This window comes from Helianthus annuus, chromosome 17, assembly GCF_002127325.2.
Source record: "Helianthus annuus cultivar XRQ/B chromosome 17, HanXRQr2.0-SUNRISE, whole genome shotgun sequence".
Classification (NCBI taxonomy): domain Eukaryota; kingdom Viridiplantae; phylum Streptophyta; class Magnoliopsida; order Asterales; family Asteraceae; genus Helianthus; species Helianthus annuus.
The window spans coordinates 118,915,050-119,059,228 of record NC_035449.2 but is presented as its reverse complement, the minus strand read 5'-3'; the positions used below and the strand labels follow the sequence as shown (position 1 = coordinate 119,059,228).

The 144,179-nt window shown below is 38.6% G+C and overlaps 2 protein-coding genes, 1 non-coding gene and 1 pseudogene across 3 annotated transcripts; 1 reads left to right on the top strand and 3 right to left on the bottom strand.

Annotated features, from left to right (window-relative positions):
* Positions 1-2,372: 2,372 nt before the first annotated feature.
* On the bottom strand, positions 2,373-3,050 carry LOC110907509 (annotated as a pseudogene).
* A 35,362-nt stretch (positions 3,051-38,412) lies between these two features.
* LOC110923559 (reticulon-like protein B9) lies at positions 38,413-43,012 on the top strand. The gene is made up of 5 exons (XM_022167636.2): positions 38,413-38,508; positions 39,138-39,318; positions 40,022-40,154; positions 40,273-40,342; positions 42,635-43,012. The coding sequence occupies exons 1-5, from the start codon at positions 38,451-38,453 to the stop codon at positions 42,793-42,795; spliced, it is 603 nt and encodes a 200-aa protein (XP_022023328.1). The 5' UTR covers positions 38,413-38,450; the 3' UTR covers positions 42,796-43,012.
* A 2,647-nt stretch (positions 43,013-45,659) lies between these two features.
* LOC118488888 (myosin-2 heavy chain-like) lies at positions 45,660-84,850 on the bottom strand. The gene is made up of 6 exons (XM_035986302.1): positions 84,766-84,850; positions 84,075-84,306; positions 82,619-82,899; positions 49,401-49,978; positions 48,094-48,888; positions 45,660-45,746 (listed from the first exon to the last, which is right to left on the bottom strand). The coding sequence occupies exons 1-6, from the start codon at positions 84,848-84,850 to the stop codon at positions 45,660-45,662; spliced, it is 2,058 nt and encodes a 685-aa protein (XP_035842195.1).
* Positions 62,284-62,390, bottom strand: LOC118489423. Its single transcript, XR_004887443.1, has one exon. It is a non-coding gene; the product is annotated as a small nucleolar RNA R71 (small nucleolar RNA).
* Positions 84,851-144,179: the final 59,329 nt, after the last annotated feature.

Sequence of the window (144,179 nt, the reverse complement as noted above, 5' to 3'; positions counted from 1 at the left end):
TTAAACTCTCATTTAACATTTATCGTACAAAACTTATCTTAAAATGTTTGGTCAAATAAATTCGAATCGAGTTTAGTTGATCAATTTAAACGCTCATTTAACATGTTAGATTTATTTATTTTAATATTTTTAGCCGGCATAAACTCTACACAAAACTTTATTTTAGTATTTTAAACTCTAATGAAAAATGTAATTGGTCAAATAAAGTTAAATTGAATCTTGTAGATCAAGGCAAACTCTTATTTAACGTGTTAAAGTTTATTGTACAAAACTTATTTTAACATGTTTGGTCAAATAAAGTCGAATCAAGTTTAGTTGATCAATGCAAACTTTGCTTGAAAATGTTAAATTAATTTATTTTAATATTTTGAGCCCACATAAACTCCATTCAAAACTTTATTTTTGTATTTTAAACTCTTATCCAGAATTTAATATATAATTTGGTCAAATAAATTTAAATCGAACCTAATAGAACAAGTCAACCTTTCATCATGTTAAAATTTATTGTACAAAACTTATCTTAATATGTTTGTTCAAATAAAATCAAATCAAGTTTAGCTGATCAATGCAACCGTCTTTTTAACATGTTAAATTAATTTATTTTATTATTTTGAGCCCGCATAGACTACACACAAAACTTTATTTAAGTAATTTGAACTCTAGGCCGAAATTCAATATATAATTTGTTTAAATAAAGTTGAATCGCACCTAGTTAATCAACTCAAACTCTCATTTTATATGTTAAAATTTATCGTACAAAAATTATTTTAACATGTTTTGTCAAATAATTTTCAATCAAGTTTAGTTGATCAACGTAAACGCTCATTTAACATGTTAAATTAAGTTATTTTAATATTTTAAGCCCACATAAACTCCACAAAAAACCTTACTTTAGTATTTTATACTCTATTCCAAAATTTAATATATAATTTGGTCAAATAAAGTTAAGTCGAACCTTGGAGATCAAGGCAAACTCTCATTTAACATTTTAAGTTTATCGGACAAAACTTATCTTATCATGTTTGGTCAAATAAATTCGAATCGAGTTTAGTTGATCAATGTAAACGCTCATTTAACATGTTAGATTTATTTATTTTAATATTTTTAGCCAGCATAAACTCTACACAAAACTTTATTGTTGTATTTTAAACTCTAATCCAAAATTTAATTCATAATTTGGTCAAATAAAGTAAAATCGAACCTTGTAGATCAAGGCAAACTCTCATTTAACGTGTTAAAGTTTATTGTACAAAACTTATTTTAACATGTTTGGTCAAATAAAGTTGAATCAAGTTTAGTTGATCAATGCAAACTTTTCTTTAACATGTTAAATAAATTATTTTAATATTTTGTGCTCGCATAAACTCCATACAAAACTTTATTTTAGTATTTTAAACTCTTATCCAGAATTTAATATATAATTTGGTCAAGTAAATTAAAATCGAACCTAGTAGAACAAGTCAACCTTTCATCATGTTAATGTTTATTGTAGAAAACTTATTTTAATATGTTTGTTCAGATAAAGTCAAATCAAGTTTAGTTGATCAATGCAAACGTTTTTTTAACATGTTAAATTAATTTATTTTATTATTTTGGGCCCGCATAGACTATACACAAAACTTTATTTAAGTATTTTGAACTTTAGGTCGAAATTCAATATATAATTTGGTTAAATAAAGTTGAATCGCACCTAGTTGATCAACGCAAACTCTCATTTAACTTGTTAAAGTTTATCGTACAAAAATTATTTTAACATGTTTGGTCAATTAATTTTCAATCGAGTTTAGTTGATCAAGGAAAACACTCATTTAACATGTATCTTTTAGCCTGCTCCTGAAAATTCAACATGTATTCCATGTATCAAATGTACACTCGCCATACCAGCATTATCCAGTCGAGAATTTGACCCATTTAGCTATTAACAAAACCCAAAAACATCTTTATTGCATGAGTTAGAAGCTGCCCTAAATTAAAAAAAAATAAAAAAAATGAGCCCAAAGAGGAGGGCACTGCATATACCATATAATTAAATAGGAACTACAACTATCACTCACTACACTCGGCCTTATAAGATTACGGACACGGTTTGCTAAATATTGGGTTGTCACATGCTGGAGACCTAATAAGTAGTGTCATTAGCCCTCTAATACGAGGATTCCCAGTAGGGGTGCAAACGAGCCGAGATACTCGAGCTCAGTTCGAAAAAATCTTGAATGAGACGAGCTTAAACAAGCTCGAGCCCGAGCCTAAAAACAAGCTCGTTTAGTAAACGAGCCCAAGCCTGAGCATTGCTAATCGACTGAGGTAACAGAATAAAAACATGCACATAATATGTTAATGACACTTTTCTCAGGTTTTAAGTCAATTAAAATTCAATATTTGACAGAGGTGACATTCTTAAGAAGCATGTCAACATCATCTGAAATTATACCAGCTTTTGTCTTTAGATTTTGAATCTTTGCCTCGGTTTCCTTCTCAAGACCTTTCACATTATCACCCGAATCTCCACCAGTCTGTTGGGGATTTCAAATACTTTAGGCAAAACATTTAGTATAATTACTGCTTAGTCTAGGGTGTGCACATGTCGGGTTTACCCTCTAACCGTACCATAACCGAAGGTGTCAGTTATGGGTAACTTCCAACAAGTCAACTCCATGTAAACGGTTTGGTTAATGATTGTTTTTACCCTCTTTGCCGTTTCCAACTTCTATTCTCTTATCAACCAAAAAATGAACAGTTCTTTTTAATAATTTTTATTTATAACATACCTCTGTAAGTTTTCTCTGATAACCGGCTTCCATTTAAGCACGAAATTCTGCAACCTCCATATCTGCCTCCTCTTTGGCCTATTAGCCATGCCAATTTTGCTGAAACCAGGAAAAGGATGAAGTTTGGTCAATCTCCATAGCAAAAAAATAAGTAAAAAAAAAGTTAATAAAAGGATGAAATGATTAAAAGTGACCGTCGTGTGCATCATTCAAAATTTGTTGAGCCTCTTTCTCTGCGGTTAACAACAGTTGAATTCCAATTTGTCCCCTACTCACATCCATGTCAACTAAGTGTTGACACACCACGACGGCTGCATTGCAAGACCCTAAGATATCACAAACAACAAAAGAAGCCCATTTCAATTATTATGAATCTACGTAGTTTTTCAGTCACAGCTACGCGCATACGTAGAATTTTTCTAATATAAATAAGTCTCTGCAAATGAGACCTAACCTATAAAGTATAGTTGCATGTAATAAAATCAATATATATGCCCTTGCAACAGCAACAAACTTATTGTGCATGAGGCGTGAGACGGTTAAGAAAGTGCATCAGGGGCTTAAGGCGTCCCCTCATGTACTTTTTGGTCAAAACCGGGGGCTTTAGGAGTGTAAAAACAACCAAAGGGAGGAAGAAATTATGCAAGGTTTACTATACAAAAAGGTTGATCTGCAAAGCAGACGGGAGATACGCAACACAACTACTGGATGTAACTAAAGCTTTTCTAGTTTCACACAGAGCAATGCTTTGAAAACAAATTATAATATGTTGCAAATTAAAAGCAAAATATCTAAGGTGATAATTTCCCCTAATTTATGCATATAAATGCTAAACATATGATGACAATGGCCTTCAACCATTAATATCTATGTACATAACGTTCAATATAACGATTCATATGAGGTAACGAGATTATATAGACGTTTACGTTTCTCAGCATGAATCATGATCACATACACAATAACTACAGAGTTCTAGATCATTTCATCTTGCTAAGGTTTTTAAATCCAATGACACACAATATAGGGAAAGATGGAATCATAATTCACTAGTCCAGCTAGAAATGGTTTGCCTTGTTTAACTTCTGATTGTTTTACATGTTAAATAATTTCAATTTAACATGTTAAATATTTTATTGATACAAATATGTATGAAACTCCATATCAAATAAAAGAAATCGAGTTTAAATCCATTTTTTTAAAGAATCTGCAACTAATACTCATAAAACCCTAAAAATCGAGTTCCAATTAGCAAAACTAGAAAGTGAAATAAGATTTAGAATTATTTGATACAAAATTAATCGTTAAATTAAATCTATGAAATCCGTATGAACGAATTGATCGTAAACTAATATCCATAAAACCCTAGAAATTGAGTTCAAATCGGCAAAACTAGAATATGAAATTAAATTTCGATTTACCTCATACAAAATTGATTGTTAAATAAGTGAAATCGGCATGAACGAACTGGTCACGATCTATGAAATCCTGTTGAAGAACCTGATTTGAGAGAAAATCTATGAAGATCTCTGTCGTGAAAGACCGTCGTGTAACTCCACCGTGAAATTCTGCAGTAGGATTTGAGTTTGATAGCCTAATGAGTTTTTTTTTAAAGTTGGACAAAAATACCCTTGGTTCCCCAGTTCCCCACTTTTTTGGTGTTCCCTAATGAACTCTCCCCTATATATATATATATATATATATATATATATATATATATATATATATATATATATATATATATATATATATATATATATATATATATATATATATGAGGATGATTATTAGAAAACTCAACTCTATCAAACTATTGATAGTTGAATTTTTTCTATGGTTTAGTTTTTAGGGTTATTATGAAGAAAGTTAATATGGGTTATAGATACTTTAAGTTAGTTGGAGATAAAGTTAATTTGAATTATTTGTTTATTAGATAGGTTTACATTAAATACAGTTTGAGTAGGTTTAGGATTAGGATTAGTTTATTATAGTATAAATAGAGGGTTATGTATTCAGTTTTATGTGTCGAGTTGAGTTTAATAATATAAAGCGTATGAGATATGTTAGTCTCCAAATTGTTTGTGTTTACTTTTGTACGATTGTGATTGGAAGTCTAGGGCAACAATTGGTATAAGAGTTTGACCGAGAGTAGAAGATGAGAAGCCGAAACAACGATCGATCACACGTTCAAGATCCATTAAGCCGAACTCGACTGATGGAGACCGAGATAAATAAAGGATTGACAAGTAAGTTTGCTCGTCTATTCATCGTGTTTGACTATCGTAGGCGAAAGAAGAAAAAGACAAAAAAAAAGTGGAGTTGATCGCACTAACTAGGAGTTTTACCGAAAGCAGAGAATTGGGTCTTTAAAATTGGTTTGTTTGGTGAGATTTTGTGATGGAATTATTTTTTCAAATTGGAGTCGGCAAAGTTTTTAGAATGGAATTTGTGGATGCAAATTTGTAATTTGATTCTAAGGAGTCATGTGCTTTAATGATTACTAGTATTTTTTACGTCGCGTGTTGCGGCGAAACCGATCAAATGATAATATAAAACAAACGTGATTTGAAAATAAAGATGTTGTTTAGAAAGTCAGACCATTAGAACGCTTTAGTTTATCATCAAACCGTTTTATGATACCAAATAAATACTTTATTTTGAGTACAACTTCGTTTTTAACAAAACTTATAACGGAACGTCGAGAGAAAAAAATCAAGTACAACTACGTATTTAAGTTTTAGAAAAAAGTTATAAACATAAATTATTAAAGAAGTATCAAATTAATTGATAAATTAATATATGTTATTAAAAAATGGTAAAGGAAATATATGGTTTTAAAAAAGGAAAAAAATAAAAAATATGTTATTAAAAGTAAATATAATAATAAACTATTATAATATATTAAATAAAAAATAATAAAAAACTATATATTATTATAAAAATAAAGTTACTATTCATCGCCATTCGCCAACAATATATATATATATATATATATAGTGAGAGAGAGAGAGAGAGGAAGTGTAGAATACAAAAGCCCTAATCATACCTTACGTACCCGATGCGCATAACCATACACGTGTCCCTGATTCATTTTTCTTACATAAAGGTATACCAGACTTTCTATTCAATCTGCAGAGGGCAAATTAGATAATTCCAGATCCCGATTAGTTCGTTACACCACTATCCCGGTAATTATGATTCATATCAGTTTCAAATTTTCATAATTCTGAAAAATTTACATTGTTGTTTTCATTCATTTATGTGCGATTAGGGTTTAAATCGATTGTTGTTTGTAATGGATCCACAAAGCAGCACCGGAAGAAACACATATGTTGATTTTGAAGATGTTGAATTCGTCAGTGATAACGTTCAATTGGCTAGTGATCAGAGTGTTACAGACGAGGAAGTCGGAAATCCTAATTCTCTAAATGCAAATGTTGTAAATGATTGTTCCAATAGTAAGTTGTTAATTCAGATGTTTAAATGTTCAATTTCAGTTGTTTTTTTATAATCGGTGTAATGATTTTGTGACTGTAATTGATTATAATATTTTTAAATGTTATTAGAGAGGTAATTGATATGTAATCAAATTGTTTTTAACTTCGCATGTCATGAGTATAACAACTCACATGTGATTAAAGGTATAACACGTTGGTTTCGCATGTTGTGATATTATAATTCGCATGTATAAAACATGGAATCAAACTGTTAATTTCGCATGTGATGAGTTCAATTTGGCTGATAAAGCGCTGCATTAAATCATCAGACTCTACAGAAGTGTATGACGCCATTGTTAGGATCTGAGTTTGGTTTTGATTGTGTTTACGTTTGAAATAAGATGAAGATGAATGAGTTGTGTAGCGGAATTAAAATGGTAGCAAACTTTTCACAATCAAACAGGAGAATTGCTTTTAACATACGAGTTTAACATTGAATCGAATGATTGAATTTATTTTCAACAACGATTACAATTTTGTAGGTCAGTAGTTTGTACGATCAGTAGATTGAACAGCAGAGCTTTAGACTATCATCAGACTTTACTTGATCAGTAGTTTGTAGGTCAGTAGTTTGTACGATCAGTAGATAGGAGGTCAGCAGATGTTGAAACCACTTTCAAGGGGAGAGACTTGTAAACATAACATCTGCTTATTCTGGATCCACTGAGCTGATCGAGTTTTGGCTTTAATTATCTGTTCCTCTGATAGGGTTCAATCCGAACAATCTCCCCCTGGAACAGATAATGCCAAAACTCTTCATTATGAAAGATCTTTATTGCCTCATCAGTAGTTCCCTTATTTGCCCTTTGAGTTAAAGTTCAAAGGATAAGGCATCTGTGTCATCATCATCCCTGCTAAGTGGAAGATCAAGGAGATCCTGCAAATCTTCAAGACTCAGGCCAAGAGCTTGTTCCCTTGATATTTTCTTCACTTCTCCACTAGACTTGATCAGAGTCAGTACGTGGGTCTGTTTGTCAGTTTTCCACTTTAGTACCTTTAAGTCTGGTGGGCTTCTTGGGAGATCTTTATTGGATGAGGTGTTTGGTGATGCAGGCCTATTCATAACTGTCTGAGCAGTGTTTGCAGGTTGATTCAACTCAAGAGTTTCTACAATCATTCTTCTTATGCCCTCTTTTACAAGGTCATCTCCAGCAATTAACTCTTGAACTGATTCAGCATCCAACTGTTTTTGACTCCTTCTTTTGTAGATGGCAGCACCAGCTGGAGCAGTGTTTCTCCTGAATTGCAGTTTTGATGGTCTTTTTGAAACCTCTGCTTCAGGATAGTCAGGCTTTTGTGGAGCAGTAGGATCTGTCTTTCTTAATTTCTCCAAGCTTTTGTAAGTAGCCCTGACTTTATCTTCTTTCCATCTCATCACTTGATTCAAAGACCCATAATCAGCAGCAGCTAATTCCTCTTTCATTCTCCTCAGCTCTACCTTTTTATCAGGTACATTCTTTTTGAACTTAGCCCAATCTGGAGGAGTGTGCTTGACCTTATTCTTGATCATATCTTGAATCCTGGTTGCTTCACTTTCAAGCTCAGGAATGGTCCACTCTTTGTACATGTGTTTTTCTCCTTTGTACTTCTTGGTTGCCATGATGCTTTCAATGTAGTCTTTTCTTAGAGTTTCATCTGCTCTCTCTGAGATTTGTTGACAAACATTTTTTTGCAAATTGCTCTAAGACTCTGACTTGTGTGAGCAAGAATTGGTAATTCTGCTGAATTTCTCTGTCAGATTTCCGCTGAGCATTTCTTTTGGAGATATCCTCTGCTTTTTAGCTTTGACTTTCAAGTATTCTTCAATATTATTTGACCTCGGATATCCTTCAACTGATGGCAAACTCCTTTTAGCAGGGTCATCCTCATAATAGAAAGATTTGATTTCTTCTCTGACTGTTATGAGTTCAAGAGGGAATTGAACACTTGCAGGAGGTAAGGGCTTTTGAATCTGAGCTGTTGAGAGAGGAACAAGCTTGGGTATTGTAACAAGTGATTGAGGTTTTGAAGATGCTGGTGGTGGTGATGGAGAATCATCATCTGGTATGAGAATCCTTCTCCTTTTTATTGTAGGAGAGGCAGATGATGTTTTGGGTGGAACAGTGGTGGTGGTTTGAGTGGCAGTGATTTGTGATTGACTAACAGTTGTTGAAACAACTGGTGACTCAACCACTGTTGTCATTACAACAGATGTTGTAACATCTGGTGTCTTCTACTTTTTAGCAGGTGGTGATGAAGGTGATGTTGTTTTTGGTGGTAATGGTAGTGATGGTAAAGCAGTGGTTGTGGTGTGTGTTGAAGTGGCGTGTGTTGAAGTGATAGCAGATGCTGAAACAACTGAAGTACCAGCAGATGTTGATACAGCAGAAGTTACAACAACTGTTTGGTTGGAGGTTTGATGTTGGGGGCTTTTGGACAGTAGTTTTGAAGAGTGCTTTGTGATTCTGGATGGTGTGGACTTGGGTTCCCTCACTTTTCTAGTGGGATTTCTTTTTGGCACAGGATTTTGAACATCCTTTAGCCCAGAACAACCCTGCGCATTCAGCTCCATGTAAGCTCTTTTCTCCTCATTCCACCTTGACATATCCTTTGCCGCTCTGTCCCTTTTTACACTTGCTACTCCTTCATCAAGTGCATTTTGGGTAACATCAACCTTCATGCTACCATCTGGCAAGGGAATTTTTCTGAACATAGCATCTTTTTCTAGCTTAACATACAGACCATTATCAATCCCCTTCTTCCTCCACTCCTGAATTTTCTCCCCCTTTTTGGCATTATCTGGGGGGAGTTGATCAATAAAGAGAACAGTTGGAGGAGCAGTGCCAGTGGTTTGCAATAGATGGGCCTTTATAGCCTTGATATCAGCTTGTGTGTTCTTGAACCTGGACTCCATTGTGTTTCTCAGCTCTTGAACATGTTTTTCATGTTGCTGATCAGCCATTTGTTGTTGTTGTTGGAGAAAAGGTTGGAAGAAGTTCCAGATCTTATTTGCAACTGATGCTTGTGGTGGAGCAGATGTTTGAGGTGGAACAGCAGGGGATTGCACCTTTTGTACTGTTAACAACTGTTGCAGCATTTCTTTGATTTCTGCAACCGAAGTATCCAGTTTTTCAACACGCTCCGTCAATTCTAGGTACTTTAAACCATTACCCAATTTAATGGGATCATCTGATTTCCCACAAACAGTGGTTGTATCAGTGGTTGATGCAGGGAGTGTACTCCAAGTATTAACCACTGATGCCCCTTTTTCTTGGTACTGGGGTCTTCTTCCTTCAACACTTGATAATCTTTTGATGGAACCAGTGGTCAGAACAAACTCACTAGCAGATATCAGAGGTGTTATAGAAGGAATTGCCTCCAAGGAAGTCTTATTGATGTAACCACTGTCCAAGTGTAAACCAGTGGGTTCAACACTTGTAGTGGCTGCTTCACTTGGAATACCACCAAGAGTTACTTGTAACTTAAGGGGTATAACCTCCTCAGGTTGTGTTGGTGGGTTAGCAAAGATTGATTCATCTGGCCCAGTCTGTTGTTGAGGCATATTCTCATGGACAGGTGATTGAGAAGGACTAGTTTGTGCCAGGTTCAAATCAATTGCATCCAACAAAATCTTTGTATTTGGTGGAATTGTGGATGTGAGGTTGGGTGTAGAAAGAGAATTTGCCCCGGGCATTGGGCTGTGGATGATGGAAACAAGTGATTCCAGAGCATCATAAAGTGGTGTCCCTTGTTGTACAACCTGTTCTTTTTGAGAAGAGACAGGAGGAGTTTCAGCTATGGTTAGAGATATTCTTACCAACTGCTGTGAGGAAGTAGCAGCAGTGGTTTGTTGTGACTTTTGTGTTGTCACACGCAGTTGCTCTGGTATCTCATCCTCCAGAGTTGCCTTTTTGATAGGTTTGGGGGGTTTTTGGATTTTCTTTTGTTTTGGCTATTTGTGGATGGAAGGTGTGGGTTTCAAAGCAGTTTTTTTTACTACTTTGATCACCTTGAGCAGTGGGCTCAGCAGATACCTGAGGAGCAGTGCTAGCTGCAAAATTCTGCTCAGGCACCTCTGCTTGTGTTTTGCAAGGTGTTGACATTCTGGTAAAAGTTCAGCAGTTAAGCTGTGCATTTGAAAGTAGTCACCTTGGTTTATTACAGAAAGATCATCCTTACTGAATTTCTTTTCAAAATAATAGCTTAAAAATCTTGGAAACAGTAGGAATGATTTTGTTTCAACATTTTTAACCAAATCATTAAAGATTTCCTGGGAATAATTAAAATTTTCTTCTTGAAGTAAAGCATATCCCAGATTATGAATCTTCAATGGTATTTCATTAAAAGCAGTGGTTTTGTTTGAAACACACATAAGGAGGGTATGGAATAAAAACCTTGTTGCAGGAGGGAAGAAACCTTTTTGTAAGGTATCCCTCTTCATCATTGTGTTTGCATACCCTCTTTCAATAAAGTCAATTTTTAACTCGTTTTTAGGGAAAGAATTTTTACCTTGTTGATCATCGAGCTGAAAGACTTCCAAAATCCATTGTGGTGTTATTATGACAGCTTTACCCTTTAGAGAAGAGTTAATGGCAGTGATAGTCTCACCTAGTTTTTCAAGGGTTGCGTTTTTCCAAAACTCTCTTTGGGTCGTCAAGTAGATTGGTGCATCTGCTAACAACAAAGTTTTGTACTTTGAAGCTGTTAATGCATCAAGGATGGAGTCGAAGGCATCTGTGGTGCCAGGTTTTGTGAGAAGACCCAGAAGATTATGAGAAGGTTTGTGTGGAATTTCTGTGGGTTTAGCCTTTTGAGAGGCCCCTTTAGAGGATGAGGTGGATTTTGCGGAGGATTCGATTTAGTCATTTTGAAGAAGACGATCGAAGAAATTTGCGAAGAAATTTGATGAAAAGTGATGAAAACTGCTTTGAGAAGAGAATTTGTATGAATTCAATTCGACAGTAAGAACCCTGTGCGAGGTTTGAAAGGGGGTTTTATGAAGAAAAAGTGAATGCTGACGTGGCAGCGGTTACAAAAGTACTGACCACTATGTACTGTCCACGTGCCATCCCCCTGGTGAAGTGAAGGACAGTACTTTTATGAAAACTACTGATGAAGGCAGTGGTTGCAACGGTACTGAAGGCAGTGAATGATTTTTGCTATCAGTGGATAGCACATCAGTGGATACAACACTGATTTTGAACAACAGTGCTTATCAAAGGAATGAGAGAACAGGGGATGACTTTCAGCAGTGGACAATCTTTTGAAGTAGAACAGACTTTTGAACTCATCAGTGGTTATGGCAGACTTTTAAGGATTTAATAAAAAATTCATTTTTAGCTATTTTAAGGATGGATGTTTGATTTTCTGAAAACATTTTAATGCTTTTATTCATAGAAAAACAGAATTTTGCCCGTTATTCCATGTTTAGCATGCCAATCCTAGAGATCAAGCTTTCAAAGGTGGATGTGTCTAATGCTTTGGTTAGCACATCCGCATCTGATCCTTTGTTGGAACATGATGCAGAGAAATCAAACCGTTTTCATAGCAATCCCTCACAAAGTGATGTCTGATATCAATGTGTTTGGTGGTTGAATGAGAGACTGGATTTTTGATGATATTTTCTGCTGCCTGGCTGTCCAACATGAGTGGTGTCTTCAAGGCAGTGATACCAAAATCCAACAACTGATTTTGAAGCCAAAGCAGTTGGGCTGTACAGCTTGCAACAGCTATATATTCTGCCTCAGCAGTGGATGTGGAAACAGCTGCTTGCTTTTTGCTTTGCCAAGACACTAAGCAATTGCCTAGGAATTGACACCCTCCTGAAGTGGACTTCCTTGTTTTGTCACATCCAGCAAAGTCACTATCTGAGAAACCTGAAAACTCAATTTTACCATCAGCTGGATACCAGATACCAAGTGTGGGAGAACCTTTGAGGTATCTGAATATCCTTTTTTACAGCAATAAGGTTTGACTTTCTAGGGGCGGATTGGGATCTTGCACAGACACATGTTGCAAACATGATGTCTGGTCTAGATGTAGTTAGGTACAATAAAGACCCAATCATGCTTCTATATAAGGTCTGATCAACCAAATCATCCTTCTCATCAGACATGACTAGTTTATTGGTTGCAATGGGTGTACTGCATGGCTTACAATCATCCATATCAAATTTCTTTAAAAGTTCTTTGGCATATTTGCCTTGATGGATAAAAGTACCATTTTGTAGTTGTTTTACTTGGAGACCAAGAAAACACTGGAGTTCACCCATTGCACTCATTTCAAACTCAGCTGTCATGAGTTGCCTAAACTCCTCACACATTTTGTTACATGTGCTTCCAAAGATGATGTCATCCACATAAATTTGGACAATCATCAAATCCTTCCCTCTCCATTTTAAAAACAGTGTTTTATCAATTCTTCCTCTAGTGAAACCAATGGAGAGTAGAAAGGTGGAAAGAGTTTCATACCAGGCTCTTGGTGCTTGTTTCAGGCCATACAAAGCTTTATTTAGCTTGTAGACATGATCTGGATTGAATGGATCCTCAATGCCTGGAGGTTGACAAACATAAACCTCTTCTTGAATCTTACCATAGAGGAATGCACATTTTATGTCCATTGGATACACCTTGATGTTGTGGTTGACAGCAAAGGCCGGAAAAAGTCTGATAGCTTCAAGTCTTGCTACAGGGGCAAATGTTTCATCATAGTCAATGCCCTCTTCTTGTCTGTAACCTTGAACCACAAGCCTGGCTTTATTCTTGACAACAATACCCCTTTCATCAGTTTTGTTTTTGAAGACCCACTTTGTGCCAATAGGACTTACATTCTCTGGCAGTGGTACAAGCTCCCATACTTGTTGTCTTTTAAACTGTTGGAGCTCCTCTTGCATGGCTTCTACCCAACTGTTGTCTTTCAGTGCCTCTTGGTACTTGACTGGCTGATGGAGAGATAGAAAGCCAGCAAAAAGACAAATGTTTTGGGATTGACTTCTTGTGAGCACCCCTTCATTGATGTTGCCAATAATTTGGTCAGGTGGATGAGATTTCAAGAAGATTAACTCTCCTTGGTATGGAACATTGGCATTAAGTGGTGAAGGATGCAGATGTGAATCATCTGAGCTAGCCACTGCTGGTGACTTTGATGATCCAGCAGTGGCTTCAAAAGGTGGTGGAATAGGAGGTAATGGTGAGGACACATGCTGACTTTGATCCACTGTTTGAGGACTTTTGTCAGCAGTGTTTGATGAAGTGGAAGCAGGGGTTAAAGGGCTACTTTGGTCAACAATTGTTGAGGTAGCAGTGGTTGAGCTTTGACAACTATTTTGAACACCTGATGCTCTTCCCATTGAGGCAGACTTTTGTTGAGGTATGATGATTTCATACCCATAGTCTGGTGATGAAGTCTCTGATAGACCTGCACTGTTAGTCTTGACAACAGTATTTTCAAAAGTGAATTTATCAAGATCAAACAGATCTGCAGGATTTGCTGGGATTTTCAGTGATGAAAATTCATTGAACTTTACATTTAGAGTCTCTTCCACTGTTTTGGTCCTTGTGTTAAACACTTTGTAGGCCTTAGCAGTGGTTAAGTATCCCAGATGATACCCACAATCAATTTTGGCAGCAAACTTTGAGATAGAATCTTTTAAGTTTAAAATGAAGCATGGGTAGCCAAAAACTTTGAAATATGAGATTAATGGCTTTATTTTATACAGCAGTTCATAGGCAGTCTTTTGATGCCTGGGGTTGATCAAAACTCTGTTTTGGACATAGCAAGTAGTGTTTACTGCCTCTGCTCAAAAAGTTAATAGCAAACCTAAATCTGCAAGCATGGTTCTGGCAGCCTCAATCAAGGTTCTGTTCTTTCTTTCAACAACCCCATTTTGTTCTAGTGTTCTTGGAATGCTGTATTGCCTCACAATTTCTTTTGACACACAGAAATCATCCAACTCCTTGTTTCTGAACTCTGTGCCATTGTCACTTCTAAAGATTTTCACTGCAAGGTCAAACTGCTTTTCAACCTATTTCACAAAGTCTTGCAGAATTCCTGCAGTCTCATCTTTTGAGTGTAAAAAGTAAGTCCATGTAAACCTAGAAAAGTCATCAACAATAACCAAACAATATCTCTTTTTCTTTAGACTCATGACTTTAATTGGGCCAAACAAATCCATATGAAGCATTTGCAAACATTTGGTTGTTTTGGACTCATCAATGGATTTGTAGGAGCTTTTATGTTGTTTTCCTCTTAGACAGGAAACACAATGCTCAGGACAGGTGAACAGTTTTTGAGGTAAACCCCGTACCAGCCCCTGTCTTGAAATGGCAGTGATTGTCTTAAGATTTGTGTGCCCCAATCTCCTGTGCCATAATTCTGTCTCTTTGCTTGAAGCAGCTGAGAACAGATAGGCATCAGCTCTGGGGCACTCTTTTGACATATCAACAACATAAACATTGCCACTTCTTTGAGCAACAAGTTTAGTTGGGCCATTTTTTATTATTGCTTCAATCTTATCAACCATTTCTGGTCCAACAATCCTACAACAATCCTTTGTGAAGAATGAGCCAAACCCTTTATCACTCATTTGTGACACACTCAGAAGTTTGAATTTTAGATTATCTATAAGATTGACATTTTCAAATTTTACATTACCAGATTTTATTGTACCAGACCCCAGAACTTTCCCTTTACTATTATTACCAAAGGATATATCACCCCCTCCATGGATTTTGAAATCTTGAAGAAGGGCTTTACATCCTGTCATGTGCCTGGAGCCTCCATTATCTACATACCAAAGACTATCTAAGCATGCAGAAGCTCCCTGCACATGAAGTAAAAGGATTAGTTCATTAAGGTCTCCAAAGCCAATAAGGCTTTGGATGGGGTCTCAACAGTGTCTGGGATGGAAGCAGATGCATGGACAGTGGTTAGCTCAGGGGTTTGAACATTTTTGGGAATGTTTTTCTCTAACCACTATTGGGAGTCTTGGCCAATCACCTGTTGATAACCAAAAGGATGCCTGTTCACTCTTGGTTTAGAGGGCTTTTTGTTAGCCTCATAAACATGTGGGATCCTTTGGTATGATTGTTGTCCTTTACCTCTCCTGAATTGATTTGCAGGAGGTGCATCAGTCACTTGAACATCTCTTTGAACAGATGTTTGATTCAGCTGTTTTGTGACAGCTGTTTGGACTGGGACAAACAGTGGTTGTTTCTTGGTGAATTTGACAGATGATGCTGATGAACTTAAGGATGTTTTCGCTGTGTACTCATTCTTTTTCTCATCAAAGTTTTTGAGATACACACACTCCTTAGTTTTGTGGTTATTTTTACCACAGATGGTGCAGCTTTCAGCAGTTACAGTGACACGTGTTTTGTTTAGATCATATGCTTTTAGATGAAAACAATCTTTTGTCAGATGATTCCTCTTTTCACAAAAATCACAAAACAAGTTTTTGATCTTTTCTCTTTTCTTGCTCTTCTCGGATTCCTTTGCAACAGAGTTTTGAACCACTGTTGGGATATCTTTAAGAGGAATGACCTTTGCTTTTGGAGCTTTTACACCATCAGTGGTTGTGAAGTCCATTGGTTTGAAGTTTTCTAGGATATCACACTCATCAGACCATGTGGGTTTAAATTGATATTTCTCAATTTCCTCAATGGTTGAGGATCCCACAGATCTTTCCAGAGTAATCTTATTACCAAGTTTGTCAGTTATCTTAACCTCTTGGCCATTCTTGTTTGTGGGAATAACTTCAACAATGGATTGAATAGATTCTTTAGAAGCATTGTTTTCAATTTCATCATGTTTTCTAAAACCAACACCAAATTTTACATTGCTCTTAATCTGTTTTTCAAGCATGACCATTTCTCACAAATGATTTGGGTGGATTCCAACTCCTTTTTGCAAACTTGGTATTTTTCTACCATAGTTTGGAGTTGGCTCTTGGTTATGCTTTGCTCTTCTTTGAGACTGCTGATTTCTTTGTCTTTTTCAGCCAATTTGTTTTTAAGTTCTTTTAATGACTTTTCAAATTTGACTTCATCAGATAAGATTTTATCCCTAAGGTTTTCATTTACCTCTTTAATGTTAGCAAATGCAATTATGCATTTGTCTGAACACAGTTTTTGAAGAACTTGAGGTGATACCTTAGCAGCAGCCATCATGGCACAATCACATTGATGATCACCTTCTTCATCAGCTCTAACTCCTTTCTCACCTGCTTTCTTTTATTCTTCTTTTTCTTTGTTTTCTTTGGACCAAGGGTCTGACAGTGGTTCAATCAGAGTTTCTGAATTTTCTCCCAGCAGTAGTTCACCAGCAACTGCAGTAACCACTGCTTCAACAACTTCATCCACTGTTTCAGCACTTAGTTGTTCACCTTCAGTTTCTACCCCTTCTGGTATTGTCTCTAATGCCATCAAACAAAATTCATCATCAAAAGTATCATTAGAAGCATAGAGAGCAAAATTTTCATCACCAAGTTCATCAGGCATGCTGCTCCAATCAACAAAGCCTTGTGTGAAAAAGCTTTGCTGATCTGGTTGTACCACTATTGGAGCAATTTGTTGAGGTGCAACAGGTTGCACTTGTGCCTGAGGAACAGGGGCTTGAACATATTGAATTTGTGGAACAGTGGTTTGAACATAATGCACAGGCACAGGGGTTGTAGCATAGTGAGCAGTGTTAACATGTGCTGCAGGGGTATATTGGGTATAGTGCACAGTGCTTTGTTGTTGTGGTCTAGGGTTTGAGCTGGGATGAGTAATTATTGGACCAGTGGTTTGACTCTTGCATTCCCTAGCAAAATGACCTAGCCTATTGCACTTGTAGCACTTAATTTTTGACTTATCCAACCCCACTTTTAAATTCCCATGAAGTCTCTTGCATTCCCTAGCAAAATGACCTAGCCTATTGCACTTGTAGCACTTAATTTTTGACTTATCCAACCCCACTTTTAAATTCCCATGAAGTCCTGGGAATTTTCTCCCTGTTCTTTTGTAGAATTTGCTTGTTCTAACACTAAGCAAAGCCAATTGATGCAAAATGTCCATCTCTTCTAAGTCAGTGGGATCAAAATGTTGCAAATCATTGAGTTCAAAACACAAATTATCTGACATCTGGTTTTCACAATTTGCAGTGAAGGCATAATTTACAGAGTGAGAATCAGAGTTGTTAAAGTTTCCACCAGCAGTTATGTCAATAAAATGATCATAACTCTGATCCTTACTACTGCCACCAGATTCTTCTTGACCAAGTAAGGCAGTGTTGCCAAATGAATAATCATCAGCAACTTTGCCAGACTCTTGCGACTTCTTTTTCTGGTTTAACTCCCTTTCGTAGGTCAGGAGTCTACCATGAAGTTGGGTCAGGGTCAGATCTTTGAACTCAGCTGAATTTCTAGTCACAAAAGCAATTGTGTCCCACTTTTTAGGATAGGGGTGAGCAAATTCAACTACCCGACCCGACCCGACAAATACCCGACCCGACCCGATACCCGATCAGCCATTAAATCACTACCCGATATGATACCCTATAATATGAGATCGGTTCCGGTTCTCTTGTGAGTCGGTTATATCGGTTATAGGGTACAGAACCGACCCGACAATTATGTTAAGTAAACCTTTATTATATCGGCTAAAATATGAAGTCTGAACATGAAGTCGCATTCACTGTACATCTAAAAATTCAAACATAATCTAAAACATCCAAAAATTCATAATGTTTATGCTGAAGTCTGAACATGAAGTCTGAACATGAAGTCGCATTCGCTGCATTAGGGATGGGATTTGTTTATGCTGAATCAAGTTTGAGCTTATGAATGGCCATCAATTGTCACACCCTGGCTTTGCGGAAGCGTGGTTAATTTGGTGTGACTTCTTAATACCATAGCTTAATCATAACAAGCTATATGAATTAAAAATATGCAAGATCATCCATTAAAAATAAAATAGTAAAACATTGTCTTAACGGGTTAACACCCAACAACCATAAACTTGTCTAATCCTTACAACCACAAACATAACATAAACATGATTCAAGGACTGTGACTTGTCCAGGAAAGAGCCACATTCCCCGAACCCTGGATGACCCTGGTGACTTATGCAGCGGAAAACAAGCCATACCGCGCCAGATAGTTAGTTTCCTGAAATACACGTAAGTTGAAAAATCAACAATAATGTTGAGCGAGTTCATGCGAATAGTGAGTATATAAACCTTTATCTTTTCAAAAACCTGGTATGTAGCAAATAAGGAAAAAGAGATCACCAATGGTTTGCAAGGCCATTGATATGTGTGAAGTGCAAGTAGGGATGACTCAAACCTAGCGAATTTATGCGTCGAGCACTAAGTCACCCCGAGGTCCGTTATGCTGGACCTGGGGCTGGGCTCGCTACACCCAGATAGATCTACCGCTCCTGTCCCTCGGTCCTACTACGAGGATTAATGGCCTCAAGTTGTGCCTACCCACTCACATGATCTGAGTAACAAACCTCCTTACGCTAACCATACCATGTATCAAGTATTCATAATCATAGTAACATGTATTTCACCCCCGCAGTTTATAAAACTGAAAACAGTTAAGAGAAAAGGGGGACATGAACTCACAGTGAGTGCGTCACAATACCAAGTAATCCAAATATCCAACTGCTGCGCAACGACCTACATGTGCTAATTCTATTAGACGGATGGCCGTGCTTTAGCTTCATAGTTTACATTTTGGGAAACAGTTAGACAACCGTTTCTTGTATATACTTGGTAGATAATTTCCTTCCCAAGGATGGGGGAATTAATACATGTGCGTGTTTATAATATTAAGTCTCACTTAATATATTTTATTTCTCATTCCAAAATATAATTATTTTTCTCAAAAATAATATATTTTCTCTTTACATAATACTTTCCAAAATAATACGTCGACAAGGTACGCATTTATGAATATTTCCGTATAAAGCGTAAGTTACGTTTTGGCGATTAAGTGGTAATAGTAATTACCATTGTAACTTATATGTTTGTCGTAAAGGCGTTTGTATTATTTTGGGTTCGACAAAGTTAGTAAATATTATTTTTACTCTAAAAATAATATTTATACATTTTCACAAAATAATCATAAACAGTGTGATGAAAAATATATTTATCGAATAAATATTTATCACGTTTAGTTTTTGTGAAAATCCCACCTCCGATTATTTAATAAATAAAGTCATGGCGAAATATAGTTTGAAAACATCTCAAAATAGTTTAACACTTGTAAATAATTCTAAGTGTTAGATTTTTAGAAAATTTCGCCAGAGTTTCCCTTGTAACTGGAGGTGGCCACGCTTTCAAGCGTATCATTTTCTTTTACAAAATCACTTCAACAATTTCTTTAAATCAACCAATCCATTTCCAACACTTCAAACTAGTTTCAACACATTAACTCGTAGACTAGTATGTAAAATCACATCATTACATGAACTTGTAGTTTTTCTAAAACTATTGTGTAGATCTCGTTATATTTAGTGGATCTATGTATAAAATAGTTTAGTCTTGCAAAAACCCCGTTTTTGGAACAACTCACTCTTTACAACTTCCCGACAATTTTTATAAAAATTATTATTTTGTCGGATCTTTCGTTTCACAAGTGTTCATACACTTGTAGTTTATAAAAATCACCTTTGTAAACATGTTATCCAACTTATATAAAAAAACATGATTTTCTCGACACTTGGTTCTACGAATGTACCACTTGTACATACGTAGATCGGCTCGTTTTAAATACTATTTTTCATGTCAAAACACTTTTACACAAGTTCATGTTTCCCGTGTGGTGGAGTTTCACCTTTTAACCCTTGTACAAAAGAAACAAGTGTATGTCAAGATTCGGGATCTTAACAAAGTCGGGTTAAACGATGATAAGAGCCACCACATCGTAGATCGGGTCTCTACAATCAACATATTCAAATACTACGACTTTTACACAAGACGTGACCTTTTATCCAACGATTTTCATGTTTTAGTAGACTTTTTAGATTCAAAAGGTGGGTTACCGACTTTTAACCGTTAAAAATCCTTTTAACCACTTTAGATATGTTCAAGAACAAGTTTTAAATGTTATACCTCTAGCTCGGGGCTAGGGAAGAATCTAGTCGGAAATGACGTGGATAAAAGCAAATGAACGTGGTCCTCCAACTTCCGCTTGCTTCACAACTCCTAACACGAGATCCCCAACACTTGAGTACACTTGGAATGGCAAGACGAGAACCGAAAAATGGATGGATGGTTGTGGTGGTTCACGGCCGAGAGAGGGAGAGGAAGCAAGAGAGAGAGTGGAGTTGGGTGGTGTGTGTGTTCTATGTGTGTGAGAGTGTGTGTATTTATAGAGAAAAGTGAGATCAGCGTCCAACGGTTTCAAGTCGTCTAGATATCCACGAAACTAATAAAATAATAAAAGTTTGTACCCTCTAGTTCCAAAGGGACCAAACCGGCCCTAAGGGGGGTGGGGTCACCCGGTTGGATCTTGATCGTACAGTTAGAGTTTAGTTTGGTTAAGTCGGTTAACTTTAGGGATTAACCCCGTTAGTTGTTTAATGCGTTATAAAGCGGGTGTTAGGGTAATCAGGGACCCTAACTGGCTCAGAAAAATACCAATACTATTTCTGGTAATATTTTTATGTTCCGGGTATAGTCCGGTTGTTTAGTTGGATAGTAATCCGTTAAAGTGCTTAAGTAATCCTTTAAGCGTCGTAAATAATATTTTTAGCGACACAATTTATTCTGCAAAGTGTCAGGAATAATTACTCATGTTTTTGGCACTTTATTAATTAGCTAGAAGCTAGTATGTTGATAAAAATGCCGTGTTTCGTGCTTAGAATACGTTTTAGGCACATCCAATCTCTATATCTTATTCCTAGAGACGCAATCATACAACCCTTGTATCCCTACACACACTACGGGTGTAGTAAAATATTTCTGGCTCATTCAGGCCTTTAGAGGCAGTGTCTGCCTGATGCTGGCTATATCAGCATGTCAAATAGGTTATCCGTTCAAATGCCACTGTGCTTTTGTGCATCATGTTTGTCACTAATGTTCAGTAAATAAATAATGTAGTGACGGAAAAATAAAAGTATGATGCAGATATGTACAAGTATCAAAAATCAAGTAGCAGTTTATCATAAATCTCAGTTAAGCACAGTAATTAGGCAACAATTAATAGTTAATTAAGTCATACGGATACCTGGTTTAGTGAGGGTTGTCACATTCTCCCCCCGTTAAATAAATTTCGTCCCGAAATTTTAAATTCTGCTTGTAGAAGCAGGGTTCTTAGGAAATAAGTGGGGGTATTTCTCTTTCATTTGGTCTTCACGCTCCCAGGTGAACTCAGGACCATGTCTAGCATTCCAGCGAACTTTGACGAGCTTGACACTGCTCCGGCGGGTCTTGTTAACTTTCCAATCCGTGACCTCGACAGGTTCTTCAACGAAGTGGAGCGTGTCATCAATATGAATTTCGTCGGTAGGAATTGCAACGTTAACTTGAGTTGGACTTCTCTTCAGATTGGATACGTGAAATGTATCGTGAACATTATTCAGTTCGGCAGGTAGATCCAACTTGTATGCTACGGTCCCAATTCTTTCCAAAACCTTGAAAGGACCAATGTAGCGCGGATTCAACTTCCCACGTTTCCCAAATCGTGCCACACCCTTCCAGGGTGATACCTTCAACAAAACCATATCCCCAACCTCAAACTCCTGAGGTTTCCTTTTCAGATCTGCGTAGGTCTTCTGACGGTCACGAGCCGCACTAATGCGATCTCGGATTTGCGCGATCTTATCTGTAGTTTCCTGAACTACGTCGGGACCTACCAATTGTCTATCACCCGCGTCAGACCAACAGAGCGGCGACCTGCACTTGCGCCCATATAAAGCTTCGAATGGCGCGGCACCAATACTGGTGTGGTAGCTGTTGTTGTATGAAAACTCAACCAGGGGTAAATGCTTATCCCAGCTACCGCCTAAATCCATCACACATGCTCTCAGCATGTCCTCCAACGTCTGAATCGTCCGCTCACTTTGGCCGTCGGTCTGCGGGTGAAAAGCTGTGCTCATATTCAGCGTTGAGCCAAAAGCTTCCTGGAAGGATTGCCATATCCTCGATACGAACCTCCCGTCTCTATCAGAAATAATCGAGAGAGGTACTCCATGGCGTGTAACAATCTCTCTCATATAGATTTCAGCCAATTTGCTTGTATGATCCTTCTCGCGGATAGGCAAGAAGTGTGCTGACTTCGTTAAGCGATCCACTATCACCCAGATAGTGTCATGGCCTCTTGGCGTTCTTGGCAACTTCGTAATAAAATCCATGGAGATTTCTTCCCACTTCCACTGGGGAATTTTTGGTTGCTGCAGAAGTCCCGAAGGCTTCTGGTATTCCGCCTTAACCTTGGCGCAAGTTAAGCATTTGCTCACGTAAATAGCAACATCGCCCTTCATCCTAGGCCACCAGTAATAATCTTTAAGATCCTGGTACATCTTATCCGCTCCAGGGTGGATAGAGTACCGTGACTTGTGAGCCTCTTCAAAGATAACCTCTCTTAAACCACCAAACAGAGGAACCCAAATCCTTTTCCCAAAACACAATGTTCCTTCCCTGTTTGGCACCAACATCTTCTCCATCCCACGGAGATATTCTTCCTCAAGGTTTCCCTCCTTGAGAGCTTCCTTCTGTGCTGCACGAACGCGCGAGGAAAGGTCGGTCTGAATTATCATTTCCATAGCCCTAACCCTTATGGGCTAGATTCTCTCTTTACGACTTAGGGCATCAGCGACCACATTCGCCTTCCCTGGATGATACTTGATCTCGCAGTCGTAATCGTTCAACAACTCGACCCATCGTCTTTGCCTCATGTTCAACTCCTTCTGGTTGAATATATGCTGGAGGCTCTTGTGATCTGTGAAAATTGTACACTTCGTACCGTAAAGGTAGTGTCTCCAGATCTTCAAGGCAAAAACCACTGCGCCTAGCTCCAGATCATGTGTGGTATAGTTCTTTTCGTGCACCTTCAGTTGGCGTGATGCGTAGGCGATAACCTTCTGACGTTGCATCAACACACAACCCAATCCTTGACGCGATGCGTCACAGTATACCACAAAATCGTCGGTACCTTCCGGTAGAGCTAAGATCGGCGCGTTGCAAAGCTTATCCTTCAATGTCCGAAACGCCTCATCCTGTTTGATTCCCCAATCAAACTTCTTATCTTTCTGCGTGAGGAGTGTCAACGGTTGAGTGATCTTAGAAAAGTTCTCGATGAACCTTCGATAATAGCCAGCCAAACCCAAGAATTGCCGAATCTCGGTTGGCGTCTTTGGCGTTTCCCAATCTTTGATCGCCTCGATTTTGGTGGGGTCCACGTGAATCCCACCTTCATTTACCACATGTCCAAGAAATTGGACTTCTCTTAGCCAAAACTCACACTTAGAGAATTTGGCATACAACTGTTCCTTCTTCAGCAACTCTAGAATAGCTCTAAGATGCTGCTCGTGCTCAGCCTTCGTCTTTGAATAAATCAAGATGTCGTCGATGAATACAATCACGAACTTATCCAAGTACGGCTTACAAACTCGGTTCATCAAATCCATGAACACTGCAGGTGCGTTTGTCAAACCAAACGGCATAACCAGAAACTCGTAGTGCCCATATCGAGTTCTGAAAGCTGTCCTCGGGATACTCTCCTCCTGTATCCGTAGCTGATGGTATCCAGATCGAAGATCGATCTTTGAATAGAAGCTTGAACCTTGTAGTTGGTCGAACAGATCATCGATTCTTGGCAGAGGATACTTATTCTTGATCGTCAGCTTGTTCAACTCTCTATAGTCAATGCACATACGGAAACTACCATCCTTCTTCTTCACAAACAAAACTGGAGCTCCCCAAGGCGAGAAGCTTGGTCGGATAAAACCCTTGTCTAACAACTCTTGAAGTTGTGTCGACAGTTCTTGCATCTCAGACGGAGCGAGTCTGTAAGGTGCCTTAGCCACAGGCGCAGCGCCTGGAACTAAGTCGATGCGAAACTCCACTTGCCTCTGAGGCGGCAAGCCAGGCAAGTCTTCTGGAAAGACTTCTGGGTAATCCCTCACGACAGGGATGTCTTCGATCTTCGGCTCAGCAGCCTTCTTATCTACAATGTGTGCCAGAAAAGCAACACATCCTTTCTGCAAACACTTCCTTGCTTTCAGGCAGCTAATCATGCTTAACGGCGTCTCACGCTTCTCCCCATGAACAACAATGGTCTCACCATCGTCGGTCGGGATACGAATAATCTTCTCGTGACAAACTATCTCTGCCTTATTACTCGATAACCAATCCATCCCTACTACCACGTCGAAGCTTCCCAATTGGACTGGTAGTAGATCGAGAGCAAACTCACGCTCTCCCAGCTCGATTACGCAACCTCGAATCACCTCGTTAGCTTCTACTAACTTCCCATTTGCTAATTCGATCGAGTATGGAATATCTAACTTACTAGCGGCTAAACCAAGCATGTTTCTAAATTCTAGCGATACGAAGCTATAATCGGCACCAGTATCAAACAAAACGGATGCATAGCGTTGGTTTACAGGGAACGTACCAGTGACAACGTTGGGACCCTGGCGCGCTTCCCTGGCTTCCATGTTAAACACTCTTCCGCGTGCCTGGTTTAATTCTGGGCAATTCCTCTTGAAATGCCCTTGATCTCCACAATTAAAACATCCGGGCCTCTGCCCGTTTCCACCATTGTTTCCAACTTGATGGTTTCCCTGGTTTCGATTCATGGCGCCTGCTTGGTTAGCATTATTGGCACGGTTTCCTTCACCACCTTGGTTTCCTTGTGGGCGGTTCCCATTACCACCACGGTTATTCCTATTCCCATTTCCTCCTTGGCCTCCCCGGCCAGCATTAGCCCAACAAAAATCCTTCGTATGACCAGTCTTCCCACATGATTCACAAACTCTCAGGCTGCAACGACCAGAGTGATGTTTTTGGCATGAGTTGCACTTGGGATGTGCACCCATGTATCCCTTCCCTTTCTTTCTACCACCAGCTGAATCCTGAGCTGGCGCACTCGATTCTCCCTTCTTAACCACCATCCCGGTGCTCTGCTTGAAATTCGAAAACTTTCGCTTATTACCACCAGAAGAGTCCACATGAGTCTCTTTCTTCTTGGGCTCAACCCCATCAAACTTGTTCAACCGAATCGCCTCTTCGGTGAGAGCCACACTCAAATCAATGGCTTCAGTGATGGTTGCAGGTTTGGAAGAAGTCACCATGCTGATTATCTGAGGAGCCAATCCCCAGATGAAGCGTTCAATCCTCTTGAACTCTGGTGTAACCATGTAGGGTACCACGTGCGACAAATCGTGGAACCTCTGGACATACTCAGCTATCTTGGAACCTTCCATCTTTAGGTGCCAGAATTCGGTCTCTAATCTCTGGATTTCAGCACGAGAACAGTACTTCTTGCGCATAAGCTCTTTCAACTCAGTCCAGGTCAGTGCGTAAGCTGCGGCTTCGCCAAGGGTCTGGACCTGTAGATTCCACCAGGATAGGGCTCCATCCACAAATAGCCCTGAGATGTAAGTGACTTGCTGATCCACAGCGCACTTGCTCATGCGAAGTACGGACTCGGTCTTCTCTGCCCAGCGGACGAAAGCAACAGCACCACCTGTGCCGTCGAAGTTTATGGGCTTACAGTCCAAGAATTGTTTGTAGGTGCACCCTGCACATACATTACATCATAGGAACGGCATTAGCATCTGCTAAAGGAATCCATTTAGGCCATGGTATGTCTTAATGACTTAGGGTTACCATGAGGAGGATTTTGGTTGCCGTTGATGTTCGAGCTACTTCCGCTTGGTCCTCCTTGCGAGGCAGCATATTGAGCAATGGCGGCAGCAATAACTTGCTGTAGTTCTTCAGGAGTAGTGGGCATCGGCTGAGGTTGTCGTCTTGGTGCCATCTTCTAAAGATGCGTACGTCGATTAGGCCATAATAAACATACGTATATAGTAATAATAATATATAACATCTCATGTTATCAATACATTACACACAACATCCGATGTCCCAACATCCCATGTCACAAATATCATACCTACAACATCCCATGTCCCAACATCCCATGTTGCAAATATCATACATACAACATCCCATGTCCCAACATCCCATGTTGCAAATATCATACATACAACATCCCATGTCCCAACATCCCATGTCACAAAACATAAATAAGCAATCAAGTGAATCAGATATGGTGAGAATACGGCGATTGTTATATATATCGAGACCATAATGTGGTAAGGGTATCAGTACGTCACTGTATCATACAATCACAATCAAATAGAGGCTACATCACCCCTGTCAAAAACAATATCACATCAGTGTCACATACATCCAGTACATCAACAAATATCAACAAAAATCAGTATCGTCAGATGGTCTCCAAAAGGCTGTGCAGTCACAATCGCGGTCGTCTCACCATCGCCTACCACTATGGCACCAATGAGCTCTATGCGGATGGGGGTGGAGGAGGGGGAAAGTGAGCGTAAAGTAAGCGGCGTAAATGAAGCCAATCCTCCTCCATCGCCTGCTGAGTGCGAATAACAGATGCAATCTGCTGCTCCATAGTCGTAAGTCGGGCAGCATAGTCAGGAGGTAATGATCGAAAAGGCTGAAAAGATGAAGATGTCTGACCAAGATATGGACCAAAAGATAGCTGAGCTCTCTCGAGCTCCTGGAGTCGCTGTGTATGGGAATCATGCTGATGGACAAAGGACATCAAGACGTCCTCAATGGTATGTCCCATATGGAATGGATGATATGGATCAGTAGGTGGCATCGGTGAGGAAGACGACCAAAGTAGTGGCATGCTGGTGGGATCGAATGGTGCTACATGAACAGAAGATGGAACAGGTGTCATCTGAGGTACGAAAGGCATAGGCATCGGTATGTGCCCAAAGGGGTGGGCTGAAGAGCCCTCTCCAGGCCCTGCTGGAGGTACAAACGGTGGGATCTGAAATGAGAAATCAGTATGATGTGCCTCAGTGTGGTGTGGTGGAAGCGGTGGAACATCCTCGTCAGCCGGTATCCAACCGTGCTGAGCCTCCTCATCAGGTGGATCCATATGCTTTGCAAATAGAGCGTGCTCAGGCTCAATGGGTACAGGATCAAAAGGAGCAATGACAGGATCAACATGATCAATATGATGGTCAACAGGGACGTCAGCAATCAAAGGTGGGTCAACAAAAGGATCAACAGCATGATCAGCAACTAGCAAAGGGACATCATCAATAGGAAGATCGCCAACTGGCGGGTCAGCCAAAACGGGCTCGACAGGAATGTCAGCATGTACCAAGTCATGCTCATGCACAGGATCGAAAGCAGCTGCCTGCTCTGGGGCTACGGCAGGCTCCGGGTCGTCAAAAGCCATGTCAAAATCAAACTCTGGATCAAAGGGATCGATAGGATCGACGGGATCAACAGGGTCCTCCATATGCTGGTCCAAAGGAATATACTCAATGTCGCGGTCAGGATCAAATCCTGGAGGAAAAACGGGATCGGAATCCTCAATATCGTCGTGCTCAAACACAAAGCTCGGAATGGGGGCGGCAGAAGATGCCTGATCAGGGTCCGAGTCATGAACAAAATGCTGAATACTCACCTCGTGAGACGGAGCAGAAGCCACAGACTCAAAAGAGTTTGGGACTGGTGAGTGGACGGGCGAGTCTCCAGCTGGGGCATCAGCAATCCTCAAGAGACCGCCAGCGGGTAAAGGGGCTGCATCAGGATCCTCGTCCTCAAAAGGCTCGTCCTCGTAGAGATCAATGTCGCCGTCAGCCTCGGCGTCTAGTAATAGCTCGTGTGCTGGATAAGAAGCAAGAGGAATCGGAGCTGGAATCACAACAAGGGGAAGATACTCAGCAGGATCGCCATCAATAGGCTCATAGGCACCCTCGGGTAAAGCGAAGGGCAAGGAGTCATCAGCATGCTCATCAATGCCGTCGGGTAGAGCGAACGGCTGGAAGTCATCATCATCCGTGCTCGTGTAGCCTGAGGTATGCACCTCATGCTCCGATGACACAATGTCATCCGACACTATGGGTAGAGGTCCAGTGGTATCTGAGTCTCCGGTGCCTGATGTATCCATGTGTCTGTAACACAATCACAAGTATGCACAAATAATCAGGTAATCACATAAGTTATCAAATAATAATCATATAATCCTCCTAGTCCCACTAGCCTCCCAGCCTCCCAGACTGTCCTTCCTAGTCCCACTAGCCAACTTTCCCAGCCTCCCAGACTGACTTCCTAGTCCCACTAGCCAATTCTCCCAGCCTCCCAGACTGACTCCCTAGTCCCACTAGCAAATTTTCCCAGCCTCCCAGACTGACTCCCTAGTCCCACTAGCAAATTCTCCCAGCCTCCCAGACTGACTCCCTAGTCCCACTAGCCAACTACCTCGATCCATTAGATCGAGCCTCGGCCTCCCAGACCGAGCCTCAGTCTCCCAGACCGAGCCTCAGCCTCCCAGACTGAGCCTAAAAATAAATAAAATATGCTCAACATTTGTTTATAAAAAGGTTTTGGATCTGGACTTAAGTGGTATGCAGTAAAAATGTTTTCGTGAGAGCCCTAGTGATCATAGTCTAGACTCGAGAAGGAATCCTAGTTCGCTATGATCAGAGTTCTGATACCAAGCTGTCACACCCTGGCTTTGCGGAAGCGTGGTTAATTTGGTGTGACTTCTTAATACCATAGCTTAATCATAACAAGCTATATGAATTAAAAATATGCAAGATCATCCATTAAAAATAAAATAGTAAAACATTGTCTTAACGGGTTAACACCCAACAACCATAAACTTGTCTAATCCTTACAACCACAAACATAACATAAACATGATTCAAGGACTGTGACTTGTCCAGGAAAGAGCCACATTCCCCGAACCCTGGATGACCCTGGTGACTTATGCAGCGGAAAACAAGCCATACCGCGCCAGATCGTTAGTTTCCTGAAATACATGTAAGTTGAAAAATCAACAATAATGTTGAGCGAGTTCATGCGAATAGTGAGTATATAAACCTTTATCTTTTCAAAAACCTGGTATGTAGCAAATAAGGAAAAAGAGATCACCAATGGTTTGCAAGGCCATTGATATGTGTGAAGTGCAAGTAGGGATGACTCAAACCTAGCGATATTATGCGTCGGGCACTAAGTCACCCCGAGGTCCGTTATGCTGGACCTGGGGCTGGGCTCGCTACACCCAGATAGATCTACCGCTCCTGTCCCTCGGTCCTACTACGAGGATTAATGGCCTCAAGTTGTGCCTACCCACTCACATGATCTGAGTAACAAACCTCCTTACGCTAACCATACCATGTATCAAGTATTCATAATCATAGTAACATGTATTTCACCCCCGCAGTTTATAAAACTGAAAACAGTTAAGAGAAAAGGGGGACATGAACTCACAGTGAGTGCGTCACAATACCAAGTAATCCAAATATCCAACTGCTGCGCAACGACCTACATGTGCTAATTCTATTAGACGGATGGCCGTGCTTTAGCTTCATAGTTTACATTTTGGGAAACAGTTAGACAACCGTTTCTTGTATATACTTGGTAGATAATTTCCTTCCCAAGGATGGGGGAATTAATACATGTGCGTGTTTATAATATTAAGTCTCACTTAATATATTTTATTTCTCATTCCAAAATATAATTATTTTTCTCAAAAATAATATATTTTCTCTTTACATAATACTTTCCAAAATAATACGTCGACAAGGTACGCATTTATGAATATTTCCGTATAAAGCGTAAGTTACGTTTTGGCGATTAAGTGGTAATAGTAATTACCATTGTAACTTATATGTTTGTCGTAAAGGCGTTTGTATTATTTTGGGTTCGACAAAGTTAGTAAATATTATTTTTACTCTAAAAATAATATTTATACATTTTCACAAAATAATCATAAACAGTGTGATGAAAAATATATTTATCGAATAAATATTTATCACGTTTAGTTTTTGTGAAAATCCCACCTCCGATTATTTAATAAATAAAGTCATGGCGAAATATAGTTTGAAAACATCTCAAAATAGTTTAACACTTGTAAATAATTCTAAGTGTTAGATTTTTAGAAAATTTCGCCAGAGTTTCCCTTGTAACTGGAGGTGGCCACGCTTTCAAGCGTATCATTTTCTTTTACAAAATCACTTCAACAATTTCTTTAAATCAACCAATCCATTTCCAACACTTCAAACTAGTTTCAACACATTAACTCGTAGACTAGTATGTAAAATCACATCATTACATGAACTTGTAGTTTTTCTAAAACTATTGTGTAGATCTCGTTATATTTAGTGGATCTATGTATAAAATAGTTTAGTCTTGCAAAAACCCCGTTTTTGGAACAACTCACTCTTTACAACTTCCCGACAATTTTTATAAAAATTATTATTTTGTCGGATCTTTCGTTTCACAAGTGTTCATACACTTGTAGTTTATAAAAATCACCTTTGTAAACATGTTATCCAACTTATATAAAAAACATGATTTTCTCGACACTTGGTTCTACGAATGTACCACTTGTACATACGTAGATTCGGCTCGTTTTAAATACTATTTTTCATGTCAAAACACTTTTACACAAGTTCATGTTTCCCGTGTGGTGGAGTTTCACCTTTTAACCCTTGTACAAAAGAAACAAGTGTATGTCAAGATTCGGGATCTTAACAAAGTCGGGTTAAACGATGATAAGAGCCACCACATCGTAGATCGGGTCTCTACAATCAACATATTCAAATACTACGACTTTTACACAAGACGTGACCTTTTATCCAACGATTTTCATGTTTTAGTAGACTTTTTAGATTCAAAAGGTGGGTTACCGACTTTTAACCGTTAAAAATCCTTTTAACCACTTTAGATATGTTCAAGAACAAGTTTTAAATGTTATACCTCTAGCTCGGGGCTAGGGAAGAATCTAGTCGGAAATGACGTGGATAAAAGCAAATGAACGTGGTCCTCCAACTTCCGCTTGCTTCACAACTCCTAACACGAGATCCCCAACACTTGAGTACACTTGGAATGGCAAGACGAGAACCGAAAAATGGATGGATGGTTGTGGTGGTTCACGGCCGAGAGAGGGAGAGGAAGCAAGAGAGAGAGTGGAGTTGGGTGGTGTGTGTGTTCTATGTGTGTGAGAGTGTGTGTATTTATAGAGAAAAGTGAGATCATCGTCCAACGGTTTCAAGTTGTCTAGATATCCACGAAACTAATAAAATAATAAAAGTTTGTACCCTCTAGTTCCAAAGGGACCAAACCGGCCCTAAGGGGGGTGGGGTCACCCGGTTGGATCTTGATCGTACAGTTAGAGTTTAGTTTGGTTAAGTCGGTTAACTTTAGGGATTAACCCCGTTAGTTGTTTAATGCGTTATAAAGCGGGTGTTAGGGTAATCAGGGACCCTAACTGGCTCAGAAAAATACCAATAATATTTCTGGTAATATTTTTATGTTCCGGGTATAGTCCGGTTGTTTAGTTGGATAGTAATCTGTTAAAGTGCTTAAGTAATCCTTTAAGCATCGTAAATAATATTTTTAGCGACACAATTTATTCTGCAAAGTGTCAGGAATAATTCCTCATGTTTTTGGCACTTTATTAATTAGCTAGAAGCTAGTATGTTGATAAAAATGTCGTGTTTCGTGCTTAGAATACGTTTTAGGCACATCCAATCTCTATATCTTATTCCTAGAGACGCAATCATACAACCCTTGTATCCCTACACACACTACGGGTGTAGTAAAATATTTCTGGCTCATTCAGGCCTTTAGAGGCAGTGTCTACCTGATGCTGGCTATATCAGCATGTCAAATAGGTTATCCGTTCAAATGCTACTGTGCTTTTGTGCATCATGTTTGTCACTAATGTTCAGTAAATAAATAATGTAGTGACGGAAAAATCAAAGTATGATGCAGATATGTACAAGTATCAAAAATCAAGTAGCAGTTTATCATAAATCTCAGTTAAGCACAGTAATTAGGCAACAATTAATAGTTAATTAAGTCGTACGGATACCTGGTTTAGTGAGGGTTGTCACATCAATGTCAAGCTCAACATATCTTTTATATACCAGAACCTTGCTATGATTTAAAAAGATGGTTTTGACAATAAGTTAGTTACAATGTTATAAGACTAGGTATATAAATTTACGTAATGCATATGTTTCATTGATTCATTCGGTGTTGGGCCTAAGCCCAATGAATAATCTGGTTTGGCTATTTTGTTAAATCGGTTCTCATTCCTTGTTCGGGTTTTCTACTAAAACCTACCCGGAACCGACCCGACCCGATTACAACCTGAAAATCAGAACCGACCAAGAGACCGACATGCCTAGGTTCGGGTCGGGGTAGGTACAATATCGGTTCGGTTATCGGTTCTTTTCGGTCCGGACCTATATTTGCTCACCCCTATTTTAGGTAGTGATCTAAGGAACCTGCTATTTTGTGTTGAGTTAGCAAAAGTAACTTTAACAAGCCTTAGTTCACTAATGAGACAGCTAAAACGTTCAAATTGTTGGGTTAATGATTCACCCTTTATGTGACAAAATGTTTCATACTGCTGATTCAGAATTTCCCTGTTATTTTCAATAACCTCTTCCGTCCCCCCGAACTGTTCCTTTAATGCATCCCATAAATCTTTGGCACACTTACAATGTAACAGCCCAACATAGATCTCATTGGGTAATGCAGATGCAATGATGCTAAATGCTTTGGCATCGAGTTCGAACTTCTGAAAATCAGTTTCTGTATAATTTTCAGATGGTTTTGGTACGAACTTCTTTGCATCGTCAGCACTTGGCACCATGGGAACATGCGGACCAAAAACAACAGACCTCCAACATCCAGTATTCTATTGAGCAAGGATGTGACCCATCCTTCTCTCCCAGATGTTGTATTCATTACGTTTAAGCATAGGTGGTTTAAACAAAAATCCAATGTTATTTTTATCATCTTGTGATTGTGACGTCATCCTGGTTGTTTTACAGGCACTGATTAATCAACTTTGATGGTGATTAAACCTTGCTCTGTTTTTAACAAAACGAACAAACTATCAGTATCAACGATTGCGAGCTGAACTATTTATGTCAAAATGATTGTTAAATCAAATCTGACTGTCCAAGCTCTGACACCAATTGTTAGGATCTGAGTTTGGTTTTGATTGTGTTTACGTTTGAAATAAGATGAAGATGAATGAGTTGTGTAGCGGAATTAAAATGGTAGCAAACTTTTCACAATCAAACAGGAGAATTGCTTTTAACATACAAGTTTTACATTGAATCGAATGACGGAATTTATTTTCAACAACGATTACAATTTTGCAAGTATGCAACAAACTCCCCCTCAGCCTGAGCTCACAGAATTTGTTCGTGCAGGAAGATGATGGTGAAGAGCTAATAGAACAGTACATAGCACTGTTCTATTTATAGGCACGAACAAACCACTGAAGCATCTAAGCTGACGTCACCATGAAAGTGACATCTAACCTCCTAATAAACTCTAACCTCTGATCTATACAACCTCTGCTTTTACTAACTATTGTTATTACATTTCATTACAATAAAGATATCTAAACTGCTGCTGCATCCTTCCACTGATGTGAACCCAGCAGTACTTGTCATGATCAGCAGAGCTTGACTCAAGGTAGTAGATTGAACAGCATAGCTTTAGACTATCATCAGACTTTACTTGATCAGTAGTTTGTAGGTCAGTAGTTTGTACGATCAGTAGATAGGAGGTCAGCAGATGTTGAAACCACTTTCAAGGGGAGAGACTTGTAAACATAACATCTGCTTATTCTGGATCCACTGAGCTGATCCAGTTTTGGCTTTAATTATCTGTTCCTCTGATAGGGTTCAATCCCAACAGCCATTTTAACTTATATATTAATCAAGTGATGTGAAAGAATGATATCTTCGTAGCAAAACGTGATGAAAAACAGGTGAAATGGCAATGGGTTTATATACTGAAATATCTAACAACCCAAGACGTTAGATTTAAACTCATTGTACATTTAATAATGTAATCAATCAAAACGTGTAGATTTAATATAAACATATAAATTTATATTTCAAAACAACATCCTTTTAATGCAAAAACCTTTTCAAACCTAGCTTTTATGGGAAAACTATAAAATTAAATATCAAGAAACCCAAATGACAAATTTTAAAGCTTCAAAGAAAAAAAAACAAGTTATCATAATTACAATTAACCTCTTCATTTACCATATAGACGCGTTTTAAACACTATAAACGACCGATGATTAGTTTGATTCAAAACATCAACAAATTGTCTTACAAATCACTGTCTGTCAAAACAAATCAAAATCAGCAAATCCAACAAAAATCTAGATGGCAAACAGATGCATCTACCACTGGTAAGACACCAGCAATGTTAAAACACAATTCTCGATGTGGTCACTCAAAGAAAAAAGATCAAATGAAGAACTAAATAGAAAAGTCGGCATAATCAGTGACAATAATTACAACAAAACCTGGAACAGCATAGCATTGCTAGATGAAGTCCTCCACTCTCCTCCATCAGATTTCCAGAAGAATGCAGAAGAGTTTCTGACACAACTACTAAAACAGGATCAGAAAATTTGCGACATGCTAACCGATCTGGAACAATGATATTAGAACGATAATGTGTAAACAGAATCAACAAATGTTCTAACAAAGAATTGTAATCGGAGATTAACCGGCTAAATCATGAGAGCTATGCATTTGAGAGATAGATATGCTTGCGGATATGAGAGAGATGATTTGAAATTTGAATGTGGAGCCAGATTCATATATGTTATTTATATGGTTTGAATATATGGTTTGAATTTTGAATTTTGAATTTAGAGCCAGAATTTTAAATTTAGCCAGAGGTTTGCTTTTCTTATGAAGAGAGAGGTTTGAATTATGAATGAAGAGCAGAGGTTTTAATTTTGAATGAATTGTAGAGGTTTAACTTTTAAATGAAGGGTAGAGATTTGAATTTAAAATGTATTTTAAATTAAGCTTTATGATGCAATAATGACATAAGAAAAACATTGTTGGACAGCCTCTCTGGCTGACACATCAGCTTTTCTTATGTCAGTGAGATTTCATCTTTTATAGAAAGTATAGATAGATATAGATTTTAATACTTTTTTTTAAATATGTGAGCGTATAATATTTATTTACTTTTTATAAATTTGAGACTACTCAAAAGCTAAAACTTGAATTTTGGGCCAAGGAACTGCTACTGCTAGTCCAAAACTGCCAACCCACCCCAATACCAATAAGATCATAACCATTGCATAACCAAGTCGATATTACCAGTTTTGGGCCTGACTGAACTACCTTTGCAACTGCTGTTGAGACCAAACCAAACTTCTTTTGCGACCCATTTAAATTTTTTTAGAAAGTTGCCCTCGTTTAAAGAAAAGTTCATTAGCTATTGACAAGTATATTCGGATTCCCGCATTCCGCAATATACACACGAATCAAACTAAAGATTTATAAAGCTCCCAAAATGTACGGATTGTTTAATAAAACACAATTATTAATGTTTAATTACACATTTGACACAATATTTTGTTGGAAAAATGTACCGATCCGATTAATTCACGCGGACGACCGAGTTATAACCCGTAAGAGTTACCCCGTGTGCAACGAACTAAAATCCACTTAACTAGTTTAGCTGATAATTACGAACGATGTGCACAACGGAACATAGTTACATTTACGATCGTAAACAGGTTTATATTATTAATACTCGTTATTAATAATAAAATTGTTAATAAATAAACTTATTGTGGATATTAAATGAGAGAAGGGTACATGGACCGGGTGAGACACGTACATGAACCGGTGCAAACATGTAATTCATCATCGCCATTTGTCACGCATGCGTATTGCCGCGACACTTGTCGCGCATACACGCATTGTCTTGACACTTGTCGCGCATGCACGCATTGTCTCAATCCTTGTCGCACATGCACGAATTGCCTCGACACTTGTCAAACATGCAAGTATTGTCTCGACACTTGTCGCGCATGCACGCATTGCCTTGACACTTGTTGAACTAATGCATGCATGTCCGCTAGTAGTCGCACATGCATGGATATCCAAGATCTATATAAAGGAGAGTACGGATTTGCATTAGATGTGAGCGAGATTGCACAAAACTCTCAGAAACACCAACAACCGTCGGCCGCCGCCACCTCCTGCATTTCGTAGTTCGTTTCACTAGCATGCGTTCATTGAACCTTAGTGTCCCAATCGATTAGTTATTAACTAACATATATCTTTCTCATTAGTGGCCGCCGCCTACACGCATTTCGTAGGTCGTTTCACTAGCATGCGTTCGTTGAACCTCGGTGTCTCAATCGATTAGTTATTAATCAAGGTATATCTTCTCATAACTAGTTAGATAACTTTATCACTGTGCTCGTATTCGTATGTAACTGGATCCTGAAGGGTTTCGTTTATTGTTGATCACTCGTTTATTTTCCGTTGCATTTTATTAATTAACTTGCTTAATTAATTGACTATTATTTATTGAACCGGGTTTTGATAATTAAAATTTTAACTGATCACCATGGATACCCAACATTTGTACAAATAAGGTCTTCTTATGCCAATTGACGTTTGGTCAACAAATCCGTTTAACCTACAAGTTTATAAAACAACTATGGTAAAAATGCGAAATGGGATAAATTTCATAACCTATGGATATAAAACTAATGTAGTAATGTATACGATAACTTTAACAAAGTGGCTGAAACAAAGAGATTCTGTATTCGTTGCCATAATCTAGAACTTCTATTTGTTTCTTATTTTAATTTTATATCTCAGAATTCTTTATCAATGAAAATTGAATTTTAATAATGCAATTTTTTATCGATTGGCCGATAATAATAATCATATTGACAATGTGAACAATAACAATACTAACTTTATTTTTGTCGCCAAAGGCATTCTCACTTTAAAGAAAACATAACTTCGTCGGCTACTAAGTTTCACTTATGTAGTTTAAAACAATATATAACATTTTGATAGTGATAAAAATCACTAAATTGTTCATTAGAACAAATGGAGTTACTTTTCAAGTTAAAGCAGAATTGCCCTGGATAACAAAAGTGAAAATTAACAGTTATTGGTTACGTTGCTAATATGAATTATTATCGGTAACATGGGCGAAGGATAGTGGGGGCGGGAGGGGGGCGACCGATCCCCCGAACTTTTCGCTTAGTAGTGGAGAGTATGTAGTTTTCGTATATAAATTTTGGGTATATACGTTTTCGACCCCCCGTTTTATAGAAATTTTTGGGTATATACGTTTTCGACCATCCGGTCGGAAATCTCAAGCTTCGTCACTGATTGGTAAAACAAATACGTTATAGTTTGATTGTTAAAATTCAATTTCTTCAACGGCACTAGAATGTTTGGAAGCCATATCATTCAGGAAGGCTAATATGGTATAGCCCAGTTGGTTAGGGTGTTTTCCACTAAGTGGTTTCCTCCTGGGGAGGTCTCAGGTTTGATTCCTACTAAGTGCAAAACTACGTAAATATGGAAGAACACCTCTGGAAGGGATTCGAACTTGGGGTGAGGGATTTAAACAGCATATGCTGACCCCTTTGGAGTTAGCTGGAAATCCAGTTGATTTACCGTTAAAAAAAAATCATTCAGGGTTTTTCATTGACTTAGCGAGATTAATGTTTAAATGCTTTCACTAAAATAATAAGAATAAAAGACTACAAGATCCTAAAAAGCTATGTCAATTGCCACCATGTGTGTTTGTGTGTAAAGTGACTCGAGTAAAAGCTCAAGATTCTCATTGGAATCAATCTAACAATTTAATGGCAAACATGTTAGATATATTTTATTTACATTAATAACTTTTTTTTAAAAACAGAATATTATCACGATAAAATTATTAATTACATTATTTAAAATTGTATATTTATTATTTATAAAACAAATCAGCTAGTAAACACTTTAGTAAAGGGAGTTCGTTTCTTGATCTTCTCTGTGCTTTGTGTACAAGTTTACAACCCCTATACCTCTCTATATTCTATTCTCTGTGGCATCTTTGAATAAACCGTTACTGATCCGGTTTTCTTTCTTATTTTTCATCTTTAACGAAAAGAAAGAAAATGTTGAAGTTGTTTGGTCGTGAAAGGCCGATCCATGAAATACTTGGAAGTGGAAAAGGTATGTATGGTTGCATATAGATTGCATGAGTTATGATCATATTCAGTAGCGGACCCTGAATTCCTTTTTTACGAGGGTCACATAGTTCTTTTACCAGATGAGTCCGGTCAACAATATTTTGGGTTCTTAAGTACTATAAATAACTAGTGCTTTATGGTGTTATAATTTATGGATTGGGAGTTTTCCAAAAATTTTTTTGATTTTTCATTGTTAATCCAAAGGTTTTATCTTTTTCATTTTAACCCATTTGATTCTTTACTTTTAACCTAAAACTTTTCATCTTTTCAATTTAACTGCATCACTTTTTTATTTTCAACTTTGGTCACCTATGCTTTTCATCTTTCGCAAATTTTTCGTTTTACGTTTCGTTCAAAATTTTGGAAGTTAACACGCCGCAACATGCGTGTGGGGTTCAATGTTTTTCCATCTATCTTTTCTGGTTTGACAAGCTCGTCGTAACACGTCTATTTTTTTCTAGTTATTTATAAATTCAATCTTTGTGATCAACCAAACAAAAGTAGCATATAAATAGTAAAGAAATCAATTGCGTTATGTACGTACTACAATAAACAAACAAATATATTATTTCATCATTTTTACTATTGAGAAACAAAAATTGTGAATTTCAGTCGCAGACATTTTATTATGGAGGAACAAAGCTATATCAGGTGCGCATTTTATTGGCATGATGGGGATATGGTTTCTTTTTGAGGTTGCAGAGTATAATCTTGTGACATTTTTTTGTCACGTGACAATCACCACCATGCTTGTAGTATTTATTTGGTCAAATGGAGCTCGAGCCTTCAATTGGTAATTTCTAGTTCCACTATTTATTAATTTGTAGATGGGAATGAATGGAAGAGGAGGGGTCAACCATCCGACCTCTCATATTTTCTATTAACATGGTTATTCAACGTCGTCATTTTCTTGTAATTTTACTTTCAAAACCCTAAAAACCAATAAAGAGGTTGAAACTCATGTAAAAATTCAGTTTGTAGTCTTGACTATATATGTTCTTAGTTCTGTCACTTCCGGACAGAAATAGAATTCACCTGGCATATTTTGTATTAATAGGGTAACCAACGTCAGTCGTCTCTTCAACTTTTCCTCTAAACATCATTGTTAAAGGAAATTATGAAAATAATTTGTAGTGGATGTTAACCCTAGTTTTGAAATAGAGTTAACTGTAATTTTCGTCCTTGTGGTTTTATCACTTTTGCCATTTCAGACTAATTTTAAAAAATGCACCAGTTTCCTCCCTAACATATTGGAAACGTGCTACTTCAGTGCAAAAATTAAAATCCATTTAAGTCAGACATGTTAAATGCAGAGTATTATTGTCATTTCATAAAATAAGGTGAAAATAAAAGATATATTAATTGACAATAATACCCTTCATTTAACCTTTCCGACTTAACTGGGTTTTAATTTTCGGACTAAGGTGGCACGTTTCCAATATGTCAGGAAGAAAACTCTTTTTTGAAATAAAACATTTTAAAATTGTTTGTTACAGGACTCCACCCAATATCCCGGTAATCCAACTTGAGGAATCAATGTTATATAAAGATTTATGTGAAAAAGTGAACTTCTTCATGTTGACGCTCATCAACATTGCATGTGGAAATGACATTATACACTTTTGTTTGGTAATTTAAAGCTTGTAGAGAAAACTTTGTTTTGACACATCAAATTTACTTTTTCATCGTTTTAGCAGAAAATACTTGTTATTACAACATATGATTTATATTTTCATCGTTTTATCAGACACTTCTCGCTATTGAGTTACTAGCAATGATCGGGAACTATGTCTCCACACCAAATCTTCTTTTTATAGGTAAATAATTTGTTGTTTTATCTATTATACATTTATAAAGTCATGTGTACTCTTCACACATACATGCATATTTACAGAGGGCACATCTTGTAAAACGATATATATTGTTTGATCGGATTAGCTTCAAGAGTGAACAAATTCTTAAAAGTGAACTAATTAAACTAATCTTGGCCATTGATCATTTGTTAGATTAAAAAGGTAAGATTAACATTAGCAAAGTATTTTTTAATTAAAATCCCTTAATTTTCTCATCTCTTAACCCCCCCCCCCCCCTCCTCTCTCTCTCTAATTTTTAATTATTTATCTAAGATTGAAATTGTAATTATTTTTTACCATTAACTTTTTTTTTTTTGAATATGTGATGAAGTTATTTATTTTTGCTATTACCAACATAATTAAACACTGAGTAAAAAAAACTAACTCATACATAAATGTGTCTCACTCTATACACATATGTATCTCGAGTATCACACGAAGATACAAATATATTTCATTCGATACACAGATATACATTGATGTTTTAATTATATGATTATGTATATACATATGCGTATATTACGTTTATACATACATGTAACTTGTTTGGTTCTAGTTGCTTTTATAATTTTATATAAATCTACGTATATGTGCATACGTATTATGTTCTTTATTATGGATATACACATATGTATATTGTGATGTATATACATATATGTATATTACGAATTTACATACATGTGACTTGTTTTGTTTTCATTAATTTCATAACTTTTATATGAATCTACTCGTGTGCATGCATAATATACTATATGTTGTTAATATACACATATGTAACAATTTCTGAATATAATACACGAATGTATAAAAGTCTGTACACATGTGTATAAACTGACAGTTGTGTATCTTGTATAAACTGATAGTTAGCGAGACTGTACACATGTGTATAAACTAACAGCTGTGTATCTTGTATAAACTGATAGTTAGCGAGACTGTACACATGTGTATAAACTAACAGTTGTGTATCTTGTATAAATTGAGAGTTAGCGAGACTGTACACATGTGTACAGGGCCGGCTCAACCATTTTGGTGGCCCAAAGCAAAACAAAAATTCGGACCCTTCAATTTAATTTTATTTTTTAGATTTATATTTACAGTTTTTACTTGGGGTGGAAATTAATATTAAAAAACCCATATAAGAAACTAAATGGCACTTATAAATTTATAAATTAAGTGGTTTTTTTTTGTTAAATGAAATTGTATAGCATCGGATTCTATAGCAAAAATTAGAAAAAATAATTAAGTAAATAATAAACCCAAAAAAAAGGAAAAATAATTAAGAGAGAATTTTTTTAGGAGAGATAGGCCTTAAATGTGCTAATAATTATTAAAAGATGTGAGTTAATGGGATTTGAACCCATGCGTACACACAACACAAACAGCAATACAACCACCAGAACAAATCGAACTTTATGATTATACCTATCAAAGTATATTTAATATTTAGAAATTTGTATATTTTTTAAACAAATGAGGCCCTAGATATTTGGTGGCCCAAAGCCCTAGCTTGAGAATAATTGGGCTTGGGCCGGCCCTGCATGTGTATAAAATAACATCTGTGTATCTTGTATAAACTGATACTAGCGAGACTGTACACATGTGTATACACTAACAGCTGTGTATCTTGTATATACGGAAACTAGCGAGATTTTAGGGATTTTGATTATATTGTTTAATAAATACAATTTACAAAAGACGAAAATACCCTTATGTCAATTATCTCAAAGGAAAGTTATAACATTATAATTACAATCTTATCATTGTTTAAAAATCTCTAGATGATGTAATTCAATGGCCCAGATTAGTGCTCATAATTCACTCTCAACCTAGTGTTCTCTCTAGAACCATACCCTTGTTTGATCTATTAAATATTTATTTTAAAATCTTTTACATTGTAGTTATAAAAATTATTATTTTTTTAAATAATACTTTATAATTACATTATATATTTAATAACTCCGTTGACGGATTAGCAACAAAATTTTCTCTCACTACTGGTACTAAGGAGTGTGGTGCAATTCCTAGTCCTGTCAAAGACATTAATGTAAATGTAGGAGTATATATAGTGAATGTGTGAGTTTGTCATTCTAAAAGAAGCAACACATAACAAATAGTCTTTTGGTTTACAGTTTAGTCAAATTAACATTCTTGTATAAACTTGTTGGCTCAACATTTATTTTCGAAGAAACTATCAATCAAAATTACATATTTGCATATTAACACTAATAATAACCATTTAATTGCCTTATGTCACAGTGTTGGTGTGCATGGGGACGCATCCACATTTGTACGAGAAGCATGAAGCGAAGGTTGAGAGTTTGGTTGACCTGATTAATCAAAAAGTTTTCGAGATATACAAGACGCTCAACGAAAATATTATTTCGAAAATACCAAAATGGCCTAAGAAAACCGACTGATACTAGATCGACTAAACGAATCCGTCAAACAATGGTGTTCATTTATTTGTCACAAACTTACAATGAACACGTACTACTACACGCAGGTTTATATAACCTAGCTAAAATACCTAATATAACCTGGAAATTCATGTGAAATATGTTTCACGAAGATATAGCGGGGTGGTAAAACAATGTATAAGTTAATGAAAACGAATTAAAGTGACATTTTAGATTATTCAAAATGTTTTAGAATAAATATTGTTAAGTTCCTTGAATATTCTATTTACAAAATAATTAAAAACCTAGTTTATTCATATATTTTGGAATACATTTACCAAATCAATTATTTAAAGTTCCAATTTACATGTTGATGAAGATTCTCAATAAGAAAATTAGTATAAACATTTTTGTAGGATCGGTTTTCGACTCCGAAACGATTGTGAACCGACTCATGTAACGTGCGGAATCCGTATACGAACGTGGACTGAACACGAGAACGTACTATAAACGTAATTCTATTGATAATCTGAAAAGATACAAGAACCGTGAATCACCTAGAGCACTTTCTCCCTCTACTTTATCTCTCTAAGCACCAAGCTCTCCTAAGTTCCAAATGAGCAAAAGTCCTAAACTCTAACCCTAAGAGTTCTATTTATAGGCAAAGGATATAAGGAGACTTTCCTTATTTACAATTATGTCACCTTGCCTTTTACTAACTAGATATAACACTATAAGCTCAAGTATTCTTCTATTTCAGCTACGAATCGTATTGACGGAGGCAATAGACATTATTGCACTAACAGACTCCCCCTTGGATATTGCCGCAGTCAATCTCATAGCATCTTGTCTTTCTCTCTCTCTCTCTGAGTCTTCTTGAAGCTTTATCACATATTCAGCAACCTAGACTCCATCTTGCTCGAACAGAATCCCCGTGGATCTGTCTTCAGCTACAGCTCCCCCTTTCGGTAGACTCTTCCTTCAGGCTCCCCCTTTTGTCAAGCTTCCGTGCTTTTGGGATCGACACCTGGCTTTCCGGTTACAAGCTCTTTCAGGATAGTTACCTGGCTCCTTGAATGCACGCTCCCCCTTGTGTTGAGCTCGTCTTCAGACTCCCCCTTAGACTCGGCTATCGGGATCGTAATCTGGTACAACATCTGCAACTCTCAATCATTTATAAGTAAAAACATTTTGAACATCCAGGATTGAAAGACCTGGCTCACTCAGCATAAGCTAAAACATTTCAAATATAAGACAGTGAAAGCTTTTTCGATTGCCCAGGAATCGTGACCTGGCTCTAAAATATAATATTATGAATATATCCAGGATTATCTTGATTTCACTCCCCCTATCAAATTGCTTTAAAGATTTGACGATATTAAGAATCCAACATCGAAAACTAGCTCTTTACAATAGATTTTAACAATTTGATCATCCAAATCCCTCACAGTTAATCATCCAAGTCCAACTTAATGACCTTGGAGATTTCACAAACTGTTTTTGATTTTTGATTTTAAAAACCTACAAGTTTCAAATTAATGAACTTGTTTATTTTCAGAAACATGTTCATCATACTTAGATTTTGAAACTCAGCATTCAGACATCGGTTGTCGAAAATAAAGCTGAATCAAAATCTATTTGTATTTTCTGAAATATAAAGCAGTAAAGAAATATTTACAAACAATATTTTTGTTTGAGTTCGTGTCAAAGGATCATATCAGTTTATGACAAATCACTAGCACCATTGAGCTTTAAACACATTAAGTTATAAACGATTCACTTAGATTGTCAGTATACTGATCCACTTAAATTTTCACACAAAGTTCAATTGATTCGAGATACGCATTAGTGTTTTAAGTACTTAAACTTATTCGCGTGTCCCACCTCAGAATATACTCCTGTATCAAAATTCCCTAGATTCAGTCTTACAGGTGAGTGTACCAATCTGATATCTGTATCTGGGTTAGTGCGAGACCTTGAGAGCTCAGGTATGAACTTCCGTTCAGTCAAAGAGATGAAGGCTCGACTTTAGGTGTGTTCCCTTTAGGGAATCTTTTCTTCAACTGCAATTAATTCATATCTTTCGATATTTTTCAATTTTTGTGCAGAGGGTAGGCTTTAAAAGCGCGAAAAGTATTATACAAAGTCTAGGCCATTGCTTCCGCAATATCAGAAGACCAGGTATAATACCCCAGATATCAAACAATATAAAGACCTAGTATCTCAGAATCAGGCAATCTCTTAACCAAGATTTCGGGGGTTACTCATATATCCGAGAGATGTTCCCCACGAGATAAGTAAGTATTTGATATTTAAGTTTATATCTCGAAAACAATCTACTAAGCGTGTAAAAACCTACTGGCATATCATCAGTGAGACCGTTTAATCACATTTTAGCTTTCCATTTCTTTAGCGTACTGTGATTGTCTAACTGATGTACTATCATTTCCTTTTTTTACACAAAAACTCATTTTTGAATTTTATCATGTTTTTGGCTTTTTCAAATTTTCAAATGTTTGTGGATTTTCTAAAATTTTCTTACTCCCCCTAAAATTCAAAACATTTAAAGAAAATTTGATAACCGATGCTGACAGCTTTGTCTCGCCATCCATTTTCTGCTTTTCATGCTCTGTTTTGCAGAAAATATACAGTACCCCCATGATTTACAACACATTGATATTTTACAGTTTGAAAACCTTTTTTCAATCTTGTGAAATTAATCATGTTTGTTCAGCCGTGAGGGTTTCGGCGTATTCAATCAAAATATTTTTTTGAATTTTTGACAAATTTAAAAACAAACACATTTTTTTATTTTTCAAATTTTTGACAAAATAAAAACATATTTTTGGTTTTTAAACTTTTCAAAATAAAAACAAACTCCCTGTTTAGTAGTCGCAGGGACCAGCAGCCTCTTCTTGTGCCAGGCTGCTCCGACATTCCTCTTGATGGCATTCAGTTTTCTTCGGAAGCACCTGCACATTCAACTTAATTCAATCTTAGCCCAGGTCTGTTTGACCTTAGGCATTTCAACACAATATGATTCATTCAACTTTGGAAAATCTTTGTCATTTTGAGAACAAACTTTTTCATTTTTGACTTCAACTTTTTCGTCATTCACAGAAGTCATTTGTTTCTTAACTGTCCATGTTTGACCTTTTGGAGCACCTCTTTTGTAAAAATGTGATTCCTTTTTAACATTTTGATTTTCAACAACTTTTGTTTTCCAAAACTGATTTTGTTTTGTTGCATCGACAGTTGTTTTCCAACTTTGTGTTGTTCTAAATCTGGGTATGTGAGAATTCCAGGTTTGTCTTGAATCAAACCTATTAGGGTTTGATTTCCAAGTTTGATTCGAAGCAAACTTGTTTATATTGTACCTCCAAGTTTGTTTTGAATCAAATCTAGTTGACCTTTGTTTCACATCCTCGGATTTTTGTTTTTCAACATCATCACTCTTCTTTTTCGTCTCAACACCAACAAGTTTCAGATTTGGACACTTGCGTGCAAGATGTCCAGTTTGATCACATTTAAAACATGTTCTTTTTGAGACATCTTTGAGCTGTTGTTTTTGTTTTTTCTGAGCATAGAACTCTTCATTAGACTGTCATCTAAATTAAAGTTCTTTCTCTTCTTCTGAACTTCGTGGAGGCGTAGGATTAGGGTCAAGGACTTCTAGAGGATATTGCAGTAAGGTCTTTGGTGTCTTTCAAGGACGTAGGCTTTTCCCATTCTTTAAGGGAATTTTCCGATGATTGCCTTCTCGTGTTTATGCCCAAATGATGTTGTATGCTATTATACATGATTTACATTGTGTTTACGCCCAAATGATGTTGTATGCCATTATACATGATTCACATTATATTGTGCCACTCTTATCACGTTCTTGGTATGGGCGACTTCTTAATCCTGTATTCTTTCTATATTCTTTGACTTGGTGTGTTGGTTTGCTGTTCGTTTTCGAGCCAAGGGTCTCTCTGGAAGCAGCCTCTCTATCCCTAGGGATAGAGGCAAGATCTGTCTACATCCCACCCTCCCCAGACCCTATAAATAGCTCTGCTATTTGTGGGATTTACTAGGTATGGTTGTTGTTGTTGTTGTTCTCTTCTTCTGAACTTGTTCCGTGAACAAAATTCATTTTTGTTTGATAATTTGGCGTTTCATTTTTCTTCCAATTTTGTTTCTTTTTATAACCCAACCCAGGCTTCATGTTTTTCTTCTTGTAACCAGGTTTATTATAAAAAGTTTTATGACTTTTTCCAGCGAATTTTGGAATCTCATATTTTTCAATTTCAATCATTTTGAAAACTTTGTCAATCTTTTCTGAAATCACATTCTAAATCGGGAATTCAATATCTGAGAATAATTTGTCCGATCCAATCATGGTATAAACCAATCCTTTTGAATCATCATTCACCTTTTTTCTTAGATTTTGAGTTTTTCAGATAACCTTCATGAAAACTACCTTCATTTTCATCCTGTGATTTAGTTTTACCTGTTTCCACCGACTCTTCTTTCAGAACACTTTCAATGACCTTACCTACCACCTCTGAATCACTAGAATCATCAGATTCGGAATAGGTTACGTCAATGTTATCTGGCAATTGATCAACCATGTTGAAAGATTTTTCCACCTTCTCGTCATCATAGAACGTGAATTTTTCCTCAAACGGTGGTGGAACTTGATGAAACTCTGAGCCAATACCTTTCTTGTTTTTCTCAGAATCATCATTACCCGGTTTTATGTTGAAAATTTTTTCAAGCACATATGATGATGCATGATAACTATGTAACTTGTTGTTATCCTGTTCTAAATCAGCTATTTGACGCTTTAGCTTAGCAACATCCTCAATGTAAGAATTTACAACTTGTTGCTTTATTTCATACTGTCGCTTAAGCGTATAAGTTGTTTCAGAACAATATTTCAATCTGGATTGAACAAGTTTCATTTGGCTCTTCAGATCTCCATATGACTCTTTTGTAATGTGATAGGCCAATTTTATTGAATCGTATTCCTTTTTCATTTCTTGAAAAGCATTTTCTTTTTGTAAACACTATTCTGTCATTTTCGAAACCTTTTCTTTCAAAATTTCATTTTCTTTTTCTAAACTCTTGCACTTTTGTGTTAGTTTTTCATCATTTTCTCTTAAAACTTTTTCATTTTCTAACATTTCTTTGCATTTATTTTGAAAACTTCTTTGATTTTAGTGAATTCTAGATCTCTTGTTCTGAACTTTTTGTCTTTTTCAGTACAAACACTGCATGTTTCCATGCATTCTTGCACTGTTCAATAGTTTTTAAGATTTCAGATTCAGTTTTTACCTTAGTGATTGGCTCTTCGGCTTTCGCTTCCGTCTTTGTTTGATCGACTTCTCTGTTTTGCTGTTCCTCACCAACAATAGCACCATCATTCACTTTAACCGAGCTTTCAAACTTCTTCTCAGCTTCTTCTTCTTTCTTCAGATTATATTCATCTTTCACAGTCTCTTCTTCTGCCTTCTTTTCTTCATCAACATTCTTTTCCTCAGCAACTTTCTTCAGTTCATCCACCAGATTCTCAACATTCTTCTTCATCCTCTCTTCATCTCTTCGTCGTAGACTCACTGTCATGACGTCTCTGACAATTTTCTTCAACTTTTTCTCATAATTCTTATCTTTCGCAAGATTTGAATAAAATTCGCCAGATAGAGGGATTACTGCAAGAACATTTTCATAAACTATTTCCTTCTTGTGGACAACTGGTTCACCATCTCTGTTGACACAACATTCTCGCTTTTTGTCATATCTTCCATTGCTTATAGCTTCTTCATACTCTTTCTCCATCTCTTCAATTCTGTATCCAACAATGCATCTCTCTCTGTATGTTTTCTCTTTCAGAATCTCTTCTCGACTTCTTTCCTTTATCTCGGCAACAAATGCACGATGTATGTTTGATGATATAGTTCTGCCATGAGCTGTGAACCGATCATCAACAAGATCATCTTCTGAAAGGAATTCGCTCCAGTCAAACCGTTCATCATCTTGAATCACAACACAAGCTCTTGATTTCTCCTTTTTAGGATTATCTTCAATTTGTTTCAACCTTGGTGATTCCTCTCTGTTCTTGTGATAGATCGCCTTTTGATAGTAATCTTCTTGTGATAGAGTTTCTGCATTCTCGTTTGAAATGACCCTTTTGCTTGCATTTGAAGCAGGTCACTTTTGATTTGTCGAAGCCCAGCTTTGTTGATGGTCCACAGATTGATTGTCTGCCAGTAATATCCATGAACCCCTGAGCTCGTCGAATGCAGCTTGCCAAACACCATCTCAGATCAATGAGCTCCATCTCTTCTGGATCAATCTAGTCGTAATCTTCCTTTGTCAGTTCGGAATTTCCAATTTTCCCAGCTACCCGATCTTCGTATGATTCCAAAATTGATCCCAGAAGACTCATTTGTTGTTTAGCAGCATTGATGTTCATTGTCGAAGACTTCTTTAGCTTTAAGGCGATGTTGCAGAGAATCACTTCAGGTTCTTCAGAGTTTGATGTTGTTGACGATGAATGATATCCTGGAACGTAACTTGATGAGCTTTTCTGTGGTTCTTTTGTCTTTTCAACACTGAATGCTTGGTGATTCATTTACAGTCACCTGAGGTACATTGCCCTTGTAGTAAAGACCGACATTCTGTTGATGCGAAGAGCTACTCATCTTGTTCTGTTTCTGCAATTCAAGTTCATGAGTTTCAGTCTTTTCAATCAACACAGCGAGAGTGATTGTTTCATACAACACATCATTTTTTAAAATAAACACGAACGTTTGCCACTGATCAGCTCGTGGTAACGCTTCAATGATTTTATCAATAATTTCTTCACGTGTTTTGACAATTCCAAACCTATCGAGTACGATTTTAAGGTGACAAAATCTTTCTATCATTTGTCTTACAGATTCACCTTTTAAACCGTCAAATAAATCAAATTCTTTTTTAAGTAACGCTATTTTGTTCTTTTTGATTTGTTTACCACCCTCAGCTTTAACCCGTAAAGCTTCCCAAACAGATTTTGATGACCCGTCATGTTCAAGTGATGCAAAAATGTCATCTTTAATTGATGATTGGATTAGAGCAATCATTCTCTGTTCATATGAGAAGTTTTTCTTGTCATCAGTGGTTAAGCTCTTGAGTGGGATTTCTTCGCCTTTGTCATTGGCAGGTCTATCATATCCAAACTCTAAACAAAACCAGATTTCGTGTTCATAAGCTTTAGCCCAGTTGATAATCGTTCTTTCCGCTATGTGTAATCTTCAATACTTTTGAACTTTGGTGGTTTTAAATGGGTTCCGTAAAAGTTATCATGTTAATGTTATCATTGATTGCTTTTGTTATGGTTTTAGGTGTGGAACAGTTGAAGTTTCGGAGGATTTGGATGTGAACGCTTTGTAGAACGTTGATGTGTGTAAAATTCAACATATAACTTACATCAATTGTGGCATAAAACTAACCCTTTTTTAGTATTAATGTTGGAAAAAGTGTGCTTTTGTCTTCCTTTCGTATTTTCAGGATTGAATGAGCTCAAATGAACAAAAGAAGCAAAAAGGCAGCTAAATCTAACATAAATACAAGAAAAGGAATAAACGTGGCATGCCCGACCCCTCGACAACATCCTCCCAAGTAAAAACAAGAGAACAGAAGGCTGAACACGACCCGTGCTCACAGAACACGGGGGCGTGCCCAAGTGTCTGCAGAAAAGACAAAGTTATAGAAGCTTCTATCACCCACCATGGGGGCGTGCCCAGCGGACACGGGGCCGTGGTCAACACTAAGATTCGCAGAATCCAGGGAAATCTTGATAGTATAGATACGCTTCTGCACACGGGGTCGTGCTCAGCGGATACGGGGGCGTGGTCAACTAATGCAGACAAACTGCAATTAATGAAGAAAGAGAAGATGGGTGGACACGGGGCCGTGTCCGGGCTTCTGTACAGGCTATAAATAGGGGTGCTTGGCTCACTTGCAAATCATCCCTTGGCAAACCACCTCTCTCACACTTCACCCACACTCCACCACCACCACAACACCATCATCCATCATCCATCATCCATCATAGAGTGTGTGTAGTAGTCTCGGGATCCAAGATTGATCATAAGAGTTCTTGACAATCAAAGGCCATGTTTGCCTAAGTCTCTTACATCACTTGGTGAAGACAAGCAATTAGTGTAATACTTTTTATTTTTAATCTTTTCGCACTTTTTATTTGGTTATGTATTAATGACTTTAATAACTAGTTTCTTATGTTGAAGGTGAGTCTTCCTTATCATTTGTCCGTGGTGTCTTGTCGTTACTTTACTGTCTATATAAAATAAAAGATTTACACCATTCATATATCCACGGTCTATATGGAGATATGTTGGCTACCTGGTCGGGGGTTAAGGGAATGGTTTGGTAAGAGTCTTGCCTTGTTCAGTGTATAGATCCTGCAAGGACCTGGGTCAAGCTTAGTAGGATCTCCTTCAATACCCACTGGTATTGGATGGTGGGGGTCCGAATTTCTTGATCCCCTCATATGTAAACTACTATTAATTTATTAACCCGGCTATTTAGGATTGTATCCCTGCTGACTCAAACTACTCAGCCGAGGGTAACGTCACCTTCAAAAGAGGGGCCTACCACATTACGCATTAATAACTTAATTAATTATCTTTCAATAATCAAAGCCTTTAGGATTGTATCCTTGCTAACTCAAACTACTGGGTTGAGGGTAACGTCACCTACTACAATAACTAAGATAATCTCTTAAAAAGTGCAAAAGTGTGGAGATAATCTCTTAAGATAATCAAAGGTTACACTAAAGGCGAGTCGGATCCAGTTGATTCATCTTGTCTATCTGTTTTTATTTTTATTTTCATTTTCAGCATTTTTTTAGTTTTTATTTTCTAGTTTAAAAACCTTTTTCTAAACTTTTGATTTGATTAGACGTTGAGGATAAACCGGTATTTAAAGCTCTTGTGTCTTTGGACGACCTCGGTATCTTACCAACACTATACTACGCTCACGATGGGTGCACTTGCCCATATGTGTGTTTGGTGTTAGTAAATATCGTGTTTTATAAATTTAAAACTTGACTAAAGTGGTTAAAAAGTGCTAAAAATATACATAAAAATATAACACACCACACCCGCATCAAGTTTTTGGCGCCGTTGCCGGGGACACAAGGATTTTAAGAAAGTTAAGAATCAGCGGCTTAATTGTTTCTTTTATTTTTCTATTTTTTTAGGATTTTTCTTAATTTTTCAGTTTCTGCAGAGCTCAGCACGGGCCGTGCCTGGTCGGACACTGGCCGTGCCCAGCATTGTTACTGGCAGTTTTTATTTCCCGAGTCACACCCCAACCGATGGCGGAATCATCGGGACGCGACACTATGCGAATCAGATTGCTCAAGAGAATCCATAACAACTATATTGCGACAGTATTTAATGTGTTCATTATCCCATACTAATAAACCATACAATCATATAAGGTATCACAGATTTCTTGTCCTCTCGAACAATACAATTCGACAACATAGATTTTTAAGTGAGTTTCTAGACTTCCTAGCTTGATTCGATGTAGACTGCTACTAATCCTGCAACATACGTTAAAACAATGTCAATACAAAAGTATTGGCGAGTATACAAGTTTTGATAGTGTAGCATAAAAATAGATAAAAAGTGCTGCGAATTACCAAATACATAAACGAGATACCTCAACATACATGCAAAAAGACAGATACTACCAGCTAAGTCACTCGAGCTGCGATTGCGATTGCTATTCATCCTAACTAGACCCCGTCGGGTGCTATAGTACTATACTAGTTAAGGCGGGACCTCACGAGTATAAGTCCTAACGCATATGTAACTAGCATCGCGTATAAATATGCATAACAGTTATTCACAAATGATAAATAGATTGATTGAATAATTCGTTGATAAGTTTGATTTATTTAGGAACGTATGTTACACCCAAAAATGCGATTAAATGGGGTTCGAGTATACTCACAGTGCGTATTCGGAAAGCTAACACGGCTTGGTTGGATTTGGCGGAAAAATGTTTGAGAATACCCTGATTACAGACTGTTTGCGTAAGCGTTTGATAGCGCATTAAATGATAGCGAGATAAACAAGAAACGATTGATAATCCGATCGAATGCCGGCCCGTGCGGATAGGCTGCTGCCCGATCGGATGGGCTGCCCGATCGGCTAGCTTGTCCGATCGGCTCGCCTATCCGATCGGTTGGCCTGTTCGATCGGCTGGCTTGCTCGATCGGTTGGCCTGTCCGATCGGCTGGTCTGTCCGATCGGCTGGCCTGTCCGATCAGCTGGCCTGTCCGATCGGCTGGCCTGTCCGATCGACTACCTGTCCGATCGGCTGGCCCGTCCAACTATATTCGACTAAGTTTGAAGGTTTTTCGGTGGTTTTGGTCGAGACGTTGCTGTGACGTGCTAAACAACTAAAATTCCATCCAGTCCAACTTGTTCTAAAGGCCGCGAACCACCCCGTTCCATCAGATCTGGCCGTTCTTGACGGTTTTTCCATGTTTAACCCGAAATTGGTCGTCTCTTCATTAGGAATCAGATCTTGGACCAACACGACACTAGGAATGAGTAGAAGGCCGGTATAAGCTCCGATTCTACCGGTCTTGAGTGCTTTGAGTGTAAAAGAGTTGAAAGAAAGTTGGAAAAACCATCTTTCAATCCTTTCATTTATGATTATGTGTAGATATGTGGGAAAATGTTGTTTATTCTTGTGGAAATCCTTCGGATCTGAGTTGTTCTTGGTGGAATGAGGCCAACATTTGAAGTTCATAAGAACTTTATGATGACATCATCCTAGAACACCTCAAATCCATTGATTTCACGGTTAAAGGTTTAGATTCAAAAGATAGAAAGGTGGAGGAGTGCGTATAGATAAAAGAAGTACAAGATTTGGGTTGAAAACTTACAAGAATCGCGAGAAATCGAGAGATGAAGGGGTTGGAGCGTCTGGTCGAACAGTAGCAGTCACATCAAGTGTTCTTGATGTGACTGAGGGGTATTTATAGGCAAAGAGGAGGAGAAAGGGTAGTGACCTGGATCGGATGGCCTGTCCGATCGGCTGACATGTCTGTCCGATTGGTTGGCATGTTTGTCCGATCGGTTAGCATGTCTGTCCGATCGGTTGGACATGTCTTGTCCGATCAGTTGGACATGTCTTGTCCGATCGGTTGGACACCTCCGGCGGTTGTGTCTCCGCATTTGGATCTGTGCGTTACACGTTGCGATGATTTTGTTACACCGTTTTGCATAGATATATATTTAATTATTCATAAGGGTCGTATGTATGTATGCATATCATGTATTTAATTATCCAAAGTTGCGATACATTAGCCGGGTCTTGTTTCGAGTATGCGATCATCTTGCTACGCTTCACGACAATTGAGGAGGGTAGAATAGGTCCTCTCTCAATGTCATCGTGAACGTTAAATGTATTTTAAGTAATGAGTTGCACTGCGTCACACCACGGCTTATCAAGGAGGGTAGAATTGGTCCTCACTCGACATCTTCGTGGTTGTCAGCAAGTGCAATGTGATGTGATAGCGATAAAATATGCGATAATATGCGAAATATTGTGATGCAGCGATATGTGCGATATAGGTACATTATGATCCGAATCTCTGGTGCTAGGATAACGAGTATAACGAGTAGTAACAACGCACGAAAGTGCGGGTTGTTACATTCTCCCCTGCTTTAGGAAATTTCGTCCCGAAATTAATCCACTAGTAGGGTTGCAAGAGTTTATGCGAATGAGAATAGCGATTTAAGAGCATCTAGATAAGCGAGCGATCGATTAAAATTCGACGAGCGAGAGTGCTGCGATAACCGGCTATAGCAGCGAGTAGGGTGATTTGCAGGACAAAAGATGATAACGCACACCGAAAGCGATTAGAGAGTGTTTTAAATTTCCGAAAAGTCGATTAATTAGGAAAAATTCGTTTATGAAAGTCTTCTCACGGTGCGGTGTTAACTGTAGCGGTGTTTACACCAGCACGATGAGAAAGGTTTTGTTAGGTTATTAAAAGATTTTAAAGTGACTAAAAATCATTTTACGAAATTTTCCTCGCCAAACGGCGTTGACTTGAGTCGATTGTCACACTGGTGTCACACGAAAATCTCGTTTTCTACAAAGGTTTTAACTAGTTTTTAGGAAAAGTTTTGTAAGAAAGATGAGTTCAAAATTTGTGTAAACAAAATCCTTTCATTATACTAAAAATTTAAATTTAAGGTCGGCCCCGCATGGTACTTTCCCACGAAAGTTCTACAATATGGCTAAAACACTTATATATAGGAAGTACCAGCGGCGTATCCACCATGTTTTACCCATATGGCTTCCGTCTCGTGAGGCGGTGTCATATGTGTCGACATAGTACAGACAACATAGAATTGCGATGACTCGATCCAAACGAGAAGGGTTGGGTCAAGTCTTGAAAGGGCGAACTGAGCGATGAAGTCGTTTTCGAGCTCAGTTCAGTGATACAAGTGAGGTAGTGAATCGATTGACGACACAACATAACACACTAATCAAAAGCGGTAACGATAAGTGAAAAGCGATAAGAGACAAGCGAAGAGCGATGAGCGATAGCGTCAAGCGATAGCGACAACCGTTGAGTGATAAGTGACAGTTGATGCGTTGCGAGCAATGGAGACATGCGATTCGATTAGATTTAATAACACCACAATTTTTAACTACCATTAACCCTCATGGCCTTTTTCCACGAAGGTCTGCTGATACGGCTAAAACACCACCGTGTCTTAGCCCTATTAGCTTCGTCCCGTGAAGCGAGGTCATGAGTGCTAACATAACACAGCTAACACAGATAACACAAATAGCGATGGCGATAGGCGTTGAGAATATCGAAGCGATAAGTTAGGTGCGAGAGGCGTTACGGCGTGAAGCGACGAGTGGTGTGCTATACTCGTCAAGCGATTCACAATACGCGATTCCCAGCAGGTGATACACAGTAGCGATAAGCGATAGAGCGATACACTCGTAATTAGCAATGCATAAAAAGGGGCACACACACATAAGCGATTAAGCGAGAACACCAAAAGTGATAGTGATCCACACAACAAGCGATAGCCAGCGGTAGAGATTGCGTGACACGCACAATATGCGAATGCGATTTCGAGCCACGTAATAAGCGTCTGAGATTGCGAACACACAATAAGCGATAGCGCGAGACACTTAATACGATTGCGATTTGCGAGATAGATTCCATGCGATAATGCGATTGCGAGCGTGTTGACTTACGAAAAGTCTTGCGAGTACACGCTTTGGTTTGCGATTGAGGTTGTTACGCCTTGCGATGTATAGTTTAGTGTGTCGAAAAATAACCACCATAGTATAATAGGTCTACGTTCCAACTCCACATGGCACTTTCTTCACAAAACTTCTGTTGGCACAGCGAAACACCGTCATGTTTCCAACCATGCGCCTCTGTTCCGTGAATAGGTGTCACACTTCGTCAGACATGGTCAAGAAGCTTATATATAGGAAGTACCGGTGGCGTATCCACCGCGGTTAACCATGCCCTGAACGTAAAGGTATCATTGAAATTCACTACGATCTCCGTGCACTAACCAAAATAATCCCGTGTGCACCCGTGATTAATCTGATCCTTGCACGTTTATCGTACCTTATCTCAAGAACGCATAGTAGGGGTAAATATATATTATATAACACATAGTGCTAGCATATCGATCGTGTGCGAGTATAAGAGAGAAAATAGAATCCACATGCGTCGAGTGTTAGAATAAGTTCCACACATAAAAGAGATTAACAGCGATAAGTCGTATTATTACAACAACATTAGAAACAAAATAACGTTGCTGTGGAGGACTTTTGCGGAGACTGCGGTTGTTGCTGAAATTCCTCAGGGCTGCGGTCTGGTGCGGCAGTTCTGGGTAAAGTGACCATACCAGTTGCAATTGTCGCAATAACGACAGCTAGTTCCTGGTGGGTGATGATACGTACATATGAGACACTGAGGATGGCTTCCGGTGTAGACGCGCTTCACCAGAACGGGGGTAAATCGTAGCGGAGTGGGGTTTGGAATTTCATCCACGCTTGGTTCCTTTCGCTTGCGGTTGAGCTCGTTGCAATCCTGCGATGAGGTGTCGTTGTCGGATTCGTCTGATGATTCGCTGGAGACATCGGCAGTGGATTCCTTAGAAGAATCGTTGGTAGATTTGCTGGAGGAGTCGTCAGAAGAATTGATGATGATTGCTTGATGAGCTTGTTTGACAGGATTCTTGGATAAGAATCCGTCCAGGACTCGTTTGTCGTTGATCTCTGCAGCTAAACAGTAGGTCTCTTCAATGGTAGCAGGTCTTGCAGCTTCGACAAAATCACCTACACACTCAGGTAAGCCGCGGATGTACTTTGGAATGGCTTTTTCTGAAATGTTGACTTGACTTGGGCAGATTGCGCTAAGCTGCTTGAACCTTGCGGTGTAGCCAGCATTGTCACCTTCGACTTGCTTGATTTCCAAAATTCGTCTTCTAGCTGCTGGACTTCGTGGGGCGGGCAATACTCTTCCTTCATGAGCTCTTTCAGCTCATTCCAAGGGAGAGCATAAGCCGCGGAGATCCCACGTTTGTTACGTTCGGCGGTCCACCAGTCGAGTGCCCACGATTGAAATACTCCGGTAGCGCAAGTAGTACGAAAATCATCGGGACACCTAGTGTGTCGAAGGGTGACTTCGATAGAATCAAACCATTGGAGTAGTTGAGAGACACCTCCTTCACCTGTGAATTCCATCGGATCACAGGCTTTAAAGTGCTTGTAAAGAAAAGCAGATTGCGGCGCTTCCGTCTTAGAGTCTTCCGAGGATCGAGAGTTGCTGAGAGAGTGCACTTGAGCGACAATTTGAGGAATGAGCTTGACCACTTCCTTGGTCACAAGCGAAGCAATCCTCTTATCAGCGCATCGTTTGACTCTTCTCCAAGCCATTCGTGTCGAGGTAGAGTTGTTGGAAGGCATCTAGACAGAGAGATATTCGGAGTGAGATTCGGTCATAATGATTTTTGAGTTTGCGATGCGATTGAGCGTGATCAAAACTTGTAGCGTATAATATATTAGATTTCGCATAGGAGCCACATAGGAGACACGAGATTCCTAAGTTCTCACACAATGATTTGTTTTGTATATATAAATAGTTGTAATTTATACTCACCCACGTACATATCGGTGTAAAATACGCGAGGACGTGATGGGAAGGAGAGATGGGGAGCGTAAGCGAGTAATTAGACATTAGTTTTGTTGCGAACATTCGGTCTTCATTTTAGATTGCGATGGCTGTGCGAGTTGTGCGTTTTGTAAAATAGAGAGCGAAAATTGATAAATCGTAAAATAAACACATAAAGCGTGCGTAGTTCATCAAAGCGTAAAACCGGCGAGTCGTAGGCTTAGTAAGATAATCAGAGTGCCTCGGGTGTTTAGGCGTCGACTACCCAAGGTAACCCGAGTATATCCAATAAGCTCGTGCATGCGCGTTGACCTTGAAGACTTATGTTTCCACTGGGATGCAAATCATGACATTCGTCCTCTTAGTCATCGCGTGGCTCGAGTCATTGTTATGGTCGAGTCCTTGGTGAGAGCTTTTCAAAAACCATTTTAGCGAGTGGAACGGTTTATTAAGGTACTGCAGCAATAACACGTTGATCTAGTCGCCACCATCCGGGTATTTGGAGTTACAAAGGTGTGGCTGGAGCGCATATTGTGTTTTCTGGGTTGTGCTTTTTGGCAGCTATCTGGCATTGGTTTCACCCCTGTCTTAACAGCCTTGTTCCTAGTTGCGGTGGTGCACATCGGATAAATCCGAGAGTTCCACCTAGAAGTTCGAAATGGAGATTTTTGTCGAGATAGGGATGTTACTCCTAGCTTGACGAAAAGTTCTCGTGCTAGAAATGCGCTGAGTAAGCAATCTTATCGAGAGTTCTCGGTTTTCACACCTGGTCTCGACTGGATCACTCGGTTGTGATATGCGAGTATTTTTGAAAACATGGGTATTGTGTCAGCCTTAGGAAAGGCTAAGTAGTGTTTCGTCCTTAGGAAAGGCTTCTTCGTGTGAAGCGGTAGTACGCGGTGTTCACACAAAGTTGTAGTTTTTAGCAATTTCAATCGAGAGTATCAAGTAGGCTCAATACAAACCTTACTGGGTTCGTACGAGTCGGCCTGTTGGTACTTAGACTATAGACTAGGTCATTTCTAAGACATCGACCCGGACTAGGTCGAGTCTTGCCTAATTCCCTATAGTTATGGCTCTGATACCAATCTATCACACCCTAACCGATGGCGGAATCATCGGGGCGCACCACTATGCGAATCAAATTGCTCAAGAGAATCCATAACAACTATATTGCGACAGTATTTAATGTGTTCATTATCCAATACTAATAAACCATACAATCACATAAGGTATCACAGATTTCTTGTCCTCTCGAACAATACAATCCGACAACATAGATTTTTAAGTGAGTTTCTAGACTTCCTAGCTTGATTCGATGTAGACTGCTACTAATCCCGCAACATACGTTAAAAGATTGTCAATATAAAAGTATTGGCGAGTATACAAGTTTTGATAGTGTAGCGTAAAAATAGATAAAAAGTGATGCGAATTACCAAATACATAAACGAGATACCTCAACATACATGCAAAAAGACAGATACTACCAGCTAAGTCACTTGAGCTGTGATTACGATTACTATTCATCCTAACTAGACCCCGTCGGGTGCTATAGTATTATACTAGTTAAGGCGGGACCTCGCGAGTATAAGTCCTAACGCATATGTAACTAGCATTGCGTATAAATATGCATAACAGTTATTCGCAAATGATAAATAGATTGATTGAATAATTCATTGATAAGTTCGATTTATTTAGGAACGTATGTTACACCCAAAAATGCGATTAAAAGGGGTTTGAGTATACTCACAGTGCGTATTCGGCAAGCTAACACGGCTTGGTTGGATTTGGCGGAAAAATGTTTGAGAATACCCTGATTACAGACTGTTTGCGTGAGCGTTTGATAGCGCGTTAAATGATAGCGAGATAAACAAGAAACGAATGATAATCTGATCGAATGTCGGCCCGTTCGGATGGACTGCTGCCCGATCGGATGGCCTGTCCGATCGGCTAGCCTGTCCGATCGGCTGGCCTGTTCGATCGGCTGGCATGTCCGATCGACTAACTGTCCAATCGGCTGGCTTGTCCAGCTATATTCTACAAAGTTTGAATGTTTTTCGGTGGTTTTGGTCGAGCCCAGCGGACACGGGGGCGTGGTCAACTAATGCAGACAAACTGCAATTAATGAAGAAAGAGAAGATGGGTGGACACGGGGCCGTGCCCAATGGACACGGGGCCGTGTCCGGGCTTCTGTACAGGCTATAAATAGGGGTGCTTGGCTCACTTGCAAATCATCCCTTGGCAAACCACCTCTCTCACACTTCACCCACACTCCACCACCACCACAACACCATCATCCATCATCCATCATAGAGTGTGTGTAGTAGTCTCGGGATCCAAGATTGATCATAAAAGTTCTTGACAATCAAAGGCCATGTTTGCCTATGTCTCTTACATCACTTGGTGAAGACAAGCAATTAGTGTAATACTTTTTATTTTTAATCTTTTCGCACTTTTTATTTGGCTATGTATTAAAGACTTTAATAACTAGTTTCTTATGTTGAAGGTGAGTCTTCCTTATTTTTTGTCCGTGGTGTCTTGGCGTTATTTTACTGTCTATATAAAATAAAAGATTTACACCATTCATATCTCCACGGTCTATATGGAGATATGTTGGCTACTTGGTCGGGGGTTAAGGGAATGGTTTGGTAAGAGTCTTGCCTTGTTCAGTGTATAGATCCTGCAAGGACCTGGGTCAAGCTTAGTAGGATCTCCTTCAATACCCACTGGTATTGGATGGCGGGGGTCCGAATTTCTTGATCCCCTCATATGTAAACTACTATTAATATATTAACCCGGCTATTTAGGATTGTATCCCTGCTGACTCAAACTACTTAGCCGAGGGTAACGTCACCTTCAAAAGAGGGGCCTACCACATTACGCATTAATAACCTAATTAATTATCTTTCAATAATCAAACCCTTTAGTATTGTATCCTTGCTGACTCAAACTACTGGGTTGAGGGTAACGTCACCTACTACAATAACTATGATAATCTCTTAAAAAGTGCAAAAGTGAGGAAATAATCAAAGGTTACACTAAAGGCGAGTCGGATCCAGTTGATTCATCTTGTCTATCTGTTTTTATTTTTATTTTCATTTTCAGCATTTTTTTTAGTTTTTATTTTCTAGTTTAAAAACCTTTTTCTAAACTTTTGATTTGATTAGACGTTGAGGATAAACCGGTATTTAAAGCTCTTGTGTCCTTGGACGACCTCGGTATCTTACCAACACTATACTACGCTCACGATGGGTGCAATTTCCTATATGTGTGTTTGGTGTTAGTAAATATCATGTTTTATAAATTTAAAACTTGACTAAAGTGGTTAAAAAGTGCTAAAAATATACATAAGAATATAACACACCACACACGCATCAAGTTTTTGGCGCCGTTGCCGGGGACAAAAGGATTTTAAGAATGTAAAGAATCAGCGGCCTAATTGTTTCTTTTAATTTTCTATTTTTTTACGACTTTTCATAATTTTTCAGTTTCTGCAGAGCTCAGCACGGGTCGTGCCTGGTTGGACACTGGCCGTGCCCAGCATTGTTACTGCAGTTTTTATTTTCCGAGTTACAGAGGGTAGAGCATGGGGCCGTGTCGGTGCAACACGGGGCCATGTCAAGCTCTCCAGTAATAGGGATCCGGAAAACAATTACTGTATCTCTGACCACGGGCCGTGCTCATCTGGACACGGGGCCGTGGTGAAACTTCTGACCAACTTTCTTTTGTGTTTTTATTGCAAGACTTGGAACCTAAGCACCACACCTGATCTTTCTACATAGTGTATGAGCTCCAGTTCTAACAGAGCCATAAAGGAACCGCTAGACGAACCCGAATGCTTTCTAAGAAAAAGAGTTAAAGCTAAAAACCAAGAGAAAGTTTCGGGGGACCCACTTCCAATGGCGGGTCAACGTACCCTCATGGATTACCTACGACCCACTGTAGGTAACCTCGGCGCCGCTATCAATGCCCCGAATGTCGAGGCCAGCAACTTCGAACTTCGGCCGCATTTGATACAGATGCTCCAAAACTCCGCAACCTTCCATGGACTTGCGGACGAAGATCCCCATTTACATATTACCAATTTCTTGGAAATATGTGATACATTTCGCATCAATGGAGCATCGAATGACGCCATCCGCCTTCGGATGTTTCCATTTTCATTAAAAGACTGAGCTAAAGCTTGGCTTAATACCCTTCCAGTTGGCTCGGTAAACACCTGGGATGAACTAGCCCAAAAGTTTTTACATAAGTATTTCCCTCCTACTAAAATGGCTAAATTAATGACTGAAATTAATACGTACTTACAAGAAGATGGGGAATCCTTATATGAAACTTGGGAAAGGTTCAAGGAGCTATTAAGAAAGTGTCCCTATCATGGTCTTGCGGTTTGGCAACAAGTATCTACTTTCTATAATGGATTGTTGCCACACACAAGACAAACACTTAACTCTAGCTCCGGGGACTTCTAGGTAATCGTCATCCAAATGAAATATATAATCAAATTGAGGAAATTGCTCAAACCAATATCCAGTGGCACACTCCCCGAGGAAATAAATCTATTGCCCCGGGTGCCCATAAGGTTGACGAAAACACTTCTTTACAAGCTCAAATTGAGGCCCTTTCTTCAAAAATCAAAAAGTTAGAAATGGCAAAAACAGATGTGGTTATGGCTTATGAAGGGTGTGGTGGGTCACATGAAAATTGGAGTTGTATGAAAGAATTGGATAATCAAACAGAAACGGTAAAGTACATAGACAATAAACCTAGGCCGTCGGGTCCTCCAACGGGTACCTACAACCAAGGATGGCGTAACCACCCTAACCTTGGTTGGAGAGAACCCGGTAACAGTAGTAACCAACAAAATCTAAACCAACGAACAAACTTTCAACAACCAAGAAACGAGTCACAAAATTTCTCTCAACAACAGGGGGACGAGAAAGGCTTGAAGATACCGTATCTCGCCTCATCTCTGACACCGAAAAGAAAAACTTGGATCGATTTCAACAATTGGAATCGAATTTTAGAAATCAACAAGCTAGTATTCAAAACATTGAAAAACAGTTAAGTCAAATAGCTCAAAAGTTCTCCGAGAGATCACAAGGCGCATTACCAAGTAATACCGAAACCAACCCAAAGGCAAAAGTACATCTCATCACATTAAGAAACTGTACCACGGGTCCCAAGGAAGCTCCATTACCGTCAACTGAAAAGGGGCGATCCAGCCAAACAACGACTCCACCAACACCCCAACAAGAGACGGCTCCTCCACAAAATCAAGAGAAAACCAAGAATCCTCCGATTCCATACCACGGTCGGTTAATTCGCCAAAGGACCGATGAGCAATTCACAAGGTTCGAAAAACTGCTAAAACAATTGCATGTTAATATTCCATTTATTGAAGTCCTAACCCAAATGCCTAAATATTAAAAATTTATGAGGGACTTCCTTACTAACAAAAGGAAAATTGAATCATTGCAATTAGTTAATTTAAGCGAAGAATGCTCCGCCTTACTACTCAACAAACTCCCGCAAAAGAAGATTGATCCCGAAAGCTTCACAATCCCTTGTTCGATTGGGGAATCCCCCTGTAACACCCCGAAAACGGGTTTGGTAATCAAACCCCGTTAATACTAAAAGACGGGTAAAGTACCGTTAGTGGTAAAAGTAACCCGGAAAATATTAGGATTTAAATAAATAATCCTAATATTAATTAAAAAGCGGATAAGAACTTTCAAGAGATGAAATGGATAAAAGGCCAGAGTTAACGGAACTTAAAATAAACGGGTTAGAACTCCCGGACTCACTGAGTTAACTAGGGGTAATTAACCTAGTTAATTATTTGTTTAAAAACAATAAAGAAGCATGGACTAGTAAGTCTTTTATAAACCATGGATAATTGAGGGACCAAAGTTGGACAATTGCAAAGTTATATTATTAAAACAAAAAAAAACTTAACACCAAACACACACTTAAGTGTGTCTGGTCGATTAGAACACAGGGGACGACCAGAGCTTGCTCTCAAACCCTAGTTTGTGCAATTTGATCAAATTGAAGGTCAATATCAACTCCAAAACGAAATCCGAGCCTAGATTGGTGATGTCCATTGCAAGGGGGTCATAAGGTATGTGAAACTTGATAGAAAATCTCTACTTGAATTTCTGAGCAAACCTAGAGAATTCGAAATTGATGGTTGCATGTTGGTTATTTTGATGAAATAGGAATGTATAATGTCTAGGAGTAAAACCCTAGTCAATCACATGTTGAAATCATGCTTATTTCTTGTGAATTCACAATCACCATAGAAGGTGATAAGTGGGTGTTGTAGGAACATGTTAAACACTAGAATTTTAAATGTTGTTCTAGTGTAATTCGAGTTCTAGGAAGTAAATTCAGATTTTGTTAATGTGAAAATTGATGCAAACATGCTTAGTTGATGTTAACCATGGCTAAATGACAAGTATTGAGCTTGATAATAAATTGTGAGAAATCATGCCCGCAAGGTGTTTGTTAAAATGCCTAAGTGAATGTTAATATGTTGAAATTACGGATGAAACGCGTAATTGCCTTATTTGACTAATTACGTGAAATAAGGGTTAAAACGGGTTCTAATCACAATGTTGATTTAACTTAATTATGCCTATTGTATGATTTAAGATAGTTGACCTATAAAAGTCAAACTAACCAATGATAAAGTCGAATAGTGGTTTCGACATAGAAAATACGTAAGGTGGAATAGTCGTGAATTGAAATGACTAATTTAACCACCTTGTGAATGATGATAGTTTGTCGCCTAACGAGCTAGGTGGAGGCTTGGGAAAGAAGCGGTCAAACGAATCAAGCACGAGAAGAAAGCGTATTCGGATGCTAGGTAAGTAGAGCTTACGGCCCTTTACATTATTTGCAAAGTTACTTAATTTCAAGTATTGATATGAATGCTACTAAGTGGTTGGTATATGATATTCCGACAAGATTCAATGAGAGTCGGAATGAGGGAACATGGTAAGAAATCATGAATTATAGTAAAAAAGGGTAAAATGGTAAATTAGTCATGTAATGACGAAGAAATAAAAACGGTTTTAAGTAAAACAAGTTCAAAGGAAAACCGGGATAGGTTTAAAGGGGTGAAATGGTAATTAAATACCATCTCATACGGACAAATGGTCAATTAGACTAAATGGGTCAAATGGTGTGGTTAACACCATTTGACAATTACATTGACAAATCGCTTGTTGAGTTTTGTAATCACAGGAAATAACATAAGCATGCGTTGCTTCAACTAGAAAGATTTAAAGCAAAAAGTTATGTAAACAGGTCAATACCTTGACCCGAGCCAGGTACGCATAAATAAGCTTTTAGTTAAATATATAATTTATGGTCAAATATTTAACGAAAGTCCTTCGTCGTAAAGTGAGGGACTAAAGTGGACCAAAACACCCTTGAAGGGTATATTGGGTAAACGACCCATAGGGGTTGTTTAGGAACTTGCATCAAGATCATGGAATCATTAGATATGAATAAAAGTTACAGGAATACATATTCTTGGGTCAAATGCATAAAAATGGTCATTTGCGTAAAATGACCAACCGATGGGTAAATTTTGGGATAATAGGTTAGTTATGCTAAATCCACCATAAAAATAGTTCTGGTGGAAGATCATTTGATAAATATTGCGAAAATAAGATGCTAGAAATAAACGAGTATGAATTATGCGGAAAAAGTACTTAAATACCCTTAACGGGTCAAAATATGCATTTAAGTACAAACGGGTTTAAGAATATACATAAACTCGTGAATTGAACCTAATATGATAGACAAGATTGAAATTATAAGATTGATGTGAATTTGGGATCAAGCAAACATGTTTGTTTGATAAACGCATGAACGGGTCAAAACTTTGTAAAAAGGTATTAAGTCGAAGACTTAAAGGTCTGAAATTTTGTTATGCCGGATGTTGGATTTCAACTTCATAAGATGGAGAATTAAATTACGGACACGTAGGAAAAAGAATCGGGTAAAACGGATTAAAAACGAGAGAGTTATGCTCGTTTCCGTGAAATCGGGTTATGCTGAGAATATGCAACAACATAATAAAAACTTTCTGCCAAAAAGGGGGCTAGGTGGGGCGTCTAGCCCCTAGGCGTGACGCCTAGCCCCCCTGAACCTGAAAAACATTTAATTTTGTTTGTTTGACCCATATAACTTGTTTAAACTTGTTATTTAACTATCAAAACTAACTTTTAAGTTGGTTTTGATCATAGGTGATCGCCAAGAGTGCCCGGATGAAGATCAAGCTCGAAGAAGAACCGAACACGATAAAGTTAAAAGCTTCTGCGCGGCGTTTTGTCGTATCTTTTAAACGACGAATTCAATTACATTAAGTTGTTCTTTTCTTTAAATTGTAAAAGTTTTAGTAAACTCGTATTGACATAATTACGTGTAATCGTAAAAACATGCATGTTTACGAAACTTATATAAAATATTGTATTAAACAAGCAAGGGTGTTACAAGTTGGTATCAGAGCCTTGGTTTAAGAGATTTAAGTATGGTGGGAAAACTATGCTTGGACTTAAACCTTATGCTCTTGATAAAGATTGGTGTTCGGTTCGAGGCTTGATCGCAAATCCGGTAAGTACGTGTATTTTAATGGTTTAGCATGTTAAAGTGTTGTAAACAACACATAGGGTTATCGTGTAACCTCAATTAAATAATAGATATAGTTAAAAAAATTACGTGCGCTAACACGTATACTAGAAAAGCCTTGTATTATGATACGGGCATTTAATAAAGTTGACATTACTAACTTTTACGAATGTTCTAATTGGAGGAAACTCGCATTTGAAGATGACGAGGGTTGAACAAATTACGGATATGATAGAGGAATGGTCCAAAGTATGACAAGAGGAGCATGCTCACCAAGGACTAAATCGCGTAACGACCGCGTACAAGGTTATTGGCAAGGAACGCCCATCGGGGCAAACATTACCAGGTGCACGCTTTTAAATATAAACGCACAAATAGCAATATGCAACAAACATGTAGGGAATGATTGTTGCATATGTAAGTTAGAAACTTGGAAAACCGAATTGAAAATGTATTCGGGATATGTTTCCAAGAGAAACAAATAGAGGCATTACTTACATAGGGCGTGATGTGAAAACTATAAAAAGGTCATGTGTGTCATGTGTTAATCGCTTACTCTGGCCAAGTAAGTAGTGGCATATGATACCATGAACTTCTTATAGCGGACACATTTATGTCTGATGTAGTAAGGGTGGGGTGAATGGGACTAACTTAAATGGTACCCAAATGAATCAAATAAGTAAGATGTTTGATAGTAAACGTAAACGTAAGTCGGATGACGGAAGCGTATTATGTAAGAATAACGAGCCCGAGAGAAGGGACAAGGATCAAGTAAAAAGAAAATACAGACCGACCAATAGGAATGCTAAGGCATAGGGATAAAAGTTTGACTGTCACAAGTGATGAAATTCACATGGACAAGTCAAACGAATTGAATAAAGAATAAAGGACTTGATTGAATAAAAGCGATGGATCTCGCTAAGACGACCAAATAAATTAAAATAACGTCTAAAACCATATAAGAATGGTTACTTGGAAATGATTAAGGTAAAGATACCCGATGAATGGGTAGGATTTGGAAAGAATGCGTAAACCAAGAGATGGGAACGCGAGATAGAAAGTCAAAAGACTCGGAATATGAGTCATGACTAAAAGACAATGAGAATTTGCAAACATAAATGTTAATAACTACGCTCAACTATTTTAAAGTTGAACGGGTCGAATAAAGAATGGAGTTTGATGTTCATAAGTGATGAAATTTCACATGAACAAGTCAAACGAGATAAATAAGGTATAAAAACTTGGTAGTGCAAGTAAGCGCAAACTGAATAATGGAAGCACGAAACATTAATGAACCTACGTGATGGGTCATAAAGGAATATATATAGGAAAAACGCAAACTAGCGAAACAAAAATGTTAAAAAAAAAACTAAGATAAAGAACCCAGGTAATGGGTCGTAAAGAAGTATAGGTAAGAACCGGGTAACGGTAAGTGTAGGACAAACCGACGTGTAAATGACGTTAGAAGTCATAAAGTCAGAAAGATAATTCGAAAGAAAACAATGTAGCCTTAGACTACGGTCAAGGTCAAACGAAATCCAAAAAAAAAAGTAAAAATGAATAATTCTAACCATAAAAAGGAGTGCCTTAACGCCATATGCGTATATAAACGTATACACATGTGAATAAAGACTCGAATAAAAGATGATCTACGAGATCATCATAACCTACGGGATATTAATTAGTGTGAAGGTCTACGAGGCCAAAATGACCCACGGGTCATGAATTGAAGCAAAGGGATCATAAGGGCCTTGCCTTAAAGAGGTGAAAGCTTAAGGAAATAGCCTACGAGGTTAAGTGAAGGAACCTACGGGTCAATAGTGTAAGGTGAGGGAACTTGTTACGATTCCCCGCATAAAACTAAGACTGTAAAAGAATAAATTATGGACTGTCAGTATCCATAATTCTGACAAAAGTTAAAGAGAAGATCCTAAAACTAAAACTTTGGTTTTAGTAAGAAATAACGTTTTTACAAATATAAATTATGATAGGAATTTAAATAGTAAGCATGAAGGATACAAGTCTTGACGCTAATAGGCGCAAGACGATATATTCGAAAAAGTGATGTTTTCGAAAATGAAAGGTTGATATGAATTAAACATGATGTGACATGATCACGGTCAAGAAATGCAACGTGAGGTAGAATCACATTATAACCAAGCGAGCGGTAAAAGTAACTAGACTAATAAGTCTAGTTAGTGAGACCGGTTAAGGTCAACAATTCAAATCAAGAAATTTATTTTGCTTGTAAGCGGTAGATTCGGTATAACTGAACTGAATAAATAAATTTGAAAACAAAAGCATTTGTTGCTAAAAGTGAAAGATTTCACTAAAGACCTTTAAACGGGTCAAAGTAACAGATTCATAAAGAATTCGATAGTATATGAAAGCGATGGATATCGCTAAGTTAACTAAACTAGTGGAAATAACGAGATTACGTTATTTCAAGTTGCGCTATATCGTATGAGATACGTAGACAATTAGTGACCAAAAAGATGTTACCATACTTATCTGGTAATACTAACAATTGGATAAAAGTATAAGTAATGTTTAAAAGATTTCTCGGATCAAATACATTGAGTTTAAACTCAATGAATTATGTAAGAAAAGGTTTCGAGGACGAAACCTCTCTAAGGGGGTAGACTTGTAACACCCCGAAAACGGGTTTGGTAATCAAACCCCGTTAATACTAAAAGACGGGTAAAGTACCGTCAGTGGTAAAAGTAACCCGGAAAATATTAGGGTTTAAATAAATAATCCTAATATTAATTAAAAAGCGGATAAGAACTTTCAAGAGATGAAATGGATAAAAGGCCCGAGTTAACGAAACTTAAAATAAACGGGTTAGAACTCCCGGACTCACTGAGTTAAGTAGGGGTAATTAACCTAGTTAATTATTTGTTTAAAAACAATAAAGAAGCATGGACTAGTAAGTCTTTTATAAACCATGGATAATTGAGGGACCAAAGTTGGACAATTGCAAAGTTATATTATTAAAATAAAAAAAAACTTAACACCAAACACACACTTAAGTGTGTCTGGTCGATTAGAACACAGGGGACGGCCAGAGCTTGCTCTCAAACCCTAGTTTGTGCAATTTGATCAAATTGAAGGTCAAGATCAACTCCAAAACGAAATCCGAGCCTAGATTGGTGATCTCCATTGCAAGGGGGTCATAAGGTATGTGAAACTTGATAGAAAATCTCTACTTGAATTTCTGAGCAAACCTAGAGAATTCGAAATTGATGGTTGCATGTTGGTTATTTTGATGAAATAGGAATGATATAATGTCTAGGAGTAAAACCCTAGTCAATCACATGTTGAAATCATGCTTATTTCTTGTGAATTCACAATCACCATTGAAGGTGATAAGTGGGTGTTGTAGGAACATGTTAAACACTTGAATTTTAATTGTTGTTCTAGTGTAATTTGAGTTCTAGGAAGTAAATTCAGATTTTGTTAATGTGAAAATTGATGCAAACATGCTTAGTTGATGTTAACCATGGCTAAATGACAAGTATTGAGCTTGATAATAAATTGTGAGAAATCATGCCCGCAAGGTGTTTGTTAAAATGCCTAAGTGAATGTTTATATGTTGAAATTACGAATGAAACGCGTATTTGCCTTATTTGACTAATTACGTTAAATAAGGGTTAAAACGGGTTCTAATCATAATGTTGATTTAACTTAATTATGACTATTGTACGATTTAAGATAGTTGACCTATAAAAGTCAAACTAACCAATGATAAAGTCGAATAGTGGTTTCGACATAGAAAATACGTAAGGTGGAATAGTCGTGAATTGAAATGACTAATCTAACCACCTTGTGAATGATGATAGTTTGTCGCCTAACGAGCTAGGTGGAGGCTTGTGAAAGAACCGGTCAAACGTATCAAGCACGAGAAGAAAGCGTATTCGGATGCTAGGTAAGTAGAGCTTACGCCCCTTTACATTATTTGCAAAGTTACTTAATTTCAAGTATTGATATGAATGCTACTAAGTGGTTGGTATATGATATTCCGACACGATTCAATGAGAGTCGGAATGAGGGAACATGGTAAGAAATCATGAATTATAGTAAAAAGGGGTAAAATGGTAAATTAGTCATGTAATGACGAAGAAATAAAAACGGTTTTAAGTAAAACAAGTTCAAAGGAAAACCGGGATAGGTTTAAAGGGGTGAAATGGTAATTAAATACCATCTCATACGGACAAATGGTCAATTAGACTAAATGGGTCAAATGGTGTGGTTAACACCATTTGACAATTACATTTGACAAATCGCTTGTTGAGTTTTGTAATCACATGAAATAACATAAGCATGCGTTGCTTCAACTAGAAAGAATTAAAGCAAAAAGTTATGTAAACAGGTCAATACCTTGACCCGAGCCAGGTACGCATAAATAAGCTTTTAGTTAAACATATAATTTATGGTCAAATATTTAACGAAAGTCCTTCGTCGTAAAGTGAGGGACTAAAGTGGACCAAAACACCCTTGAAGGGTATATTGGGTAAACGGCCCATAGGGGTTGTTTAGGAACTTGCATCAAGATCATGGAATCATTAGATATGAATAAAAGTTACAGGAATACATATTCATGGGTCAAATGCATAAAATGGTCATTTGCGTAAAATGACCAACCGATGGGTAAATTTTGGGATAATAGGTTAGTTATGCTAAATCCACCATAAAAATAGTTGTGGTGGAAGATCATTTGATAAATATTGCGAAAATAAGATGCTAGAAATAAACGAGTATGAATTATGCGGAAAAAGTACTTAAATACCCTTAACGGGTCAAAATATGCATTTAAGTACAAACGGGTTTAAGAATATACATAAACTCGTGAATTGAACCTAATATGATAGACAAGATTGAAATTATAAGATTCATGTGAATTTGGGATCAAGCAAACATGTTTGATTGATAAACGCATGAACGAGTCAAAACTTTGTAAAAAGGTATTAAGTCGAAGACTTAAAGGTCTGAAATTTTGTTATGCCGGATGTTGGATTTCAACTTCATAAGATGGAGAATTAAATTACGGACGCGTAGGAAAAAGAATTGGGTAAAACGGATTAAAAACGAGAGAGTTATGCTCGTATCCGTGAAATCGGATTATGCTGAGAATATGCAGCAACATAATAAAAACTTTCTGCCAAAAAGGGGGCTAGGTGGGGCGTCTAGCCCCTAGGCGTGACGCCTAGCCCTCCCTGAACCTGTAAAACGTTTAATTTTGTTTGTTTGACCCATATAACTTGTTTAAACTTGTTATTTAACTATCAAAACTAACTTTTAAGTTGGTTTTGATCATAGGTTATCGCCAAGAGTGCCCGAATGAAGATCAAGCTCGAAGAAGAACCGAACACAATAAAGTTAAAAGCTTCCGCGCGGCGTTTCGTCATATCTTTTAAACGACGAATTCAATTACATTAAGTTGTTCTTTTCTTTTCAATTGTAAAAGTTTTAGTAAACTCGTATTGACATACTTACGTGTAATCGTAAAAACATGCATTTTTACAAAATTCATATAAAACATTGTATTAAACAAGCAAGGGTGTTACACCCCCATTCGCAATGCACTAGCCGACCTCGGGGTTAGCATAAACCTCATGCCTGCATCAATGTTCAACCGACTCGGCCTATGAAAAACATGCCCTACAAAAATGAGCATACAACTCGCCGATAGGTCAGTCAAATATCCACAAGGTATCGCTGAAAATCTATTAGTCAAAGTCGGCGAATTCGTCTTCCCAGCCGACTTTGTCATACTAGATATGGAGGAAGATACCAAAGTACCACTCATCTTAGGAAGGCCATTCCTAGCCACGGCCCACGCAGTGGTAGACATGAATGGTGGAACACTAACATTGAGGATTGGGGACAAGGAAATGAAGTTCGGAGTTGAAAAGAGAGTAGTTTACGACAACCCGGTCAATTACATGAAGGTCATAAACTCAGGTTTGGATGATGCTCTCCGGCGGTACTACATGGGATGCAAAACATCCCACTTGGGTAACATGTGACTGACTTTGGGTTTAGCCAAGGACCCTTATAAACGTGGCGCACCATGGAGGCATTCCGCGGAACTATCCTTAGTTTAGCTTAGATTAATTTTTATATTTTCTAGTTTAGTTTTAATTTTCAGGAATAAAACACACTCGGGATGGTGAAGGATACCAAGGGAAACTTAAACCAGCACCCCATGCACAAAAACAGAGCCTCCCGAAAATTTTTCTTCGTTACAGCAAGTTCAGCACGGGCCGTGACCACCCAACACGGCCCCGTGCTGAACACTCTGCAGGAAATCGCCCAGTTCAGGTAACTAGACACGGGGCGTGTTCGTTGGACACGGGGCGTGTTCGTTGGACATGGGGCGTGTTCGTTGAACACGCCCCCGTGCCCAGGCTTCTGTTTCCTTTTAAAGATTTCTGTTACTGGCAATCTGAACACGGGGCCGTGCCGGACACCACGGGCCCGTGTCCAGACGCCCAGTAACGTTAAATTTTGTTTTTAAACACACTTTAACACATTCAATCAACCTAAAAACTTATTTTTGGGACACATTGAGGACAATGTGAAATTTAAGTGTGGGGGAGGGGATGCTAAAACCTTGAATTTTTGCAAGTCCTAATCAAAACCCTTTTTCATTTTAAACCCTTTATTTTAGTAACAAAGCTCGGTTTTTCACATGACATTCCTTATCAAAAAAAAAAATTGATGATGAAGCCAAGAAATAAATAAGTTCGTCAAAAAGAACTTTGTTTAAAGAATTGCTTCATTAAAATAAAAAGTTGTGAAGAAAATAAAAGTCTTGCGAAAACCGACGCTTTTTTTTACGCCTTTCGCCCATTTCTACTAACCACTAACCCAACCACCTACCTTTAACCCAAGTCTAACCCTTCCCCAAAGTACTCTTGATATTTACAAAGGTTTATAGTTAAAAAGGAGGAGGATTGATTGTTTGGCAAGCATATGGTAGAAGAAAGTTCCATGCCGGTCTCGAGTGTTTCACAAATACATCTTGGGCCGAGTGTTGAGTGATCTCCCGTGAGGTATGTGAACTTGTATATAAATGGAATTTTCAAGAGGCATTTTGTAAATAAAATAAAAATAAAACCTAATAAAAAACTTAGAATCCCGACACTCTATGACAAGCCCAAAAACCTTCTCTTCTACCCATTCCATTTGGGAGTGTAAAACCACATTATAAAGAGTTTTGCTTGAGGACAAGCAAAGATTCAAGTGTGGGGGTATTTGATGTGTGTAAAATGAAACACATAAATTACATCAATTGTGGCATAAAACTAACCCTTTTTTAGTACTAATGTTGGAAAAAGTGTGCTTTTGTCTTCCTTTTGTATTTTCACGATTAAATGAGCTCAAATGAACAAAAGAAGCAAAAAGGCAGCTAAATCTAACATAAATACAAGAAAAGGAATAAATGTGGCATGCCCGACCCCTCGACAACATCCTCGCAAGTAAACACAAGAGAACAGAAGGCTGAACACGCCACGTGCTCACTGAACACGGGGGCGTGCCCAAGTGTCTGCAGAAAAGACAAAGTTGTAGAAGCTTCTATCACCCACCACGGGGGCGTGCCCAGCGGACACGGGGCCGTGGTCAACTGTAAGATTCACAGAATCCAGGGAAATCTTGATAGTACAGATACGCTTCTGCACACGGGGTAGTACCCAGCGGACACGGGGGCGTGGTCAACTAATGCAGACAAACTGCAATTAATGAAAAAAGAGAAGATGGGTGGACACGGGGCCGTGTCCGGGCTTCTTTACAGGCTATAAAGAGGGGTGCTTGGCTCACTTGCAAATCATCCCTTGGAAAACCACATCTCTCACACTTCACCCACACTCCACCACCACCACCACAACACCATCATCCACCACCATCATCCATCATCCATCATAGAGTGTGTGTAGTAGTCTCGGGATCCAAGATTGATCGTAAGAGTTCTTGACAATCAAAGGCCATGTTCGCCTAAGTCTCTTGCATCACTTGGTGAAGACAAGCAATTAGTGTAATACTTTTTATTTTTAATATTTTCGCACTTTTTATTTGGTTATGTATTAATGACTTTAATAACTAGTTTCTTATGTTGAAGGTGAGTCTTCCTTATCATTTGTCCGTGGTGTCTTGGTGTTATTTTACTGTCTATATAAAATAAAAGATTTACACCATTCATATCTCCACGGTCTATATGGAGATATGTTGGCTACCTGGTCGGGGGTTAAGGGAATGGTTTGGTAAGAGTCTTGCCTTGTTCAGTGTATAGATCCTGCAAGGACCTGGGTCAAGCTTAGTAGGATCTCCTTCAATACCCACTGGTATTGGATGGCGGGGGTCCGAATTTCTTGATCCCCTCATATGTAAACTACTATTAATATATTAACCCGGCTATTTAGGATTGTATCCCTGCTGACTCAAACTACTTAGCCGAGGGTAACGTCACCTTCAAAAGAGGGGCCTGCTACATTACGCATTAATAACTTAATTAATTATCTTTCAATAATCAAAGCCTTTAGGATTGTATCCTTGCTGACTCAAACTACTGGGTTGAGGGTAACGTCACCTACTACAATAACTAAGATAATCTCTTAAAAAGTGCAAAAGTGTGGAAATAATCAAAGGTTACACTAAAGGCGAGTCGGATCCAGTTGATTCATCTTGTCTATCTGTTTTTATTTTTATTTTCATTTTTCAGTATTTTTTTTAGTTTTTATTTTCTAGTTTAAAAACCTTTTTCTAAACTTTTGATTTGATTAGACATTGAGGATAAACCGGTATTAAAAGCTCTTGTGTCCTTGGACGACCTCGGCATCTTACCAACAGTATATTACGCTCACGATGGGTGCACTTGCCCATATGTGTGTTTGGTGTTAGTAAATATTGTGTTTTATAAATTTAAAACTTGACTAAAGTGGTTAAAAAGGGCTAAAAATATACATAAAAATATAACACACTACCCACGCATCAAACGTGTTGTAAAATTCTTCAGGCATGATGCTTCTTGTCTGTCAACTCGAATCACATGAAAAACAAACAAACAAACACAATCAGTTCAAACAATATCAAACACCTGGATCAGACGGGTGTCCGATCGAGTGAGGGTCGAACAATGTCAACAGTATCAAAGATCGGGTGATAATGGATCGGGTGGTGATCCGTTTGAGTGACAAGTTGTCCGATCGGGTGAGATGTTGTCCAATCGGGTGAGATGCTGTCCGATCGGGTGAGAAGCTGTCCGATCGGGTGAGATGTTATCCGATTGGGTGACTAGTGATCCTTGGATCGGGTGGCTACTCGATCGAGTGACAATGTGCCTTGGATCGGGTGGCTACTCGATCGAGCGGGTATCCGATACTTGACCTGGAGACACAAAAACACAATAGAATGATTAGGATCGGGTGGCAATTTGTTCGGATTGCCACTCGATTCTTTGCACTTTAAACTTTTTAATCAAACAAAGTCCCTTGAATCGGATTGTGATCCGATCGGGTGGGTCAACAAAGTCAAACCTTTAGTGAAATGTAACGGATCGGGTGGTGATCCGATCGAGTCACCACTCGATAAAACAAACAAATTGCAACGGATTGGACGGTGATCCGATCGAGTAGCGGTTTAACTATTTGACCTCAACAATGAAATTTGACTTTCAATACAATATCACATGAAACTGATGAATTAATCTCTGACAATTATTAAATGCTTACATACAGATCACTATAACACATGCAATGTTTGATGTATCTCTAATTCTAATGGACCGAGAACATATAGATCAGATCAATCAATGTAAATCTAATAGTGTTACTCAAAATCTCATATATCAACAAATTTGCAATTATTCAAGATCACATGCACTTGCAATTGTAGAACAAAGTTAAGGTGATTTAGCCGTCAATTATAACAGATCTCGTTTAAAAACAAATGAGATTCTTGATATTATCATGTGAAATCTGATACACCTAAAATGTGATTGGACCGTTTGATTTAGTGGGCTGACACACTCTTACTTTCTATTATCATTGGGCCGAGATCCATTAAATGAAATGTGGAATATAGTATGCTTTAATGTCCAACAAAGTTGACTAACTAAACAAGTTTGACTATGTGACACAATCAAGTGAGGACCTTAGATCGGATGGTCACCCGATCGGGTGATAATCCGAGACTTTGACACTATGTGATTTTAACAAATGTATGTTCAACGGATCGGGTGGTCATCCGATCGGTGAACACCTTTTTGAAGATTAACAGCAACAGTCAACATATTCACTTTTTTTTGAACACAAAATCTTCAATATCTCACAAACCGCTAAGAATTAAGTTCTGAAATTTGGTAGGCTTGTAGATCAAGTCTTTTCGCATAAAATATCCAAAAATCAGCAATTTTTAACCGTAAAAACCTGTTTAGTTTTGCGATTATCAGTTAGAAACGTGAAGGAGATGAAAAAATGAAGAAATTGAACAAATCTGATGCAATTTTTTATCTGAAGCTGATGTTTTCTCGTGCGAAATTGTGTGTTTGATCCGTGCAATCGAGCTCCTGCTCTGATACCACTTGTAGGATCGGTTTTCGACTCCGAAACGATTGCAAACCGACTCGTGTAACGTGCGGAATCCGTACACGAACGTGGACCGAACACGAGAACGTACTATAAACGTGATTCTATTGATAATCTGAAAAGATACAAAAACCGTGAATCACCTAGAGCACTTTCTCTCTCTACTTTCTCTCTCTAAGCACCAAGCTCTCATAAGTTCCAAATGAGCAAAAGTCCTAAACTCTAACCCTAAGAGTTCTATTTATAGGCAAAGGATATAAGGAGACTTTCCTTATTTACAATTATGCCACCTTGCCTTTTACTAACTAGTTATAACACTATAAGCTCAAGTATTCTTCTATTTCAGCTACGAATCGTATTGACGAAGGCGATAGACATTACTACTCTAACAATTTTATATCGACTCGGCGTCTCACTGGAAGTAGTCTCTCTATTCCAAAGGGATAGAGGTACGGTTGTTTGCATTTTATCCTTCTTAGACACTACCTTAGTTTTGCTATTGGTGGAATTTACTGAGTATGATGATGATGATGATTCTCAATAAGAAAAATAGTATAGCGATGAACATATATATTATCTATATAGGATAGAGTTCAAGCGAGAACCCCTCCCAGTTGTGAGAACTTGAGAAACGAATGAGAGGCTAACAATCACCCACGTAGGCGGTATTCTTTTACAGCTGGAGGGACATTTTGGTAATTCGCCCTCCCTTCTTTTTCTTTCAAACTCAGATCTAAATTTTTTTCATCTTCTCTCTTGTTAACACTCCTCTTCTTGTTAATGAATCCATCATATTTTGCTGGAAATCTTTAAATAAAACACCATATCGACCTCCCGATCTTAGTGATTTCCATGGGCTGGTTAGTTCTCTCCCTTTCGGCGCTCAAATACCCACCCATAATTGTTCTAGCAAAGATTTTTAGTGTTGAAGATGTGGATGTTAATCACCAATCTACTGGTGTTTAATTGTTCTAGCAGAGATCTTAGATTCCACTCCTACCCTTGTTATTGCAAGTGAAGAAAATCCCCCAACATCTGATCTTTATCACTCTAGGGCAACGTTTCTCTCCACTCTTGGAAGCTAGGTCAAAAGAATGGCAGTTGCAAACAGTCTCGTTGAACGTTTATGTGTATTGATTAGTTGATGAATGATTGTTGATTTATGTGCTGAATATGGTCTATAAAAACTAACCAAATGTAGACACCCTAGTTTTAAATTTATAAACTAAGATTCTCTAAATGTTAGACTACTGACAGGCAAGTGTACCTATTGTACGTACTAAAGCCTAATGAAATCCGAGTATCGAACCCACGAGACACTAGCAACGCGAACTAGACTCTGACTTAACTAATTACTTAATTGGTTTCTTTGGATTTTGAGTTTTTCATTTAATTAAACTAATATCCTAAATTAGCTAAGGGTTTAAACTACCAAGACGCAATCTGAACTCAACACACAAACAAGCACAATAATTGGATCGATGATTAGATATTATGGGAAGGAACTACCTTGGTGTCGAGTCCCTAGACACATGTAATGAATAATGATATCCTAACTTTGGTAATTGACTAAAGACCCTTATCTACCCAATAAAATTCCCGATAAGGATGATAAATTGTGCATGAAAGTGGGACGAAGTGTCGAAGTGCTAAAATGAATCGGCTCAACCAGTCGATACCAAATCCCATAATTGTCAGATAGATGACAACTATGGTACCAAAATCCTCAAATTTTGAAGCTGATTAAACCTAGCAACTGAAACCCTAGGAAATCTAAACACAAATAAACAGCTGAACCCGAGCTATCGGTCACCCAACTAACAAACAATGTTTAGCTAATAACCTAGTAATCTCAAATCATCTCTCGAATCATCAGGAAGGGACCACACGTTTTAATTAGTTAACTTCAATGGATGTTAAATTTGTTTTATTTCTCAACACAAGAAATAGACCGAAAACCTGGCGATTAACAAACCAGAATAATTTGTAAACCTAGGGGATATTTCTATGTGCCTAAGCCAACAAACCAATAAACAATCCACAAGATCAATCAACACTAGTATATGGAAATCAGAATCAGAAACATGAATAACCGCGTAAATCAACACATTCAATCTACGTAGCACGGATACGGGTAAGGGACTAAGGTACGGGGACGGTACGGGTACGGGGAACGGCAAATCTCAAAAATACAAGATACGGGTAAGGAAAAAAAAATAATATTAAAAAATAAAAATATATTAAACAAAGTCCCAAAAATAAAAATATATTAAACAAAGTCCCAAAAATAAAAATATATTAAACAAAGTCCAAAAATATGTAGGATCGTTTTCAGACCCGAACGAGTCGATCAGAAGAGTTTATCTCAGTTTCACAGGCGGAAATTAAGAAACTGAGTTCAATTCAGCAAGCAATACACATTAAACTGTCGTTTGATTGATAATAATGACGTTTACAGCGATTCGACACTTCGGCAGCACTTCGTTGCAAACCGGAACAACAACTTAATGATTTCGCTTGGGATGGGGTATTTATAAGCCCCTGATTCCGCTTGAACATACACTTGTTCAGTTCAAACAGAATTACAACATAAACTTCAAGCGGAATCATCACTATACACTTCGAGCGGAATTAACATCTTGGTGATTTCGCTTGAAACTGACCCAAGGTCATTTCAAGCGGAATCTCAAATAATTCACTATCTCGATTTTCGTGCCTGATCTAATACATTCTATACAAGACTTGATACAAGATGTAGACGATAGACGGATGCACCAACAAACTCCCCCTCAGATGTTGACGGAGTCTTCAGTGTCGAGTCTTCGCATCTTCAGTCTTTATCAGTCTTTGGGCTTCTCTTTGAAGTTTTTGACGCTGTAAGTATCCTCAATCTCTATCTTCTCTTCTCTTTCAATCTTCCCTCGGATGTTGACGTCTTCTCTATTCATCAGCACCAACATACACTCCCTCTCAAATGTTGAATCTTTGAATTCATCAGCAGCAACAATCTCAGGATCAGAACCTGGCTCTTTGTCATTCAGACTCCCCTCTCAATCAGCTGGGATCGCAGTCTGGCTTTCACAGGTTCAGAATCCATTCCAAGATCGTGACCTGGCTCTCCTCCAGCTCAGGTTATCTGCACAATCTCTACCTCAAACATAAGTTTTCTAATATAAACCTTTAACTCACTCAGACACCACTTGTAACAATCAAAAAATGATCTAACATTTAGTCTCTGATGAACCATTTGTAGGAATATAGCTTTTACCATTTGCAAAAACATTTTCTTCTACAAAAAAAATTTCTGATGATCACTCTGAAAGATTTAAACTCTTAAGCATACTCTCCCAAACCAACTGTCGTCATGTTTAGCACTTGGAATTTTGAAAATCAGCTCTTCAACACCAGTTGTCGAAAATCTTTTTGAATTTTTCAAAAGTTATGCTAAAACACACTAAAATCTTTTTGGGATTTTTGAATATAAGGAATGCAGTAAAAAATGTTTACAAACAATATTTTTGTGAGTTTGTGTAAGAGGATCATATCAGTTTTTGAGATGAATCACCAACACCGTTAAACTTCATTTCATTTTAAGTTCTAAACAATTCACCTAGATTGTCAGTATACTGGTCCATTTTAAATTTTCACACAAAGTTCAATTGCTTCGAGATACGATATTAATGTCTTAAGCACTTAAACTTATTCGCGTGTCCCACTACTTGAATATACTCCCGTATCCAGATCCCAATATTCAGTCTTACAGGTGAGTATACCACAGATGATATCTGTAAAGGGGTTAGATGCAAAACCGTGAGAGCTCAGGTCAGAACTTCCGTTCAGCAGAGAGATGCCGTTTCGACTTTTGGTGTGTCCCCTTTAGAGGATCTTTTCTTCAACAACAATGATTATCAATTTTATTGTTTCATCATTTTGCTGAGGGCGAGCTTATACTTCAAAGCATTTTCAGAAAGTATTATACGGGGACTAGGTCAGAATTTCCATTCAGCAGAAGTCCCGGGATAATACCCCAGATATCACTGAGTATAAAGACCTAGTATCTCAGAAAGTGGGACCTTTCAAACAAGATTTCGGGGGTTACCCATATATCCAAGAAGCTGTTACCCACGAGATAAGCAAGTTTGAAATTTTAGGTTTATATCTCGTCACAATCTACTAAATGTATAAAAACCTACTGGCATAACATCAGTGAGACTGTTTATAACATTTTTACTTTACATTTCTTTAGCATGTTGTGATAGTCCACTGATGTACTATCATTTCCTCTTTTTCACAACAAAACTCATTTTTGGTTTTTATCATGTTTTTGGCTTTTTCAACTTTTCTAATGTTTTTGGATTTTCTGAAGAAATTTTCTACTCCCCCTAAAATGCAAACACACTTAAAGAAATTTGAAAACAAACTGTACAAGAAACATGACAACCGATATCAAATCGCTTCAGATCGCCATCCACTAGACATAAACAATCAGAACTCCCCCTTTCAACAAACTATTTTCCCATTTAGACTTCAAAACACTTATGTTTGTTTTAATCAAAATGGTTTTTCCGAAAAATAAGTTTTGTTGATTTTACCACTTGTAGGGACGGGGATGTAGTTCATCATATTGTCTTTTAACCACTTGTAGGAAATCAAGTACAAATTAATGTCCCTGATTAACCACTTGTACGTAAAATACAATCAAATATAAAGAATGATACCGATTCATGATCCACGATTACAAACTTGGGATCTCCGGCAAGTCAGGTTTTTCTATTCAAAGAAAATATCCACCCAAGCCTGACCAGCCTTGGGTGTTACCGCGTCATCAACACTCGGTTTCTTACCTCCCCTCTTCTTCTTGTTGAACTCTTTAACCCCTTTGACTTTTCGATCATTTTTCCAAAAATATGTTTTACAGTGGGGTTAAAGGCCTTTTCAACATCAAAAACCTTTTTATCATCATAAAATTGGTTTGAAATTTCCACTTTACCAATTTTCTTCTTAAAATTTTCAGCCCGAAGTGGTGGAAAATTATCATCATCCACAGTAGGAACTGATTTTTCATCATTTTTCTCAACCTGTGGCTCCTCTGACTTTGTGGAATCAGATTCGTCGCCAGAAGATAGCTCCTCTGATTTTGACTTATCAAAATCATCGCTAGAGCTATTCCCAGACTTCTTAACAACCCATTTTTGGTTGTCAGATTTAGCTCTCTTCTTGTAAAACCTGTTTGAACATTCACCAATTTCAAACTTTGAATTTTTGAATAATTTTGTTCTGTCAATTGGTGGTTCAAACTCAACCACTTTCTCTTTGAGTTTGAAAACTCCCTGTTTGGTTTGAATTTCTTGCGAACAATTCACCGCAAGATGTCCAATTTTACCACATTTGAAACAGGTTCGAGTTTTCTTTCTCTGATTAGCATTCTTCATTTCTTCTTGCTTCTTTGCAAGTAACTCTCTGTTTGACTGTCTCCAAAATTCTTTCTTTTCTTCTTCTTCTGATGATGTACCAGAATTTTTCTTGTCAGCCTTTTTCTTAATGTCTTTCTTTTTCTCAGTCTTTTTCTCTGGAGTCTTTTCTTCAGAAACTTTTTCAGCATTCTTTTCTTCAGTTACTTCATCATCTTCAAATGCCTTCTTGCCTTCAACAGTAGGATAGATCCTGTCAATGACATAAGAAGTACATGAGTAACTTTTCAACAAACGATTTACTCTTTCTGTTTCAATTCTTTGTAGCTCTAGTTTTTATTCAAGAGCAGCACACTTCTCGATGTAGTTGTTCACAACTTTCTGTTTGATCATGAACGCTCCTTGACGTGTCTTCATTGCTGTAGCCTGCTCTTCACTTGTGTCATTATACGTGTTCATTTCTTTGTTCAAAACATCATAAGATTCCTTCAATCTGTTCATGTTGTTAAGCATTTCACTGTTTTTCTTTTTCAAGATCACACAAGTTTCACAGTTCACTTTCATTTCACTAGCATCAGCTTTTTCATCAATTTTGAACTTTGGAATTCTTTCATTTTTCTTCTCACTACCGGTACTGTTTCATCGTCACTGCTCACCGGTGTTTTTACCTTTTTCTTTTTCTTCTTGGCTTTCTCATCTTCACTATCACTTTCTGCTATCATCTTCAAGTGTTGTACCATTCGTTTTGCATAATATTCAGCACAATCTTCATCACTATCTTCTTCAATACGAGCAACAAAAGCTGTGTGAACTGGAGCTTGGTCAGGAATATAATCATCCCATGTGAAATTCTCCCAGCTAAACCCTTAAGGTAACTTTTCATCATCTTGATCAATCACACATGCTTTAGCATCAGTTGGAATATATTTATCCCAGTTAAACCCTGTTGATGGCTTCTTCTCTTCTTGATTAACCACACAAGCTCTTTTTAAAGAATCTTCAATCACATTTCTTCCATGTGCAGTTTGTGCCTGATGTTGATGTTGTTGAGGTGGTTGTTGGGAAACTTGATGGTAGATGGCCTTTCGGTAGTAATCATTGTTGTTGTTAAACGGATTTTGAGCTCCACTTGCCTCACGATTGGTGCACTCCCTCTTGAAGTGTCCTTTTTCCCTGCATCGAAAACAAGTGACTTTAGATTTATCAAAACCCAAAGTAGAAATATTAGCCTCACGAAGATCATTTCGTCTTGTGATCTGCTTGAATTTCTCAGCTCTCCTCAACACACTAGCCAAACACCATTTTATGTCCATCAGCTCCATTTCTTCAGCATCAATCTGGTCGTAATCCTCCTTACTCAGCATTGGATTCCCGATTCGACCTGCAACAAAACTACCATAAGATTCTAAAACAGTTCCCAACAAAGACATATGGCTTTTTGCTAAATCCTCAGAATATTCCTGATCATTTTCAATATTCAACACAATGTTGCATTGAAGCTTTTTGCCATTTCTTGTTGTAGAAACATTTGGATCAAATGATGGAAATGATGAGAAGCTTGTATTGTTGTTTGATCCTTTTGATGAACTACCAGATGAATTCTTTGCGTTGAATGCAGTTTCAACTTTCGGTGACAAGTTGGTTGTTTTATCATTCAACCCTGCTTTGTAGTACAAACCAATGTCTTGTTCACCATCAAACACTTTCATTCTTGAAATTTTTATCTGTTCCATCTCCTGAGCTTCCAATTTTTCAATGAATTTACTCAAAGTTAGCGTATTAAATCCTTTCTTGTTTCTGAGCATCATCAAATATGTTCCCCATGTTTCGTGTGGTAAAGCATCAGCCAATTTCTCGATCAACTCCTCATTATCTTTGTTAATGCTCACCCTCCTCATGTTCACTAACAGATTGCAGTATCTTTCAATAATCTGCTTTGTGCTCTCGTTCATCAATCCACGAAACAAATCAAACTCTTTCTTTAGAAGTAATTTCTTGTTCTTGATCATTTCCTGACTACCAACAAACTTTGATCTTAATGCTTTCCAGATTGAATAAGAACTTCCGTTATGTTGCAATAAGACCATGGTGTCTTCTTTCACAGCTTGTTGTAGTAGACTTAGCATCATTTTCTCATTCTTGTATTTCCTTTTATCATCCGCACTCATATCCTTAATAGCAATCACCTCTTCATCGTCATTCATCGGTCTCACATACTTCGTTTCAACACATTCCCAAGCATCTAAATAGTTAGCTTGTACCCATTTTTCAAACCGTCCTTCCCAACCCTTATACTCCTCAACGTTCATGAGCTTAGGCGGTTTTTGCATAGTCCCCGTTACATTTTCTAGCGTCGTGTTTTCTGCAATAGTGATTGGGGTAACCGGGGTAGCGAATGCGTTATAAAAATCCTCGTCCATGATTCGGTTTTTCAAAGTTCTCAAAAACTGCCTGTTCAAGCGAAATGTCAAGTTCAAACAACAATTGTTCAAGCGAAATCACAGATTTGAGGTACAGTCTCTGATTCAAGTGGAATCAGTCAACACTTGTTCAAGCGGAATAATGCGTTCGAGCGGAATCACAACAATCTTTCGAGGGGAATACCAGTTCTAGCGAAATCAACCCGAACTTTCAAGCGGAACCTCAAATTCAAGCGGAATTAACTAGAACTTTCAAGCGGAATACCCGTTTTGAGCGGAAACATGACAAAATCTCAAGCGGAATCACTGTCACGTCATCATTCCATCAAATATTTTCAAGCGGAATTACTAAAATCACCAGTTTTAGTTCAAATTTTAACTTGAAACTTTTAAGGCTTTGTTAAACGACAATTGCGAGTGCACTGTGTGAATTTGAGCCAATTTTAACCGTGAAAAGATGTTTAATTTGAAAAAGAAGGTGTAGAAGTCAGAAAATGCAGCTGAATTGGTATGAACTCTTCCTCCTGAGCTCTGATACCACTTGTAGGATCGTTTTCAGACCCGAACGAGTCGATCAGAAGAGTTTATCTCAGTTTCAGAGGTGGAAACTAAGAAACCGAGTTCAATTCAGCAAGCAATACACTTTAAACTGTCGTTTGATTGATAATAATGACGTTTACAGCGATTCGACACTTCGGCAACACTTCGTTGCAAACCGGAACAACAACTTAATGATTTCGCTTGGGATGGGGTATTTATAAGCCCCTGATTCCGCTTGAACATACACATGTTCAGTTCAAGCGGAATTACAACATAAACTTCAAGCGGAATCATCACTATACACTTCGAGCGGAATTAACATCTTGGTGATTTCGCTTGAAACTGACCCAAGGTCATTTCAAGCGGAATCTCTAATAATTCACTATCTCGATTTTCGTGCCCTGATCTAATACATTCTATACAAGACTCGATACAAGACGTAGACGACAGACGGATGCACCAACAAAATATATTAAACTCCAAAAACACTGCATCAATCATAGATAATTAATTATCAATAATCAAAACGTATTCAAATTCCGGTTCATCTAGCGAAAGATTGGCGACCTCCAAAAACCCAACATCTTCCATTGAATCAAAAGCATCTCCACCCACATCCCACATATTTACATCATCATTCGGATTCCTTGACAAAAGTCGTAGATTATTGTGGATGTAAACCAAGTCATCAGCACGACTTGTAGTCAACTTGTTCTTCCTTAGCGAATGAATAAATGATGAATACTTGAATAGAGATGATTATCATTTGTTTTACGTAAATGTTTAGAATAGCATATATATTTATAAAAGGCCGACGTACGCGAAAGTTTAGAATAGCATATATAATTATAAAAGGCCGACTTACGTATTTGGGAGTTAAAAGGGTTAAAACCCTAATTATTTTAGGAAACGTCCCCAATACTCTGTTTTGGAAGTACCCAATATCGGCTACGGTTTTGTAGAAGTCCCCAATATCCGGGTACGGTTGGGAAACGTCCCCGAGTCGTCCCCTATGCGTTTCCGTCCCCGAGCCGTCCCCGGGACGGGTACTCAATGCAATATGTCGTCCCCGTGCTCCATAGCATTCAATCAATAACCAAAATTAATCAATCAACACAATATGTCTTGTTCATCTAACCTGTGTAGTTGCAACAAGTTTAGCTACTCATAATACTCAAAAACATGTTGAAATCAGAAATCAAACCGAAAGAAATCATGAATTCAATGATAAAAGTACGCATAAACAAGCGAAAACTGAACCCAAAATGATCCAAACCTCGATCCCAATGCTTCTTAGACTTTAATCATGCTTCAAGTAGCCTTAAGATCATCCTAGTACTGCTTAAATTCGTCTGGTAAGAGAGATATATCAAACCATAGGGCTGAATGGCGTTTTTATAATTCTTTTGTAATTCGCAGGCCTTACAGACCGTAAGGCATTACCTATACAGTCCGTAAGGGGTCCCAAAAACAAACCTCATTTTTGGCTTCTCCTCGTTGAGATACCCCAAATTCATATATTATATGTCCCGTATAACTCATTTTCTAACTCAAGATATGGTCGTTTTAAGTACAGATTTTTTTCCGTCGCACTGTTTCACTCAGCTTTTCCTCGTGTGCTCGTTTCTTTGTGTATTTGACTTGGTTCCGCTCCTTTTACACACGAACACTTACAAAACATCAATCTACTAAGTACAAGCTATAAATGACCAAAATCGCCTAAAACTATCGAAAACATGTACAAAATTCAAGGGAAAATGGTGTGTTTTGTAACTTATCAATATACCCACACTTGAACAACGAACCCAGAAAATGATGAACCAACAGAAAACCAAGCCCTTTTGCAGGATTGTGTGTTTCGCATTGTGTGTGCGCGTGTGCAATATGTGTTAGAAACCTAAAACAAATCTTTTTTTATGTGAAGGATTTTTGTAAATGGGGGTTTTGATATCTTCAAATTTGGGGTTGGATATTGATGATGTTTTTTTTGTATATGGGTGAGATTCAAAAACCCATTACTCCTATTTAGTATCTTTAACAATTATATTACAAAAGACCTAGTGTTTACGTTGATTTACAGTTGCGTAAATAAAAATTACATGTATGTAACAAGTTGCTTATAAAGTTATTGAATCTCAACTGTTGTTTCATTCAGATTAGTATGATATGGATTACACTTCTATTTATATTATCATATAACAAGCTTAACTAACTACCAAGTACTCTCTAACTAACTCATAACCAACTGTCACACGTACATCAATAACTCTCTATACATAATACACTCTAATATGCCCCCTCAAGCTGAACGGGATGCATCAACATGAAGCTTGGACCTCAGAGTATCAAAACGAGTAGATTATAACCCTTTGGTCAAAACATCAGCAATCTGAGCTGTAGTCGGTACATAACAAACTCTCAACGTCTGAGCCAATACCATGTCACGAATAAAATGTAGATCAATCTCAAGATGCTTCGTACGCTGATGAAACACCAGATTTACTGCAAGATAAGTGGCTCCAACATTGTCACACCACAAAGTAGGTGGACAAGACAAATCATTACGTAACTCCTGCAATACGGACATAATCCATCTAATCTCAGCAGCCTTATGAGCTAGTGCACGATACTCGGCCTCTGTACTAGAACAAGCAACAGTGTGTTGTTTCTTGGAACTCCAACTGATAAGATTGGGTCTAAAAACACACAATATCCTGTAGTAGATCGGCGATCATCTTGGCAACCAGCCCAGTCTGCATCTGAATAGGCGTGTATAGTAAGACTGTCAGACCTCTGAATAGTCAACCCATAAGACTCAGTAGCTCGAAGATATCTCAAAATGCGCTTCACAGCTACCCAATGTCGATCAGTAGGTGTTTGTAAAAACTGAGACACCTTACTAACCGCATACGCAATCTCTGGTCGAGTCAAGACATACACTGAAGAGCTCCAACCGTACTGCGATATAATGTCGGATCTGACAAAGGAGAACCCGTGTGTTGAGATAACTGTCGTCCTGAGGACACTGGAGTAGACAACGGTCGGCAATCTGCAAGACCCGTGCGATGCAATAAACCGAGTAAATATCGCTGGTGAGAAAGATGAAGCTCATCGTCTGAAAAAGTCACCTGAATACCCAAGAAATAGGATAGAGTACCTAGATCTTTGAGTGCAAACTGTGAGTGAAGACGAGTAATCAATGTGGTAACAAACACTGAAGAACTCCCAGTGATAATAACATCATCCACATAAATCAACACATAACAAATAATCCCATCTTGATGATAGACAAACAAAGAAGTATCAGAAACACACTGAGAGAAACCACTCGTGAGAAGAGCAGAAGAGAGCTTGGAAACCCAAGCTCGTGGTGCCTGCTTTAGGCCATAAAGCGCCTTTTGCAGACGACAAACATGATGAGGTCTAGATGAGTCAACAAAGCCTGGAGGCTGTGCCATGTACACAGTCTTAGGTAGGTCACCATGAAGAAAGGCATTGTTGACATCAACCTGCCGAATATCCCATCCGCGAGAGAAAGCAACAGACAACACAAGACGAATGGTAGTGGGTTTGATTACAGGACTAAAAGTCTCAGTGTAATCAATACCCTCGGTCTGATGAAAGCCCTTAGCAACAAGCCGAGCTTTATACCTACTGACAGACCCATCAGGATTATGCTTAATCCTGTAGACCCACTTACAGCCAACAATGTTAGCGTCAGTGGGAGCCTGAACTAGAGTCCAAGTGTGGTTAGAATGCAATGCATCAATCTCGGAACGCATCGCATCCCACCAAACAGACCATCGCTGAGCCTGGTGAAAAGTAGTTGGCTCAGTAGTAGGAGTCATACTAGCATGAAGAAGAACACGATCAGGAAACTGACGAGACTGTCAAGTATGATCACGAGTGCGAGTAATCATAGGATGAGAAGAAGTAGGTGGTGGTGGTGGTGGTGGAGAATGAGGGGGAGGAGGAGGGGAAGAAGAAGAAGAAGAAGGAATAGAAGAATGTGAAGACAGATCAGAAGAAGATGAGAGAACACAAGAAGGAGGAGGAATAACAAAAGGCGAAGAAAAGGAAGAAGAAGGAGAAGAAGAAGTAGGCGAAACTCCAGGGATATCAAAAATCATCTTGTGAAAACTAACATGCCGAGAAGTGAATGTACGTCATGAACGTGGATCATAACAAAGATATCCACTATGACTAGGAGCATATCCAACGAATATACATGGCGTGGATTTGGGTGAAAGTTTATCCGAACGAGTATCACCAAGAAACGGATAACATAAGCACCCAAAAGTACGAAGAATCGAATAATCTGGTGAAGAACCGAAGAGAACCTCATATGGTGAGGAATGATGAAGAACCGGTGATGGCAACCGGTTGATGAGAAATGCAGCGGTAGCATAAGCATCATACCAAAATAGCTTTGGTAAATGTGCATGAAAGAGTAATGCACGAGCTACCTCGGAAAGATGTCGGTTCTTTCGCTCAGCTACCCCATTCTGTTGGGGTGTGTATGGACAGGAAATCCTATAAGCGATACCAGACTCAGAAAGATATTTGGCCATAGGGCCATGAATAAGCTCAGGAGCGCCATCACACTAAAGGTGTTTGATGGTGCAGGAGAAAAGATTTTCAACAAGAGGTTTGAAATGCCTAAAAGAAGCAATAGCCTGAGATCGATGAGTTAATGGATAAATCCATGTAAAACGGCTAAAGTCGTCAATAAACGTAATAAAGTATCTAAAACCAGATCGAGATATAACCGGCGATGGTCCCCAAATGTCACAATGTATAACATGTAACGGTACAACAGAATGCGATACAATAGAATGAAAAGGTAATCGACTAGACTTTGAAATACTACAAGAGTTACAATTTTTATTCAACTTCTTATTCTTCATTGGTAAAAATGAAAGTCTAGCCAAAACATCGTCGGAAGGATGACCCAGTCTAGAATGCCAAGTCTCACGAGAAGTGGAAAAAGTAGCGGAAAGCGAGTAAAGCTGATGAGGGCTAGCATGCGTGTGGTGGAGGATCTGCCCTGTAAGAGTCTGAACAGAAAGACCAAAATGTGAGAATATCACAACAATAGGATGGTCTATAACTCGCTGAGTAATAGATAAAAGATTCTTGGTTAATCCAGGAACCACAAGAACATTCCTAAGTAAAAGTGTGTGACCAGATAAGTGAAGAAAGGAATGTCCAATATGAGAGATAAGAAGAGATGTACCATCACCAACGATAACCTGTTCAGAACCCGTATATGGTGTGGCACCAAAAACAATGGACGAGTCTGCAGTCATGAGCGGTAGCACCCGAGTCGGGAACCCACGAATCTACCTGCTGACAAATCCTTGACAAATCAGCTGTCAAACCATAATGAGGTGAAGTATGCTGCTCAGACCATTGAGTAAAATGAGATGGCCCAAACCCTTGGGAAGAAGCCGAGCCAAAAGTATTCACACCAGGCCCAGATGATAAGCCTGATGTAGCAACACTAGGCCCAGTAGAAGTACCAGGCCCAGTAGACACGCTAGATTCAGTAGAGACTGTTTGCCCAAAATTTGGTGATGGAATAGACTGAAGCAAGGTGCTGGTCCTAACACAGAAGAAGACCCAGACCCAGGCCCATCACCAAATATGCGTGGATCTGCTTGTTAACTTTGACCAAGAGATGAATTGTTGAAAGATTTTGTATTTGTGAGCCATAATTCCCAAATCAGCGTAGTGAGCCGAAAACAAGGAACCACCATAGCTGCCGGAATTGTTACCAAAACGACCTCCAGAACCACCGTACCGGCCACCAGTTCTACCACCACGACCTCGATTGCCTCTCCATCTACCACCAAAACCACGACCAGCCTGTTGTGAATCATTCTGATTATACCTATGATAACAATTGACAGCCGTATGACCGAATCGAGAACAAATTTGTCATTGAACTGTTGAATTTACTGAAGATGACGACTGATTTTGATGTGGTGGATTTATACGAAGAGTTGTCATAGCGGCAATCGGCACAGCTGGTGTGTTATGAACACGGTGTTGTTTCAATCGTGCTTCATATGTAAGAAATTTAGCACGCAACTGATGAAAAGTAGGTTTTATGTCATGATTTTCAATATTCAGTATGAACGTATCATACTCAGGATCTAATCCATGTAAAACTTGTAGAACAAGCATGTCATCGGAGATTGGATCTCCAACAGCAAAGATTGCATCATATAGTTCTTTTGCTCGAGAACAATAGTCAGAAATTGATCGAGAGTTTTGTTTCAGCATATGAAATTCAGTACGATACAGAGATTGTTTTGCAAAGACTTGTTGATAAAAGGAATCTTCAATATTCTTCCATAGTTCAAAGGCAAAGTTTGTACCTCTAGCAAGATGCATAAGTGAAGAAGAGAGATTTGCAGTAAGAAGTGTAGTCACGTATCCATCCGATTTGTCCCAAATATCTCTTGCAGGTGTTCCGATTTGTGGAATTTGTTGTTCTTTGTTCAAATATTGCAACAGACCAAGTGTCTTCAATATTGAAAGCATTTGATGCTTCCAGTTCAGAAATTATCATCATCAAGTTTGATCAGAGCACAATTTGTGATGTTCAGAAGAGATTGTTGATGAACAGATGTTGCATCACTGGTAATTGAATTAGATGCCATTGATGAGCAGAAAATCAGAAAGAAATTGAAGATTTGATTGAGAATGAGAAAGAATCAACAGATTTTGACGAACAATTAAGAAGAAGAAATGGTAAAGGATTGATCGGAGATTGATTGGAGGTTGATCGGAGGTTGATTGGAATCTATAGGAGATCAGGAGCTTGCCTGGAAGCAGAGCTCTGATACCATATTGAATCTCAACTGTTATTTCATTCAGATTAGTATGATATGGATTACGCACGTTCAAGTTGCTACGAGTTTGACTACAGATTAACTGCGGCAATATCCAAGGGGGAGTCTGTTAGTGCAGAATGTCTATCGCCTTCGTCAATCGGAACCGTAGCTGAAATAGAAGTAAAATAGGCTTTATATTGTAAATAGTAGTAAAAAGGCAAGGTGGCATTATTGTAAATAATGGGAAATCCCTTATAACCTTGTGCCTATAAATAGGAGCCTTAGGGTTTAGTTCAGAAACTTTTGCCAGATTAGAGTTTTGAGAGCTTAGGTGCTTAGAGAGAGAAACTAGAGAGAGAAAGTGGCAAAACGTGATTCATGGAGCTTGTACTCGACATCATATAAATAGAATCACGACATTAGTACGTTCTCGTGTGTTCGGTCACGCACGTTCACGGATTCCGCACGTCGAACGTGTCGTTACGCAATCGATTCGGAGCGAAAACCGGACCTACAAGTGGTATCAGAGCAGGTGCTCGGTTGCGAAGATCAAACTCACAGATTCGTACAAGTTTTGAGCAGATTCAGAGCCAAAATCATTCAGATCTGTCAAATTTCTTCATATTTTCTTGTTCTTCACGTTTTTAACTGAATTTTGACTGACTGAACAGGTTTTCACGGTCGAAAATTGCTGATTTTTGGATATGATGTGCGAAAACACTTGATCTACAAGCCTACAAATTTTCAGATCTTTATTCTTAACGGTTTGGGAGAAATCTTGAATTTTTGGTTCGAAAAGGGTGAGATATGTTTGCTGTTGATGTTGAAGATGCCAACCGATCGGCTACCCCAGCCGATCGGCTAGCCCGGCCGATCGGCCAACATCTCTAATCGTTCCTGCCATTCATTAAAAACGTTTACTTGTTTGACCCTAGCCGATCGGCTAGGACTCACCGCCTTATTCAACCAATCGATTAGCAAATAATCTCACAACTCATAACTGCATATCATTAAAAACCATTGACCTTTTGACCTCACCGATCGATCAACAAATCGTTTCATAACACATCACTTGTGTGTTTAATTAGTAATCATTGCTTGATCAGTGCACGTGACCATTTTAATTGTGTGATAGAATATTATGTGCAACAATTTTGGTCCAATCATACTAAAGCAACTCAGTCAACATTTATTAGATTCATTAATAATCATGAACAAACTGTCACGTGATGTGCTTTGACAAAATTCTTCATGTCATAAAAGAGTTCAATAAATCGGTCCAATAGAAATGTGCTTTAAATAGTCTTTGTCGGCCATATTCATACTACATTGAATATAATTGTCATTAATTGCATTCAGATTGGGGGTCCTATAGAATTAAAGATAAGTGGAATTATGTGGTCAAATAAGATGTTGTTTGAATGAGCGTGTTGTCGGCCATGATCTATTTGCGTATTGTCAGCTTGCACATTGTTTGTTTTGATTAGATAAGAAAGCTTTGTGTCAGTATATCATGTGATTATGTTCAACATAATTTTTGTCGTGTAGTGTCTTTGATCGAATAGCAATTTGAATCGGCTAGGAACTTCGATCGAACCAACCACTCGATCGGCTAGAAAAGCTTCCTGTTCGATCGAACCAGTCACTCGATCGGCTAGGAAAGATTTTTGTTCGATCGAACCAGCCACTCGATCGGCCAGCAACTTGGATCGGCTGGCGTAGCCGATCGAACAGCAAAGCAGTCTTAGGTGTTAATGAATCGACTGGCATAGCCAATCGAACAGCACTCATAGGTGAAACATTGGATCGGCTGGCGTAGCCGATCGAACAGCAGCATTTATTGTCAACTTGAATCGGCTGGTGTAGCCGATCGAACAGCAAATCCTGTTCGATTCACCGCCTTAGTCAACCAATCGAACAGTAGATATAAACTCTTACCAATGAGTAGCATGTTCATTCCTCTGACATATCTTTAAATGGTTTGACTTGTCAACTCTAATCGTTCGGTCAGCTTATCATCTCTTAGCACGTCATCTCATTAAGCATAATTCGGCTTTAAACCAGAAAACTTTATCAGTTGAATTATTGTCTTTGAAGGTTAATAATACGTGTCCCAAAGTGCACCGCCCCACTTTAATAATTGGCCGAATAAGAAATACATTGCAACAATTATCTTGACGTCAACTAATAGTGAGGCCCAATAAGAATTAAGTGCATGTGAAAGTGACAGGCCAAATGAAGTTTGTGCACCGACCCACTAATACTTACGGCCCAATCACATTTTATTGTTGATTTTTTAAATAGTGAATATATTTTGAAGGACAATTAACGAGTGGTGAGTTGATAGGGTCACAATCCGATTCAGTTGTTTGATATTTTTACTGATCGTTTGTTTGTGTGTTTGCAGGTGATTCGAGGTGTTTTTACAAGGTGCAAATATTAAGAAGTTGAAATTTTGTGAAGCTTTGAGCGAAAAATAATTTTTGAACCAAGTCAATTAACGAAGAATTTGTGATAAAAATGTTTGACGAACAAGAAAACATTAAACTTGAAAGATCAAACAATTGGTATAGTGGTTGTTATTTTGAGACAAAGGAGGTCGTGGTTGAAAGATTTAAATAGTTTATGCGTAGGAAACATGAGAAGTTTAATGATCTGGAAAAGCGATATGATGATTTACTTAAAGGTTTGAGAATGCATTACATAACGATATCAGACGCTGAACAGAAATCTAAGTTTGCAGATGCATTACCTTTAGAGTGGGATGAATTTGTGTGTAAGGTAAAAAAGGATTCTAGGTTCTCAAAATTTAGTCCAGGTGATTTCACCAGAGAGCTTAGAACACAAAATTGTGAAATTGAGAAGAAAAAGAAAGAGTTGATAGTGGAATTAGAAAGAAACTCAGAAAATATAAGTTTGGATGTGATCTTTGAAATAATGAAAAGAATTAGAAATGGACTTGGTGTAAGAAGTAGGATAAAATATGATTACAAGAGAGGTTGTTTTTTAAATGAAGATTTGAATCCTGCTGATATGATTAAAATTTTTCTTGCAGGAACGTCAAAGATTGAAGAATCCAAGAAAGATAAAATTCCAAATTGTGAAGTTGTGTGCTCCAAGTGCGAAAAATCTGAAGCAGACAATGTTAAACTCCTGAAGGATGTGGAGAGTTTAACATTGAAAATCAAAAGCTTGAAAGATGAGAAAGAATCTGATAATAAACAGATTCTTGAAATGCGAGAAATTTGTGAGAAATTGAAGTCTGAAAATGTCAAACTATTGAATGGTGTGAACAGTTTGACATCAGAAAACAAAATTTTGAAAGAAAAAATTGAAAGTTTTGAAAATGAAAAATTAAAAATTGAAAAAGAATTTCAAAGTCAAATAAAGATTCTTGAAGATGGGAGATCCGTTTTTAGCAAGAACAATATTGACAAGCAAAAGGTAATAAATTCCCATCGTCAGACGATTATTCGACTTGAAAAGGAAGCTAATTATGCTCAAAATAAAATTGACGAGCTTGAAAAGAAATTGAAAGGTTTTGTGATTTCTTCAGAATTATTGAATTATCCTTGTCCAAAACCGATCAATTCAGTTCCAATAAGTGACAATGTCACAAATTTTGACAAAGTCAAAATTGAAGATTGTGATGACAAATCTGATGATGAAAAAGAAAAAGAAGAAAAACGAAAAACATTTTTGAAATTAAATGAAATGTTTAAAAATACTGTTTTACATTCTACTGAGAAAGGTGAATGCTCAACGCAAAAACCCGTAAAGAAGAATGTGGAACAGAAACAAAAAGATAATAAATCGAGAAATTTTCAAAAAGAAAATAAAAGCTCATCAGATCAATCATCTAATCACAATAAAAAATCACAAAAATTTAAAAATCAAAACTCAAAAATAGTTGGTAATCAGTGGTGCAGGTTTGACCACAATGCTCAAAAGTCAAATCAAGCTTATGGGAAAAGATGGAATGAAGATTCTTCAGAGATAAATCTTCGTGATGATAGAAAAAGGAGAAGTCATGATTACCACAAGGCAAATCAATGTTATGATCTAAGTGTGTGGTATGAAAGTAGTGTACAATATGAAAGTGAGAAGAGATATGATAACAGAGTGTGTTACTCTTGTGGCTATCAAGGACACATTGTCGTTAACTGCCAAAATCAATGGTTTGAGACGAGAAGATGTTATGAATGTCATATCAAAGGTCATATTGCCAGAGATTGCCCAACGAGATCGAAGGAAAGATCGAGGGCTGATTCTCAGAAATTGGCAAAGAAACCAGTCAATGTCAAGCCCAAAGAACAGAAGGTTCAAGAACCTAAAACTCAAGAAAAGAAAGTGAAGCTTTCACAAGGGCAGAAAGACAAACTGAGAAAGAAAAGGAAGAAGGGGAGAGAGTATCTCGAAAGAATTTTGTCCTCGGATACAACAAGAAAATCAGAAAAGAGTTCTGATAATCCAGTTTGCTCATCAAAGACTGACAAATCTAGCAAACTAAGTTCATCAGATACAAATCTGAGGACAGACAGGTTAAAAAAGAAAGAAAAAGTTTCTGGCGATGAATTTGTTTCTTTGAAAGCAAAGGAGCCACGTGTTGGCGATGAATCTGGCTCATCAAAGTCAGACAAGCCACATCCAGGCAATGATTCTGGTTCGTCAAAACAAGAAGAGCCAAGTTTTGAGGAAAAATTGTCAAAATCACCCAAGGCTGGTCAGGATTGGGTGAATCTGTTTAAATGAAAAACCTGACTTGCCGGAGTTCCCAGGTTGGTAAGTGTGGAACAGGTATCGGCATCTTTCTTGAGAAATTCACAGGTTGGTAACTGTGATATTTCGAATTACCAAAGACTAATCAAGGACATTAAGTTGTACTTGATTTATCTTTCCGACTAGTGAGTAAAGGAAAACAATGTGATGAAACAACCCCAAGTTTCTGAAAAGGCAAACAAAACTAATTTTCCGGAAAAACCATTTTGATTAAAATAAACTTAAGTGTTTTGAAATCATAATGGGAAAATAGTTTGTTGTCAGGGGGAGTTCTGATTGTTTAAGCCGAGCGAATGGCGAATTGAGGCAATTCTCATCAGTTTGTCATGTTATTTGTACAGTCTATTGTTATCAAATTTTCCCGGAAAATCAAAATTGAAACATATTTTGATTTTAGGGGGAGTAAGAAAATTTTTAGAAATTTTGAAAATTTGAAAATACAAAAACATGATAAAACCAGAAAAAGCCAAAAACATTAAAAAAAATTCAAAAATGAGTTTTGTTGAGAAAAGAGGAAATGATAGTACATCAGTGGACTATCACTGCATGCTAAAGAAATAAAATGTCAAATGTGATAAACGATCTCACTAATAATGTGACGATAGGCTCAGCTAGACTAGTAGATTTGCGATAACGATACAAACTAAATAAAAAAGCCTAGTTCTAGTGGGAAACATGGTTGAAAGCATAGTACTTAGTTTTGTCCTTCGTGATTGTGTACCTACTCAGTAATCGCTGAATGCTAAAAGAGCATAAAAACCGGTCAGTTTGTGAACTTTCATAACTTGCTGAAAAAGTCGATGTGATCGTGCATTTCTTTTTGCAAAGATTTAAACTTGTTTTATTTTTTTATTTTGTTTAAGCATTGGACATCCTCTGCGTATACGTGAGTATCGACCTGGATGTTATTGCCTAAACGTTCTGCTTTATTTTCTTTGGTGTTTCGTTTAAGCTTTGGATCACCTCTGCGTATACGGGAGTATCGACCTGGTGGTTAAAGCCTAAACAACTTCAACTTGTTTTATTTTCTTATTTTGTTTAAACATTGGACTTTCTCTGCGTATACGGAAGTATCGACCTGATTGTTAACGTTTAAACATTCTGCGTTGTTTTCGCACAAATCACAGTTGATGAAAGTTTAAAGGCATTACTTGAGTTAGTGTATTGCATGATGAGGGGATACGCTGAGATCATGGGGTCCATAAGAGTTTAGTGCAAAATTAATATACCTTAAACGTATCAATAAGCATTTTGAAAGTTTTTAGATTGAGTTTAAGAGGACAACTATATTGTCAATCTATGTGAATTGTTTAGAACTTAAAATGATTAAAGCTTAACGGTGCTAGTGATTTGTCTCAAAATCTGATATGATCCTCTTACACAAACTCACAAAAATATTATCTGTATATATTTCTTTACTGCATTTCTCTAAAAACAAAAATCCAAAAAGATTTTCGGAGTGTTTTAGCATAAAATTTTGAAAAATACAAAAAGATTTTCGACAACTGATGTTGAAGAGCTGATATTCAAAGTTCAAAGTGCTAAACATGATGAATTGGATTGGGAAAGTTTGTTGAAAACTTTGAATGTTATATATAAATGTTTTTGAAAGATTGTGTGAATAGTTAATCAAGGTCATTCATTTGAACTTGATGTAACTTTACAGATTAATGAATGAATGATTTCTACCAGTAAGTTTCTTAAATCTAAGTGTTATAAATTTGTGAAACTTATGTTGAGGTAGAGGATGTGCAGGTTAACCAGGTTTCAAATCCTGAGCAGATGCAGAACAAAGCTAGGAATTGATCCTGAACTTGTGAATCAGTGAAAGCCAGACTACGATCCCGACAGCTGAGTCTAAAGGGGAGTCTGAAGACGAGCTCAACGCAAACGAAAGCGTGGATTCAAAGAGCCAGGTATTGTTCCTGGAAGAGCTTGTAATCGGAAATCCAGGTGTCGATCCCAAAAGCACGGAAGCTTGATGAAAGGGGGAGCCTGAAGAAAAAGAGTCTAAGCGAGAGGGGGAGCAACGGAAGCTCATAAACAGATCCACGGGGATTCTGTTTGAGAAAGAGGGAGTCTATGGTTGCTGAAACCGTCAAACCTTCAAGAAGACTCAGAGAGAGAGAGAAAGTCAAGTTGCTACGAGTTTGACTACAGATTGACTGTGGCAATATCCAAGGGGGAGTCTGTTAGTGCAGAATGTCTATCGCCTTCGTCAATCGGAACTGTAGCTGAAATAGAAGTAAAATAGGCTTTATATTGTAATTAGTAGTAAAAAGGCAAGGTGGCATTATTGTAAATAAGGGGAAATCCCTTATAACCTTGTGCCTATAAATAGGAGTCTTAGGGTTTAGTTTAGAAACTTTTGCCACATTAGAGCTTTGAGAGCTTAGGTGCTTAGAGAGAGAAACTAGAGAGAGAAAGTGGCAAAACGTGATTCACGGAGCTTGTACTCGACATCATATAAATAGAATCACGACATTAGTACGTTCTCGTGTGTTCAGTCACGCACGTTCACGGATTCCGCACGTCGAACGTGTCGTTACGCAATCGATACGGAGCGAAAACCGGACCTACAACAAGCTTAACTAACTACCAACTACTCTCTAATTAACTCATAACCAACTGCCACGTGTACATCAATAACTCTCTATACATAATACACTCTAAGACCACCCGTAGTGGGGGGTTATTTTTCAAAAAAAGCCAAAAAAACGCCCCCACTCCCATTACATAGGGCGTTTTGGGGGGTTATTTTTGAAAAAAAAAAAATTGATTAGCGTTATTATTAAAAGGCCATTTTGCACTTGTTGGAGGTTTGACTTGGGTTGACCCACCAATGAGAAATCACTTTGTTTTTTTTTTTTTTTTTTTTTGTTTAAGGATTGAAAGGGGCATTATTTGGGCATTATTCCCACTACGCCAATTTTGCAATAACGCTCCATGCTGACTGGGTTGTCACGTGTCGGATAATGCCCCATGATGAGGGCATTATTTTTCTTAACCACTACACATGTTCTAATAAAAGTTTAGAAGCGATTGATTACATAAGATGGGGTTTTGGTTAATTTACACGGTGGTGTTCTGTTAGTTTACATTGGGTTTTGTTAGTTTTGAGAACCTGGAGTACCAAATGATCTTTTAGTTTACATGGGGTTATATTTTTTTACACATGGATGATCTTGTTAGTTTACATTGGTTTTGTTCGTTACATAAGATGTTAGATAATTTTCAAAAAAAAAAAAAAAAAAAAAAAAAACATGAGATGTTAGATCTTTGTGGATTTTGTTTAAATTAGATCTTTTAAGTGGATTACAGAATCGATTATATTTTTTTCATTGGTTATCTATTTACATTGGTGTGCCTGTTTTTTATTTCATCTTTTTCTTATTTTATTTATATATAAAATACTGGCCGAGTTACATCAATATCGCAGGTAAGCGAGCAACAAGCTGCGCCGCTACCCCTTTCTGAATAGCAAACCGTAGCCTATTAAAGACAAACCCCTGCCCCCCCCCCCCCCCCCTGTTGATGAGCAACTGCTGTGGACAACCTTTTGTACCCTAGTCAACAAACGGATAGCTTCTGGAGCTAGGAAGCCAAAGGTGTCGAAGGCGAAGGGGACAAATGCATGTTGGTTATCCGCACATGCTTTAGCGTGTTTATCCACCTTTTTAGTTTCCGCTTTCCTTATAGCATGTCCTGCTACAAACCCGCTTTCCCTTAAACCAGCTAAGGGGGAGACTCCTATGAGATCCACACAAGCATGTTTCCCTCCCGCCCAGCCAAAGACGAGCAGATCCGCTGGTCTCAATGTAGATCTCCCTTCCATCGGATCTGTAAGGAAATTCACAGGGGCCTCCTTCTTAGCAGAAATTCCCGCTCTCCTCAAGATGTCCCCCAAAACATCTCTCACCCAGTCGTGCCGATATTTGAAACCAGAGAGCTCCTTACAATGAATAGCATGCTCCCCGTATTTATCCATGCAGGCTTTACGGCAAATTGGGCAGGTTTCGTCTTCTGAATACATAGGGATCATCAGCCGGTATTTGAGGATAGCCCTGTACTCAACAGCCGACATGCATTGCCCCAACCCCTCGATCGGGATAACAGTCAAAAAATCTTGCGCATGGGGGCCTTTCAAGCACTCAATCACCGCCTTATGGGGGCCTTTCAAGCCCCTCGATTGGGTTATTGTGAATTGGCAGCCATGAAATGGAATTTATACGATTTGTTAAAACATATGAAATGGGCATTTATACGATTTTGTTGAGTACGTAGGTCCTGTTCTTTTTGTGGATGAAGATGAATGAGTTAGGGATTAATGTAATCTAAATTTTGTATCAAAAAACATGTTTTACATCGATGTAAATATATGTTACGGTAATGTAAACTTGAGTTTCGTGATGTTACTTAGGTTGTGCAAAAAAAAGCGAATTAACCGTAACTGAATTAACTGTCCCGAAGCAATAACCGATGGTTCGGTTTTTTTTATTAATAACCGAATTTTCGGTTTCGGTAATCATATATCTAAAACCAAAAATAACCGAACTGAACTAATTAGTTGCACACACACACACACACACACATATATATATATATATATATATATATATATATATATATATATATATATATATATATATATATATGGTAGGGTTCATTTGAGAACCACTCTTATTGCGAGAATCATGAGAACCAATGTGAACACAAAGAAAACCTAAAAATACCTAAAAACACAGAAAAAAAAATTAATAGTTTTTTTTTTTTAAATCGCTATATTTCGTTTCTAAAAAAAATCGAGTAACAATTATCGATGCACATGTGCATATGTATAATTTCTTTGACAAATTCCATAATACATTACCAGTATTAGACAATTACACTTTCATTTACACTACCATCCGCAATACACTACTTTTTACATTAACAATAAATAAAATGCACATGTGTATCTATATGTATGAATATGATATAACGTGTTTTGGTACAAAAGGTTTGTGATTTTGAATGTTGAAGTAGTCCCATATACATGTTTTTGCTTAGTTATATCTAGTGGTTGATGGTTTGGTTATATTTGTCACTTTATGATGTAATTAACATGTTGTTTGGTATGGTATGATGGGTGTTGATGTACATGTGTATAAAGTGAAAAATATTATACATATTGGTAATGGTAGTGTATTATGAATAGTAGGATGTAATGATAGTGTATTATGGATGGTATGATTGATGAAAAGGAAAGTGTATTCAAAGTAGTGTACCAAAAACACGTTATATCATGTTCATACATATAGATGCACATGTGTATTTCTAATATTGGTAACGTAAAAAATATTGTATTATGGATGGTAGTGTAAATAAAAATGCAATTTTCTAACACTGGTAATGTATTACGGAATTTGTCAAAGAAATGATACATATACACATGTGTATCCATAATAGTTACTCGATTTTTTAGGAATGAAATATGGCGATTTTTTTAAATAATAAAAAAATTGTGTGTTTTTATGTATTTTTGGTTGGATTCGCATTGGTTCTCGCAATAAATGGTGGAAACTCTTTTTATCGCAAAACTCGAAAACTAACTAAAAAAGCCTAAAAAACATATCAGATTTTGTTTACAATTTTTTTTATTAAAAATCGTTATTTTATGTATATAAAAAAAATTAAAAAAAATTGTATTTCACATGTGTAGTACACATATAATGCACATGTGAAGTAAGTACAAGTTTATTTTTATTTTTTTTTCGAAAAAAAGTTTTTTTCATATAAATGTTGCGAAAATTTGTAAAAAAAAATTGGTATGTTTTTTAGGGTTTTTTAATTAGTTTTCGGGTTTTCACGATAAAAGGAGTTTTTAATTAAACCTTCCCCTATATGTATATATAGGGTCGGGATTTAGAGAAAACGGTCAAAAGTGTGAGAACGGTGAGAACGCTTGTCGATCGTCCGATCAAAACAATCTATGGATTAGATTGGCGCGGTGGCGTTTTCGTAAATAACATTAATTTTATTACGTGGACGCGCTTCATGAAGGGTAAAAGGGTCTTTTGACTTCTCCACACAAAACGCCGTCTCATGAAATAAAACGCTAAAAACAAAAATCACAGACCATTCTAAGAAAAAACGCCATTAGATATAAAACGCGAAACTAAATTATAGTAAAATCCCGCCTAAAAAAACCACAAAAAAATCCTATATATACAACATCTCAGATGTGACAACCCTCAAAATTTCATGTATTCCGTACAACTTATTAATGATAATTAAAGTGCTTGATGACTGTGCTGAATCATTTAACTGCTTTCTGATTTCTGTGTTATACTTACATGTCCTTGTTAACATACTAGTAGTGTACATAAAAGTTAGTAAATAGTTCGGTATGCTTTCCTGAGTGTTGAGAATTAAAAATGTTACAAAAATATATACATAGGACACTTTGCGGATAAATTAAGCACTTTAACGGAACAGTATCAAACCGAGCAACCGGACATTACCCGAAACACCAAAATAATGCTAGCAGCAAATATTTTATTTTTCTAGACTAGTTATGGTTCCCGAACATCATAACACCTCTTAAAATATCTAGTAACTAATATGACTAGCTAGACACTTACAATCTAATCCTAAACTAGCTAGCAGATTCAAACTCAACCAAACCAACCCCCCCCCCCCCATCTACGGCTACAAGGTAGCCCCTACACCTTGATTTTATTTGCATTTTATATGAGATCTTGTCTAACCCATTTGAAACATGTTAACCAATGGTCCTAAACATGTTGGAGTTTTATAAATAATAACCACAAGTTCATCACCTCTTCATCCACATTTCAACAACACACCACAAAAACTCTCTCCTTTCCTCCTTGTTCGGTCGACCCCCTTCACCCACACACCACCCATCTTCATTTCAAGTTCAAGCTTTTCAAGAGCATCCATAGGTGTAAGAAGGTGAACAACGAAGCTCGGTGTGTTCGGAAGTTGAAGGACCTTCTCTATTCGCTATTAACCACCACATTTCTTCACTCGAGCTCCTCTAGCCTTGAGCTAGTGGTAAGAACTTAGATCCTTGCATTTTACATGTTGTTTTAGTGGTTAACAGATGTATTATGAAGAAAACACATGAACACCATAAGATCTTACACTTAAAACTTGAACATAAGCTTAAACAAGATGATACATGAAGAAATGATGTTAGAATGGTGTTATTTGGTGTATGTTGATTATGTGCTGATATGAAGGTATAATCTGCTGTAAGTATCGTTGTTTATCGCTAAACATGTTAACGGAATCAATCGAACGCGCTTTAGAATGTTAAAAACTGAAAACAGAAGGCTGTTTGGTGATTACAGCCAACTTCAGTTGGCTGTAACAGGACCTTAATAAAACGAAAACTGTATTTTCTGAAGTCTAGATTTATGTATTATGAAATACGGTTCTAATGGCACTGGAATCATAATTTTTGGACTTTGTTTACTATTTTTAAAGTGTCGATTTGTAACAGCAGCTAAAACTGCATTTTTGCTGCTGAAAATATGTGTTATATTCTTCATCATAACTTGAAACCTGAGTAGAACTAGGTCATGAAATTTGTACTGTAAATGACCACTGATGTTTTTGTAATCCTCCCACTGGAATTTCGTAAATCGGACTTACGATGAATTTTTAATAAATTATTCTGTGGATTGCAATCAGAAAAAGATGAATCTGATTGCAGTCCGCAAAATGAATTTTTATAAAATATTGGTGATGAATTGGATCCCGTGATTTTTACAAAATAATACTTGAATCGTTTAAGGCTTTCTGTAAAAAGTTGGGAATTTTTGGAACAAGTTAACTATTTTATTAAAATGCCCGAAAACAGCCCAGTTTTGGATATTTAAGTTGAAATGACAGAAGTAGTAATTTGCGTGTCTAAATGTCGAGTATATTATCTGAGGATGATCTAACATGTTATATGTTAATGAAAGTAATATGTGCAATATCGTTTGCCTGTTCTTGAGTAGCTTTAGGTGGAATGTTGATATGAGCGTGAACTATTGATGTGATGCTTGTTATGTGATAGACGCGTGTAGGAACTTTGTGCTTATTTGAAGTCACTAATAAACTAAGTGGTAATCCTACTAGGACGTGATTGACCGACTTTGACTGTTAGCTATTTTTGAGAATCTAACCGAGCAAACCGAGGTGAGTTCACACTTTTCTACAAAGCATGGTAAATTCCCGGTGGGAATGAGAACGGGTTCAGGAATAGGGATTCCTCGTCCTTTGGGACGCGTTCAGGAATGTGAATTCCTCGTCCTTGGGACGTACTTAGACTTACCGGACTAGAACTCTATCAGCGGAGTCCCTCCCTTTTGTATCAACTTAATCGCCGAGGCTATGGCGAGCGGGTCATTAGTTAATAGCGCTATTAGGTTTAACAAACCGCACACCGTGTCAGTCGGACGAGTGTGTACTAATGGACTATGGCACGTCGGTAATGATAGACCCCAACGCTAGGGCACAATTTATTTCTGTTAGTAGTCGATATGTAAACGAGTCTGGTAGTTTAAATAATGGGGTAGCCCCCACGGCCGGAGTGCCGGGCTGGATAGCCAGGGAAGTTGGACATGGGATGGTTAACTAATAAACGTTTTCGAACTATGGGGTAACCCCCACGGCTGGATAGCTGATTAAGATTAAACTACGTTTTTGGAAACAACTCTAAAATGGACAACCAACCGTGAACTCACTCAACTTTGTTGTTGACTCGTTGTTACATGCTTTGCAGGTCGTTAGATGATATGGAGCTTGCATAAGGAGGAGGTCGTTGTGGGATGCGAACTGATATGTCCCGTACTTAATAAATAAACCTTATGAACTTATGAAACTTATGTTTTGGACTTTAAAACTTATGAACTATGAACTTATGTTTTGGTTTAACGTCTTATGCTTCCGTTGTTTAAGTTGAACTTGGTTAACTAGCTTTTGGTTACCAAGTGTATTGTGGTTGGTTTTATTTACTTAAATACGTTGTTCAATATGATTGGTGGCTCGATCCTGGTCATGTCATGCCTCCAAGCGGTGATACTCCGCATGGTGGATTTTGGGGGTGTGACAGATTGGTATCAGAGCCATTGGTTATAGTGAACTTGGTTTTAAAAAGGGAAAAGCTTTTTGACAAAACCAGACTATAACCTGTACAGTGCTCAACGATCCACAACGACGCTTCGCTCCACGTGCAAGACTCGACACAATAGGTGGTATGATTTATGTTATATTCTCGGTTAGATAGTTCACACTGTGCATTAGTTAACGTGATAACTGCTATTTGAACCTTGTGTGCTTACTCTCTACTGTCGTCCCACACTTACGCACTTTCGCGACACTTTTCTCACTTACGTTGCTTCGTTATGAAGATCATGAACGGACGCGGAGGACGTATCAACCTAACTCAAGCCCAGCTGACGGCTTTGATCAACGAACGAGTTGCTGAGGCACTCGCAGCTGTCCCTGCAGGAGGTATAACCTGTCATATCAACCCACCTTAGGACGTTTAGATCCTACCTTCGCAAACCAACCCTCGTGCTTAACCTTGTCTTTTATTCTCGCGCGACAGGTCAACCTGCACAACCTCCTATGTGTACGTTCAAAACCTTCATGGATTGCCGACCTAGCACTTTCAGCGGCACAGAAGGAGCTGTAGGTCTTCTTCACTGGTTCGAGAAGTGTGAGTCTTTTTTTGAGATATGTCAATGCCCTGAAGATCGTAGGGTGAAATATGCTATTGGAACACTCGAAGGTGCTGTGTTAACCTGGTGGAAAGCACAGGTTCAACTGCTTGGGTTGGCGGTTGCTAATGCCACCCCATGGAATGACTTCAAGGAACTGATCAAAGAGGAGTACTGCAGTCGTGACGACATCCACAAGTTGGAAGTGGAATTTTTCAATTTGAAGATGACGGGGTTTGAGATCGAGGCATACACGAAGAGGTCAAACGAGCTGGCCATCTTGTGTCCTACAATGGTGGACCCTCCCATCAAACGTATTGAGCTGTACCTCAAGGTTCTTGTACCAGAGATTCAGAGTCACGTAACCTCAGCTAATCTTGGCACCATTCAGCAAGTCATCAAGTTGGCTCATCGTCTCACCGATCAGGCAGTTGAGCAAAACAGACTGCCCAAGCGTATTAGCGCTGCTACTACTGATGCCCCCAACGATAACAAGCGGAAATGGGATGGAAATTCGGGCAAAGGCTCTACCTCTGTTCAGTCTCAGTCTCAGCAATGAAGGACTGAAAACTATAAGAGCCCCAGTCAGCAGCCTTCAGGAAGTCAAGGTTAGGGTGGATACAAGGGAAATCACCCCAAATGTAATCGCTGTAACTTGCAACACAGCAGGCCATGTGGTAAAGGAAACTGTCATCGGTGCAACAAGCCTGGTCACATTGCAAAGGATTGCAGGAGTCAGCATCCAGCAAATCAGAATCGGCAGCAACAGCAAGCCCCACCAAATCAACGTCAGTAGCAGCAACAACAAGGTAACAACAAAGGGTGCTTTCAATGTGGTGCTGAGGGCCATTTCAGGAAAGACTGCCCCCAGCTAAATCAGAACCAGAACAACAACAATCAGGGGAATGGAAACGGCAATGGGGGAAACAACAATGGCAATGGGGCAAGGGGTCGTGCGTTCGTGATTGGTCAGGGTGATGCAAGGAACGATCCCAACGTTGTGATGGGTAAGTTTCTTCTGGATGATTTCTTTGTTACTGTTTTATTTGATTCGGGTGCCGATACTAGCTACGTATCCTTAAAAGTTAGTCAGATGCTTAAGCGTACTCCAACACTTTTGAACACCAAGCACATCGTAGAGTTAGTGAATGGTAAAATTTTAGAGGCTACACATGTAGTTAAGGGTTGCAAGCTTGTCCTTGCCGATCAGACCTTTTCTATCGACCTCATTCCTATCGTTCTGGGTAGTTTTGACTTTGTCATTGGGATGGATTGGTTATCTCAACACCAAGCGGAGATTATTTGCATGGAGAAAATCGTCCGTATCCCTCGTTCTGGTGAAGAACCCCTCGTGACTCGTGGCGACAAGGGTGGTGCTGTTGTAGGCATCATTTCTTTCATTAAGGCCCATAAGTGTTTGCGAAAGGGCCACACCGCTATTCTAGCACTCGTTTCTGATTCATCCGCGGAAGAAAGGAAGATCGAAGACATTCCTATTGTACGTGATTTTCCTGAGGTATTTCCTGAGGAATTACCTGGTCTCCCACCTCATCGACAAGTCGAGTTTCAAATCGAGCTAGCTCCTGGAGCAGCGCCCATAGCTCGAGCACCATATCGTCTAGCTTCATTAGAACTTAAAGAACTGTCCACGCAACTACAAGAACTCTTTGAAAAGGGTTTCATACGACCTAGCTCTTCGCCTTGGGGAGCTCCAGTGTTATTCGTCAAGAAGAAAGACGGTACTTTCAGAATGTGTATTGACTACCGCGAACTCAACAAGGTGACTGTGAAGAATCATTATCCTCTTCCACGCATTGATGACTTGTTCGACCAGTTGCAAGGGTCGAGTTATTACTCTAAGATTGATTTGAGATCGAGATACCACCAGCTGAGAGTCCGAGAGGAGGACGTCTCCAAAACAGCATTCAGAACTCGTTACGGCCATTACGAGTTTCTGGTTATGCCTTTCGGATTAACGAATGCACCTGCAGTCTTCATGGATCTCATGAACAGAGTGTGCAAACCTTACTTGGATAAATTTGTCATAGTTTTCATCGACGACATCTTGATCTATTCAAAGAGTCAGGAAGAACACGAGCAACACCTAAGGCTTATTCTGGAACTTCTTCGAAAAGAGCAGTTGTACGCCAAATTTTCGAAATGTGACTTCTGGCTTCGCGAAGTCCACTTTCTAGGCCATGTGGTAAACAAGGATGGGATTCATGTAGATCCATCCAAGGTTGACTCGATCAAGAACTGGCCTGCACCCCGCACACCAACAGAAGTCCGCCAATTCTTGGGTTTGGCAAGATATTACAGTAGGTTTATCAAGGATTTCTCAAAGATTGCGCAACCTCTCACTTCACTGACTCAGAAGGGTGTCACCTATCGTTGGGGTGATGCACAGGAGTCCGCATTTCAACACTTTAAAGATAGACTTTGTAGCGCACCTATCCTCTCATTGCCCGAAGGCACATATGATTTTGTGGTTTACTGCGACGCTTCCATCCAAGGACCTTGTACGGTACCAAGTGCACCATTTACACCGATCACAGGAGTCTCGAGCATATCTTCAAGCAAAAGGAATTAAACATGCGACAACGCCGATGGGTCTAACTCTTGAACGATTATGAATGCGCGATCAAGTATCATCCGGGCAAGGCCAATGTTATGGCTGACGCCCTCAGCCGAATGGATACTATACCTAAGCGTGTACGTGCGTTACAGCTTACCATCCAATCTAACCTTCCCACTCAGATTCGAGATGCTCAGGTTGAAGCATTGAAAGTAGAAAACATCAGGGCTGAGTCCTTACGAGGATCGAGACAGCGGCTAGAACAAAAGGAAGACGACGCCTACTATGTTAACGGACGCATCTGGGTTCCACTTTATGGAGACTTACGCGAGCTTGTGATGGATGAAGCACATAAGTCTCGTTATTCAGTACATCCTAGTTCGGATAAGATGTACCACGACCTAAAGACTACATACTGGTGGCCTGGTATGAAAGCCAGCATAGCAACCTACGTCAGTAAATGTTTGACCTGTGCTAGGGTCAAGGTCGAATACTAGAAACCATCAGGCCCACTCCAACAACCAGAGATCCCGAAATGGAAATGGGAGCAAATTTCCATGGATTTCGTTACTGGTCTGCCCAGATCTCAACGCGGAAACGATACCATTTGGGTGATCGTGGACCGACTGACCAAGTCTGCACATTTTCTGGCCATCAAGGAAACGGTAAGTTTTCTACTCTAGCAGACATTTACCTAAAGGAAGTAGTATCAAGGCACGGAGTGCCAACCTCCATCATTTCTGATCGTGATGCGCGTTTTACATCTGAACTGTGGCTAGCTATGCACAAGTCCTTTGGCTCACGCTTAGACATGAGCACAGCATATCACCCGCAAACGGATGGGAAGTCTGAGCGCACCATCCAAACCCTTGAGGACATGCTTCGGGCATGTGTAATCGATTTTGCTAATGGCTGGGAAAAGCACCTCCTGTTAGTGGAGTTTTCGTATAACAACAGTTACCACACCAGCATCCAGGCCGCTCTGTTTAAGGCGTTGTACGGACGGAAATGCCGATCACCTCTTTGTTTGGCAGATGTTGGTGACAGTCAAATCACTGGCCCAGAACTTGTAGTTGATATAACCGAGAAGATTGCTCAGATACGACAATGAATGGCGGCAACTCGTGACCGTCAGAAAAGCTATGCTGATAAGCGAAGAAAGCCACTCGAGTTCCAGGTTGGGGATCGAGTGCTACTCAAAGTCTCACCTTGGAAAGGTGTAGTTCGTTTTGGCAAACGAGGCAAGCTCAATCCGCGTTATGTCGGACCATTCGAAATCATTGAGAAAATTGGCAAGGTCGCCTACAGGTTGAATCTACCTGAAGAACTCAGCGGAGTTCAAAATGTTTTCCACGTGTCAAATCTGAAGAAGTGTCTGTCAGATGAGACCCTCATAGTTCCTCTCAAAGAGCTCACAATCGACAACAAGCTACGATTTGTCGAGGAACCAGTAGAGATTACTGATCGAGAGGTTAAGATTCTCAAGCGTACCAGAATACCTCTTGTCCAAGTCCGTTGGGATTCCCATCGTGGCCCAGAGTATACCTGGGAACAAGAGGACCAAATGAAACTCAAGTATCCCCAGCTGTTTAAGAAAAGTGCAACCACTACTAGGCTGAAGCTTCTGCAGAAATTTCCGGACAAAATTCCAAACCAACGGGGGGATGATGTGACACCCCAAGAAAACCAGGAAACCAACGCAACATAACTAGCTTCCTCAGTAACCACGAGCTAAATTTCGGGACTAAATTTTCTTAACAGGGGGAGAATGTGACAACCCTCAAAATTTCATGTATTCCGTACAAATTATTAATGATAATTAAAGTGCTTGATGATTGTGCTGAATCATTTAACTGCTTTCTGATATCTGTGTTATACTTACATGTGCTTGTTAACATACTAGTAGTGTACAGAAAAGTTACTAAATAGTCCGGTATGCTTTCCTGAGTGTTGAGAATTAAAAATGTTACAAAACTATATACACAGGACACTTTACAGATAAATTAAGCACTTTAAGGGAACAGTATCAAACCGAACAACCGGACATTACCCGAAACACCAAAATAATGCTAGAAGCATTGTTTTTATTTTTCTAGACTAGTTATGGTTCCCGAACATCATAACACCTCTTAAAATATCTAGTAACTAATATGACTAACTAGACACTTACCATCTAATCCTAAACTAGCTAGCAGAGTTCAAACTCAACCAAACCAACCCCCCCCCCCATCTACTGTCACACCCCGGCCGCGTATAACATGCAACCACGGCGGAAACGCCGGGGAGTGTTGTGGACAGAATTAAATTGTTTCATAACCATGGCATACAAGTTGTATTTTATTTATAAACAAAGGTGTTACATTGTCTTAGAAAGAGAGTACGGAAATCAAAACATAATTAAGCTAGTTCAAACTTCATTTTTAGGCTCTAAGGCACAGGTCCGCCCTAGAATCATGATCATCGTCCTATGGAATAGCTCCTGAAAACTCATGTGAAAGTAGGTACGTCAGCATAAAAATGCCTGTGAGATACATAGGTTTTGTGGAAATGGGGTTCATGACTTGAGTTTTAAAGAACGTTTAATAACAGTCAGTCATGAACCTTGTAATTTGTTTTGCTTTGTAAATCATTTGAAAAACGATAACATCAAACGATATGTATAGATAAGTGCAAGGTTAAACGAATAACCAAGTAAAATGAGTTGAATAAGATAAGTTGTTTGTGAAAATAATGTCTTGTGAAGAATATGTTACTTATGTAAAGTGTAATGTGTCTAAACTGAAATGACTTAGATAACGCCACGATATGTAATATTATACAAACATTTATATATAGGAAGTACCAGCGGCGTATCCACCATGTTTGTATCATATTACATACGCCCCGTTACTTGAATCATTTACCCAAACCAATCCACTATGTAAATTGTTCATGTGTAAACCAAATGTCAAGTGTTATTGTAATCCATGTCAAGTGTTTATGCTCAAGTGTAAACCACCAAATGTATATGTCAATGTCGACGTGTTTATGTTCAATGTAAATCATGTAATGTGTAATCCCAAAATGTATCATGTATGGTAAGCGAAATGTATCAACTTAGACCATATGCACAAAACAAGTCGTTAAAGTAGAACGTGGTTTAAATCAGCGTTATGTTCTGCGGGAAATGCATGCTCTATTGATATTAACATTTATGTGGTATTGTAAACTATGCATACATCCAAGCCTTGAGACTGCGGCGATAAACCCTTAAACAAATTAAAGGTTTATCTAAGTTATGTATATCGAATTCGGTCATTCCTTCCAGTCCTATCAAACCCAGGACTTCAGGAATGGGAGTTGTCAATTCCTATGGTACCACTACCTACTAACGAACGGCGTGATCAATGTTAATGAATGTATTGTCCCATGTTAAACAAACCAAATGTTATAACAAAATGAAGGCATGTGATGTAAACAATTGTACTAAGTATGCTAAGTAAACATACGAAGCAGAAATGTTCATGTAAATCAATGTGTCCATATGCTGAGTAAACATATGCAACAGAAATGTTTATGTAAATCAATGTGTCCATATGCTGAGTAAACATATGCAACAGAAATGTTCATGTAAATCAATGTGTCCATATGCTGAGTCAACATATGCAACAGAAATGTAATGTAAATCAAATGTACTAAGTACGCACACAATGGGCATACGTAGCATAAAATGTAATGAAATCATGTACTATAATGTACTAATGAGCATAGCAGATATACGATGTGAAAACATGGAAAGCATGAAAGTAACAGATAGGCACATGTGTTTCACCCCAAAACAGTTTGGAAAACAGTAAAAGATGGGGTTCTATGTACTCACCTGAGATTGCTTTGAGTTCCTTGTATAATAACCAGATAGTGCTAAAGATCACGGAATATCAACGGCACCTAATAGGTAGCTTATGTTAATATACCGGACCAAATCGGAAGGATCGGATAGTACGCGGGTTCGAAAACCAAACGAGTATGGAGACTCGTGTAATATGGTTTAACAAAGCCTACATACTAAAATGAAACTTAACCTAAGTGCTTACGGTCCATCACGACCCGTTTAGGTAGCTTATGCCACCTTACGCGTCGTTCGCGTAGAACGCGTCTGGAACGCCTAACATCGTGACCACAAGGTATAACCTCGGAAGGTTATAGCTATGGTCACCTAATGTGTTTGGTCAGGTCCTAATGACCGACAAAATGGGTCGGGTTCGAAAGCATAAGCGATGGTTTAGATCGCTTACCTTACGACCCTATATAAGCAGTAAACTAAAAGTGACGAGCTAAGCGTGTTAGAACATGCTTAACTAAGTTTGAAAACAGGTTTGACATCAAAACAAACGGCTTTGATGCTCACGAGTAGTTTGGTTACAAAATATGCAAGAATGCACATTTTGGCCGAAACTACGACTCGTCACTGAGCCTAGATAACGTGGTGATCAGTAGGTATGGTCACTATGGACCATAACCATCGTGATCACGCTCACGTTATGAAGTTCCATGAACTTCGCATCGACCATAAGCTGGTCAATGCAGAAAGTCAACAAAACGTTGACTTTCGGACTCGAAAAGCGAATAAAAGAGCGAAAGAAGACTTACGGAGGGTCCCCGAGTGCAAATCAAGATCAAACAGCTCAGGTATGAAACAATGGTTTCAACTTAGAGCTTTAGGATCTGATTTTGTGATTTTTACACTAAAGGGGGGGGGGGTATTTATAGGAAAAGTGGAACCGTTAGGATCGTTTTATCGAATATCGAGCCTTGATCACGTGCGTACATGTGTCCAGTGGATAAGTTCAGTGAACTTGACTCTTGGCTCTTCATTGGGTGAAAAGGCATCGCCCTTTGATCGAACGAAAGGCCAGATTCTGCATTAAATGCAAAATCTTTCTGTCAGACATCCCCACGCGGCCCGCCTAAACATTTAGGCAAAACTCACGCGGGCCGCCTGGCCCTCTCTGATCTGCACCACTTGCAGAATTTACACTTTTGGTCCCTGTTGCGTGTTTAAGCTATTTCCAGCCCTTCTAAGACCTGTAAAGCCATCTTTAAGGCCCTAAAATGATGCCTAAACATTGTGGACATGAAACATGCCCAAAAATATGTCGGATGTCGGTTCGTTTGGCCGTACGATCGCGATGTTCGCTTAATTACGACGAAATGCGCATAAGCGTGAAAGACGATCCAAATGACGCGACGAATGGATTTTTCTCATGCCAAACACTAAGGCATAATATAAGGATGCTTACATAAATTTTTGGATGTCCGGATGTATTCAGAACGTAAGTTATGCGCGAAAGTGCAAACTTATGCACTTTTTGACACTTTTAGTCCCTGAATGATCCAAAAGTTTGTTTTAGCATACCAAACCCCTCAAAGCCTATTTCTAAGCTATGTAAAGGATATTTATGGTATGTTTAACTTATGGACATGTTCCGGAATGTCCGTTACAGTTCAAATTGGCATACTTTCGCAGTTTGTCAAGTTTAGTCCCTATAAGCGAATTAACTTGTTTTTGCTATACCAAAGCCTTCAAAACTTATTTCTAAGTTATGTAAAGGTTATTTAGGGTACGTTGAGTATATGTTGATGTTCCGGAGTATTTGTCGCATTAAACTGAGTACGTTTACGCACTAGTTAACGTATAACTCTCAGAAAGCGATGTAGAGTTTGAAATTGAACAAAAGTCAAAACACGAAAAATGTAAAACACAATGAAACAAACATTGGGATCAAATAACATTATTTTATTGATAATTGAACTGTTCACAATGATTACAGGCACAGATGTTACAGTCTCCCCTACTTGTGGAAATTTCGTCCCGAAATTTATTTAGAGGAAACTCGTGGAAACAGATGCGGATATTTTGCCTTCATTTGATCACGTTCCCAAGTAAACTCGGGTCCACGCTTAGATTCCCAACGAACCTTGACCAAAGGAATGCGCTTGCGTTTAAGCCACTTGACTTAACGTTCCATGATTTCTACCGGTTTCTCAACAAACTTCAGTGTTTTATCAACACGAATTTCGTCAAGCGGTATGTGGAGGTTTTCATCAGCTAAACACCTCTTGAGATTGGACACGTGAAAGGTTGGATGAACATTTCCAAGTTCAGGAGGTAACTCAAGTCTGTAGGCTACCTTACCGATTCTTTCGACGATCTTGAATGGTCCAACATATCTAGGTGCAAGTTTTCCTTTCTTTCCGAATCTGATCACACCTTTCCAAGGTGAGACCTTAAGTAATACACGATCACCGACTTGAAAATCCAAGGGCTTGCGTTTTAAGTCCGCGTAATTCTTCTGACGGCTTCTAGCTGCCTGAAGGTTATCACGAACTTTCTTTACCTTATCTGTTGTCTCTAAAATGAGGGCAGGTCCAGTAAGTTGAGCCTCGCCAATCTCATTCCAGCAGACTGGTGAACGACATTTTCGACCATAGAGGGCCTCGAAAGGAGCCATGTTGATGCTGGAGTGATAACTGTTGTTGTAGGAGAATTCAATCAATGGAAGATGTGAATCCCAACTACCACCAAAGTCTATCACACAAGCTCTAAGCATATCCTCCAGTGTCTGGATTGTTCTTTCAGATTGACCATCCGTTTGCGGATGATAAGCTGTGCTCAGATTAAGTTGAGAGCCCATAGCAGATTGCATGGTTCTCCAAAAATGAGAAGTGAAACGAGCATCTCTGTCAGAAATGATGCTCAAAGGAACACCATGTCGAGCTACAATTTCATCTACGTAGATTTGAGCAAGTTTGTCAGCCGAAAAATCCTCACGGATTGGTAAGAAATGCGCTGACTTTGTAAGACGATCCACGACTACCCAGATGGCATCGTGACCTTTCTTTGTGCGCGGAAGTTTAGTAATGAGATCCATAGTAATGTTTTCCCATTTCCAAACTGGGATCTCCGGTTGCTCTAATAATCCGGAAGGACGCTGATGTTCAGCCTTAACCTTGAGACAAGTAAGGCATTTGGATACGTACAAGGCAATGTCTTTCTTCATACCAGGCCACCAATACTGAATACGAAGATCCTTATACATCTTATCTGAGCCAGGATGAATGGAATAACGAGACTTATGGGCTTCATCCATAAGCAAGGTACGAAGATCATCTTGGCTTGGGACCCACAAACGGTCCATGAAATAGTACGATCCATTGTCTTTTAATTCAAGAGCAGGTGTTATGTGATAAGGAAATTCCTTATCCATCAAGCCTTGTGAAACACAAGCTTGTTGAGCCTGAGAAATACGGGCTTGGATATCGGTTTGAATAACAGATTGGACACGTACGCAATGAAGCTTCGTACGTTCCTTGCGACTCAATGCATCGGCTACGACATTCGCCTTACCAGGATGGTAGCGAATCTCGCAGTCGTAGTCGTTTAGAAGTTCAACCCAACGCCGTTATCTCATGTTGAGCTCTTTTTGATTGAAGATATGCTGAAGACTTTTGTGGTCTGTGAAAACCACACATTTTGCACCATACAAGTAGTGTCTCCAGATTTTGAGAGCGAAGACAACTGCACCCAACTCAAGATCATGAGTGGTGTAGTTCTTCTCATGTATCTTCAACTGCCTTGATGCGTATGCTATGACTTTGTTTCTTTGCATCAGGACGCAGCCAAGTCCTAATTTAGATGCGTCGCAATAAACGATGAAATCATCGTTGCCCTCAGGCAATGTTAGGACAGGCGCGTCGCAAAGCTTTTGTTTCAAAGTCTGAAACGCTTCCTCTTGTTTGACTCCCCAATCAAATGGCTTGTTCTTCTGAGTTAGAGCAGTTAGAGGAACTGCAATCTTCGAGAAATTTTCTATGAAGCGGCAGTAATAACCCGCTAGACCAAGAAAAGAACGAACTTCAGTAGGGGTAGTAGGTGTATCCCAATCCTTAATCGCGCTGATCTTGGAGGGATCTACATGAATACCTTGTTCGTTGACAATATGTCCTAAGAATTGAACCTCTTTAAGCCAGAATTCACACTTGGAGAATTTGGCGAAAAGTTGCTCTTTCTTTAGGAGTTCCAACGTAAGACGAAGATGTTCTTCATGGTCGGCTTGCGTCTTAGAATATATCAAAATGTCATCAATGAAAACGATGATGAACTTATCCAAATAAGGTTTGCAGACCCTATTCATCAAGTCCATGAAAACAGCAGGAGCATTAGTCAAACCGAATGGCATGACTGTGAACTCGTAATGTCCATAACGAGTACGGAACGCTGTCTTTGGAATATCTTCTTCATGCACACGGAGCTGATGATATCCAGATCATAGATCAATCTTTGAAAAGTACGAAGCACCTTGCAATTGATCAAAGAGATCATCAATGCGAGGTAGGGGATATCGATTCTTGATGGTAAGCTTGTTAAGCTCACGATAATCGATACACATCCTAAAAGATCCGTCCTTCTTCTTTACAAAGAGAACGGGAGCACCCCAGGGTGAAAAGCTAGGACGGATAAAACCTTTGTCGGAGAGTTCCTGCAGCTGTTTAGATAACTCTTGCATCTCGGACGGTGCAAGACGATATGGAGCTCTGGCAACGGGATTTGCACCAGGTACGAGATCAATACGGAACTCGACTTGGCGTGCTGGAGGTAGACCAGGTAAGTCTTCAGGGAATACTTCGGAATAATCCCGAACGACAGGAATATCTGAACTAGACTTACCCTTGCCTTTATCTGCTGTAACATGTGCTAAGAAAGCCACATAGTGCTTTCGTAGATACTTCCGTGCCTTAAAACAAGACATGAGTTTGAGACCACCGGCAGGCTTCTCACCACGAACCTGTAGGATCTCGCCTGTAGACAGCGGCACACGAACAATCTTCTCAGAACAAACTATCTCTGCGCGATGCTTGGATAACCAATCCATTCCCACTATAACGTCGAAGCTTCCAAGTTGCATTGGCGTGAGGTCAATAGGAAAAATATGGTCGCTAAGATTCAACTGGCAGTGGCGTAGAACAGAATTAAGAACAATGGGTTCACCACTGGCAACCTCTACTGTCAAAGGTTTACCTAGTTTCGTTCTAGACACGCGAAGCATTGTCTCAAAAGACAATGACACAAAGCTCTTGTCGGCACCCGAATCAAAAAGAACAGATGCTGGCTGATTATTAATAAAGAACATACCGTTCACCACCTCGTTGTCTGCTTGTGCTTCTTGTGCATTCATGTTAAAGACTCGACCTCGAGCCGGTGCCGGATTCTGGTTTGCATTCTGGTTCTGGTTGACTAGTCTTGGACACCGATTTCTGTAGTGGGTCAGATCCCCACAATTATAACATGCACCTGGTGGGTAGTTTGGTCGTGCAGCCTGACCCTGTTGTTGAGCAACCTGTTGAGCAGGGTTCTGGACTGCGTGATTCTGAGCAAACCGACAAACATCGGCAAGATGACCCGACTTCCCACAGTTAGTACAGAAACGGCACTGATATTGTGGTTGGTGGTGACTGTTGCATCGATTGCATAAAGGTGCATTTCCTGAATAGGGTTTCTTGGCTGGAGGCTGTGCGGCTTGGTTGGGAGCTGCCTGGTTAGCTTGGGCAGTGACAGCAAAATTTTGGGAAGCCTTACGCTTCCTTGACCCCCTTGAGGAACCAGAGTCCTTTCCCTTCTTGTTCTGACCTTTCTTACTATCCTCCATGTCAGCCGACTGTTTCTTGCCCTTGTCGCCCTTCCTGTGTAGTTTATTCTTTCGGATCTGCGACTCAGTCAACGTCGCCGATAACTCGATTGCCTGACGGAGTGTGGTAGGGTTGCTACCAGTAAGGATGTCTTGTACTGAGTCAGGTAGGCCGTCGATGTACCTTTCGATGGCCTTATCGAGTGGGGTAACCATAGTTGGGCAAAGAAGACTCAACTCCTCAAACCTATCTGTATAAGCCCTGTGCTCGCCACTATCTTGCTTCAAAACATCAAACTCTTTCTCCAACGCTCGTTGCTCATGACGAGGACAAAACTCCCTCATCATAAGAGCTCTCAGTTCAGCCCATGTTTGAGCTAGAGCAACTTCTGCACCTTGATCTCTCATAACCCCATTACACCATGTAAGAGCCCTCTTCTGAAACACGCTTGAAGAAAACTCGACCTTGCGATTGTCAGGACACTGCACATGACGGAAAGTGTTCTCGATGCTTTCGAACCACTAAAGAAGCCCAGTTGCTCCCTCAGAACCACTAAACTTGAGTGGCTTAGCCGAGTTAAAATCCTTGTATTTGCATGTACCATTGTTGTTGTTGGCCTGGTTCCATTGAGCAAAGAGATTCGGAAATTGAGCAGCCATCTGCTGCGTAATAATCTCCGCCAGCTCGGCAGTAGCTATCTGGTTGTCGCGTCGAGGAGGCATTCTAGAAGAGAAAAACATGAAATGAAACGAGTGAGATAATTGGATGAAGAGAATGAGATGAAGCAAAAGCAATCAAAAGCAAAGATGGCGGTTATGCATCGCAAAGCAAATAAGCGACGTGAAATGTCTAGTCAAAGTAAATGGGTTAGAATTAGTGTATCGCGAAGACATGCTCGCCTATAAGTGAACACTCACCCCAAGAGTTCCCAGGTAAGAGTGACTGGTCCGATTATGTGGATTTGTACGAACACTCTAGCCTTAGACAGAAAACTCAGGGTACAGGCATTCACCCTTCCAGTTCGCACGTGTTCACACTATTAACCCAACACTTTGACGGGATTTTTGAAAATCCAAAGGGGTTCAAAACCTTATAATAGAGGGTTCAAAACCTAGTAATCAATCATCCTAGAACAGATGATTAATTTTCAAAGCGGATTCGGAACCGAAGTTCCCGTTGTAGTTATCACCTAAGGATAGGTGATGTGCATGTTTTAAACTCTAAACACAATATAACTTGTGTTAGGGTCCTAGAAAGTTATAGTCTAGGTCAAAGCATTACTAATAACCTAATTCCCTATAACCAATGGCTCTGATACCAACTCTTCTGTCACACCCCGGCCGCGTATAACATGCAACCGCGGCGGAAACGCCGGGGAGTGTTGTGGACAGAATTAAATTGTTTCATAACCATGGCATACAAGTTGTATTTTATTTATAAACAAAGGTGTTACATTGTCTTAGAAAGAGAGTACGGAAATCAAAACATAATTAAGCTAGTTCAAACTTCATTTTTAGGCTCTAAGGCACAGGTCCGCCCTAGAATCATGATCATCGTCCTATGGAATAGCTCCTGAAAACACATGTGAAAGTAGGTACGTCAGCATAAAAATGCCTGTGAGATACATAGGTTTTGTGGAAATGGGGTTCATGACTTGAGTTTTAAAGAACGTTTAATAACAGTCAGTCATGAACCTTGTAGTTTGTTTTGCTTTGTAAATCATTTGAAAAACGATAACATCAAACGATATGTATAGATAAGTGCAAGGTTAAACGAATAACCAAGTAAAATGAGTTGAATAAGATAAGTTGTTTGTGAAAATAATGTCTTGTGAAGAATATGTTACTTATGTAAAGTGTAATGTGTCTAAACTGAAATGACTTAGATAACGCCACGATATGTAATATTATACAAACATTTATATATAGGAAGTACCAGCGGCGTATCCACCATGTTTGTATCATATTACATACGCCCCGTTACTTGAATCATTTACCCAAACCAATCCACCATGTAAATTGTTCATGTGTAAACCAAATGTCAAGTGTTATTGTAATCCATGTCAAGTGTTTATGCTCAAGTGTAAACCACCAAATGTATATGTCAATGTCGACGTGTTTATGTTCAATGTAAATCATGTAATGTGTAATCCCAAAATGTATCATGTATGGTAAGCGAAATGTATCAACTTAGACCATATGCACAAAACAAGTCGTTGAAGTAGAACGTGGTTTAAATCAGCGTTATGTTCTGCGGGAAATGCATGCTCTATTGATATTAACATTTATGTGGTATTGTAAACTATGCATACATCCAAGCCTTGAGACTGCGGCAATAAACCCTTAAACAAATTAAAGGTTTATCTAAGTTATGTATATCGAATTCGGTCATTCCTTCCAGTCCTATCAAACCCAGGACTTCAGGAATGGGAGTTGTCAATTCCTATGGTACCACTACCTACTAACGAACGGCGTGATCAATGTTAATGAATGTATTGTCCCATGTTAAACAAACCAAATGTTATAACAAAATGAAGGCATGTGATGTAAACAATTGTACTAAGTATGCTAAGTAAACATACGAAGCAGAAATGTTCATGTAAATCAATGTGTCCATATGCTGAGTAAACATATGCAACAGAAATGTTTATGTAAATCAATGTGTCCATATGCTGAGTAAACATATGCAACAGAAATGTTCATGTAAATCAATGTGTCCATATGCTGAGTCAACATATGCAACAGAAATGTAATGTAAATCAAATGTACTAAGTACGCACACAATGGGCATACGTAGCATAAAATGTAATGAAATCATGTACTATAATGTACTAATGAGCATAGCAGATATACGATGTGAAAACATGGAAAGCATGAAAGTAACAGATAGGCACATGTGTTTCACCCCAAAACAGTTTGGAAAACAGTAAAAGATGGGGTTCTATTTACTCACCTGAGATTCCTTTGAGTTCCTTGTATAATAACCAGATAGTGCTAAAGATCACGGAATATCAACGGCACCTAATAGGTAGCTTATGTTAATATACCGGACCAAATCGGAAGGATCGGATAGTACGCGGGTTCGAAAACCAAACGAGTATGGAGACTCGTGTAATATGGTTTAACAAAGCCTACATACTAAAATGAAACTTAACCTAAGTGCTTACGGTCCATCACGACCCGTTTAGGTAGCTTATGCCACCTTACGCGTCGTTCGCGTAGAACGCGTCTGGAACGCCTAACATCGTGACCACAAGGTATAACCTCGGAAGGTTATAGCTATGGTCACCTAATGTGTTTGGTCAGGTCCTAATGACCGACAAAATGGGTCGGGTTCGAAAGCATAAGCGATGGTTTAGATCGCTTACCTTACGACCCTATATAAGCACTAAACTAAAAGTGACGAGCTAAGCATGTTAGAACATGCTTAACTAAGTTTGAAAACAGGTTTGACATCAAAACAAACGGCTTTGATGCTCACGAGTAGTTTGGTTACAAAATATGCAAGAATGCACATTTTGGCCGAAACTACGACTCGTCACTGAGCCTAGATAACGTGGTGATCAGTAGGTATGGTCACTATGGACCATAACCATCGTGATCACGCTCACGTTATGAAGTTCCATGAACTTCGCATCGACCATAAGCTGGTCAATGCAGAAAGTCAACAAAACGTTGACTTTCGGACTCGAAAAGCGAATAAAAGAGCGAAAGAAGACTTACGGAGGGTCCCCGAGTGCAAATCAAGATCAAACAGCTCAGGTATGAAACAATGGTTTCAACTTAGAGCTTTAGGATCTGATTTTGTGATTTTTACACTAAAGGGGGGGGGTATTTATAGGAAAAGTGGAACCGTTAGGATCGTTTTATCGAATATCGAGCCTTGATCACGTGCGTACATGTGTCCAGTGGATAAGTTCAGTGAACTTGACTCTTGGCTCTTCATTGGGTGAAAAGGCATCGCCCTTTGATCGAACGAAAGGCCAGATTCTGCATTAAATGCAAAATCTTTCTGTCAGACATCCCCACGCGGCCCGCCTAAACATTTAGGCAAAACTCACGCGGGCCGCCTGGCCCTCTCTGATCTGCACCACTTGCAGAATTTACACTTTTGGTCCCTGTTGCGTGTTTAAGCTATTTCCAGCCCTTCTAAGACCTGTAAAGCCATCTTTAAGGCCCTAAAATGATGCCTAAACATTGTGGACATGAAACATGCCCAAAAATATGTCGGATGTCGGTTCGTTTGGCCGTACGATCGCGATGTTCGCTTAATTACGACGAAATGCGCATAAGCGTGAAAGACGATCCAAATGACGCGACGAATGGATTTTTCTCATGCCAAACACTAAGGCATAATATAAGGATGCTTACATAAATTTTTGGATGTCCGGATGTATTCAGAACGTAAGTTATGCGCGAAAGTGCAAACTTATGCACTTTTTGACACTTTTAGTCCCTGAATGATCCAAAAGTTTGTTTTAGCATACCAAACCCCTCAAAGCCTATTTCTAAGCTATGTAAAGGATATTTATGGTATGTTTAACTTATGGACATGTTCCGGAATGTCCGTTACAGTTCAAATTGGCATACTTTCGCAGTTTGTCAAGTTTAGTCCCTGTAAGCGAATTAACTTGTTTTTGCTATACCAAAGCCTTCAAAACTTATTTCTAAGTTATGTAAAGGTTATTTAGGGTACGTTGAGTATATGTTGATGTTCCGGAGTATTTGTCGCATTAAACTGAGTACGTTTAAGCACTAGTTAACGTATAACTCTCTAGAAAGCGATGTAGAGTTTGAAATTGAACAAAAGTCAAAACACGAAAAATGTAAAACACAATGAAACAAACATTGGGATCAAATAACATTATTTTATTGATAATTGAACTGTTGACAATGATTACAGGCACAGATGTTACATCTACGGCTACAAGGTAGCCCCTACACCTTGATTTTGTTTGCATTTTATATTAGATCTTGTCTAACCCATTTGAAACATGTTAACCAATGGTCCTTAACATGTTGGAGATTTATAAATAATAACCACAAGTTCATCACCTCTTCATCCACATTTCAACAACACACCACAAAAACTCTCTCCTCTCCTCCTTGTTCGGCCGACCACCTTCACCCACACACCACCCATCTTCATTTCAAGTTCAAGCTTTTCAAGAGCATCCATAGGTGTAAGAAGGTGAACAACGAAGCTCGGTGTGTTCGGAAGTTGAAGGACCTTCTCTATTCGCTATTAACCACCACATTTCTTCACTCGAACTCCCCTAGCCTTGAGCTAGTGGTAAGAACTTAAATCCTTGCATTTTACATGTTGTCTTAGTGGTTAATAGATGTATTATGAAGAAAACATATGAACACCATAAGATATTACACTTGAAACTTGAACATAAGCTTAAATAAGATGATATATGAAGAAATGATGTTAGAATGATGTTGTTTGGTGTATGATGATTATGTGCTGATATGAAGGACTTATAATCTGCTGTAAGTATCGTTGTTTATCGCTAAACATGTTAACGGAATCAATCAAACGCGCTTTAGAATGTTAAAAACAGAAAACGTAAGGCTGTTTGGTGATTACAGCCAACTTCAGTTGGCTGTAACAGGACCTTAATTAAATGAAAACTGTATTTTCTGAAGTCTAGATTTATGTATTATGAAATACGGTTCTAATGGCACTGGAATCATAATTTTTGGACTTCGTTTACTATTTTTAAAGTGTCGTTTTGTAACAGCAGCTAAAGCTGCATTTTTGCTACTGAAAATATGTGTTATATTCTTCATCATAAGTTGAAACCTGAGTAGAACTAGGTCATGAAATTTGTACTGTAAGTGACCACTGATGTATTTGTAATCGTCCCACTAGAATTTCATAAATCGGACTTACGATGAATTTTTAATAAATTATTCCATGGACTGCAATCAAAAAAAGATGAATCTGATTGCAGTCCGGAAAATGAATTTTTATAAAATATTGGTGATGAATTGGATCACGAGATTTTTGCAAAATAATTTTTGTATCGTTTAAGGCTTTCTGTAAAAACTTGGGAATTTTTGGAACAAGTTAACTATTTTATTAAAATGCCCAAAAACAGCTCAGTTTTGGATATTTAAGTTGAAATGACAGAAGTAGTAATTTGCGTGTCTAAATGTCGAGTATATTATCTGAGCATGATCTAACATGTTATATGTCAATGAAAGTAATATGTGCAATATCGTTTGCCTGTTCTTGAGTAGCTTTAGGTGGAATGTTGATATGAGCGTGAACTATTGATGTGATGCTTGTTATATGATAGACGCGTGTAGGAACTTTGTGCTTATTTGAAGTCACTAATAAACTAAGTGGTAATCCTACTAGGACATGATTTACCGACTTTGACTGTTAGCTATTTTTGAGAATCTAACCGAGCAAACAAAGGTGAGTTCACACTTTTCTACAAAGCATGGTAAATTCCCGGTAGGAATGGGAACGGGTTCAGGAATAGGGATTCCTCATCCTTTGGGACGCGTTCAGGAATGTGAATTCCTCGTCCTTGGGACGTACTTAGATTTACCGGACTAGAACTCTATCAGCGAAGTCTCTCCCTTTTGTAACCACCGAGGCTATGGTGAGTGGGTCATTAGTTAATAGCCTATTAGGTTTAATAAACCGCACACCGTGTCAGTCGGACGGGTGTGTACTAATGGACTATGGCACGTCGGTGATGATAGACACCGACGCTAGGGCACAATTTATTTATGTTAGTAGTCGATATGATAAACGGGTCTGGTAGTTTAAATAATGGGGTAGCCCCCACGGCCGGAGTGCCGGGCTGGATAGCCAGGGAAGTTGGACATGGGATGGTTAACTAATAAACGTTTTCAAACTATGGGGTAACCCCACGACTGGATAGTTGATTAAGATTAAACTACGTTTTTTGGAAACAACTCTAAAATGGACAACCAACCGTGAACTCACTCAACTTTGTTGTTGACTCGTTGTTACATGCTTTATAGGTCGTTAGATGATATGGAGCTTGCACAAGGAGGAGGTCGTTGTGGGATGTGAACTGATATGTCCCGTACTTAATAAATAAACCTTATGAACTTATGAAACTTATATTTTGGACTTTAAAACTTATGAACTATGAATTTATGTTTTGGTTTAACGTCTTATGCTTCCGCTATTTAAGTTGAACTTGGTTAACTAGCTTTTGGTCACCAATTGTATTGTGGTTGGATTTTTTACTTAAATACGTTGTTCAATATGATTGGTGGCTCGATCCTGGTCATGACACGCCTCCAAGCGGTGATACTCCGCATGGTGGATTTTGGGGGTGTGACAGATTGGTATCAGAGCCATTGGTTATAGTGAACTTGGTTTTAAAAAAGGGAAAAGCTTTTTGACAAAACCAGACTATTACCTATACAGTGCTCAACGATCCACAACTACGCTTCGCTCTACGTGCAAGACTCGACACAATAGGTGGTATGATTTATGTTATATTGTCGGTTAGATAGTTCACACTGTGCATTAGTTAACGTGATAACTGCTATTTGAACCTTGTGTGCTTACTCTCTGCTGTCGTCCCACACTTACGCACTTTCGCGACACTTTTCTCACTTACGTTGCTTCTTTATGAAGTTCATGAACGGACGCGGAGGACGTATCAACCTAACTCAAGCTCAGCTGACGGCTTTGATCAACGAACGAGTTGTTGAGGCACTCGCAGCTGTCCTTGCAGGAGGTATAACCTGTCATATCAACCCACCTTAGGACGTTTAGATCCTACCTTCGCAAACCAACCCTCGTGCTTAACCTTGTCTTTTATTCTCGCGCGACAGGTCAACCTGCACAACCTCCTGTGTGTACGTTCAAAACCTTCATGGATTGCCGACCTAGCACTTTCAGCGGCACAGAAGGAGCTGTAGGTCTTCTTCACTGGTTCGAGAAGCTTGAGTCTTTTTTTGAGATGTGTGAATGCCCTGAAGATCGTAGGGTGAAATATGCTACTGGAACACTAGAAGGTGCTGCGTTAACCTGGTGGAAAGCACAGGTTCAACTGCTTGGGTTGGCGGTTGCTAATGCCACCCCATGGAATGACTTCAAGGAACTGATCAAAGAGGAGTACTGCAGTCGTGACGACATCCACAAGCTGGAAGTGGAATTTTTCAATTTGAAGATGACGGGGTTCGAGATCGAGGCATACACGAAGAGGTCAAACGAGCTGGCTATCTTGTGTCCTACAATAGTGGACCCTCCCATCAAACGTATTGAGCTGTACCTCAAGGGTCTTGTACCAGAGATTCAGAGTCACGTAACCTCAGCTAATCTTGGCACCAAGTTGGCTCATCGTCTCACCGATCAGGCAGTTGAGCAAAACAGGCTGCCCAAGCGTATTAGCGCTGCTACTACTGATGCCCCCAATGATAACAAGCGAAAATGGGATGGAAATTCGGGCAAAGGCTCTACCTCTGTTCAGTCTCAGTCTCAGCAACGAAGGACTGAAAACTATAAGAGCCCCAGTCAGCAGCCTTCAGGAAGTCAAGGTCAGGGTGGATACAAGGGAAATCACCCCAAATGTAACCGCTGTAACTTGCAACACAGCGGGCCATGTGGTAAAGGAAACTGTCATCGGTGCAACAAGCCTGGTCACATTGCAAAGGATTGCAGGAGTCAGCATCCAGCAAATCAGAATCGGCAGCAATAGCAAGCCCCACCAAATCAACGTCAGCAGCAGCAACAACAAAGTAACAACAAAGGGTGCTTTCAATGTGGTGCTGAGGGCCATTTCAGGAAAGACTGCCCCCAGCTAAATCAGAACCAGAACAACAACAATCAGGGGAATGGAAACGGCAATGGGGGAAACAACAATGGCAATGGGGCAAGGGGTCGTGCGTTCGTGATTGGTCAGGGTGATGCAAGGAACGATCCCAACGTTGTGATGGGTTAGTTTCTTCTGGATGATTTCTTTGTTACTGTTTTATTTGATTCGGGTGCCGATACTAGCTACGTGTCCTTAAATGTTAGTCAGATGCTTAAGCGTACTCCAACACTTTTGAACACCAAGCACATCGTAGAGTTAGCGAATGGTAAAAGTTTAGAGGCTACACATGTAGTTAAGGGTTGCAAGCTTGTCCTTGCCGATCAGACCTTTTCTATCGACCTCATTCCTATCGTTCTGGGTAGTTTTGACGTTGTCATTGGGATGGATTGGTTATCTCAACACCAAGCGGAGATTATTTGCATGGAGAAAATCGTCCGTATCCCTCGTTCTGGTGAAGAACCCCTCCTGATTCGTGGCGACAAGGGTGGTGCTGTTGTAGGCATCATCTCTTTCATTAAGGCCCAGAAGTGTTTGCGAAAGGGCCACACCGCTATTCTAGCACTCGTTTCTGATTCATCCGCGGAAGAAAGGAAGATCGAATGTGTATTGACTTAAAGAACTGTCCACGCAACTACAAGAACTCTTGGAAAAGGGTTTCATACGACCTAGCTCTTCGCCTTGGGGAGCTCCAGTGTTATTCGTAAAGAAGAAACACGGTACTTTCAGAATGTGTATTGACTATCGCGAACTCAATAAGGTGACCGTGAAGAATCGTTATCCTCTTCCCCACATTGATGACTTGTTCGACCAGTTGCAAGGGTCGAGTTATTACTCTAAGATTGATTTGAGATCGAGATACCACCAACTGAGAGTCCGAGAGGAGGACCTCTCCAAAACAGCATTCAGAACTCGTTACGGCCATTACGAGTTTCTGGTTATGACTTTCGGATTAACGAATGCACCTGCAGTCTTCATGGATCACATGAACAGAGTGTGCAAACCTTACTTGGATAAGTTTGTCATAGTTTTCATCGACGACATCTTGATCTATTCAAAGAGTCAGGAAGAACACGAGCAACACCTAAGGCTTATTCTGGAACTTCTTCGAAAAGAGCAGTTGTACGCCAAATTTTTGAAATGTGACTTCTGGCTTTGCGAAGTCCACTTTCTAGGCCATGTGGTAAACAAGGATGGGATTCATGTAGATCCATCCAAGGTTGACTCGATCAAGAACTGGCCTGCACCCCGCATACAAACAGAAATCCGCCAATTCTTGGGTTTGGCAAGATATTACAGAAGGTTTATCAAGGATTTCTCAAAGATTGCGCAACCTGTCACTTTACTGGCTCAGAAGGGTGTCACCTATCGTTGGGTTGATGCACAGGAGTCCGCATTTCAACACTTGAAAGATAGACTTTGTAGCGCACCTATCCTCTCATTGCCCGAAGGCACATATGATTTTGTGGTTTACTGCGACGCTTCCATCCAAGGACCTTGTTGCGTGTTGACGCAACGTGACAAGGTCATTGCCTACGCATCAGGCCAACTTAAAGTTCACGAAAGGATCTACACTACGCACGACTTGGAATTGGGAGCAGTTGTTTTCGCGCTTCAGATATGGAGACATTACCTGTACGGTACCAAGTGCACCATTTATACCGATCACAGGAGTCTCGGGCATATCTTCAAGCAAAAGGAATTAAACATGCGACAACGTCGATGGGTCGAACTCTTGAACGATTATGAATGCGCGATCAAGTATTATCCGGGCAAGGCCAATGTTGTGGCTGACGCCCTCAGCCGAAAGGATACTATACCTAAGCGTGTACGTGCGTTACAGCTTACCATCCAATCTAACCTTCCTGCTCAGATTCGAGATGCTTAGGTTGAAGCATTGAAAGTAGAAAACATCAGGGCTGAGTCCTTACGAGGATCGAGACAGCGGCTAGAACAAAAGGAAGACGGCGCCTACTATGTTAACGGACGCATCTGGGTTCCACTTTATGGAGACTTACGTGAGCTTGTGATGGATGAAGCACATAAGTCTCGTTATTGTTGGTGCACTTACGTCTGTCGACTACGTCTTACATCGAGTCTTAGAGTTGGACAGATCAGACATGACACGTTAACCTAGAAATAGTAGATTGTAATAGGTTCGCTTATGTGGTTTTACCTAGGTCCGTTTATGTGTCATGTTATTGATCAGGTTCGCTTATAGGTTCAAGTGTTAGGTCCGCTCATGTGTAATGATGAAGGTCCGCTTATATGTGTGTGTACACATAAGCGAACCCAACCTGTCTATAAATAGGGGTCTTTGAGCGAACCTGAATACACATAGTTACGGTGTATTTGTTCCGGTTGAGCCACGTAGTGCTGCCGAAGTGCTGTTGGAACTTGTATTCGTGCAATTGATCAATAAAACAGCAAGATTAAAGTGAATCCAGCTAGAATTGCACCAAATCATTAGTTTCCGCCTCTTGATTTGGATAGGAATTTCTCTGATCGACTCAAACAAGGCCGAACGCGATCCTACAAGTGGTATCAGAGCTCAGGAGGAGGAGTTCTTGCCATTTTAGCTGTTTTTCATTTATTTTTCTACACTTTCTTCACATTTTCAAAATTTTTCACGGTAAAATCGGCTCAAAATCACACACTGCACTCGGAATCATGGACTAGTAAACCCTTGAACTTTTCAGATCTAAAATCAACCTAGAAAGTAAGATTTTTAGGGGTTCGCTTGTTCGGATTTGTGCAAAAGGTGACATCAGCTTGACTGGTTCGCTCCAAATTACAGATTAGGTCCGCTCCAAAGGTCATATTATGGACTGGTTCGCTCCAAATTACAGATTAGATTCGCTCCAAAAGTCATTTTTGGAAGGTTCGCTCCAAGCTACCAGTTAGGTACGCTCAAAAAATTGATAGGTTCGCTTCAAGGGGTTCGCTCCAAATTACATATTAGATCCGCTTTAAGGAACAGATAGATTCGCTTTTAGTGACAGATTTTGAGTAGGTTCGCTCGAAAATATCAGACAGGTTCGCTTCAAGTGACAGGTTCGCTTGAACTAACAGGTTCGCTCATTGGTCAGTCTATCTGGTCCGCTCATTGGACATTTCATCTGGTTCGCTCATTGGTCAGTCTATCTGGTCCGCTCATTGGACATTTCATCTGGTTCGCTCATTGGTCAGCCTATCTGGTCCGCTCATTGTTACATCTATCTGGTCCGCTTATTGTGACTGTGATAGTTTCGCTTATACAACACTTGGTTGGTTCGCTTTTCTGAACAGTTGGTGGTTCGCTTATTTGAACAATTTGACTAAGTTTGAAAATTGTTGTGAACTTTGGATAGTTGAACAATGGACACTGAATTTTATAACGCTTTTGCAACACCGATTTCAGTAACTCAAAGTGCTTTGATTGAAAATGAAACCGGAACGTCTTAGAAACCGCCTAAACTCATGGATATTGATGATTATAATGTGTGGTCTGAACGTTTTGGAAATTGGGTCGAGGCTTATCATCTTGATGCGTGGGAACACACTGAGGAACAATATGTTAGGCCCACAAAAAACAACGTTGCAAATGGTGCTCCATTAACACTTAGAGAGATGAGTACTGAAGACAAAAAGAAATATCGAGATGAGAAATTGATGGTGAGTCTGCTTCAGCAAGCGATAAAAGAAGATATCTTGATACTGCTTCAACATGATGGAACTGCATATTCAATTTGGACAGAATTGGAAGCAAAGTTTACGGGAAGTGATGATATGCTCAAGAATAAGATGTCTCTCATGAAGAAAGAATTTGACTTATTTCGGGGGTTGAAAAATGAAAGTACCAAGCAGATAATTGATAGATATTGTAACTCGGTGAGAAATATGTCAAAACTTGGAGTTAAGAAAGATACTGATGAATTGATTGAAAAACTTGCAGATGCGCTTCCACATGAAACATGGGGAACATTCTTGATGATGCTTAGATCCAATCGAAAAGATTACAAGAATATGACACTGGGAGATTTCATCAAGCACCTGAAAGCTCAAGAGATGGAGTAGAGGAAGATAGCCAGGATGAAGAATTATGATGGAGAACAAGACATCAGCTTGTATAACAAAGGTGGTGTTCCTGGAACGACAAATCATTCTCCGAAAATTGAAACTGCTTTCAGGGTTAAAGATTCTCCTGAAAAGAAGTCATCCCAGGGATCTAGCAGCACAAGATTTTCATCATTCGATCCAAACATTTCTGCAACAAAGAACGCAAAAAGACTTCAATGTAACATTGTATTAAATCTTGAAAGTGATCAAGATTATTCTGAAGAAGTTGCTAAGAATCAAATGTCTTTGTTGGGAATGGTTCTTGAGTCTTATAGTAGTTTTGTGGCCGGAAAGATCGGTAATCCAATGCTTACGAAAGAAGATTACGATCAAATAGATGCTGAGGAAATGGAATTGATGGAAATTAATTGGTGTATGGCTAGCGTGTTGAGACGAGCTGAAAAGTTTAAACAAATTACGGGAAGAGATGATTTCCGTGATGCAAATGTTTCAACTTTAGGCTTTGATAAATCTAAAGTTACGTGTTTTCGTTGCAGGGAAAAGGGGCATTTCAAGAGGGAGTGCAAAAATCGTGAAGCTACCGGAGCCTAAAATACTTTTGGTAACAACGATTATCACAAAAAGGCGATTTATCACCAAGTCACACCACCAGCACAGCATCAGGCACAAACTGCTCACGGAAGAGATGTGATTGATGGTTCAAAAAGAGCATGTCTAGGCAAATATGAAAATTTTACATGGGATAAGTATCTTCCAACAAACAGCAAAGTGTGTCTAGCAGAACAAGATGATGAAAAATTGGCTGAAGGCTTCAATTGGGATGATTTTTGCCCAGATAAAGATATTATGACCAAAGAGATGTCCAAAATTACTTCAACTGCTTTCTTTGCTAATGCTTATGATTTGAAATGTGCAGAACGAAACAGGAAAGTCATGGAAGCTGCTGAAGCAAGACGAAGAAAGCTTGAAGAAGAGGAAGAAGAGGAAGAGAGATTAAAAGCTGAAGCTAAAGCTGAGAAAAAGAGAAGAGCTGAGTTTCTGCAACCAAACAGGACCGTCAAAGAGGTTCCTGAATTTGAAGTGAAGATTGAAGCAGAACAAGTTAAAGTTCCAGAAAAGTGCATGAACTGTGATTCTCTTATTAAGCAGAACAATGAGTTGTTGCACAATATTCACAAGTTGAATGAATCGTATGATACAATGAACAGAGAAATCAACAAGTATACAGATTCGAGTGGTGAACAAGCTGTGGCTATGAATACATTGAAAATAGCGTATCTTAGACAGCTTGATGATGCGAATTTTCATATCAAGAAATGTGCAGATCTGGAGTTGGAGTTAGCAACACAAAAGATAGAAACTGAGAAAGTGAAAAAGTTATTAGAAAGTTACTCATGTTCTTCTTTTGTTGTTGACAAGATTTATCCAGTTGTGGAAAATTTGAAGACGTTTGAAGAAGTGAAGACGTCTGAAGAAAGGAAATCTATAACAAAAGACGAAGAAAAAGTGAAGACTTCTGGTAAGAAATCAAGTGTGGTCTACAATAGATGTCCGCCCCCGGTCGAAAATGGATATTCACCTCGAAATCCAAATTCCGAGAGAGTCGAAAAAGCAATAAACTTAGAATGGGAGTCTGGGACATCAGATAACTTGCCAGAAAATATTGATGTCACGTACACGTCATCAGACACTGATCATGAGTCAAAGTTGATAAAAAGTGTGTCGATCAAGTGTTGGATAAAGATGACAGTGAGGAATCAAATCCAGAGTCCAAATCAAAGTCAAAGTCTGTGTCTGATTCGTCAAAGCCGACAAATAAAAAGGACAAACGAGTTTATGATAAAGAGTTTTTACTTTCAAAATTGAATTTGAATGATGAATCGGTCAAAGTGGCATATATTTTGAAAGATTTTGACAAATTATATTCTGATGAAGTTTTTCCAATAAGAAGTGTCAGATTTGATATGATTCAAAAGGTTTTCAAAATCACAGAAATTAATATTTCTGAAATAAAAGATTTAAATCTTAATGGAAAACCTAAACCATACACTTCAAGAGATCAACAGAGAATCAACAAGAAAATGGGTTACAATTGTGGTTATAGTTTCCAAAAGAAACCAAACCATAATCGTAATTTCAAAAAGAAGGGTCTTGGTTTTGTTCCACCAAAAAATTATAAAAAATGAAAAAATGTATAAACCAAAAACTATGTTTGTTTTAGGGAAGATGTCAGAGGCTGAAAAAGAACAATTATTCAGAAAGCAGTCTAATCACGAATTCCTTGCCAAGAAGCAAGAAGAACTGAAGAAGAATGAAGTTCCGAAGAAGATTGAGAAGAGAACTTGTTTTCAGTGCAAGATTGCTGGTCATGTGACGAAGGATTGTCCAAAAACATTCAAGCCTAAACAGGAAGTCTCTGGTAAAATGAAAGAGAAAGTTGTCGAGAAAACTGAACTGTCAACTCGGGAGTTTACTGGCTTTGAAAATTCAACTTTTGAGAAAGGAGAATGTTCAAAGAGTGCTTCAAGAAGAAAAGATAATGTGTCAAATCAAAAATGGGTTGTGAAAGGTTCAGGTAATAGTTCTGGTGATGAACCTGATTCCATAAAATCAGAGGAGCCACGTGTTGAGAAAAAGATTGAAAAGAAAGTTCCAACTATGAACGATGAAAATTTTCCACCATTGCGTGCTGAAAATTTTATGAAGAAAGTTGGAAAAGTTGAAATTTCAAATCAATTTTATTCTGACAAGAAGAAATTTGATGTTGAAAAAACTTTCAACGGAAATGTAAAACGTATCTTTGGACAAATGGTCAACGGTAAGGCCAAAAGCATCAAAGATTTTTATGCTTCCAAAGGACGTGTTTACAAGTCTGTTGAAGGAAAAGATGAAGAAGATGTTGTTACACCCAAGGAAGGTCAGGCTTGGGTGGATATATTTTTCAAAGAATAAAAACCTGACATGACGGAGATCCCAAGTTGGTATCGTGGATCATGAATCGGCATCTTTCTAAATCTGTGTTTGAGGTTTTTACAGGACTTGCCGAAACTCCCAGGTTTGTAAGCGAGGAGTAGGAATCAGCACCTTGAGAATTCAACCAACAGATGGTAATTGGTTGAAAAAAACAGGTTTGAAATGCTTAGTGGTTCATATTTCAAGTGGTTATATGTTTATGGTTGTTACAAGTGATTCAGAATGTGAACCAATTGTTTCTACAAGTGGTTAAATCAAGGTCATTAAATTGAACTTGAGTTAACTGTCATCAATAAAACTTATTTTCTGGAAAACCATTCTGATTAAAACAAACTTAAGTGTTTTGAAATCATTATGGGAAAATAGTTTGTTGTGAGGGGGAGTTCTGATTGTTTAAGCCAAACGGATGGAGAATTGAAGCGATTCGATATCAGTTGTCATGTTCTGTACAGTTTGTTTTCTATTTTCATTAGATGTATTTGAATTTTAGGGGGAGTAAGAAATTTTATAAAATCCAAAAACATCAGAAAATTTGAAAAAGCCAAAAACATGATAAAACTGAAAAATGAGTTTTGTTGCATAAAAGAGGAAATGATAGTACATCAGTGAACTATCACAGCACGCTAAAGATTTGTAAAGCTAAAAGTGATAAACAATCTTACTGCGGATGTGTCAGTAGGTTTTCGCACAACTAGTAAGTTGAAACGAGATATAAACTTAAATTCAAACTTGCTTAATTCGTGGGTAACTATTCTTGGATATATGGGTAACCCCCGAAATCTTGTTTGAAAGGTCCCGTATTCTGAGATACTAGTCTTTATACTCAGTGATATCTGGGGTATTATTCCGGGACTTCTGCTGTATGGAAATACTGACCTAGTCCCCGAATAATACTTTCTGCAAAAAGCTTTGAAACATAAGCTCGCCCTCAGCAATCTGATTAAACAATAAAATTGATAATCTTTGCTGTTGTAATAAAAGATCCTCTAAAGGGGACCCACCAAAAGTCGAAGCCATCATCTCTCTGCGTATACGGAAGTATCGACCTGAGCTCTCACGGCCCTCGCACATTACCCCTTTACAGATATCAGCTGTAGTATACTCACCTGTAAGACTGAATATTTGGGATCTGGATACGGGAGTATATTCAAGTGGAGTGATACACAATTAAGTTTTAGTTTCTAAAACATTAATATCGTATCTCGAATCAATTGAAGTTTGTGTGAAAATTTAAGTGGACAAACATACTGACAATCTAGGTAAATTGTTTAGAACTTAAAATGTTTAAAGCTTAACGGTGTTAGTGATATGTTTCATAACTGATATGATCCTCTTGCACGAACTCACAAAAATATTGTCTGTAAATATTTCGTTTCTGCATTTACTTTTATTAAAAAATTCAAAAAGATTTTCGACAACTGGTGTTGAGATACTGATTTCCGAAATTCAAAGTGCTAAACTTGAAGAACTGGCTTGGGAGAGTATATGTGAAGCTGGTAAATTTATTTGATAAGAGCCAGTAAAAGATCCTGAATGTAAAATCATTAATATAGTTTCTGGTACAAGTTTCTAAAAAGTTTGAAGGTTTAATCTTTTAATAGAAACTTATGGTTGGGTAGAGATTGTGCAAGACTTGAGCCAAGTGACGATTCTGTGCTGAAGTGCCAGGTTACGATCTAAGAACTTGTGAAAATTGAATTCCAGACTACGATCCCAGTTATTTGAGCGGGGGAGTCTGAAGACACCGTGTCAACAGTTGAGAGAGAGGAGTTTGGTGATGATGAAGAAAGAGAACGAGGATTCTTGAAATGACAGATACTTCAAAGGAAGATCGAAGACAGATAAAGACTGAAGATTGACGTTTTGTGAAGACTCGAAGACTCTGTGAAGACTCCGTCAACATCCGAGGGGGAGTCTGTTGGTGCACTTACGTCTGTCGACTACGTCTTACATCGAGTCTTAGAGTTGGACAGATCAGACATGACACGGAAACCTAGAAATAGTAGATTGTAATAGGTTCGCTTATGTGGTTTTACCTAGGTCCGCTTATGTGTCATGTTATTGATCAAGTTCGCTTATAGGTTCAAGTGTTAGGTCCGCTCATGTGTAATGATGAAGGTCCGCTTATATGTGCGTGTACATATAAGCGAACCCAACCTGTCTATAAATAGGGGTCTTTGAGCGAACCTGAATACACATAGTTATGGTGTATTTGTTCCGGTTTAGCCACGTAGTGCCGCCGAAGTGCTGTTGGAACTTGTATTCGTGCAATTGATCAATAAAACAGCAAGATTAAAGTGAATCCAGCTAGAATAGCACCAAATCATTAGTTTTCACCTCTTGATTTGGATAGGAATTTCTCTGATCGACTCAAACAGGGCCGAACGCGATCCTACAGTTATTCAGTACATCCTGGTTCGGATAAGATGTACCACGACCTAAAGACTACATACTGGTGGCCTGGTATGAAAGCCAGCATAGCAACCTACGTCAGTAAATGTTTGACATGTGCTAGGGTCAAGGTCGAATACCAGAAACCACCAGGCCCACTCCAACAACCAGAGATCCCGAAATGGAAATGGGAGCAAATTTCCATGGATTTCGTTACTGGCCTGCCCAGATCTCAACGCGGAAACGATACCATTTGGGTGATCACGGACCCCTGACCAAGTCTGCACATTTTCTGGCCATCAAGGAAATGGTAAGTTTTCTACTCTAGCAGACATTTACCTAAAGGAAGTAGTATCAAGGCACGGAGTGCCAACCTCCATCATTTCTGATCGTGACGCGCGTTTTACATCTGAACTGTGGCTAGCTATGCACAAGTCCTTTGGCTCACGCTTAGACATGAGCACAGCATATCACCCGCAAACGGATAGGAAGTCTGAGCGCACCATCCAAACCCTTGAAGACATGCTTAGGGCATGTGTAATCGATTTTGGTAATGGCTGGGAAAAGCACCTCCCGTTAGTGGAGTTTTCGTATAACAACAGTTACCACACCAGCATCCAGGCCGCTCTATTCGAGGCGCTGTACGGACGGAAATGCCGATCACTTCTTTGTTTGGCAGAAGTTGGTGACAGTCAAATCACTGGCCCATAACTCGTAGTTGATATAACCGAGAAGATTGCTCAGATACGACAACGAATGGCGGCAGCTCGTGACCGTTAGAAAAGCTATGCTGATAAGCGAAGAAAGCCACTCGAGTTCCAGGTTGGGGATCGAGTGCTACTCAAAGTCTCACCTTGGAAAGGTGTAGTTCGTTTTGGCAAACGAGGCGGTCGAGTTCCAGGTTGGGGATCATTGAGAAAATTGGCAAGGTCGCCTACAGGTTGAATCTACCTGAAGAACTCAGCGGAGTTCACAATGTTTTCCACGTGTCAAGTCTGAAGAAGTGTCTGTCAGATGAGACCCTCATAGTTCCTCTCAAAGAGCTCACAATCGACGACAAGCTATGATTCATCGAGGAACCAGTAGAGATTACTGATCGAGAGGTTAAGATTCTCAAGCATACCAGAATACCTCTTGTCCAAGTCCGTTGGGATTCCCGTCGTGGCCCAGAGTATACCTGGGAACGAGAGGACCAAATGAAACTCAAGTATCCCCAGTTGTTTAAGAAAAGTGCAACCACTACTGAGGCTGAAGCTACTGCAGAATTTCGGGACGAAATTCCAAACCAACGGGGGGATGATGTCACACCCCAAGAAATCCAGGAAACCAACGCAACATAACTAGCTTCCTCAGTAACCACGAGCTAAATTTCGGGACTAAATTTTCTTAACAGGGGGAGAATGTGACAACCCTCAAAATTTCATGTATTCCGTACAACTTATTAATGATAATTAAAGTGCTTGATGACTGTGCTGAATCATTTAACTGCTTTCTGATATTTGTGTTATACTTACATGTGCTTGTTAACATACTAGTAGTGTACAGAAAAGTTACTAAATAGTCCGGTATGCTTTCCTGAGTGTTGAGAATTAAAAATGTTACAAAACTATATACATAGGACACTTTACGGATAAATTAAGCACTTTAACGGAACAGTATCAAACCGAGCAACCGGACATTACCCGAAACACCAAAATAATGCTAGAAGCATTGTTTTTATTTTTCTAGACTAGTTATGGTTCCCGAACATCATAACACCTCCTAAAATATCTAGTAACTAATATGACTAACTAGACACTTACATTCCCTGATTTTTTTAGAAAAAATAAAATAAAAATGTTATATACGATTTTATTGAGTTTTTTTAAACGCGAGCGAGTTTTCTTCCTATACTTCACCTATATTTATACAGATATCTCGTTTTAGTAATCTTCACTTTGTTATTTGTGTCTTTTGAGTGTGTTTTATGGTTGGCATTATGGTGTTTTAAGACTTTTTACACTTTGTAGGAAAAATGAACTTTCTAGCCAACCCCCACCCTTACATTTAAAACTTTAGCAACTTTGTATTTTGATTTGGACTAGAAAATGAAAATTTGTATGTATGTTTCCACTAGACTGTTTGTACTTTTGATTATTGATAGATTCAATATGCATGTGGTATCTATATAATTTTGGAAGTTTTATATTCATTAGTTTATTTTTTACGAGTTTTATATACATTGGATAATTAACCGAAACCGATCCATAACCAATGGTTAACCGAATAATGATTAACCGACCATTGGTTATGGTTATAGTTAATACTTTTCAATTAACCGAACACTCGGTTAACCCACTTTGCACACCCCTATTGTTACTAGTGGGTTTTTGCATATAGAAGCTGGAACAAGTCCACTTGTGGTTTTGTTGGGATTTAGGTTTATGTAGGGGACAATAAAACATCAAGTTAAAAGGAACATAGTGCCCCCCATTGTACAAAAATAATGTTTTTTTAATAAAAGTAACACTAAAGTTTAATAAAAGTCACACCAAAGACAAAAAAAAAATTCAAAGGTTAAATCTAAGTCACTCATTTCCTTAATCATTGATAAGGCTTAGCTCTCACAATTCAACCTAGTTCTTATTTTAACCCTTCGTTGTCTATATATACAAAAATAACAATATATGACTTTGATTGGTTGAAAGGGGCTTATCCTTCTTTGTTTTCTTCACTGTGCACGTTTTTTTGTATATACAGCGTAATGAGAAAAAAGTAACAAAAATCACATAGTTTAGGTGGTTGGCACCAATGCTTAAAATCTTAAGGACTCCAGTTTGAGCCTTTATCCATCCACAATAAGCTCTAAAAACACCAAAAATCGCGTTAGTCACTGCCACATCATAAAAACACTTATTCTTCCAAAAAAGCATTATAAGCTCACTCAATAAGAAAACCAAAAAATATGCCACACCATCACCACCTTTTAATTTTTAACCACTCATTTCTAACACACATTCTCTTTACATATATATACAGCTTAACGTACATCACGTACAACAGATAGTTACGCACGTTCATTTGAAAATCACGCACATTATAAACTAAAAAACCCAAATCACGCATGTTGGAAAACATTAATCACGCACGTTATACACATAATCAAGCACGTTGTCGTACGTGATGTACGTTAAGCCGTAATGTATTTTACACTTTTCCTATATATATATATTATAAAAGTACATGAGGGGTCCAACACAAACTTGTTTTAGGTGTTTTTGTTGAAGAACTAACACAAAAAAACATCACCTAAAAATAAGTCCAACAATATAAAAAACATGATGTGGCAAAAACACCTAAAACATGTATTGTAGATATCGTTTCCGTTTTTTCTTCTGTTGCACGTAATAGTTGATTCGACTCGATGCATTCCCCAACACTCATGGATCGTCAAATATCCTTTACAAATTATCCATGTGGCTGTGACTGCGCCTATATATTCTTCATATTGCAAAGAGTAAACTACAATTGGGTAAATGTGCAATGTTTCGTTTTTTTGTACTATCTATTTTTTGGAAGCTTGTATTCGTATTTCATTTCAATCCTTGTAATCCGAGATTCTTGATCAATGGAAATCACATTTTTATCATATATATTTTTTCATGCATACTCAATACTAGGGCTGTAAACAAACTGAACGTTCAGCGAACAGTTCGTGAACCGTTCGGCGGGAAGTTCGTTTATGTTCGTTCGATTAGCTTAACGAATGAACACGAACAAAAATTTTCGTTCCGTTAGTGTTCGTTTGATTATATTAAAAATAATAAATGATAAACCTTTTATCTAACATATTGAAAACTTGAAACCCTATTTTTTCTGAGTTAGCTAAAATTTGGACATTCTAAGACACTTTTGAGGATAATAATGTCTAAGTTGGTTATACTTGATTCATCGTTTGGCGGTGTAGTAGACTTCTTGTTTTTTGATTAATCATTTGATGGTTGTATTTAACTACTTATATCCAATGTTTAAGGATAATATTGTATTTTTTTCAAGTTAAATGTTCGTTTTCGTTTTTATTTGCTTGCGTTCATATGTGTTCGAGACCAATGTTCAAGAACTGTTCATGAACAGATGAATTTCCTTAACGAACGAACATGAACATAAAGTAATGTTCGATATGCGTTCGTGAACAGTTCACGAACATGTTAATTCCTTAACGATATAACACGAACATGGGCTTGTTTGTGTTCGTTTGGTTCGATTACAGCCCTACTCAATACATAATCAATCCCCAAATACGCGTTTTATGCAAAACCGAGTCGTATACCGAGTTTATATTTATTTGGAATATTAATCATAGATGTCATATACATTACACACGTTTATATACATCCTAGAACCCTCAAAATATGATAAACCTTGAGTTTAAAGCATAAAATTACAAGCTAGACAAGTCAAAGAACCAAAATGGGAATTTCTCAATTTCAGGGGAGTCCTTACGGACCATAACTATCACACCCCCAAAATACCACATGCCGATTTCATCGTGAGGCGTGTGACGTACCAGGATCTAGCCATTAATCATGTCGAACTAACAGTAGATATTATTAACATAAGTATCATGTCCAACATGAATAGTGCATTTCATAAATAAACGTTTCAACAAAGTATACATCCAGCGGAAGCAATTGTAATTGTTTAAACATAATTAAAACCAAATCGTTTTAAAATGCAAAGTGTTATGTGTTTCCTCAAGTGATACGCCCTATGACACTTCCCGCTCTCTAGACAGCAAGTTCCAAAGTATGATGCATCTAACGACCTGCAAGCATGCAGAAAAGTATGTCAACATAAAGTTGGCGAGTTGACAGTTTTGTTTAACGTAAATCATGTAAGTGTTCAGTTTAAAGACATGCCAAGAATAATAAACTTGACACTGAATGAGTGTCATGTTTGTTGTGCCCTCATCAATGTCTATTAGCATTGATACAAGTGTTTAAGGTCATTAGTTCACGCCCGGCTCCCAGCACGGTGTGAGGTTTGTCAAACCTAATAGCGCTATTAACTAATACACCGTTGTGTCCCAGACAACTAGCTCGGTAGTAAGTAGGGACTTTCATGATGGAGTTTGATTTTATTAACTAACATTGAAATTAAACTAAAACATTTAAAAGTATTCCTCCTAGGAATATTAGTTTGTTTGTTCCCCGGGACACATGCTTATGAAAGAGTAGTGAACTCACCTTAGTTTGCACGGTTTGTATTAACGTGCTTCTAGCGTTAAAATAAGTGTTAGGTCCGTTACACGCGACCTAAGGTACAATATCATGTAAGTAAGTATAGGAGTAGGGTTTCGCAATACCCTAAGTGTCCAAACAGCCCAATGTTTCATGTGTTCAGATTTGACAAGTTAACATACAGTACCACACACTCTAGTTGGTGACACATTCCCAGTGAGGTATTGTTCTAAATATGTGTCACGATTTAAACATGAAAGGGTTTTATAGGTATCATGTAACCCTTATACATACCCTGGCCCCACTATCTAAGCTTGGACCCATTTTAATTTCAAAATGCATTTATAGGTATTTAGAATCTTTATTAATCGGAAGACATGAATTAAAGACATATGTTCAGCACTTTTATTAGCTCAGTGGGAAAGGATCAATGATATATGCAACGCTTAGTTAATTTCAACTACAATTATATATTCATGCTTTTAAGTTCGGACATCCCATAAGTTTTGAATCCCATAAACTTTGAATCCCATATACTCTAAATCCTATAACCACTTCGGACACCCCTTATTCTTTCCTTAATTCGGACTACAAGTTATATATGTGTTCTATTATAAATTTGGATAATTAAGCCCCCCGTTTACAAAAAAACTCGTACCCTTAAGGCATAGACTCAGACCCTCTTCATTTACAAAACCTGGACGCACATAAGTATTCCTTAAATTTAGACCATATGAATAGAGGAGTTCCCAAGTAAACTTAGACCCCCCCACTAGATCCCCTCATAAACCCGGAAAACATAAAAACAAGTCTGGACTCCCCGTTTTTTTTTTTTGTGAAACCCGAACCCTATTAACCCACACAAACCCGACCCATCTTTATTCCATAAACTCCCAACTGTTTGATTCTTCTTTTAAAACTCGGACAGTATATTTCTGGTTCAAAAATTCGGACAATGTGTTGTTTAGAAACTCGGACAATGTGTTGTTTAGAAACTCGGGCAATATGTTTGTTTAGAAACTCGGATAATACGTTTGTTTAGAAACTCGGATCCATTGAATTCATTTTAAAACCCGGATACATTTTTATTAGTAAACTCAGACCCCTTGTCCTCCTTGTAAATTCAGAATACGTCGTCATAACTAAAGTCAGACTAACAAATACTCCTATATTATCAACGCAAAACTCATAGTTTTTCCATTGAAAATTTTACGTTACGGTAAAACCCTAATCACCAATGATACAAATCAAAACAACAGTTTGGTAATCCTAACATGTCAATAACATCCTAGTCTCAGACAACGATTACACATTCATTCACAACCAATCACCTACTTATTCAAGGATAATCAAGTAAGCACAGGGCCATTGTTTGGAGAACTAGGGATCAATACAATAAGAAATAACAACGTATAACACAAGCATTTACCTTAGATTGATTTAGAGTTTGTTCTTGAATAATTGAAAGATCAAAATCACCAATGATTGTGTGAGATTGGTGTAGAAATGATAAGAGGAGAGAACTGCCGTAAGAT

Bases quoted from the DNA above. Each gene is read 5' to 3' on its own strand.
- LOC110923559 (XM_022167636.2), top strand. From the start codon at position 38,451: ATGTTGAAGTTGTTTGGTCGTGAAAGGCCGATCCATGAAATACTTGGA. The intron at 38,509-39,137 runs GTATGTATGGTT...TGTGAATTTCAG, and splicing joins AATACTTGGAAGTGGAAAAG to TCGCAGACATTTTATTATGG. The intron at 40,155-40,272 runs GTAATTTAAAGC...TCGTTTTATCAG, and splicing joins ACATTATACACTTTTGTTTG to ACACTTCTCGCTATTGAGTT.
- LOC118488888 (XM_035986302.1), bottom strand. From the start codon at position 84,850: ATGAATGACGATGAAGAGGTGATTGCTATTAAGGATATGAGTGCGGAT. The intron at 82,900-84,074 runs GTCTTTGTTGGG...TGTCATTGACAG, and splicing joins GATTTAGCAAAAAGCCATAT to GATCTATCCTACTGTTGAAG. The intron at 48,889-49,400 runs GTGACTGTAAAT...TACTATCAAAAG, and splicing joins ACAAGGGCAATGTACCTCAG to GCGATCTATCACAAGAACAG.